General features: G+C 39.3%; 1 protein-coding gene and 1 non-coding gene across 3 annotated transcripts; both read left to right on the forward strand.

Moving 5' to 3' along the window:
* Positions 1-448: 448 nt before the first annotated feature.
* On the forward strand, positions 449-101,413 carry WDR44 (WD repeat domain 44). Of its 2 annotated transcripts, none has more exons than XM_004064760.4 (20): positions 449-1,050; positions 31,518-31,551; positions 40,457-40,531; positions 45,762-46,401; positions 47,182-47,312; positions 48,376-48,471; positions 50,118-50,254; positions 51,531-51,614; positions 56,224-56,330; positions 58,774-58,925; positions 61,394-61,532; positions 62,800-62,864; positions 84,293-84,406; positions 88,213-88,335; positions 92,894-93,085; positions 93,771-93,872; positions 94,091-94,206; positions 95,086-95,213; positions 95,874-96,008; positions 100,359-101,413. In XM_004064760.4, exons 1-20 carry the CDS (start codon positions 974-976, stop codon positions 100,451-100,453), a joined length of 2,742 nt encoding a protein of 913 aa, XP_004064808.1. In that variant the 5' UTR covers positions 449-973; the 3' UTR covers positions 100,454-101,413. The 2 variants fall into 2 exon arrangements, with proteins under 2 accessions (XP_004064808.1, XP_063559040.1); XM_063702970.1 differs by lacking the exon at positions 449-1,050 and adding an exon at positions 30,852-30,953.
* On the forward strand, positions 39,492-39,599 carry MIR1277 (microRNA mir-1277). The gene has a single exon (NR_106388.1). It is a non-coding gene; the product is annotated as a microRNA mir-1277 (primary transcript).
* Positions 101,414-110,992: the final 9,579 nt, after the last annotated feature.

Here is a 110,992-nt window from a genome sequence, read left to right on the forward strand (position 1 = left end):
TCCCCGTGTATATCTCAAGGACCCCACCCTCTGGCCGGCAGGATCATATCTAGGGATCTCAATTAGAGATCTCGTAGTGAGTAAGGGCGAGTTATTCTCGTAACGCCAGAGGTGGTGGACCTGCCGACGCCCTAGGGTGGGACATTCCGGGCTTGGATTGTAAGACATCGTAAATATACGCCAAAATGTCCACACCAACGTTTCCCGAGAGTATTTCTTTACAAGTAAAAGACCGACTCAAAATCATCCCTCTCAAAACGCGTCTCTTTGGAACTGCAGAGTTAGGGAGTAAGACTTTCTGCCTGACCCCACCTACGTCGGGCGCGCGCTCTCAGAGCCAGGGCACCACGCTGCTCCTGCGCAGGTCCTAGACTCCTCCCTTCGGGAGGCTCACCCCCTCCCTTCTCGGCTACTTCCGGCCCTCACCGAACGCCCTCAACGCGCTTGCGCCGTTTTGATAGGCTTCTCGGGCAGAAGTAATCCGAGCGCTGCCTCTCTGGAACCGCCCCCGCCACCTCTTCGCCCCGCCCGCGTATTACCGCCCCTCCGAAATCTCGCGAGGGTAGGTGCGCGTCGGTATTTTGCGGGCAACTAGCTCTTCCAGCTGCTGTAAATTGCTGCTGCGGGAGAAACTGGAGCCGCTGTAGCCGGCGCGCCCTTCTTCCCCTACTGCGAGGAGCCACCGCCTCTTTCGCGCTCCTTATACACCTATCACTGGGAGCGGTGGCAGCAACATTCCCTGGACCAACCGCCGCCTCTTCAGGCGGCCGCTTTGCCGGTCATTCCCGAAGCCCGGCAACTGAGGGCGGCCCCCTTTCCTTAACAGTCTCCTCGCTACAGGTCGTCTGCTCCCTCAGCCTCGCCCGAGACCCACTTCCCCAGTCTCGCCCGGGTGGAGGTCGACGAGGAGGAGACAAGAGTCACCCTTCCTCCAGGCGGCGCCGGCCCCCTCACCCGCGGGTGTGTCCTATAAATGGCGTCGGAAAGCGACACCGAGGAATTCTATGATGCCCCTGAAGATGTGCACCTAGGGGGCGGCTACCCCGTGGGGTAAGTGACTGCAGCTGTGGCAGGAAGCCGGGCATCCCAAGCCCCCCGCATCTCCTGTGTCTTCCCCCTACACCCCTCCCAGGTCCCGCTGTGTCCGCCACCGCTGTTCCTCCCCGTCTCACTGGAGGACTTCAGAACCCAGACCTGGGGCTTCTTAGGGCGGGGTGACTCGGAGAAGGGGGAGTCAGCCACCTCAGGCAGCCTCCCGGCCGTTTCCCTACTGAACGGTCCCAGGGTCGGTCTCGGAGCCCGTTTCTCTTCTGATCCAGCCTTCTGTGAGGGGGAACAGCTTACGTGCCTGAGTCGGAGATTTGTATCTGTGGGGTTCTGAGCTTACCTTTCAAACATCCGTTTTGGCCTCGGGGACCGTAGATTAAAGGAGCAGTAACAGGAGAAATGTAACTTGTAGTTTTTTATTCTCCCGTTTACCGCTAACTTACCTATTCACTTCCGAGGTGGCTGTAACTCTCCCCTATTTGCCGTCCTCTTTTTCTTGCACACAGCGAAAAGGAGCGGGGGGAAGGTTGGGTATTTGCTTAAGAAAGTCCTCTCTCTAGCGAATGTACTCTAGATCAACAGTGTTTTATTAAAATAACACCTTATCGTGAGGTAAAGGAAATCGAATACACGGTCCCTATTAGGAAGAATGCGGTCTAAAAGGAGGGCCAGACAGAAGAAATGTGCACAACTGACTGCAGAGGGACAAACAAGTGCTGAGTAATCTGGTGATTGGAAGGACAGCCCCAGCTTTGTGTTCTTTATCTAATTCTGCAAGATGTTTTAGTGGTGATTAATATGGGTGATTCTGAGTAGGAAGTACAGTAGTTGGAATGCTCGCTTGACTAGGACTTGTATTTACTTACCCACTTCTCCACTTTTCAAAGTTGGGGTAGTGCTTTAAAGCGATTTCGCCGAACTCCCCTACGAATGTACGTGGAGATAGAGGCAGTGAAATATATTTTCATGCTGTAAGAACTTGAGGATTGGTAAAATGTAGATGTTAGTATAAAGGACTAATATGGTTCGAGAAGTTCACTGCCTTCAATTCTCACACTCCGTGGGAGAAATAACCCGCTGTGTTGCAAGTATAGTTAGCCATGCATGCTAGAAGTCATTCTAAAAACTAATGTATGTTTATACACAATATGCACCAAAAAGTTACAGTAATAAAATCAGAAAGCAATGTACGTTGGTAGATTTCAGATGTTTGTCTTTCCACCAACCTTCATGTCACTGTTGTGGGATTTTGGGGTGGCAGTGGCCAATCTTGAGATGGCACCGAATCTCCTTCAAGTTCAATATCTGAGACAAGTTTAGAGCTAGGTGTAGAGCATAGGAAATACATTTGGGTTTTGAAATGTATTGGATTTCCGTGAAACTTAATTTTTGTGTGTGTGGTTTTCCCTTCAAAGTAATGAACTGACAATTCAGATTGAATGAGAGACCAAGACCTTTGGTACTTTTGTGTGTGTGTATTGGGGTAGGGGAGGGAAATCATCAGTTTATGAGCTGATCAGTTTAGAACTACTCTGTGGATATTGTTCTTTCCACTGAATAAGTTTAATTTCAAAGGACGCAAGTTATGTCATGACCTGTGTAAACTGTCTAGTCCAGTACCTGGGCACAGAGAAAGCATTCAAAATGTTCATGCTTTTCTCCTTCCTTTCTTGGCATTGGCAAATTTGTTAACTTTACACAAAGCTTATTTTGGGAGATATATAGAACTTGGACCTATTTTACTTATCTAAACCGGATGAGTCATTGTGATAGAATTGATAGAGTCACTTCTTCCCTCATGAGATAATACAGCTTCTCAAGCACTTTGATCCTCTGATATTAGGTGAAAACTGAAAAAGATTTTTTTGGAACTCAGCTTTCTAATTTTAACTTTAACCTGCCCAATTACTAAGTGTGTTGAGTTCTATGGATAAAACTACAGGGTCAGTTTGTGGATTTCAGGGCTCTTTTCTGTATTAGAGGATTGGAAAGAGAATAGACTAATCTGGAGAATTGCATCTGAAAAGAACTGGCAGCACTGAGGGCAGAAAAAGGTTAGCATCATTTACATTTTCCTCTATCCTTTGTGGAAGGTTGTATCATTTGCATAAGACACCGTGAGGAGATCTGGGTGGGCAACTTATAACCTAGAAATGTAGTGAGAAATCTTGATTTGTGGAAACAGATTGCCTTACTAGATATTGGTCATCAGAAATATGTTCTGTTCCTTGATATGATCTGGAGTGGCAAACTATACAATTTCTAAGGTTAATAGACTGAATTTGGGCACTTCAGAAATGTTCCTTGCTGTTGTGTGTTTGGGAGTACACAGACTATGTCAACAAATTGTAGTAAACTGAATAGGCAGTGGAGACTTATCTCATGTTTTGTTAATTAGCACAATCCTAATACACAGGCTGTTTCCTAAAATTAATTTATTTCTTGCATTTTCCTTCCAATGATGTCTTCGGCTTTGTTAATCTACTCTTTGAAAGCAAATTTAATAAGTTAAAAATCAGCCCAGTTTTTTTAGAGACTTTTAATTCCAGTACAGCCTACTTTTCTACAGTGGCAGATGATCTTCACTTGCCCAGCTTTGCAATATATGCCGTATTTATAATGCTTTTTTATTGATATTTTAGGTCAGGTTTTCTTTATTCTTTTCTTTTTTCTTTTCTTTTCTTTTCTTTTTTTTTTTTTTTCAAGATAGGGCCTCACTCTGTTGCCCAGGCTGGAGAGGTGGTGAGATCATGGCTCACTGCAGCATCAAACTCCTAAGCTCAAGTTATCTTCCCACAGGTGCATACCACCCTGCTCAGCTAAAGGTTTTTTTAGAGATGGGGTCTTGCTATGTTGCCCAGGCTGGTCTCAAACTCCTGGCTTCAAGTGATCCTCCCACCTCAGTCTCCCAGGGCGCTGGGATTACTGTCAGGCATGAGCCATCTCGCCAGGCCCAGGTTTTCTCATTTTTATCTTCATTTTTACATATGAGGAACATTTTTTTTTTTTTGAGATGGAGTCTCGCTCTGTTGCCCAGGCTGGAGTGCAGTGGCACGATCTCTGCTCACTGCAACCTTCGCCTCCCGGGTTCAAGAGAGTCTCCTGCCTCAGCCTCCTGAGTAGCTGGGATTACAGGTGTGTGCCACCACACCCAGCTAATTTTTAGTAGAGACGGGGTTTCACCATGTTCGTCAGGCTGGTCTTGAACTCCTAACCTCATGGTCTGCCCGCCTCGGCCTCCCACAGTGCTGGGATTACAGGCGTGAGCCACTGCGCCTGGCCTAGGAACCTTAGACTCAGACACGGTTAAGTGAATTTGTCCTAGGAGAGAGCTTTTAAGTGGCACAAGTGGGATTTGAAACCAGCTCTTCAGACTCCTAGTCCAGTATTTTTTTTTTTTTTTATGTGGAGGGCGATGAGAGCAGTGACAGAGAGGTGGACAGAGATCCTCCCCTGGTAAATTCTGGAGTAAAATGCTTTAGGACCAAGTTGCTGAATTGAACTGATACATCTCCATTAAAACCAGCAGCCCAAACTTTTTTGTTCTCTTGGCAAGAAATTCCACTTTCTTTCAGCAATGTGTATTTTTGTTTTGTCAGATAGGAATTTTGCAAGATCATAGCCTGTTGCAGCTAGAAGGGACATCTAGTTAAACTCCTTCGTGTAAAATGTTGTGAAAACTGAAACCTAGAGAGAGAAAGCAACTTGTAAAAGCTGCCACAGCAAATTAATGGTGGAGCTAGGTCTAGAACCCGGATCAGTTTGACTGTCTGGCGTTCTTTCTGCTACCGGGCTGTCTTTTGATAGAGCAGGAAAGAGAAGAGGAATTGTGTGGTACACTAGAAAAGAGCCCTGCACTGTGAGTCATTTTATTTCCTCATCTTTAAATTGAGGGGATTACACTGTTGAGAACCCTTCCAACTCTAAATGTCTTTATATTGAGGTTTAATAGTGTGCTTGTATTGATAAGCTTTTGTTCTTGGTAAATCTTTCGTGATTTTTTTTAAATCTTTTAGTTTAACGTAATGGTATTTGGTACATAGTTCAAGACCCATAAATTTGAAATTAAGTATTTACTGGGTAAATTATATATGAGATGAATGCCCCTGCTAACTCATGTGGTTTATACTTACACATACTAAAGGCTGGCACTGAGAACATGTTGTAAAAATAAATGTAACATTTTCAGCACTCTTTTTTAGTGGCAGCCAAAATATTTTTGAGGCCTTGGAAGAAGGATAGAATCATAACATTTTTAGAGTAGGAAGGGACTGGAGATCATTTTAGCCCAGCCTTCCCTTTTAACTGAAAGTGAAATTTAGGGTCTGAGAGGGAAAGTGACACATTGCTAATAAGGGCAGACTTGGAACTAGAGCCCAGGTCTCTTGATTCCTCACTTATACCATGCTACCATGTCTGCGGAAGAAGGGAAAGTATTACCGGCTATTCCTGCCATAGGTTTCTGGCACTTACCCTATTAGCTGGGCTTTTAAGATGGTTTACTTGACTGTTTCTTCATACCTTGCCTATCAGAGGTCTTGAACTATTTTAGAATCCTAAGCTTTGCTTACTAGTTTTTTCCAAGTGAAAGTGAAAAACAATGGCAAAATAGCTTGTCTAAGAACAGTGATTATTTGTATTATTTTATTCTTAGGCATTTAGTTAGTATTAACTGCAATCTACCATATTCAGATAGGAATAATGATAAAATCTTAAGTCATGGGAACTGAGACCAAACTGTCCTAAATAATTGTTAGGTCTGAAAAACAAAAAGGTTTGTAGCTGCCTTTGTTGAAAACTCAGCTTCTCACTTTACTTAGGTGTCAGAAACATTTCTCTCTGAATTGAAAATTGATACAAGTTTTAATTTAAAAAATACCTGTGCAATATTTATTACTTTAGGGAAGTTTCCTTAAAAATGGCTGTTTGTTGATGAGTTGACATTTGATCACAAATTTGATTACTGAAGGCTTTGAGGAGTGATAGAAGTATATTTACAAATGCTGTTTTATCATACTCATGTAACATCATATTGAAGTGAGAAAAAACAACCCTCTACATATTAGTTAGTAAATTCAAGTTCTAAATTTAGTGACATCCGGCCGGGCACCATGACTCACGCCTGTAATCTCAGCAGTTTGGGAGGCTGAGGCGGGTGGATCACCTGAGGTCAGGAGTTCGAGACCAGCCTGGCCAAAGTGGTCAAACCCCATCTCTACTAAAAATACGAAAATTAGCCGAGCATGGTAGCACACACCCAGCTACTCGGGAGGCTGAGGCAGGAGGATCGCTTGAACCCGGGAGGCGGAGTTTACGGTGAGCTGTGGTCATGCCACTGCACTCCAGCCTGGGCAACAGAGCAAGACTGCGTCTCAAAAATAAATAAATAAATAAACAAACAAATAATTTATATTTAGTGACATCTAACTGTCAATTGGTAACTCATGGGGATAGGATAGTCCATAGTGGCATGGCAATTTGGGGGCTCAAATTGAATCTGTATAAACTCCTGTAAATTGGAAACTTTATTCTCTTCTTGTGATAATCTACTTCATAAGATAGGACAGATAAAGTTTGTGTTGTTTGTTTTTTGTTTTTTGTTTTTTTTTTTTTTTTTGAGACAGGGTCTCACTCTGTCACCCAGGCTAGAGCGCAATGGTGCAATCTCAGCTCACTGCAGCCTCGACCTCCCCAGGCTCAGGTGATCCTCCCACCTCAGCCTCCCAAGTAGCTGGGACCACATATGTGCACCACCACGCCCAGCTAATTTTTCTATATATATATATATATATATATGTATTTTTTTTTTTTTTTTTTGTAGAGATGGGGTTTCACCATGTTGCCCAGGCTAGTCTCAAACTCCTGGGCTCAACTGATCCACCCAACCTCGACCTCCCAAAGTGCTGAGATTGCAGGTATGCACCACTGCACCTGTCCCTTGGTTTTAAAAAATATTAAAAACCTAAATAGTTTTAGGATGTGAAGTATAGTGGTGGTCTTAAACAGAAAATAATTTCTAATTATTGGTATTTTAGACTTACTGTCTAACCTTTACATTACCCAACACTCCATGTGTTTGTACTCTTAAGTTCATTGTTAAGACTTTGACAGAATCAGGTGAATTTGCCAGGCAAGCACCTTTAAGAGGCTGCTTGTTTCCTCCTCATACTCTGCAATTTTGGTAGTTACTTCCTGGGGTAGTAGTGGAGGTGGAGGAAGGGAGTATAAAGAGATCATGCAGGTTGTGGTGATGGAGGTGGAAGAGGTAAAGGTAGCCCCAGCAGTAGGTATAGAGACCAAGTTACAGTGCTGCTTCCTGGGGCGTGGATAACTGAGATAAGACAAATCCCATCATTTTGATACACATGTTCACAGCATGAATTAAATAACCCCTTCTCTAAGAGATTAATAACCTATAAGAAATACCTCAAATCAAAGTTAAAGTAACAAAAATTGTAGGTACTTTATGATGTCCTACTGATATTTAGCTTGAATTGATAAATAACCTATGTTTCTCATTTCTATCCATAGTTAGGCTAATATCTACAAACTTTCACAAGGTCTGTTCCCCTCTCACTGTTGGATATTATTCAGCTAACCAGCTAAACCTTTAATAGGGTGCTTTCCTTACTCTTCAGAGTGAAACTCTTTCTATTCCCTTATTTCAAACTCAGCAGTCTTTGTGTTAGTCTGTCATCTCATGATTCAAAACCGAGGAAAAAGCACCTACGACATAATGTGGGCCTCATACCTGATGGCAACCCTGATGTTTTTCCTCAGTCAGTATACAAATTTATCTTGGTTACTATAGCAACCAGTCTATCAGTTATTCTTCTAGCTCTTTTGCCTTCTCTCAGATACTAGGATTACCATATAATCAGGTTCTGCCAGAGCGCTTCAGGTCTTAGAGTTCTATTACCAGCTGCAACTGTCTGGCAGTTCACAGTTTGGCATTCCATCAGAGTCAGTTGTTTTTTAAGTCCACAAAACCTTTTTGTCTCCAAACCTTTTTAAACATTTTAAACATATATAATTTAACAAAAACATGTTTAGGCAGCAATTTCCTCATACTAATTTTCTCAATCCAGTGTTAGTCATTGCCCTGAAGATTGAATGCATTGCATCACTGCATCCAATAGCCATCCCTTTATAATAACAAGTAGAATCAATTTCCAGATCGAGGGTGACCATTTAGGAAATATATTTGCAAATGTGATTTTAGACTCAGTATCATCACAAACTAGCTAAAATGACTTAAAAGCATCTTGATCATCAGCAGCTACCAAATAATCCAGCTTTTAACAAAAACGATTTCTATAGGTTGTAGAAAGAATGTTTGGCCTTTAGATTAATTCATTTTAATTTGAGAAAACTGTTTAGAAAACTAATAGGAAGTGTTATCTTTCTTTTGTAGCCCTTGAATAAACAGGAAGAGAACAGTAAAGACTGAATAGTTGTATGGGTCTTTTTTTTTATATTTATTTGACATACTTTTTTAACTCTTAAAAACCTCAGAATTCATGTAACTAAAATAGTTTTAAATTATAAATATGTTTACCTGTTTTGCTCGAAACAAGGATTGGCCAGGTACCAGAAGCTCATGCCTGTAATCCCAGTGCCATGAGAGGCTGAGGTGGAGGGATCACTTGAAGCAAGGAGTTTGAGACCACCAGCCTGGGCAATGTAGCAAGACCTCATCTCTACAAAAAGTTTTTAAAAATTAGTTGGGCATGATGGTGCATGCCTATAGTTCTAGCTATTTGGGAGATTGGGGCAAGAGGATTGCTTGAGCCCAGGAGGTCGAGGGTGCAGTGAGCTATGGTCACGCCACTGTACTCTGGCCTGGGCGATGGAGCCAGACTCTGTCTCTTAAAAAAAAAAAAAACTATAGTTAAATTATGATAATGCTTCAAGGAAATCTTTAATTGTACAAATAGACTTAAGACCGGTTTCACTTTCTCCACAGAGTCCTGATCTTTAAAATTTTTCAAAGGGGGAGTCAGTTTTTTAAAAAATCTGAGGATGAAATATAAGATTTTTTGAAACTTCTGAGGGAAAACTTGAATGGTATTTTTTTTTATTATACTTTAAGTTCTGGGGTACATGTGCAGAACGTGCAGTTTTGTTACATAGGTATACACTGAATGGTATTTTCTAATAGGTATCCTATACAGAACAAGCCATACCTGTAACAAGCTATCTATATCTGTATAAAACCTACTTGGCCACTACTAATTGTAATAGACTATTCCAGTACAAAACTCATTGAACCATGGGCATTCTTATGAACCACAGATCAAACTTTCTAGAGAACCTATAAATAGTATGTAGTGCTGTATGCAAACTCACTGTCGCAGGAGCAAGCATCCTGATTACTAAGCAAGCTCAAGAGAAGAGGTGGGAGTATTCTTTCTGACATTGTTCTTGAACTGGTAAGAATAGCTGTGGATGAACTTAATATCCATAGTCCTCTTTTAATTCTGTGCCTGAAAGTATTTATTGAAATTGGAAGACTAAGGGAATCATCTTTCTGGTTATTAGCAGTACTGTTAACAATTGAATTTTTTTTTAAATCTGTCTTTTAAAATATATTACCTATCCATGCCAAACTAAAATGGCAGGTGGATTGAACATTTCACTCAGCCCCAACTCCACCCCTTTCACTGCCAGCTTTTTCTTTCCTAGCTTAGTCAATGTCATTAGTACAGAGATTTCCTAGTATAACTACTTCTTGTCCCTTAAAACCGAGAAGGGTCAGTGATGGAAGAAATATAAAGGGTGGGAACTTTTGGAAGGAGTAAGGGAAAAATTGGTTGCATTGGATATGGTGGACAAGTTGGTAAAGACTTTAGTGTTACAGGTGGTGCTTAGTCATTGGATTAGTGAAAGATGGGTGAGCAGAATGAACAAGTAGCTTGATAAAACTAGTAGCTTTGTGAGTGAAAGCAAGTAGATTTGTCTGTATTTTGCAGTGGGTATTTTATCTTTATTAGCTTGGCTTAAGGGTTAAGGTTAATGATTGAGATCAGTCCTTTTTCCTTTAAGTGCACCTTACTGTGCCTATTATGTCCCAGATCATAGCCCTTAGCTGTTGACTTTTAACCTTTGCCTTATTTCCCAGCATAGTCCACAGTTATGTCTAGCAGTGCACACAAGGTTTAGTTGGGGAGGCGGGTGGTGAGTAAGCATGCTCTGTGGTATCTACTGCTCTTCACAATTGGTTCTGATTTTGAACTTCCTGGTTCTCTCCAATCTCCAGTCACCCCTAAACACACACAGATACCAGTTCCTATAAGAGGAGGTAGGTAAGGGAGCTGAGGCAAAGAGAGTGCTTTGGATGTATAGGATCTTCATAACTTGGGGACATCCTATACCCAGTAAATATTAAATGTTAACAGTGAAACCTTGGGTGGTGTTGCCAGTTATCCTGCATTCCTATCAGTTCCTTGTTACCAACTTTTTTTTCAGGAATGAATGTGTTCACAGTAAGAAAGAAATATTATAGTGCTACATGTTACATGCAAAGAACGATAACACCATAACACCATAATGCTAACTAACGGTGCGCATTTGTTTTCAAAGTTCTTTTAAAAAGTTACTGTTTCAAACAATGAAAAGCAGTATTTTTATGCCCTTCATTTTAAGCTTTGACATAATTGATTACGGTATGGTAGCCAGGTCAGAAAATGACCTTGCTTCTGAAAAAGCTGGAATCCCAGACACTGTTCACTGCATTTCAGAGGGTTATGGTCTTTGTTCCTAAGGGAAACCCCCTCAGGATATGAGCCATTGCTGATTTGGGTTTCAGTGCCATGTCAAAAAGTCTTAATCCCAGATTTTTTTTTTCCTACAATTGTTTTATAGATTGTTGTCAGTTGCTTAGTTAGGCCACAGTACTGTATTGTGTTTTGTTTTTATTTTAGTATAACTGATTCATTTTTTTGGCCACAAGCCTCTAACTAGAAGCACAATGTTTCTTTTTCTCTTTCCCTTCAAATGTGTTTTGTAGCAGTCACAGAGAGTGACTGCTTTGTCACTCTTTGTGACTGCCTACCTAATCAAACCTCTATTGGCTTTCAAACTAATGGGAAAAATGTATTCCTAATAGCTGGGTAATTACAAAAAAATTAAATGATTAGTAATTACTGTTTAAGATATAAATAAGATTGAACAATTTGTAATAATAAATAGTAAAGGGCTTAAACTTGACCTACATAGTGTGTTCTGTAGGTAAGCATTCTAGATAATTGAAGATTTTTGTAGAATATATATATCAAGTCATTGGTCATTGATATATATTTCTTTCTTTCTTTTTTTTTTTTTTGAGACAGAGTCTTGTTCTGTCACCAGGCTGGAGTGCAGTGGCACACTCTCGGCTTACTGCAACCTCCACCTCCCGGGTTCAAGCGATTCTCTTGCCTCAGCCTCCGGAGTAGCTGGCATGCCACCATGCCCAGCTAATTTTTGTATTTTTAGTAGAGATGGGGTTTCACCATGTTGGCCAGGATGGTCTCAATCTCTTGACCTCGTGATCCTCCCACCTCGGCCTCTCAAAGTGCTGGGATTACAGGCATGAGCCACTGTACCTGGCCTGATATATATTTCATTAGAAAAAGAATATAGAAGTAGAAATTCAAGTACATAAAGCATAGAAATTAAATTTAGAAAATAAAGTACTTAATGGCAAATTTTACTGAAATATATTTGAGTTTTTGTTATTCATGATATTGCAGGAAAACATGAATAATTAAAAGCTGTCAGTTACACGACAATCTCAGTTCAGTCATTAGTTTACCATCAAAACTTTTATCAAAGATAATAACAGTAGGTTTTCTTTAATTTTAAAAAATAAATAGTTTGGTTTGAGTTTTGTTCCTCTGCTCATCTTTGGTGATGAGCAGTGAACTCAAAAGAAGAAAAACAAGAAATCTTGAAGTCTGAGTAGTTCACTAATAGAATTTATCAATTTAAATTTTTAAAAAGGGGGGCTCGCGACAGGTGCTTTAGAATGCTAGTTTTTATTTAGAAGTTACTGGCATTTACTTTTAAAAATTAGTACCCCACCAGGTGTGGTGGCTCATGCCTGTAATCCCAGCTACCCAGGAGGCTGAGGCAGGAAGACCCTTTGAGGCCAGATACTTGAGACCACGCTGGCCAACACAGTGAAACCCTGTCTCTAACATTTTTTTTTTAAACTTAGCCAGGCATGGTGGTACTTGCCCGTAGTCCCAGCTAGGTGGGCATAGAAGGGGATTACTGGAGCCCAAGAATTCAAGGCTATAGTGAGCCATAATCACGCCACTGCATTCCAGCCTGGGCAACAGAGTGAGACCCCGACACTTAAAACACACAAAGCCGGGCGCGGTGGCTCATGCCTGTAATCCCAGCACTTTGGGAGGCCAAGGCGGGCAGATCATGAGGTCAGGAGATCAAGACCATCCTGGCCAACATGGTGAAACCTCATCTCTACTAAAGATACAAAAAATTAGCTGGGCATGGTAGTACACGCCTGTAGTCACAAACTAGCTAAAAATGACTTAAAAGCATCTTGATCATCAGCAGCTACCAAATAACCCAGCTTTTAACAAAAATGATTTCTATAGGTTGTAGAAAGAATGTTTGGCCTTTAGATTAATTCATTTTAATTTGAGAAAACTGTTTAGAAAACTAATAGGAAGTGTTATCTTTCTTTTGTAGCCCTTGAATAAACAGGAAGAGAACAGTAAAGACTGGATAGTTGTATGGGTCTTTATTTTTAAAAAGCCATATGTCTTTCTTTTTTTATATTTATTTGACAAACTTTTTTAACTCTTAAAAACTTCAGAATTCATATAACTAAAATAGTTTTAAATTTTAAATATGTTTACCTGTTTTGCTCAAAGTAAGGATTGGCCAGGTACAGAAGCTCATGCCCAGTGCCATGAGAGGCTGAGGTGGACAGATCACTTGAAGCCAGGAGTTTGAGACCAGCCTGGGCAATGTAGCAAGACCTATCTCTACAAAAAGTTTTTAAAAATTAGCTGGGCATGATGGCGCATGCCTGTAGTCCTAGCTATTTGGGAGGCTGAGGCAGGGGAATCGCTTGAACCCAGGAGGTGGAGATTGCAGTGAGCCGAGATCGCACCACTGCACTCCAGCCTGGCGCCAGAGCGAGACTCCGTCTAAAACAAACAAAAAAGAAAAAACCACCACCACACACAGATTAGTACTCCATTTAATGTTTTAGGTAACTTACAAAACCATATTAATATGGCCAGGCATGGTGTATCACACCGGTAATCCCAGCACTTTGGGAGGCCGAGGCAGGTGGATCACTTGAGGTCAGGAGTTCCAGATCAGCCTGGCCAACATGGTGAAACTCCGTCTCTACTAAAAATACAGAAAGTTAGCCGGGCATGGTGGCACACAGGAGCTCCTCCAGCTACTCAGTAGACTGATGCAGGAGAATCCCTTGAACCTGGGAAACAGAGGCTGCAGTGAGCCAAGATCACACCACTGCACTCCAGCCTGGGCGACAGAGTGAGACTCCATCTCAAAACCAAAAAAAAATCTTAGCACTTTAGCTTGATAAACCTTCTGTAATACGGCCTGTAGCCCAACATCTTGTTTACTTTTTCAAAAGTAACAGTGATCTAGCATGATTGCATTAGATATTGATTTCTCTAGGCAGGCATAAATTTAGTTATCTGTTTCTGTCTTGATTTTACGGGAAGTTACTTTAAGTCATTAATAGATTTGACTTTTATTCTAACCTACTTTAACAAATTGGGACATGGTGATATAGCTGCCTTACCTTGGTGTTATTGTTTTACTGTAGGTATTTATTGAATGGTTGTGAATGTGCAGAATAGAATGTTTTTAGTTTGGAATCCTTGAGTAGGCCCAGGAAAGTGGTTTTCTGTTTATGTCAGTAAATACATTATCAAGCTGTTCTTTTAGGAATATGGCATAAAGCTGCACTACATATATCATTTTTGAAAAATCAGGTTGTCATTTTAGATAAGATATAATTGTGAGAAGGTCCACTTGAAGTTTTGTAATTACCCTGTATGTGAACAGATGTATATTTCACAACAAAGTTTCCTTTGATTTCATTAAAGATCATTTACAAATATTGCCACAAAACCTTTCAAAAAACATAGGGCCATTGTGCCAAATTTTCTAACTATTTCTATTAATATCATTGATAATTATTAGTTAATTTTAGATATAATCTGCTATGCTTTCATAGTATTTAAAATTTAAATGTCCTTTCAAAAGGTAATAAAAGTAATAATTCACATCTTGAAGATTCAGTTAATATCCTATTAGATAATTGTCATAACTATTCTCAGCTTTTTGTGAATGTTGTTAATAAACCAGTATTGCTTTGCATCCAAGGACATTCGAGTGATTTCTATTTTCTGCTGCCTAGTTACCTGACATTTTGGGATGTACTAGGAAAATCAGACTAATTTATGATTGCCTAGCACTTATTTTTTTCCTGCTGTTTTTAGACTTTTCAGGTTTAGTTGGTATTATCACTTTTGGTAGCAGTCAACTTAAAATTATTAGTAGTCAACTTAAAATAGGACTGTGAGAATGAGAGTGGTACTGTTACAAATTATTTAGGTTTGAAAGGCCAGCAGATGATTTTTCTCTTAGATGCCATTTCTTCAGTTTGAGTAGTACTGTCTTTAGGTTGAAGGTGCTTATATACATTTCAACTCCAGTGTACAGTATTACATACCACATTTTAAAAGCTGTGCACTTAGAGCAAGATTTAAGAACAAAGCAGAACAGTCTCTTGTTCTCTAAACTTGAAGTGTTTTTAATTTTTGGTTCAACCTAGGGTTAGTTTTGTTTGTTTTTATTTTTGTTTTTTGCTTCATTTTTTGTTGTCATCATTTTTCTGCCTGGCCTCAGTGGGCCCAAGAAAGAGTTCTTGTTAAGTGTCTCCTGAGCACCAGACACGTGATTCCCTGTTTAGACTTAGCACTTCAGTGTCGGTCTTAGTTTGCTATCAAATCTTACTGTTTCAACTTGCTGGACTTTAGAAATCAAAACTCTTTAATTAGTTGCTTACTTTAATGACTGGCTAAGTCCTTATCTATGCTCATACCCTGTTCACCTCAAGGACCTTAGAATCCTAGCGCCTTCTTTGTACAGGCAAGCTATTCTTTGCTTTGCTTGATTCAGTTCCTTGGTGCACTGCTTAAGCTCATCTTACTTTTATATTTTCCTTATAACAAAGGATAGAGGGGGATAAAAACAAAATCAAGCTGTAGGGTAATTTCCTGGTGAACCTTTTGTAGTCACTTTCATGTAAGAAAAATGTTTCCCAAGCAACCAGCTTTATTCTAGCTGACTCACTTTGTACTCCCTCCTTCCATGTCATTGCTCCTTTTTACCTCTTTAGGAGTCTGTTAGGAATTTTGCAACCTGACAAAAGGCTTCTGCAGAGCCAACCACCTTTTTTTTTCCTCAGGGCCTGAAAAAAAAGTGAGTCTTCTTACTGACAGGAAAATAAAAAGAGACCTTGTTAGTCAATTTTTTTCTGTATGTTCAATTGTTCTGGTATATTCTTTTCATTGAGTATAAAGAAAAGTCTGAAAATAATGGTAAGTGTGAGATTGCTCTGATATTTCCTTTTTGTACTTTAGGAGGTGGTTCTTTGAGTTCCTAGTTGTTTAGTTGAATATGAAGCAGGTGGCAAATGTAAGTTTAGTCTACACACTGATTCCTTCCTGTTCGCAGAAGGGTTCGTCTGTTCGTTTTTAAATAATCTTCGGGTAAGGAATAGAGAAACACCAAGCCCAAGAGACAGAAGGATCTGTCTATAGCTAATGAATGAGAAACTAATTGTGGGGTGGTTTATGGTCTCTGGCTCTTTGAAAGCACAGAAATTTAAAGTTATTTTTAAAAAGCCAACTTGACTGGGCACAATGGCTCATGCCTGTAATCCCGAGGCAGGCAGGGAGGCCAAGGCAGACAGATTTCTTGAGCCCAAGAGTTCAAGAACAGCCTGGGCAATATGGTGAAACCCCATCTCCTCAAAAAAATTAAAAAATTTTTTAAAAATTTGCCATATGTGGTGGTGCATGCCTGTAGTCCCAGCTACTCTGGAGGCTAAGGTGGGAGGATCACTTGAGCCTGAGAGGCGAAGGTTGCAATGACCTGAGATCATGCCACACTGCACTACAGTCTGGGAAACAGAGACCTTGTCTCAAAAAAAAAATAATAACTACACCTAAGCACTTACACCATTATTTTAAGTCCTGATTACTTTAAGGCCATACCACATGAGTGCTGAAGATCTGAGTTTAAAATTGGAAAAGGTGTTCCTGTAATTGCCTGGAGAAAAACCAATAATTGCCCAGAGAAAAACCACTTGCAGAAGCTATGAAAAACCAAGTTAGATTCCTACTAGTCAGCCACGTCAGTAGCTGATTTCAAAATATGAGTTTTGCAGTAAGCCAGGCAAGACAGTACAACTAGCTTCTATTTGGGGAATCTAATCTATATAGGTTCTTAATACATACTTGCATTGATTGCCATTCAAATCTAGGAGCGATTAGTGCTTCAGCTGTGGGAAAATTGTGAGATTATGCATTGATAGAATTGAGAAGCAAATTCTACTTCACGTTGCAGAAGGCTCATCAGATTTTAGATTGATATAGAAATAATATAACAAATATTTCTACTACCCTTTTTGTAAAGTGAGGAGACTGTTCTAAAGTGACTTTGTATATGTAATAACTGAATCCCTTTTTAATGACAAAATAATTTTAATTGATATTTATCTAGAAAGTTGGCTGTTGATGGTTATTTGACCTATACAGGTTAACCTCATTTTGAACATGTTGACTGAGGACAGTTTCAGTGATTATAAGTCAAATCACATATCTAGAGATTTTGTCAATGTATTACAGTAGCCATCTTGGTTTTGTGGGGCAATCTAAGCCAAAAATAATGAAGCTGTTTATATACCTTCCTGCTTTTTGCTGAGCATTTTTGATAAATGTACATAATACCATACATGTAGTATTTGCATTTAAGCCTATTCAGTGCATGCACTGTCTGGAAGAGCTCTGACTAAATGGACACATGTGCAAATTTTTTCCCCATTCAGTGAACACTATTAAAAAATCAGATGAATATTTATACAGTGGCATTGGCCATGCAATTCTTCCTGCTTTGTCCCTTTATCACACACTAACAGAACGTAGGATTAATTATCCACCTAATTAACTTGGGGGTGGGGTAGAGTTGCTGGATAAAGTACAAGACACTCAGTTCAATTCCAATTTCAGATAAACATACTAAAAATGTATTCATTGTTTATCTGAAATTGGAATTGAACTGGGCATCCTTTATTTTTAGTTGCTAAATCTGGCAACCCCAGGTGGGGAAGAGGCAGGAGACTAGTAGATATGGGCACAGTTGTGAGATTGAAATACACCATGCAATGACAAGAGTAACCTTTACTCTCACGGGAATACTAAGTGTTTTTTAGCGCAATGCTGTTTATTTTAGTGTCCAATGCTTTTTTTTTTTTTTTTTGAAAATGCATCAATGCTCAAAGCTCAAAAATAGTAAAACGTGGCTCACACTTATAATCCCACCACTTTGGGAGGCAGAGAGGCAGGCAGATCACCTGACATCAGGAGTTCAAGACCAGTCTGGTCAACATGGTGAAACCCCGTCTCTACTAAAAAAAATACAAAAGTTAGCCGGGCGTGGTGGCAGGCACCTGCAATCCCAGCTACTTCGGAGGCTGAGGCAGGAGAATTGCTTGAACCGGGAGGTGGAGGTTGCAGTGAGCCAAGATTGTGCCGTTGTACTCCAGCCTGGGAGATAAGAGTGAAACTCCGTCTCAAAAAAAAATAAAAGGGAGAAAAAAGAAAAAAATAGAAAAATGTAACAACATATTGTTTAGGGATACATGCACGTATGATGAAACTATTTTTGAAAACAAAAAATTAAGGGAACAATAAGCGAAATCTGGGATAGTGGTTACCTCTAAGGGAGCAGCAAGCAGATGGAATAAAGCACATAGTAGCTGCACTGATATTAATGCTAATTCTCAGTTAATGTGGTAAGTGACAGGATGTATTTTTTTATGCTTCATAATTACGTGTACACATTGCACATATCAAATACAGAATAACATTTTAAAAGTTAAGTTAAAACAGACTTCAATAAGAAAATTAGCCTATGTGCAAAATTTAACTGTATATACTTTCTAAAATAAATCCAAAATCCGAAAAGTAAGGTCAAAAGGCATTCTGAAATTTTACCAGTTTGCTAAAGATCATATTGAGTAATTAATAGATTCTAGAATGATTACTTATCTGCTGTAATACATCTAAAATAATTAAACTCTTTGGTTTGTGAAAACTTCATTTTTATTACTTGATGTCTACAGTGGTGAATCTTCAGTTTTTGTCTTTACTTGGAAAGATTACTGATTGTTCAGATATATTATATGCCAAATTAAAGGAAAGAAAAACAGCAGCTAGAGCATGCATTAAGTGATTAATTCAAATGAGCTAGGCCTAAACTTTAGGATTCCTGGAACAAAAAATCAGAAATCTCTGTTTTCCTTGATTAATTTTTAAAAGTTAGATTTCCAACTCCTCCTTTGTAAAAACTATTATGACAGTCTACAATATCCATCAGTAAGCAGAAAAATTCATCTTTAGCAAGTGCCAGTTTAGAGCATTAAGCTGAAGTTAGTGTTTAGTGTAAATTTATTTAGTGTTTTAAAGCACTTCTAGCTCTCTATAGTCTTATATAATTTTGTCTTGTGGAAATAGCTGGAGGGTCTATTCCAGAAAGCCTATCCAAATATGTCCTCTTCTCCCACTTACATACACACTTAGGTGCCCCTCCTCTGTGCTTCAAGGTTATCATGTGCTTGTGTCTCTCATTGCAATTGTTACCTTATATTGAAATTATGTGTTATATTTTCCTCAGCTTATCAGATTGTGACCTTTCTGTGGGCAAGGGCTGGATCTTTCTCACCCTTTATATTTCAATGCCTGAAAGTGCCTGGCACATGGTAGATAACCAATAAGGATTTGTTGACTGAATGAAGGGGCCTAAAGACTCAACTAATACAGCTCCTTCATTTTACAGGTGTGGAAACTGAGGTTTAAAGAGATTGTGACTTTAGAAATAGAAACAAGACCACAGAGATTGTCTGTTCCAGCCTTCTACAGTATCCCTATTGAGACATCATTGAGTTTCTGTTTTAATACTTTATCAGGGAAGCAGCTCATGGCTTTTTCTAAACTCAAGTTGTTACTGAGATTGTTAGGTTGAACAAAAGCCTATCTCTTTGTAATTTCTACTCTTAGTCCTAGTTCTGCTGCATAATGCTTCAAACATTTGAAAACAACTACTTTTCTTCCTTATCTTCTTCTGATTAGCCATCTTTAGTTCTTTATATCATTCCACTCAGTTTCTAGAACATTCACCAAATTGATTTCTCTCTTCTGAATATGTTCTGTTTCATCAGTGTTCCTTTTAAAATGAATCTCAAAAAGTATATGATGTTCCTAAGTGTGCTTTTATCAGTAAGAAGTAGAGTAGAACTTACCATTCCCCTTGCTCTGGACATGATAGTTCTGATAATTCAGCCTAAAAACACAGTAGTTTTGGCAGCCATATCACAGTCTTTGAGCAATCAACCAAAATACCTAAATGTTTTCACATGATTTGCTGTTAAGCCATGTCTCTCCCATCATGCATTTTACATTTATCCCTACTACATTTCATACTGTTAAGATTTGACCCATTGTTCTAGCCCATTGAAATATTTTGGTGGCCAGTTGCAGTGGCTCACACCTGTAATCCCAGCACTTTGGGAGGCTGAGGCAGAAAGATTGCTTGAGCCTGGGAGGTCGAGGCTGCAGTGAACCATGATCGTGCCACTGCACTCCAGCCTGAGCAGCAGAGCAAGACCCTGTCTCCCAAAAAAAAAAAAAAGAAAGAAATATTCTGGGGTCCTGTCAGCCAGTATATGACCTGTCTCTCTCAACTTTGTGTTATCTGCAAATTTAGTAGATATGCCATCAGTATGCTCATCCAAGATATTAGTAAGAACATCAGGTAGGGTAGAAAATAATTTAGTGCTTAAAACCAGATTTTTGTGTGTGTGCAATATTCTCTTTTATTCTAGGCCAGTAACCCTATCAGAAGAGGAAATTAGGTTAATCTTGCGTGATTGGCTTCTGTGAATGCTTGCTGACTCTTAATGAGTATCTTTTTCCCTTGCATAGGGTTCTTAAACAATTAAACAGTGTTTAAGAAATTTGTTTGGAATTGACATCAAATCAATCTGTCTGTAGTTGGTGGCATCTAGGCATCTACCTGCTTTGCAGAGTTGACTATTAGTGTTTTCTTTACATCATCCCCTTCCATTCGCCTGATTCTTCAAAGGTTTTAGATGGAAATTGAGCTCTGCAAATTCTCAGATACACTGGGACATAATTTGGGAGAGTAGAATGGAAGTCACTTATAATATTAATAGTTAGGTACTTTTATCTCCTTGAATGCCTTGGAATTCAGTTTCCTCACTCTACAATTTGTTTTTCCCTTTCTGGTTTGACTATCAGTAATCTTAATAGAAAAGTTGAGATAGCCTTTTACATTATAATAATGTATACTTATCCATATATAAGTAGACCTGCACTTTATATTTGTTATGCTTGTTCTGAGTATAAATTAAGAAAAATCTTTGTCTCCGGTATTTTTTTTAAATCTTAGCACATTCTGAGTGCCAGCCTTTCTGATAATGTTCTTACAGGTTTTTGCAATTTTTCTTGGATATGTGCCCATTCCATCCCTCCAATCTCTCCTGCATGTTTTTAAAAAAATATTTCTTCTGACATGTCACCATGAAGATGCAATCAACAAAATTCAGACATGAGAAATTCTACAGGATGAGCAACCTACTTTCTTCAACACATGAATTGCAAGAAATAAGAGAGATTGAAGGGGAACAACCTGCTGATTTATCGAAAGAGACATATCAACTGATTGTAATATATGGACCTTATTTGATTGACATAAACCAAACGTACAAAAATTTGGGCAGTCTGGGAAGTCTGAATGTTATATAACAGCATGTTATATATAATATATATAATCTATTAATGTATATAATAAGGAATTGTTAAATTTTATAGTAGTGTTGTGGTTATGTTTTAAAGAGAAATCTTTGTCCTTTTTAGATGCATACTGAAATATTTATGGTTAAAAATGAAATGGTTTCGGCCAGGCGCAGTGGCTCACGCCTGTAATCCCAGCACTTTGGGAGACCGAGGCGGGCAGATCACGAGGTCAGGAGATGGAGACCACGGTGAAACCCTGTCTCTACTAAAAATGCAAAAAAATTAGCTGGGCGCAGTGGCGGGCGCCCGTAGTCCCAGCTACTCAGGAGGCTGAGGCAGGAGAATGGCGTGAACCCGGAAGGCAGAGCTTGCAGTGAGCCGAGATCACGCCACTGCACCCCAGCCTGGGCAACAGAGCAAGACTCCGTCTCAAAAAAAAAAAAAAAAAGAAATGGTTTCTGGGATTTGCTTCAAAATAATCTGGCAGAGGGGTGGAAGAGGAGTACTGATATTTTTATCATTGTTGAACATGATCAACATGTTGTATATTTGGGTTTATAATATTATTCTCCCAATTTTGTATATATTTGAAATAGCCGTAAGTAAATGTTGGAAAAACTCCCCCTAAATATTTATTGTCACATAGATTTTTACTGGCAGATTTGGGACTAAAACTCAGGTCTCCTGATTCTGCTCTTTTTTTTTTATTGTGTAGCTAAAATTATAGCTCTTGTACTTTCAGATTGATGTCATGTTGTCCTTTCAGTCTCTGGGACCCCCAAGCTTTCCCTGAGAAATTTGTGGTGCTACTTGTAGATAAATTAAGGCCTTACTAAAGGGTCACAGTTTCACTTGACTGGCTACCTACCTATGTGAAACCATAAGGGACATTAGACTTACTAGTGTAGAGAGGCTGCATGGGTTATTAGAACCAGCAAAGAAACTTGGGTCCTAGTCTTCACTAGGCCTTAGCATAAGTTCTAAGATGGCAGGGACCATGTCTGTTTTGTTCACTACTTTATACTCAATACCTGGGACCATGCCTGGTACATGGAAACAATCAGTAAATGTTGAATTAATGGATTAATTTAACCGATGGCATCATTTCCCTCACATGTAAAATGAGACAGTTGATCTAAATGATTCTTAAGTTTCCTTCAAACACTGAAAAAAAAAGTACTCTTGCCTTCTGACTGATTTTTTTAAAATCCTTTTAGGATTTTGAAAAGGATTACTGTAAATTTCTTTAACACTAGGTAACATCAGTAGGTAATATGCTCACTTTGAATAACTGTTATAGAAAAACCACAGTTGTTATATTGCATCAAAATCTCTTTAAAAATAGACTACTGTTATATATTTTCTGTTAGATTGGTATTTATTTCTATAAAGTACATGCATACTGTTCTCAACATACTAAATGAGAGAGTCAGGTTTAGCAAGTTCCAAAGTGTAGCCATCTAAGAAGGTTACTAAAATGTTCCCTTTGCTTGCATACTTGTGCTTTTTGCTTCAGTTGTATTGAATGCAGTACTATTATGTCAGAGTTTATAAAGGATTTGACATTTTGCTTCCCATGGAAAAATCAGTGGGCAACTTGTGGTTAAGTGGCAGTTATTGTCATCGCATCAGTGACTAGGCTCCTATCATTGGGAATAATGACCTTATTATGAAATTTTGCTTCAGGTATCTGTAGGTTATCACTGAATCAGGTCAGAGTTTATAAAAGAAAACTAATTCCTATACCGTTTTATAAAATCACCAGAACAGTGTTTTGAAGCCACGTACATGTTTTGAAATAGTGACTATATATATATATATATACCTCTTGAGGACCTTTCCACATTCCTCCAGCTCCTTCTGAAGCCTTGTCTTGGCTGATACATGGATGTTGATGACCTCTCTTGTTGCTTCTCCCAGCAGTGTTTACCAAGGGCCTTTGGGAAAGGTTTGCATGACATCACAGGGCAGCTAGAGGGGAGAAGTGTTGGGAGACTGGAAAGGCGTCTGTGTGATGCCCCTAATCATATGAAGTAGCAATCCATATACTCTTCCTTTTTTTTTTTTTTTTTTTTTTTTTTTGAGACAGAATCTTGCTCTGTCACCCAGGCTGGAGTGCAGTGGTGGATCTCGGCTCACTGCAACCTCTGCCTCCCGGGTTCAAGCGACACTCCTGCCTCAACCTCCTGAGTAGCTGGGACTACAGGTGTGCGCCACCATGCCTGGCTAATTTTTTGTTGTTGTTGTATGTTTAGTAGAGTTGGGATTTCGCCACATTGGCCAGGCTGGTCTCAAACTCCTGACCTCAGACGATCCACCCGCCTTGGCCTCCCAAAGTGCTGGGATTACAGGCATGAGCCACCATGCCTGGTCAAAAAAAATTTCTATAATTAAAATGCTAAATGAATAGGGACTGGAGAAAGCATGTAATAAACTATTTTATATTCAGACATGAGCTTTGTTAATATAAACTAAATGTTACCTAGTGTACTAGTGTATGAAAATAACTTTCTTTTTTATTTTTTATTTTATTTTATTTTTTGAGACAGAGTCTCACTCTTTCACCCAGGCGGGAGTGCAGTGGCCCTATCTCGGCTCACTGCAAGCTCCGCCTCCCGGGTTCACGCCATTCTCCTGCCTCAGCCTCCCGAGTAGCTGGGACTATAGGCACCCGCCACCATGCCCGGCTAATTTTTTGTATTTTTGGTAGAGACGGGGTTTCACTGTGTTAGCCAGGGTGGTCTCGATCTCCTGACCTCGTGATCCACCCGCCCCAGCCTCCCAAAGTGCTGGGATTACAGGCATGAGCCACCGAGCCCAGCCTAAACCTCTTTTTTTTTTTTTAATAAATTACTCAGCCTTAGGTATTTCTTTATAGCAATGCAAATGGACTAACACACCATACATCTGATAAGGGATTAATACCCACAGTATGTAAGGAATTCAAACAACTCAGTAGCCAGAAAACAACCCAATTTAAAAATGGGCAGAGGACCTGAACAGACATTTCTGAAAGGAAGACATACAGACAGATGGCCAACACACAGTGGAACACTGTTCAACCTTAAGAATGGAATCATGTCATATGTGGCAATATGGATAAACCTAGAATACATTATGTTAAGTGAAATAAACCAGGCATAGGAAGACTACTACTGTATAATCTCACTTGTATGTGGAATGTAAAAATGATGAACTCGTAGAAGCAGAGAGTAGAATGGTAGTTGCCAGGGGTTGGGGGAGTAGGGAGCAGCTGAGGAATGGGAAAATATTAGTCAGAGGGTACAAAGTTTTAGTTAGGAGGAATAAGTTCTGGAGAACTATTGCACAGCATGATGACTATAATAATAACAATGTATGTTTCAAAATTGCTGAGAGAGTAAATTTTGAATGTTCTCACCACGAAAAAAGATCAGTATGTAAAGTGAAGAATATATTAATTTGCTTGATTTAAAGATTTACCATATTTGTAATTACTATTAATATGTTGGAAGTTTGAGTTTTGTTTTGTTTCTGCTGTTAGGTGAGCAAGGAAGCCTAGCTCTTGAAATTTGTATTTTTGTTCAACTTTGTAAGAAGCATATTTATTATTTAAATAAATATTTATTGATCAGATAGTAAATGCATCAGAAATATTTGATTTAAAGGTGCCCTATGATGAAAGCTTTGGAAAGAAAAAATGAACTTTTGAAGCTCTCATTTTGGTTTGTCGGGTTTTCTTTAAAAACATACCACCAATACTCAAATATGTCTACATGTAACTTCAGAGTTTTCTGAAAAATTTTCCGTGTGTGTGGTTTAATAAAGTTATTTTATGTAGACATTTGAACTTTTTCTGCAAAAAATTACCTTAATATGTAAAAAGGATAAATCCAATTTACCCCATTTAGTATCTATAGAATATTTTGAAGAAATATTTTTCTATTTTTCTTTTTTTATTTCTTTTTTTTTTAGCTCCTACTATCACTGGAGAAAAAAATATTTTTCTAGTTAACTAGATGTAGCAAAGTATTATTGGACATTTCTGGGTATGTACGTGTATGTCTGATTATATCCATGTTTTATATATTTCAAATTTAAGGGAAATTAGAGGATATAATATTTAGATCATTAATCATGGTACAAATTATATCTCCACTCTCAAACTAATGAAGGGTCTTAAGACAAAATTCTCTAAAATTATAGGAACTCTAAAATCCCTTGCTTAAGATATTTCTGCTAGTTAGTGGGAGAGCTAAGAGTAGAACTTAATTTTCTTGACATCTAGTTCGCCATTTCTCCCTCCCATCCCCAAACTTGAACATGAATAGTTGTTTTCTTTAGGCACATAAACACTGAAATAGTCTACTGTTACTATCTCTACTTTGACATTAGAGACTTATTTACAGAGAATTGTTGAGTTGTCTAAGGATACTGAAGATTAATAACACCTCACTTATCTGTTGGCCACCTCTGTGGTAATGAGTTCTCAAGATACAGCTGAAAACAAGAAATAAGCATTTAAAAAGCCTCTGAACAGTTCAATTAAAAAAAAAAAAGTGCCACAAAGTTCAAAATAAGATTATGTACGTAAAGTCTCATGGGGAGACCCTTAGGATCCCTAGATTCTCCCTTCACCATACAATTTCATATTAAGGAAATCTGGTTTCCCAGCTCAATGCAGATTAGAAGCACAAGTGAGAAGGATGGTGGGAAGAAAGCTTTTAAATGCAGGCGCGTGGCTGACTGTAATAAGCCACCGCTTATAGGCTGGGTGCGGTGGCTCACGCCTGTAATCCCAGCACTTTGAGAGGCTGAGGAGGGCGGATCGTCTGAGGTCAAGAGGTCGAGACCAGCCTGGCCAATGTGGCGAAACCCCATCTCTACTAAAAATACAAAAATAAGCCGGGCTTGGGGGCGGGCACCTGTAATCCCAGCTACTTGGGAGGCTGAGGCAGGAGAATAGCTTGAACCTGGGAGGCGGGGGTTGCAGTGAGCCAAGATCATGCCACTGCACTCCAGCCTGGCCAACAAGAGCAAAACTCTGTCTCAAAAAACAAAACAACAACAACAACAACAAAAAAAGAAGTGACCACTTAAAGTGAGGAAGGAAATATAAAACTATAAAACACAGACATTCCAGGCATAGTAACTTAGGGTCCTTGAAGGCAAATAAATCTGCACTTTAGGGTCCCTAAAGTGTATTAAAATATAATGTAATATTTGAGCGTGATAATTAAGAAGGAAAATTGTATATCCTTTGTTTAAGAAGATATTTTCAGGGAAAGAGTACTGAAACTGCAAGGTTTAACCTACTCATGTACTTATTTACAAGCTGCTTTTGAGATTTTTAAATTCAAAAATAGTTAAAATATTATCAAAAATTTGGCACTCAAAAGCTTCATCTCTCTGGAAATTTTACATGTGGAACGTTTCATTATTTCATTCCCTAGCAGTCCAAGGCAATTAGGTGTTAATTGTAGTTGTTAAAGGCAGGTCAGGATTCAGAGCCTTTGACTTAATCAGTTTAGTCCAATTCAAGAAGCAGCGTTAATTGCCTTTACTTTGGTGCTCATACACAGCACCAGTTACAGTGTTTTCATAATTATCTTCTTTTAAGTCCTTACCCAGAGAGGAGGCAGTATTGCGAAGTGGTTGAGAGAATGGGCTCTGGAGTCAGGCTGCCTAGGGTCAAATTCTGGCCCTACTGTTTACTAGCTGTACAATGTAAATGACCTAATCTGACTCAAGCCAGCTTTTGTTCTGTAAAATAGAGCAAGTAATATAACCACCTAATAGGAGGGCTGTGAGGACCAAGGAAGCTAAAACATGTCAAGTGTTATAGTTTTTGGTAAATGCTTAATAAATGATGGCCATTGTTTTATTTTATTTTATTTTTTCATTATACTTTAAGTTCTGGGATACAAGTGCAGAACGTGCAGGTTTGTTACTTAGATATACATGTGTCACGGTGGTTTGCTGCACCCATCAATCCGTCATCTACATTAGGTATTTCTCCTAATGCTATCCCTCCCCTAGCCCCCCACCCCCTGACAGGCCCTGGTGTGTGATGTTCCCCTCCCTGTGCCCATATGTTCTCCTTGTTCAGCTCCCACTTATGAGTGAGAATATGCGGTGCTTTATTATTTTTACAAGGCCCCTATTAGGAAAGTTGTGTGTGATAATACTAAATGATGTTTTTTATTGCTTCTTAGGGTGAAATGAATTGGTTTTTTTTCATCTTGGCACATGATACAAATCATTTTAGCCAACTTTGCAAGTTATAAATATGCCTTCACTTTTTACTAGGCATTAATGTTCTATAAATGGATTTAGAAATTTGTCACAAAGGAATTCTACTCTTACAGATTACCCTGTTAAAGACAGTTTTAGGCTTAATAGACTTGAAATTGTAGTAGTTTGAAATGTTCCTACCTACCAAGGCCTTAACAACTTTGTAACATTTAAAATATACCTCAAACATGAGTGTCTTTTGTTACTAGTTTTTTATTTAGTGATGTCACCCAGTTGCAAGCAGGATCCCATTTTAATCACCAGCTCAATATGATATAGCTTTTTCATGTTCCCTGTCGTTAAATGTGCTGGAACTTGACAGGCTATAGGGGACCTTTGCTGTATTCCAGAAATTGGTCTCAGGCTCCCCACTACTGACAGACTGCCACAGTGCCTTTGAGAAACTTGGAGCATTTCAGAGCTGCTGAAGAGACTACACTATCATGTGTGTCCCATGTACTCACTCACTTCATCCTCATAGAAGTTCTATGAAATAGATGGTTTTACCCCCTTTTGCAGAGGATGAGATCGAGGCTTGGAGAAATGATTTGATCACACATAGGATAAATAGTAGAAACAATATTGAAGCAAGGTTCATCTGCCCAAAAGCCTATATTTTACTGTCTCCTTGTCTCTCAAAAGAAAATAATAAATTACTCTGTATAGTTTGTACACAGTTATATGTAAAGCCCCACCAGAACCAATCTAGAATATTTCCATATATTTCCATGTGTGTCAGTAATTAGCCAATAACTTTGATCCTATGAATCAACAGCCAGAGAGTACTGTTTTTGAAACCGGTGACACACAAGAAATAAATATGGCTTCCTGTTTTTTTTTTTGTTTTTTTTTTTGGTTTGTTTGTTTTGTTTTTTGACAGCTAAAAAACCTGTTCAGATATCTCAAGGTGTGAGGGTTGCTGGAAAGGCCAAGTTTCTTCCCTTCTCTACCTCATATGGGGCTTAATTTTAAAATATCTTACCCTTCTTGCCTTTATGCCTTTGTTGCAGGTGATTGGCATCCTGAATTTGTACCACATGGAAATTTGTGCCCCTTAAAGGTTTTTCAGGCTAGGTGCAGTAGCTCACCCCTGTAATCCCAGCACTTTGGGAGGCTGAGGTGGGAGGATCGCTTGAAGCTAGGAGTTCAAGACCAGCCTGGGCAGCAAAGTGAGACCCCATCTCAAAAAAAAAAAAAAAAAGAAAACAGGTTTTTCATTTTTGCTTTTTAATATTTGTTGTTGTTTTGATTGCACTTGTATTATTTAAGATATCAATTTGTGTGGAATCTTCTTTCTTTTTTTGAGTATGGATTAGCCTCAGTCCTAACTAATCAACTCTAGATAAACAGGATTTTGATACATTGCAGTGTAAGTTTGTCAGGGGACCAAAATAATTAGCAATATATGTTTTCATTTCTGGAAATTGTCCTTTGTTAACACATATTTATATTGACCAGACATTGTAATTAAATGGGTACTATTTTATGACAACTACTTTTTTTGTTTTCTAAACAAATTTAACTCCCTCCCCCAAACTAGAATGATTATCTAATTTATCTTTGTATCTCTAGTCTTGGTACATAGTAGGTAATTCATAAATGTCAGCTTTGGGTGTCTGGTTTTATTTTTTGTTTTGAGACAAGGTCTCGCTCTGTCACCCAGGTTAGAGTGCAGTAGCACAATCATGGCTCATGGCTCCTGGGCTCAAGTGATCCTCCTACATCAGCCTCCCAAGTAGCTAAGACTGCAGGTGTGCAACCCCATGCCTGGCTGGTTTGTTTTTATTTTGTAGAGATGGGGTGTCACTATATTGCCTAGGCTGGTCTCAAACTCCTGAGATCAAGCAATCTTCCCACCTTGGCCTCCCAAAGTGCTGGGATTACAGGTATGAGCCTCTGCACCCAGCCCATAAATGTTTGTTGAGTAAAGGGATTGATTTTCTGTTACTCAAAAGTAATTTTTTTAACAAATTAAGTTTTTATTAGAGGTCAAGGATTCCTCTACCAAAGGAATCATTACCCAGTTTGGCATATAAAAACATGTTAGTAGGACTCATTGCTTCTCTTGGTTGTGCTCCAAAATACGACTTTGAGGAAAAGTCACTTAATCTCTTGGAATCTCAGTTTCTTGATCTGTAAAAAGAGGCTGTGTGATTAGATCATCTTGAAGGTGCCTTTCAATTCAGATTTGCATCATGTAATCATTGGATTTTACAAAAAATATTAGAAATGGCATATTAATTATTTAAAACTTTCCTATTGCATAATCCCAAGGTATAATAACTAAGTAGCCTTATGCTTTGAAGCAGATGTCAGACTGTTCCTATTCAAAAAAAAAATGTGGGGGAAGGGGTGAAATGGTGAAAAGTTACTTTTAAAAATTATTACATCCAGGCTGGGTGCGGTGGCTCCCTCCTGTAATCTCAGCACTTTGGGAAGATGAGGCGTGTGGATTGCTTGAGCCCAGGAGTTCGAGACCACCTTTAGCAATGTGGCAAACCCCGTCTCTATACAAAAGTACAGAAATCAGCTGAGCATGGTGGCACGTGCCTGTAGTCCCAGTACTTGGGAGGCTGAGGTGGGAGGATTGCTTGAGCCCAAGAGGTTGAGGCTGCAGTGAGCCATGATGGTGTCACTGCACTCAAGCCTGAGTAACGGAGTGACACCCTTTCTCAAAAAAATATGTATTACATCCAGAGTAGTCTGTTTAAGAACAGAGTCTTGCTCCAGTAGAAAAATGAGCTGAGAGTGGTACACAGTGGTTCGTTCCTGTAATCTCAGTACTTTGAGAGACTGAAATGGGAGGATTGCTTGAGCCCAAGAGTTCGAGACCAGCCTGGGCAACATAGTGAGACCCTGTCTCTACAAAAAAAATACAAAATATTAGCTGGGTGTGGTGGCGCATGCCTGTAGTCCCAGCTACTCAGAAGACTGAGACTGGAGGATTGCTTGAGACCAGGAGGTCGAGGCTGCAGTGAGCCAAGATCACACCACTGCACTCCAGCCTGGGCAACAGCAAGACTCTGTCTTTAAAAAAAAAAAGAAAAAGTAAAAGCTGAGAACAAAAATGGGTATCTCTCTTCAAAATCGATATAAATGTCTAATACATATGAAAATTTTCATCCACACTGGAAATCAAAGTACAAATTAAAACACCAATGAGATATACTTTTGCCTGTCAACTTGGTAAAAAAAAAAAGTTTAAAATAACACTTATTTTTGGTGAGGGTATTAAGAAACAGGCATTCACAGAGCAGTTAGGAGTGTAAACAGGTACAAGTCGGCAGTTTGAAAGTAGTGTTATGTCATATACAACTATATATGTACATATGAAGACAAAAGATACTCAGATCTCTAGGTGATAAGATTATATATGAATCACTTTAATTTTCTTCTCTCTCTTTTTTTTTTTTTTTTTTTTTTAAGAGATGGGATCTTGCTGTCTCCCCCAAGCTGGAGTGCAGTGGCACAATCATGGCTCACTGCATCCTTGAATTCCTGGGCTAAAGCAATCCTCGTGCCTCAGCCTCGCAGGTAGCTGGGTCTACAGGCAATAGCCACCACACCTGGATAATTTTTAAATTATTTGTAGAGACAGGGTCTCACTCTGTTGACCAGACTGGTCTTCTCCACTTTTTTTTCCTTTTTCTTTTTGAGATGGAGTCTCGCTCTGTCACCAGGGCTGGAGTGCAGTGGCATGATCTCGGCTCACTGAAACCTCCGCCTCCCGGTTCAGGTGATTCTCCTGCCTCAGCCTCCCAAGTAGCTGGGATTATAGGCACGCACCACCACGCCCTGCTAATTTTTGTATTTTCTGTGGAGGTGGGGTTTCGCCATATTCAGGCTGATCTTGAACTCCTGACCTCAGGTGATCCACCTGCCTCAGCCTCCCAAAGTGCTGGGATTACAGGCGTGAGCCACTGCGCCCAGCCTCTCTTCCACTTTTTGTTTTCCACATTTTCTATGTGCACACAAGACTTTTCAGTCACAAAATATATACACATTTTTTAAATGTGGACTTGTCTGTAGTAAGTGTATAGAAGTATTTGTCTTCTCATCTCCTCTATTCAACACCTCCTTACTTTTATTTCTGAACAGGTCTCCAGGAAAAGTTGGGCTTTCAACATTCAAGGTAAGTTGTGCTTTCTGAAAGTTATGTTTTTAGAAATTGTATACTTTTTATTCGTGTTTTTGTGTAATTCTTCATTTTCTTGCTTTTGCTTTTTTTTACTTATTTTTTGCTCAGTAATATAGTCATTATGTCCTACTTGGTATACATAGGTACTCTAGAAATACATAACTAAATGTTATGCTGTAAAGAAGGAACTGTAAGTATTTTTTAGATTTCTACTGATTTTTATTTGTTTATAATATCTAGAATAAAAGAACATTTGTGTGTGTGTGTGTGTGTGTTGAAAAAGTAATACTTGGCCAGGCATGGTGGCTCACACCTGTAATCTCAACACATTATGGGGCTGAGGTGGGCAGATCAGTTGAGGTCAGGAGTTTGACCCCAGCCTGGCCAACATGGTGAAACCCTGTCTCTACTAAAAAAAAACACACAAAAATTATCCAGGTGTGGTGGCGCAGACCTGTATTCCCAGCTACTTGGGAGACTGAGGCAGGAGAATCGCTTGAACCCAGGAAATGGAGGCTGCAGTGAACTGAGGTCGTGCCACTGCACTCCAGCCTGGGTGACAGAGCGAGACTCCACCTCAAAAAAAAAAGCAAAAAATTAATACTTGTGTGTCAAAAATGTACAGTAACTGAAACACATGTATACTTCTTGTGGGCCCATGTACCATCACTATATATAAAAATCAGTCCCAGCTTATATTCAGGCAAAGGAGTTTGGTATTGAGATATTATGCCACTGAGAGCCATTTTAAGTATAAGATATCACCAAACGGAACTATTTATATCAGATAGAGTATATATTGTATATGTATATGTGTATATGTATATTTATATGTATGTGTAATCTCAAACATGCTATATTTTTTTCAGTTCCAGTATGCCGACCTTCTGTTTATACACATTGGATACCAGTCTCTTTGATAAATTATGATATGTTTATATGAAATATTCTACAGTAGTAGAAATGAATGAATTAGTTATGTACAATGACATGGATGAATTTCAGCACTAGAGTGTTGAGTCGGGGGTAACTACTCATAGAAAAACATATACAGTAACATTTCATTTATATTAAGTTCAAAAGCGTGCCAAACTAAAGAATATATTGTTTAGAGAATAGATTGTTTAGAGATACAAGCATGGTAAAACTGTGAAGAATTACCAGGGAATGAGAAATACAAAATTTAGGATATTGGTCATTCTCTGAGGGAGAGACATTGTAATGGAAATGGAGAAGGATACACAAGAGACTTGAAAACTGATGATAATGTTCTTTTTCTTAAATTGAGTACTTAAGAAAAGTTATATCGTAACTCTTACGCTAAATAAAAATTATTTTGTATTTACTTAATATTTAATAAAAACAGTCTTTAAAAGTAATAACATGTGTAGGGTTGAAATTTACTCAGGACAAAATGTATATGGTTGAAAATGTAGCTTTCCTTCCACTTCTCATCCCCCACCTCTCAAACTTCATATCCAGAGGCGATTACTGTTTATGCTTATAGGTCTTAAAAGCCATTTAGTGCTAAGATATTTTTATATTATAACAAATAGATTTGGAGAATTTACTTTACCCCAGTAATTATAGATTGTCCTTAACTTGAGTGAAATTAGATAACAAGTATACATATTTAGTAAATAAATATGAAGTTGGATATTGTTCATTTTTTTAACTTTTTATTTTGAAATAATTATAGATTCACAGGAAGCTTTAAAGATAATGCAGAAAGGTCCTGTATATTCTTCACCATTTCCCCAGTGGTTATATCTTAATTATAGTACAATTTTAAAATGAGGAATTTAACGTTGGTGCAATGCGACTGTATAGTTCTGCGCCGATTTATCATATGTGTATATTTGTATAACCACCACAATGAAAATGCAGAACTATTTCATCATCACAAAGATCTCCGTTGTGCTACCCCTTTATAATCACACCCACCACCTTCCCCATATCATCCCTAAATCTGTTTTCCATCTCTATAATTTTGTCACTTAAGGAATGTTCTATAAATGGAATTATATACTATGTGACCTTATGGGATTGGTTGAAAGGGTCACGATCCATCCAAGTTGTTGTCTGTATCCATGGTTTGTTTCTTTTTACTGCCGAGTAGTATTCTATGATAAACATGTACTGAGGCTATTGAGTGCATATTATGAATAACAGTATATCTATTGATATTGTAATATAAAGGAAGGCTTGATATAGTTCTGATTGTTGGTGATTTTACAGTCTGTTGGAAGAGACATGTATACAAAAGGGCAATTTATGAGGTCTCGATATTTGTAAAATAGAATAGACGTGTTAACTGCCACAAGGGGTTTGGAGGAACGAGAGGAAGATAGAATTGGCATGAGAGCACTGTTACCTGAAATAGCAGAGAAAAGTTTCAGGGAGGAAATAGAACTTTCGCTGAGCTTTGAAAATTGGGAGAGGTTTGCATAGGTAGATAGAGAAAAATTGGGAAAGCATTGTAGTTAGGAAATAGTAGGGACTAATTAATATGCAAAAGCATGGGATTTGCTAGAAGCATTGAAAAACTGTGACCAGTGTAAAAGTTTCAGTGGTAGAGTACTGGAAAATAAATTGAGGCCAGATTGTGATGAGCCTTGAATGTCAGGTTACGTGATTTTATCATAATACTATGTATACATGCATTGAAACATCACATTGTACCCTGTAAATATGTATCATATTATGTGTCAATTAAAAATTAAATTATAATTTAGAAAAGAGATGGGGCGCAGTGGCTCACGCTTGTAATCCCAGCACTTTGGGAGGCTGAGACGGGCAGATCACCTGAGGTCAGGAGTTAGAGACCAGCCTGGCCAACATGGTGAAACTCCGTCTTTACTGAAAATACAAAAATTAGCCAGGCGTGGTGGCACACGCCTGTAATCCCAGCTACTTGGGAGGCTGAGGCAGGAGAGTCACTTGAATCTGAGAGGCTGAGGTTGCAGTGAGTCAAGATTGTGCCACTGTACTCCACCCTGGACGATAGAGTGAGACTCTGTCTCAAGTTAAAAAAAAAATTTAGAAAAGAACTCTGATCTTTAAAATTTTGAAGCAGGATATTTTTGGGTTTCTTTTCCTTGCTTTTCTTTTCTTTTGTTCTTTCTTCCTTTTTTTTTTTTTGATGGAGTCTCACTCTGTCACTCAGGCTGGAGTGCAGTGATGCAATCTTGGCTCACTGCAACCTCCGCCTCCTGGGTTCAAGCAATTCTCCTGCCTCAGCCTCCCAAGTAGCTGGGATTATAGGCGCCCGCCACCACACCCAGCTAATTTTTGTATTTTTAGTAGAGATGGGGTTTCACCATGTTGGCCACACTGGTCTCAAATGACCTCAAGTGATCTGCCCACCTCAACATCCCAAAGTGCTGGGATTATAGGCGTGAGCCACTGGGCCCGACCAGGATATTTTTGTTTTTTGAAGGTCTCACTCTGTCACCCAGGCAAGAATGCAATGGCACAATCACAGCTCACTATAACCTCGAACTCCTGGTCTCAAGGACTCCTCCCACCTGAGACTCCCAAGTAGCTAGGACTACAGACTCAAACCCCACACCCAGCTATTTTATTTTATTTTTATTTTTTAGAGATAGGGTCTTGCTAGGTTGTCCAGACTGGTCTGAAACTCCTGGCCTCAAGCCATACTCCTCCCTTGGCCTCCCAAAGCATTGGGATTACATGAATGAGTCACTGTGCCAGGCCTAAAGAGGGACATTTAAAAAGTCAACTTTTATATGTCTTACAGCTGTGCTGCCCAAGGTGGTTTTTTGTTTCTTTGTTTGTTTGTTTGTTTTTGCTGGGGAATTAAGAAAACTGGTGGAAGGGTGGAAGAAAGTTTGGAGGAGAAAGACTTAGGTGCAAAGAAAGCTGTCAAGAGGCAGTTAAAATGTCAAGACATGAGACTCCAACAAAGGGAACAGCATTGAAAGGAATGGATGTATGGATATGACAGCGATTTAAGAGTTGTTTACTTTTTAAAACAATTTTCTCAGCAAAAAAAGAGTGGAAGTCACATTTCTAAGTTTTTCTCCTTTTTTTTTAAATTTCAGTTTAGTAGCTTCCCTTCCATTACTACTAAAAATTACCAGTTACCTGAATTTTTCTATAATTAATGTTTTTAGCTTAATGTTCTTTAGTAGGTAATAATGAAGATTTCTGTGAGTGTAGATCACTTTCATACAAATACTTTGTTGGGTGTACTTATTAAAATTAAAAAGCTGAAATCTTATAACCAAATACTGCAGGGGGGTTATAGACAGCTCTGTAATATCCAACATAGGTGGAGGTAACTGTTATATGAATTGCTGAAAATTGAATAAGCTACCATACCTTTTAAGGAAGCAAATTTTTGATACTGTGATAGATAGGAGTTAGAGAAATTGCCTAATAGTAGGGAAGCTGGGATTTAGTAAGTACTGCATTTTAATAATGGGTCAGCACATCACCAGAAGTAGGTAATGGACTGTCTCAAGTATAGCTAGGTTGGCATTGGTTGTCTGTGGACACATGCTTGGCTTCCATTCCTTTGTCCCAAAAGCCTGCTCAAGGTGTTAGAAGGACCTGGATCTTATACATCACTGAGAGAGAATCATAATTGACTGTATATCCTAAGTCTGATTTTATTAAGAAGTCTTCTCTGGAGATCAGGCCCTCTGGTAGGTGCCATATCACTCCTTTAAACTTGTGACTTAAAACAGCAGAGTACCTTAGGAGTTACTATCTTTTAAAAGTTCAGACTCCAAGAGAGTTTTGTTAAAGCCAAATAAAATAGAAGTCTGATCACTGCTTGGCAGTTTTGGCTAGTGTAGGAATGTTAATCTTTTATAAGTAAATAATTGAAACAAATTAGGCCGAGTGCAGTGACACATAGGCCGAGTGCAGTGACACATAGGCCAAGTGCAGTGACTCACGCCTGTTATCCCAACACTTTGGGATGCTAAGGTGGGAGAATGGCTGCATTCCAGACTGGGCAACTGCGAGACCCTGCTTCTAAAAATCAGTTAATCAAATTGAGGTCCAAAGATTATTAATGTGTAATTTTATGTAGCTTAATTTAGGGAAAATATCCACAGAATTATGCTGTACAATGCTTCTGATTTTCCTACTGATAAACAGTTATTAGAAAATAATTGGATAAAAATAATTAGTAGGACAGTTGAAGGTGTTTCTCTAATATGCATTAACTGTTATTTATTTATTTATTTTTTCTTTTTTCCTGCGGACCCCGTTCTGCTGAGAGCATCAACTATTCTTAATGGTGATCAGCTTCCAAGTATTCTTTTTTTTTTTTTTTTTTTGGAGACAGAGTCTCGCTCTGTCCCAGGCTGGACCAAGTATCCTCTTAATGGTGATCAACTTCCAAGTATTCTCTCTCCACTTTGTCAAGGTTATCTTATCAATTGGTCTTGGTTAGATTTTTATTTCTTTTTTTTTTTTTCTTTTTTTTTTTTTTTGAGACAGGGTCTTGCTTTCTTCCCCAGGCTGGAATGCAGTGGCATTATCATAGCTCACTACAGCCTCAGGCTCCTAGGCTCAAGTAGTCCTCCCACAACAACCTCCAGAGTAGCTGGGACTGCAGGCACATACCACCATGCTTGGCTAATTATTATTTTTTTTAGAGGCGAGGTCTCACTATGTTGCCCAGGCTGGTCTCAAACTCCAGGTTTCAGCCTGTGCCCGGCCTTCTTTCGTATAAAACCAGGATCCAATTAAAGCCTATGTAAACTTAAGATGTATGTATTAACTGAAGAAAAAACAGAGCATGCATCATTCAACATTCATTCAGCAAATGATTATTTAGTGCTGGACACTGTTTTAGGTACTGAACAAACTGTAGATAGAACAAACAAGGTCCATCTCTCATGGAGCTTACATTCTAGTGGGACAGGGAAGAGACAAAAAATTAGCAATAAATAAGGTCATTTCAAACGATAAGTGCAATGAAGGAAAATAGGATAATGTTTTCCCAGCACCATTTATTGAGTAGGGAAGCCTTTCCCCATTCTTTGTTTTCATCAGGTTTGTTGAAGACCAGATAGTTGTAGGTGTGAGGTCTTATTTCTGTATTCTCTATTCTGTTCTATTGGTCTGTGTGTCTCTTTTTGTACCAGTACCATGCTGTTTGGTAACTGTAGCACTGTAGCATAGTTTGAAGTCGGGTAGCATGATGCCTCCAGCTTTGTTCTTTTTGCTTAGGATTTGCCTTGGCTATTCAGGCTCTTTTTTGGTTCCCTATGAATTTTAAAATAAAATTTTCTAGTTCTGTGAAGAATCTCAGTGGTAGTTTAATAGTAATGGCATTAAGTCTATAAATTGCCTTGGGCAGTGTGGCCATTTTAACGATATTGATTCTTCCTATCCATGAGCGTGGAATGTTTTTCCATTTGTTTGTGTCATCTCTGGTTTCTTTGAGCAGTGGTTTGTAGTTCTCCTTTCACCTCCCTAGTTAGCTGTATTCCTAGGTATTTTCTTTTCGTGGCAATTGCAAATGGTGGGAGTTTATTCCTGATTTGGCTCTCTGCTTGGCTGTTATTAGTGTATAATAATGCTAGTGATTTTTGCACATTTATTTTGTATCCTGAGACTTTGTTGAAGTTTATCAGGTTAAGAATCTTTTGGGCTGAGACTATGGGTTATCTAGATATAAGATCGTGTTGTCTGCAAACAGGGATAGTTTGACATCCTCTCCTCAATCCCATTACTGGGTATATACCCAAAGGAATATAAATCATTCTATTATAAAGACACATGCACACACATGTTCATTGCAGCACTATTCACAATAGCAAAGACATGGAATCAACCTAAATGCCCATCAATGATAGACTGGATAAAGAAAATGTGGTACATATACACCATGGAATACTATGCAGCCATAAAAAAGAACGAGATCATGTCCTTTGCAGGGCCATGGATGGAGCTGGAGGCCATTATCCTTAGCAAATTAATGCAGGAACAGAAAACCAAATACTACATGTTCTCACTTATAGGTGGGAGCTAAATGATGTGGACACATGAACCCATAGAGGGGAACAACACATGTTGGGGCCTATCAGAGGGTGAAGGGTGGGAGGAGGGAGAGGATCAGGAAAAATGACTAGTGTGTACTAGGCTTAATACCTGGGTGATGAAATAATCTTTACAACAAAACCCCATGACACAAGTTTACCAATGTAACAAACCTGCACATGTACCCCTGAACTTAAAGTTAAAAAAAAAAAGAAAAATAGGATAATGTGATAGAAAGTTAAGGAGTCAGATAAGGCTATTTTGAGATGGTCAGGGAAGTATTTTCTGATAAAACAGCACTTGAGCTATGACCCTAATGGCAAGGAATCATCCTATTGGCCAGAATGTAATTGTGGGGGAGTGGTATGAGAGGGAGATGAGGAGTGTAGAAGATATCAAAAATGTAGGCAGAGGCTATGTCATGTTTAGGCCTTCATGGGCCTTGGTACTGTTTGGATTTTATCTAATGCTTAAGAGTCCATGAAACATTTTTTTTTCTAGAAGAATCTGTGTAAGATTGGTAGTATTCTCCAAATTCTGGGGGAGGAATTCAGTGCTCAAAGATATTGCAAGTCCTACAGAAATTTCACTGGCACGTTAAATCTTTAACATTTTAATAATCTCTGGAGTAATTTCATTATTGAGCCTATTGTGATCATATCCTGATACTTGTATAAGTGCCACCTAAATAATTAATGTGCCTTGAGTCCCTTATCTGTCTAAAATGGTTATAATGACCTTCCTCTAACAAACTCTGTGATGTGCACAAAGAATTATGGTTTTTTTTTCTCAGTATCAAGAGTAGCATTCAAATTGCTGTGCTTCTATAAATAGACAACTTAAGATTGAGAAGAGTATTGTATTGAGATTTGCAAATATATGATTGTCTTATTTTACCCTAATTTTTTCCAGCAGAAATGCAGTATCCATTTCTAACCTCCCAAATATATATATATATGTACGTATGTGTATATAAATGTATACGTAGATATATATGTATTTTTGGTGGGTTTAATTTTTTTCATCTTTTTTCATAGTTTTTTTAGGGGCTTCATTTAACTTCTGGTTAAGTCTTGATTTCTTTTATCTAAAGCATGTAGAATTTTAAGAAAACTATTCCCTGAATGTGGTTTTCTGTGTTATATACTTTTGTATTTGTGCATATTTATGGAGCAATGCTTTGGGAAAAATAACAATTTTTATTCAGCCCCTTGCTTAAATCCTTAATCCTTTTTAGCTGTAAAAGTACGTAGAAGTTCTTATCGTCCATTACGGTTTTTTAATGTTAAAAAGTTGAGCAAGTTTTCACATTTAAAGGTAAATATCCTATTGCAGAATAATAGAATATTGCTGATGGGTAACTTTCTTATGCAAATTACATTGTCCCATTTGGCATAAAATTTCTGAGCGTCTATCAGTATTCAGAAATCTAAGCCCTTTAGGCCGGGTACAGTGGCTCACACCTATAATCCCAGCACTTTGGGAGGCTGAGGTGGGTAGATCACTTGAGGTCAGGAGTTCAAGACCAGCCTGGCCAACAAGGTGAAACTCTGTCTCTACTAAAATTACAAAAATTAGCCAGGTGTGGTGGCACGCGCCTATAATCCCAGCTACTCGGGAGGCTGAGGCAGGAGAATCACTTGAACCCGGGAAGCAGAGGTTGCAGTGAGCCAAGATTGTGCCACTGCACTCCAGCCTGGGTGACAGAGTAAAACTCTGTCTCAAAAAAAAAAAAAAGAAGAAGAAGAAGAAATCAAAGCCCTTTAAGGGCCTTTGATTTATTAATGCTGCATTTTCTCATTTGTACCCCTTTAAAGCATATTTTTAAAGAAAAGATGTCATCATTTGGTCTCTATTTCTTTTCTTTTTCAAACAGGAAACAGAGAACACTGCATACAAAGTTGGAAATGAGTCCCCTGTACAAGAATTGAAACAAGATGTGTCTAAAAAGGTTGGAAAGATACAATGTCAATATTAGTTTATAGCAGACATCATATTTATATGGTATATTTCAAACAGCTTTTATATTCTTTTAGTATAGCGCTCTGTACATGGCTGATGTTCAGCAAATGTTTCATGAATCTGTCACATTTGTGGTTGAAGACATTTCAGTCTTTTTAGAAGTCCTTTTCGTATTCTAATTGGTAATTTATCCTTGAGACAATATTTTGTAAACTGCTTTTATTTTTTATTCTTGTATTTTTATCAGAATAAGCCCTAACTCTTCTTGAGGTTACTACCAGGAGTTATGGGTATTGAAAAGCTCAGTGCAGCAACATTCTGATGTCTTTAGGAATCAGAAGTTATAAGAAGTCCTTACTCTGATAGTACCTTGATACCTTTTAAAAAATTGATGCTATGAAGCTTCAAAGGTTGGTTTACTAGAAGAGACTGAGCACAAGATCGGTATTTTGAAAATGGGCAGTTTACAGTATCAGGATAAAACTCAAGGAGAAAGACAGGATGGTGTGTTTTTATTCATTTATACAAGTTTTATGTGTTTTCTGTGCCCTAGGCAATGTTCTAGCCAGTGGGTTTCCAGAGGCTAACAAAATGACACATTCTCCACCCTAGAGTTTCTCCAGTACTGGCGCTCGACATTTTGGGCTAATAGAGGGTAGGGGAAGGCCTGTTGTGTGCATTGTAAGATGTTTTAGCAGTATCCCCAGCCTCTACTTACTAGATGCCAATAGCATCCTCAACTCCCAATTATGACAACCAAATATATCTCCAGATGTCTGGGAAGGGGTATGGAACAAAATAACCCCTAATGGAAAACCACTGTTCTATCCTTATGGAATTTAGAAATTTAATGGACTACATTTTTTTTTTTTTTTTGAGGCAGGGTCTCACTCTGTCGCCCAAGCTAGAGTGCAGTGGCACACTCATGGCTCACTGTAGCCTCCACCTCCTGGACTCAAGTGATCCTCCCACCTCACCCTCCTGAGTAGCTGGGACTACAGGTGTATGCCACCATGCCTGGATAATTTTTGTATATTTTATAGAGACAAGGTTTTGCCATGTTTCCCAGGCTGGTCTTGAAATTCTGAGCTCAGGCAATCCACCCACCTCAGCCTCCCAAAGTGCTGGGATTATAGGTGTGCAACACTGTGCCCAGCCAGACCACATATTTTAATATTGATCATACTTTTTCCTTTAAAGGAAAAATGTTCCCTTTTGGGACGAATGGTGGATTGCATAGCAGTGTACATAACAGGAATTGAACCATTTTTTTAAAAAATAAGAAATTGCCTATAATTCTATACTATAACACACAGGTGTCTTGATTTTTCAGCATTTCCTTCTGGTTCTCATCCATTAGCATACATTTTTCTGCCTAATTGTAGTGTAGGTAGAATTTTATATTCTGTCTTTTACTCTTACCATTTTTAGATTTTCCTCATACTTCTATATGAGTTCTGTACTCAGATGCATCAGTTTCCATCAAGTAAATGGATTAAAATGTTATCTAGCTATTTTTATTGTTGAAACTTAAAATATTCCTGTTTTTTCCACTATAGCTTTTCTTATTTTTTAAAGAATGTTTTTCTTAGGATAAATTACAAATGTATAACTATCTATAGTTAGTGGGGAAAAAAGATGATTTTAAGGAGAGTTTAGAAGTTTAAACAGTAGTGAGAAAACACTGTGGAGCAGAATGAGGTTTAAGATTCTAAATAATCACTTTTTAAGTTCTAGCCTTTTCAGTTGAATTAAGTATGAATCACTAATGATAAAGGCTATGGGGATATACCCTGGATGATGGCATACTCTGCTCTCGAGTAACTTACATTTTAGTAGAAGAAATTGGATAAACACAAAACTAAATGCAGTAAGTATTCAAATAAACTTAGAAACTATTGTAAGAACACAAAGGGAAGGAGACTTCTTGCTTGGGGGTAGGAATGAAGATGACTTCATGGAGGAGGTAGCATCTGAGCTGGTTCTTAATGAATGCGTAAGATTTGGACAGGCTAGGCCGGGCATGGTGGCTCACGCCTATAATCCCAGCACTTTGGGAGCCGAGGCAGGCGGATCACCTGAGGTCGGGAGTTCAAGACCAGCCTGACCAACATGGAGAAACCCCATCTCTACTAAAAATACAAAAATTAGCTGGGCGTGGCGGCGTGTCCCTGTAGTCCTAGCTACTTGGGAGGCTGAGGCAGGAGAATCGCTTGAACCTGGAGGCGGAGGTTGCAGTGAGCTGAGATTGCGCCACTGCACTCCAGCCTGGCGACAGAGCTAGACTCCCTCTCAAAAAAGAAAAAAAAAAAAAGGATTTGGCCAGGCTAAGATGGGAGAGGAAAGGCATTACTGAAGGTATGGAGGTGGGGAATGTGCAGAACATTTGAGGATGAGCCTAGAGAGCAAAGTTAGGGCTGGATTATAGGAATGCCTTATGTCATACTAAACTGTCTGCTTTTTATTTATTTATTTATTTATTTTTTGAAACTTGAGTCTCGCTCTGTTGCCCAGGCTAGAGTGCAGTGGTGTGATCTCAGCTCACTGCAACCTCCACCTCCTGGGTTGAAGCAATTCTTCTGCCTCAGCCTCCCGAGTAGCTGGGGTTACACCAACACACCACCACGCCAGGCTAATTTTTTATATTTATTTATTTATTTATTTATTTATTTTGTATTTTTAGTAGAGATGGGGTTTCACCATGTTGGCCAGGCTGGTTTTGAACTCCTGACCTCAGTTGATCCGCCCACCTCAGCCTCCCAAAGTGCTGGGATTACAAACATAAGTCACCGCGTCCGGTCACAGTGAGCTTTTTGCAGCAAACAATGCTTTAGCATAATCATCTCTATGTGTGTCTTGGTTCTCATTGTTCTCTTAGTCTTTCCCTTTTCACTATTTCCTAAAATCCAGAAAAAAATGACAGGGCTAGGCACCATAAGAAGGTGTCATGAGGCATATCAAGAGGCAAAAAACATGGACCTTTCTCTCCAGGTACTAATTATCTGGTGTAGAGAAAATAAATAGAGCTAGCCTATATACACCTCTGTATTTGTATTATGGTTCATACTATACTGAACAGTAAGAATAATAATAGAAGTGCAGAGGAGGGAGAGATTATTCTCAGATAAGGGATTGGGGAAGATGCGTTTTCAACCTCATTTTGACCCCTCTTGTGGCACAGACATTTCCATTATGTGTAGTGATTATTTCAAACCTTTATACTCACCTCATGCTCACTGTACCCACTCACATCCCCCTCACTTTCAGCCGATAACCTTGTTTCCTACTCCACGTAAATATTAGAGGCTAAAAAGCCTGAATCCATTCCTTTGTATCATCTTTCACTTCCTTTACCTACATATTTATTGTTATTTCTTACCTTTTTTTCATGTCATCCATCACTGAAGATTTAGTATTGTTGTTTTCTGTCCAAAGTAGTGTGGTATAATACAAAGATCACTGGATTTTTAAGTAAGACCTGGATTTCAGTTTTGGCTTTGTAGCTTACTAATTGTGGGACTGGCAAAATTCTTAAAGCCTTTACCTCAGAGTCCTGCTTTTCTAGGAGGGAGGTAATCCAGCTACCTAACCCAAAGGCCTGTATGACAATTAAATGAGAATGTGTATACTAGGTCTAATACACAGTAGGCCTTCTTTCCTTTCTTTTCCAGAACATTGCTCTGTTATCTTCTTTTCCAGTAGTTCCTTCCCTTCAGGTTATAAAAGTGCTGGGTCACTTTATCGAAGTCTTTTTGCATTTGTAGCTAAGCTTTTTGAAAACTCAGACCGTGCTAATGTCTCTGTATCTTCACCTCTTATTCAATCTCAAATCCATTGTAATATGACTTCTGTTATCACTGTTATCATTGAGGTTCTCAGTGCTCAGTAACCACCTAATTGACAAATTGGTTGGACTCTGTTTAGTTCTGGTGAAAGCAAGGTAATTTCTAAGGTTAACAATTTGAAGATTGAGAAAAACTAACATATAGAACATGCTAAGAAATCAGGGATGAATATTACTGAGCAGCAGCAATACCCAGTTCAAGTTAGCATGAAATTGTAGTAAACCAGATTAGGATGGTTCTATGATGCATTCTGTTAACTTTCTGAAGCCAGGGAATTGAGAAAGCAGAAGTTGTTCATGGTTGGGCATGGTGGCAGGATAAGTGATCTGGGAGATTTAATATTAGTAATGACAAGACTGGGGAGAAAATATATTCTAAATGTTGGTAGAAGATAATAGAAAGCCTGTTTATATTTTAAGCTACATATAAGAAAGAAAGGGGGCCAGGCGCAGTGGCTCATGCCTGTAATCCCAGCACTTTGGGAGGCCGAGGCAGGTGGATCACATGAGGTCGGGAGTTAAAGACCAGCCTGGCCAACATGGTGAAACCTTGTCTCTACTAAAAATACAAAAATTAGCCCGGCGTGGGGCACACACCTGTAATCTCAGCTTCTAGGGAGGCTGAGGCAGGAGAATTGCTTGCACCTGGGAGGCGGAGGTTGCAGTGAGCCAAGATCGTGCCACTGCACTCCAGCCTGGGTGACAGAGTGAGACTCCATTTCAAAAAAGAAAAAGAAAGAAAGGGAAAAGACAAGGTGGACTGGGTATTTGAACTCTTTTCATGGTCCTGCCATCAGTCCAAATAGTGGAGTTTAGGTGTAGTCTGTTTAAGAATGTTAATCTCCCTGCATCTGCTGGTTTTTGGGTCATAAGCTTGAGTTCAGAGCCAAACAACTTGAATTCTTCTCCTGGGGATTTGGATTATCGTGGTTTGGTTAAGTAGGCTCAAACCATTAGGCTGGTATTACAACAAGTTTGGCATAAATATGTAAATGAATCAGGATATTGAGTCTTAATGTAAGTTTAGGATTGAACTTGATTTTACAGGGTTATGTGATCTTTTGTACCTAAGTATTAACACAAATTCGCTATTATGAGGGTTAAGAGTATAGATGCTGGAATCAAACTCCCTGGGTTTATACCTGCTTCATCACTTACTAGCTTTGTGACCTTGGACAAATCATTTGATTAGTTCCCTCATTTGTAAAATGGTGACAGTAGGAGTAGAATCTCATAAGGTTGTTGTAAAGATTAAAATATGTAAAGTGTTAAGAACATTGCCTGGCACATACTAAGTACTATGTAAATGATTAGCTGTTACTGTGTTCTTATAAATAGCTTCATTTTTAAAAACTACTTTTAACCCTTTCATCAGATTATTGAAAGTATTATTGAGGAGAGTCAGAAAGTACTACAGCTTGAAGATGACTCTTTGGATTCCAAAGGAAAAGAACTCTCTGATCAAGCTACTGCCAGTCCTGTTGTGGCTAGAACAGATCTGAGCAATATACCCGGACTGTTAGCCATAGATCAAGCACTACCGGAAGAATCCCAAAAGGCAGAGAGTCAGAATACATTTGAAGAGACTGAATTAGAATTAAAAAAATGCTTTCCTTCTGATGAAACCTGTGAGAAACCAGTAGATGAAACCACGAAGTTAACTCAGACAAGTTCAACTGAGCAGCTTAATGTGCTTGAAACTGAAACGGAAGTATTGAACAAGGAAGCAGTGGAAGTCAAAGGAGGTGGTGATGTTCTAGAGCCCGTGTCCTCAGACTCCTTATCTACTAAAGATTTTGCCGCTGTGGAAGAAGTGGCCCCTGCCAAACCCCCAAGACACCTTACTCCAGAGCCTGATATAGTGGCTAGTACAAAGAAGCCTGTTCCAGCACGCCCACCTCCTCCAACTAATTTCCCACCTCCTAGACCCCCACCTCCATCTCGACCTGCTCCACCACCAAGAAAAAGGAAAAGTGAATTGGAATTTGAGACTCTGAAAACTCCTGATATAGATGGCAAGTATTAATTGAGAAATCACTCTGTTGGTTGGGCACAGTGGCTCACGCCTGTAATCCCAGCATTTTGGGAGGCCGAGGCGGGCGGATCGCTTGAGCTCAGTTCAAGACCAGCCTGGGCAACATGGCAAAACCCCATCTGAACAACAACAACAAAAAAAAATACAAAAATTAGCTGGCCATGGTGGCACGCGCCTGGTCCCAGCTACTTGGGAGGCTGAGGCAGGAGAATTGCTTGGGCCTGGGAGGCAGAGACTGCAGTGAGCCAAGGTCGCGCCATTGCACTCCAGCCTGGGTGATCAGAGTGAAATCTTGTCTCAAAAAAAAAAAAAAAGAGAGAAATAACTCTTTGTGGTGAAATTTTGGAGTTGAAACTGTTTACCTTTCTGCTTTTATTTCACTTTATTAAAAAACTCACTGGCAACCAAGTTATTAAAATTATTTCTTTAGTAATAGACAAAATGTAAAAATGTTTACATTGGTGAAAATTACTTTACTATAATTGAACACTTCAGCAGACTTCAAACTTTCAATTCTGTTGCCATCTGAGAGAGAGTGGCATGGTGAAAAAACTTGGGATTTGGAGACCTAAAGTCTGAATTCAAGTCCTGCATCTTTTTTTTGTATAAGCTGTATAGTCTTGAGGAAATTAAATAACTTGTTTGAACCATGGTTTCCCTGTATAGGAAATGAGAGTAATCAAGCCACTTTCCTCACAGGGTTGTTACAAGAATCAAACAAAAAGGGTTGTTATTGTTGTTGTTGTTATTATCATTGCAGTTCCCAAAGAGAATATTACGTCTGATTCTCTCCTAACCGCAAGCATGGCTTCAGAAAGTACGGTCAAGGATTCTCAGCCTTCTCTTGATTTGGCAAGTGCTACCAGTGGAGATAAAATAGTTACTGCCCAGGTTGGTGAATTAGTGTTCTGTTTCATATAGACTTTATCAGCTCCCTGCAACTGGCTGGTTTGTTGATGATTATTCTGTATTCTCCAGGCCAAATTTTTCTTTGTCCTCCAAACCTGACCCCCTTACTTCTCTTGATCAGCTCTGCTACACACTAACTGGGTGAGCCTAGCAAGCTGTTTAGCGTCTGGATCTCAGATGCCCCATCAATAAAATGGAGGAAGAGTCCTTCCTTGAGGGTTTGAAATGAGCTAAAATATGCCAAGTATCTAGCAGGTAATAGGTATTCAAAAAACGACAGATGCTACTATTTGTAATATTGTTGGTACTAATAAACACCAACTATAGTCTATGTTTGTCCTGTATTGGTCAGAATTGAAGACTTTTTTTTTTTATAATTTCCTTTTCCTAATCATAGAAAAACTTTATATGCTAGGAAGCGGGCTACACAAAAGACTTGATAACATTAATTTTACCACAGCCAGATTCTGGGACTCAGAGTTACTTACATGGTAGCTGTGGTGGGCCAGGCTACCATACTAGAATATAGGACACTATAGTCTTGTTACAGCCTTAGAGCAGGGGTCAGTAGTGGCCTGCTTTGGGAGGTTCCCCAAGCTAAGAATGTTCTTTACATTTTTAAAGGTTGTTTAAAATAAGAAGAAGAATATGTAACAGAGACTCTATATGAACAAAAATGCCTTAAATATTTACTGTATGGCTCTTTATAGAGAGAAGTTTTCTGACCCCTAACTTTGAGGTAGCCACATACAGTCCAGATTAATAGCAGTCTTAGTAGAGAAATGCCTTTTGGCCAGGTTCAAATAGAACATTTATTTGTTTTCAAGAATACTAAGACATTATTTCATGAGCAGCAATAGTTTTGGTTCCTAATGTTTTTCAGCATGCTGGGAAAAATGAAGGACTGAAACGTAATGTTCCATTTAGATTTTCAGCAGACTCCATTATCTGAATTATGAAATTCTTTAGAATTATGTGTGGTAATAATTGTAAATTTATAGAAATTGATTCAGTCTAATTTCTGTTTATAAAATTATATTTCCAGGAAAATGGAAAAGCACCTGATGGGCAAACTGTAGCAGGTGAAGTGATGGGCCCTCAGAGACCTAGATCCAACTCTGGGAGAGAGCTTACTGATGAGGTAGAAATAGATTTTTTTGTTCTTGTTCTTAAAACATAAAGTACAAAAACATAATGGGAAGATGAAAACGTTCTGGAGATGGATGGTAATGATGGTTGTATAACAATGTGAATGTACTTAATGACCCAGAACTATACACTTAAAAATGGTTAAAATGGTAAATTTTATGTTATGTGTAGTTTACCACAATTTAATTTTTTTTAAGTTTATTGCTGTGACACACAAAAAAAAATACAGAAGAAAAAATGAAAATTGAAGATTGTCTTTGTTTTGTTGATATGCTGGATGTTGCATCTCTGACTTAAACTTGCCCTTTCACTCTGTTGCATAGTGGAATAAATATATTGAAAGCAAGGTTTATATTTTATAGAAAGTGGGCTTTAAAAGAACTTGATATTGAGGCCAGGTGTGGTGGCTCACTCCTGTAATCCCAGCACTTTGGGAGGCCAAGGTGGGCAGGTCACTTGAGGTCAGGAGTTCGAGACCAGCCTGGCCAACATGGCAAAACCCTGTCTCTACTAAAAATACAAAAATTAGCCAGGCATGGTGGTGTGCATCTGTAATCCCAGTTACCCAGAGGCTGAGGCGGGAGAATCACTTGAACCTGGGAGGTGGAGGTTGCAGTGAGCCGAGATCACACCACTGCACTCCAACCTGGGCGACAGAGCAAGACTCGGTCTCAAGAAAAAAAATTTAAAATAATAATAATAATAATAATAATAATAATAAAAGAACTTGATATTATGAATACATGTTATACCAACATAAATTTTTTTATTATTTTAATGGTTTCTTATCATTAAAACTTAGTATGCACCTATTAGCCAACTTATTCAGAATTAAATTTTACAGCAAAATCTTAGTTTATGTTTCTTTAAAACAATACATTTCTTAAAATATTGCAGTTTGGAAAACAGTTTGGCAGTTCCTCAAAATGTGAAACATAGTGTTACCATGACCCAGCAATTCCGTTCCTTTGTATATACCAATGAGAAATGAAAACATATGTTCACACAAAAAAATGTACACAAATATTCACAGCACCATCATTCATAACAGACAGAAAGTGGAAACAACCCAAATGTTCATCACTGATTGGATGGATAAATAAAATGTGGTATATTCATACCATGTTATATTTTTTAGCAATTAAAAGGAATGAAGGGATAAAGTACTGATACATGCTACAACATGGATAAACCTTGAAAACATCATGTTAAGTTAAAGAAACCAATGTAAAAGGCCATATATTACAGGATTTGATTTATATGAAATGTATGGAATAGGCAAATCTATAGAGACAGAAAGTAGATTGGTATTTGCCAGGGGCTAAGAAGAAAGGGAAATGAGGTGTGACTGCTAATGGGTAGGGAATTTCCTTTTGGGGTGCAGAAAATATTCTGACTTAGTGGCGATAGTTGTACAACTCTGTGAATATACTAAAAACCATTGAATTATATGCTTTAAATGAGTGCATTTTGTGGCATGTGAATTATATCTCAATAAAAATGTTAGAAATTACTGTGTGCAGTATTGAATATATCTAAAAAGCCTTTAGCTTAAATTTTAGGGGATTTTGTAGACTCAAAAAGATAATTAAATTGCAGGTCATCTTGGTGTGATTGTTTTTTTTTTTTTAACCTCAGGAAATTTTAGCCAGTGTAATGATTAAGAACCTGGATACTGGAGAAGAAATACCTTTGAGTCTTGCAGAAGAGAAACTACCAACAGGCATTAATCCTCTCACTCTACACATCATGAGAAGGACAAAAGAATATGTAAGGTATGGCCTAATGCTGTTATTTGTCATTTATAGTATTTCAGAGTTGTTAAGATTTCTCTGTTAATGAACTATGACAACCCCTAATTTGATTTCATGCAGTCTTTTTTCTTCTGGAATTAAAATAGAGTTAGATAATGTATGTATTCTTTAACTTTGCTCTTTATTATGACTGTACAGTTACTTGGGGAAAATAATATAAATATTAAATCCCATAGCACTTAATTTCTCTTTTTTAATGATTTAAATTATACTCGAGACAATATAAAAACAGTGAGGCAGCCAGGCGTGATAGTTCATGCCTGTAATCCCAGCACTTTGGGAGGCTGAGGCAGCACTTGAATTCAGGAGTTAGAGAGGAGCCTGGGCAACATAGTGAGACCTCATCTCCACAAAAATAAATAAATAAATAAAAATAACAGAAAAATGAGGCTAAAAAGCTATGTAGAATGAACACTTAGTCTTCTGAAACCTTGCTTTAAGGATCATAAATTGTTTAAATATTTGTACTGTTTTTGTAGGATCAGAAAATGGCTTTAAAATGAGATGAGTGACTTTACTACGAGATGTATGTAGATCTATTGAATCATTTTGGTAAAAGCAGGAGCTATTTTATTAAATGTAATGCAGGATGTACTTAATGAGTGGGGAGGAAGATACCTACAAGTTACTTTATTATTTCCCTACAGCACATTTTGCCAAGCAAAAAGGTTTGTTTGTAGTAGGTTTTTCATAAATTTCTAAATTGCATTCATCTATATGTTGTACATTGAACCTTGCTTAGAGATTCTTTTCTTCAATTTCTGAAGCCTTTAAGTTGTCAGGTCCATCATTTAAATTAAAATTATATGGGCCGAGCACAGTGGCTCACACCCGTAATTCTAGCACTTTAGGAGGCCAAGGCGGGTGGATTGCCTGAGCTCAGGAGTTCGACACGAGCCTGGGCAACATGGTGAAACCCTGTCTCTACTAAAATACAAAAAATTAGCCAGACATGGTGGTGTGCGCCTATAGTCCCAAGTACTCAGGAGGCTGAGGCAGGAGAATTGCTTGAACCAGGGAGGCGGAGGTTGCAGTGAGCCAAGATTGTGCCACTGCACTCCAGCCTGGGCCACAGAGCAAGACTCCATCTCCTAAATAAATAAATAATTAAAATTATGTAAAGCTTATTAGCGTAGTTTTTCTTATTCTGATTAACTGGTTATATAGTAAGTATAAACAGATTTTTAAGAAGTATAGAAGAAATGGCTTCTTTTAAAACAACTTCCCCTTCTTACAGTAATGACGCGGCACAGTCAGATGATGAAGAGAAGTTACAGTCTCAGCCAACAGATACTGATGGTGGAAGGTTAAAACAGAAAACGTGAGTTACAGTACATCCCTTTTCTTCATTTCAAGTTTTTATTTAAAAAAATATGAGGACTACCATACTATTTTAAATCATGTTCCATGTAGTTTTTATGTCTACCCACCACCATTCCTCCCTGTCCCTCGCTGATGGGTTATGAAGTTGTATTGATTAGTTTTAAAGCATCTGGGCCGGGCGCAATGGCTCACGCCTATAATCCCTGCACTTTGGGAGGCCAAGGCAGGCAGATCTCCTGAGATCAGGGGTTCAAGACCAGCCTGGCCAACATGGTGAAACCCCATCTCTACTAAAAATACAAAAATTAGTTGGGCATGGTGACAGGTGCCTGTAATCCCAGCTACTCGGGAGGCTGAGGCAGGAGAATCACTTGAACCCAGGAGGTGGACTCCACTGCACTCCAGCCTGGGCGACAGAGCAAGACTCCCCCTCAAAAAAAAATTGTAATAATAATAAAGCATCTGACATACAGAAAATGACCAGTAAGTGTTGCACCATACTTGTGTTGTTTTTCTACCAGTAGGTAGTTACGAAAAGTGTTAGTAGAAGAACATGATTGTCCTTGAAGTTGTCTTTTCACTTTCTCTTTATCTCTGCAATCCTATTTGTCTTTCTAAACCCAACTGTAATGAGATTCCTCCTGACTACTACAGTCCGTGGCAGTTTTCTTTCTTTTCTCAATTTTGGGAATACCTGTAGTCTATAACTTACTTTTTCCCTTTACAATATATTATCTTAAACTGTTTTCAGACAAATACACATTAAACAATCAAAGCGTATGTTGCAAAAGGATTCTGATTATGCCATCCTTTGTTTCCCCTACAAACTTCTAGATCAATGGTGGGCCTATACATTTTGTTTGATTATACACAAGTCACTAAATTGATAATAATTAACTCTAAGGTCCAAAGTGAATTATCCACTTGAGTCCTTTTCCTAGTGTGTATCAAAGAAAGCATTGAGAATTTTTAGGAAAGATGTACCTAAAATGCAGGCATATGATAGCACCTTAGATATTTGGAACTTGGCCATCTAGTAGTTGCAATTATTGGGAACCTGAAAATAAGGAATTACTACAATTATTCCGGGACAGATAAACATCCAGAAGAGATGTCACATAGTCCATGCACTAAAGCTCATTATTTTTCTAAGAGAAAAGTTCCTCAGGTTTATTCAAAGCCATTATGCTTATTTCTTACATCATTTTTTTAAAACTCTGTTCAGTGTCTGAGCTTACTGCAAAATAGAAGCAGCAAACTGTGACAACATGTAAGTTGACACATAAGAATGTCAGGTAATCAGAAAAATGATAAAATAACTCATAATATAGGTGGGTGCAGTGGCTCACGCCTGTAATCCCAGCATTTTGGGAGACCAAAGTAGGAGGATCACTTGAGCCCAGGAGTTTGAGAGCAGCCTGAGCAACATAGGTAGACTCACTCTTTACAAAAAAATTTAAAAAATTAGCCAGGCGTGGTGGCACACACATGTGGTCTCAGCTACTCAGGAGGCTGACATGGGAGAATTGCTTGAGCCTGAGGGATCGAGGCTGCAGTGAGCCGTGATCACACCACTGCACTTCAGCCTGGGTGACAGAGCAAGACCTTGTCCCCCACACCCCCCACCAAAAAAAAAAAACTCATAGCACAATCATTGTACCACAGTGCTTTTCAACCTTTTCTTATGCCATTGACACACAGAGAACATAATAGTATTTGCACTGAATGTTGGGGTAAGCTGATAAGGCAGCTGATGGCCAGAGAAGATTGGCCCAGGCTTCCCTGGGCCCTGCCCTGTTGCCTTGAAGGCTGAGTGGGGAACCAATAGTATGACCCACCTGCAATGCATTAGAAAGGCTCTGAATGTATTAAAGAACCAAAATGATGGTAACGATCTTATCCATCAAGGAATGAAATTTAGGGAACATTAAGTGCCATTTAAGAAGGCATAAAAGTAGATATTTTAGAACTATTATCATCTGAAATAATTAAAATGTCTGTTTTCTTGGCTTTTAAAGTGGTAGTAAACTTATAATTATCCAGAAAATACAGCTTCAGAGTTATAGGTAGCAGAGACCTTATAATGGTTTTAAAAATGGTTTATCATCTGTGTTTTCTGGTTATCAAAAGAAATACAGAAATATGTAAAATAGGAAATGAAAGTTTCTCATAATCTCAGCCCCAGAAATCAGTTTTAATAGCATGGTGTATTCGCCATAGAATTTTTTTTTCTTATAAAAGCGGGGCTACTCTATGTCTATAGTTTGTCAACTTGCTGTTTTTTTGTTTTTTTGTTTTTTTTTAGAAAATCAAATATATCATAGACATCTCTTTATATCAGCACTAATAATATATATATTGTAGTCTTTCTGAGAGCCAGATATGAGAGTTAAGTGCTTGGGATATAACAGTTAAGACATTAAGAGGCCGGGCGTGGTGGCTCATGCCTGTAATCCAGCACTTTGGGAGGCCGAGGCAGGTGGATCACCTGAGGTCAGGAGTTCACGACCAGCCCGGCCAACATGGTGAAAGCCCATCTCTACTAAAAATACAAAAAATTAGCTGGGCATGGTGGTGGGCGCCTGTACTCCTAGCTAATCGGGAGGCCGAAGCAGGAGAATTGCTTGAACCCAGGAGGCAGAGATTGCAGTGAGCTGAGATCGTGCCTTTGCACTCCAGCCTGGGCAACAAGAGTGAAACTCTGTCTCAAAAAAAAAAAAAAAAAAAGACATTCAGGATGGGTGCAATGGCTCATGCTTGTAATCCCAGCACTTTGGGAGGCCAAGGCAGGTGGATCACTTGAGTCCAGGAATTCAAGACCAGCCTGGGCAACATGGCAAGACCCCGTCTCTACAAAAAAATACAAAAATTAGCCAGGCATGGTGGTGTGTGCCTGTAATCCCAGCAACTCAGGAGGCAGAGGCAGGTGGGTCTATTGAACCTGGGATGTCAAGGCTGCAGTGAGCCAAAATCATGCCACTGCACTCCAGTCTGGGCAACAGAGCAAGACTCTGTCTCAATTAAAAAAAATTAAAAAAAAAAAAGACATTCGTGGTCTCTGCCTTCATAGAACTTCTGTTAAATGGGAGAAATAGGCATTAAACATATAATTGCACAGATAAGTCTAGCTACATTTGTAGTGATTGCTATAAAAGAAAAGTTCCAGGTGCTGTGGAAGTATTACAGTAGTTCCCTCTTATCCATGGGGTATACGTTCCAAGATCCCCAGTGGATACCTGAAATCACAGGTAGTACCAGACTCTGTATCTACTGTGTTTTTTCTATCTGATAACCAAGAAGGCTACTAAGTAATGAGTGGGTATCGTCTATAGCGTGGAAACACTGGACAGAGGGATGATTCACATCCCAGGTAGGATGGAGCAGGGTGGTGTGAGATTTCATCATGCTACTCAGAATGGCACACATTTAAAACTTACAAATTGTTTTATTTCTGGGATTTTCCATTTAATATTTTTGGACCATGGTTGACTGGGGTAACCGAAACCATGTAAAGTCAAACTTTGGATAAACGGGGACTATGTAACAAAAACTCTGTCTAAAGTTAAAAAGGCCATTTTGAGAGAGCTGTTTGATCTGAGACCTAAAAAGTGAGTGGGAATTAGCCAAGGGAGAGGTGTTCCAGGCAGAAATAACCACACATGCAAAGCCCCTGAGGTTACTATAAGAGCTTGGCACATTTAAAAAGCTGAGGTTTGCCTCATTAATTTTATTGTATTTCATACCAGCACTTATTTATCTGTTCCTCTATTGACAAAAAATTTAGTTTATTTCCACTTTTTGACTATTCTAGACAGTGTTACACTGAACTTCTCTGTATATATAACTTAACAACTTTTAAAAATATTGTCCCTCATGAGCTCCCATGAATCAGTAAAAATTTACTCCTGATTCGTATTTCTTTTGGTTTTAAATATCATCATGTACTGTGCATTGCTTTTTATAATCTTAATATATGAAATCTGAGACTTAGCTAATTGAAAATGCAATAAGTAAGTCCTATTTATGGAAGCTTGAGATGCATACTTACGTTACCTCGTATTTGGGAATACCTACTAGGAAAACTCAGCCTAATTTTATTACATGCACCTACCCAAACTGAAAGAGAAGGGACAAGGGACCATCTTAAGCTACCAAAGCATTCTATTTTGTGAGGAAATATCTCTTTACTCTTTATTGGTAAAATGTGTTTTTAAGAACAGCTCTCTAAAGCAGCCTTCTCAAAGCAGTTCTCACCCCCAGACTCTCTAAATTGGATTATCTGGGGATGGAGCTAAGGTACCTACACTTTAAACACTCCCCTCTCCACACTACCTCTGCCAATCAATTTTTATTCACCATTGAAAACCAAAGCTCTAGAATATATGAATATTGTAAATTGGGGGAAAGGGTGTATGTTTCCTTTGCCATATTGACTTGAATATGTTTATTCCATAGAATAAGGGATTTGGAACTCAAACACCTATTATTTATGTTTTAAAAAGTTATTTCAAAGTAGTGTACTTTATCAGTCACAGCTAATACATTTGTCTGCAAATTATTGGACTTTTACAGTTAACTGAGTTGATACTTTTTTCATTTTTGTTAAGGACTCAACTAAAGAAGTTTCTTGGAAAATCAGTAAAGAGAGCAAAGCATCTTGCTGAGGAATATGGTGAACGTGCTATAAATAAAGTTAAAAGTGTTAGAGATGAAGGTGAGTTAAAACAGAACGTTTCAACTGAACATTCAATTAATTTGTAATCGTCTAAATTTAGCCTGTAGTTTGTAAGAAGCATTCTATTTAAAATAGTAAACCTTTATAGCTGACATCTTAGTACTTCAATAAATAAGGTACTCTATGACTTAATTTTATGAGTGTGAAGAAAAATGGATTTATACATATTTTGTGACTTTTGACAGTCTGAAATGGTTGAGTGTTAAATAATCAGTTATGAATTAGTTTCATTTGTTTGTTTGTTTGTTTGAGATGGAGTCTTACTCTGTCACCCAGGCTGGAGTGCAGTGGCGCGATCTCTGCTCACTGCAAGCTCCGCCTCCCAGGTTCACACCATTCTCCTGCCTCAGCCTCCCGAGTAGCTGGGACTACAGGCGCCCGCCACCACACCTGGCTAATTTTTTGTGTTTTTAGTAGAGACGGGGTTTCACCGTGTTAGCCAGGATGGTCTCGATCTCCTGACCTCATGATCTGCCTGCCTCGGACTCCCAAAGTGCTGGGATTACAGGCGTGAGCCACTGCACCCGGCCATAAATTAGTTTTTTAAGGCTATTTGGTTTTGGGTTTTGTTTTTTTTTTCTTTTTTTTTTGAGAAAGTCTTGCTCTGTCGCCCAGACTGGGGTGGAATGGCCTGATCTTGGCTCACTGCAACCTCCGTCTCCTGGGTTCAAGCCATTCTCCTGCCTCAGCTTACCAAGTAGCTGGGATTATAGGCACACACCACCACACCTGGCTAATTTTTGTATTTTTAGCAGAGACAGGGTTTAGCCATGTTGGCCAGGCTGGTATTGAACTCCTGACCTCAGGTGATCCGCCCACTTCTACCTCCCAAAGTGCTGGAATTACAGGCATGAGCCACCACGTCTGGCCAAGGCTATTTTTTTTTTTTTTTTTTTTTTTTTTGGAGATGGAGTCTCGCTCTGTCACCTAGGCTGGAGTACAGTGGCACGATCTCGGCTCACTTCAACCTCTGCCTCCTGGGTTCAAACAATTCTCCTGCCTCAGCCTCCCGAGTAGCTGGGATTACAGGCACCTGCCACCACACCTGGCTAATTTTTGTATTTTTAGTAGGGACAGGGTTTCATCATGTTGCCCAAGCTGGTCTCGAACTGATGACCTCAGGCGATCTGCCCACCTCAGCCTCTCAAAGCTCTGGGATTACAAGCATGAGCCACCGTGCCTGGCCAGCTATTTGGTTTTTACAAATACAGTCAGTCCTCCATATCCATGGGTTCCACATGGAGGGATTCAAACAACCACAGATAGAAAAATATTTTTTAAAATATATAAAAAATAACAATACAACAATAAAACATAATAGAAAAAATAATATAACAACTATTTATATAACATTTACACTGCAGTAGATATCATAAGTAATCTAGAGATTATTTAAAGTATACAGGGCGAGGCATGGTGGCTCATGCCTATAATTCCAGTACTTTGAGAGGCCAAGACAGGAGAACCGCTTGAGGCCAGGAGTTCGAGACTAGCCTGGTCAAACATAGTGAGACCCTGTCTCTACTAAAAAATAAAAATTAGCTTGGTGTGGTGACGTGTGCCTATAGTCCCAGCTACTCAGAAGGCCGAGGAGCAGGATTGCTTGAGCCCAAGAGTTCAGGGCTGCAATGAGCTATGATTGCACCATTGCACTCCAACCTGAGACCCTGTCTTTAAAAAAGAAAGCAAGTACATGAAAGGATGTGCATAGGTTATATGCAAATACCGTGCCATTTTATGTTAAGGGATGTGAGCATTCGCAGATTTTGGTACCCATAGCAGGTCCTGCCATGGATACTGGGGAATAACTATATTTTCAAAATTAGGTAGGGCTGGGTATGGTGGCTCATATCTGTAATCCCAACACTTTGGAAGGCTAAGGCAGGAGGATCACTTAAGCCCAGGAGTTGGAGACCAGCTTGAGCAACATAGTGAGACCCCTGTCTGTATAAAAATAAATAAATAATTTTTTTTAATTAGGTAAATTTTCTAAATTTGCACATATCTTAACCTCCTATGCTTTTGTCATTATTGTACTCATTTGTTTTATTTAATGAAACTTACATAGTACTTATTCAGTGCCTGGGACTGTACTAAGCACTTTTACCTGTATTAATTCATTTAATCCCATAGAAACCCTATGAGGTTAAGTACCATCATTATCCCCATTTGATAGATGAGAAAACTAAGAGGCGTCAAAAGTTGAGTAACTTGCCTGTGGTCACACAGATAATAAATGACAGAGCTGGATTTGAACCTGGCAGTCTGGCATTAGACTCCATGTTTTTAACCAGTATGTTATATAATAAATAAATTTTGCTCTTCCATTTAATGAATTTTCTTGGTATGCAGGAAATATGAAATTATGATAATAGCAATATCTACATTAGCTAGTAGTGATTTCTGTTGCTTTTCTGTTCAGTGTTTCATACTGATCAAGATGATCCTTCATCAAGTGATGATGAAGGAATGCCATACACAAGACCAGTTAAATTCAAAGCAGCACACGGTTTCAAAGGACCTTATGATTTTGATCAGATCAAAGTGGTGCAAGATCTTAGTGGTGAACATATGGTAAGCAACTTTTTCATTTTTTAGGATTGATACTGTTTTTGTTAAGAGAAATACTTTGGCTTCTACAAAACTATCTCTTTCTATGTATGTAACTTTGCTAGCCTGACTCAAGAACGGTGAATTTATGTTAACATGATTTAATGAATAGGTAATGCAGAGTCTGTCTCTGAATTATTCCAGAAGTGACTTATCGGCCAGGTGCGGTGGCTCACGCCTGTAATCCCAGCACTTTGGGAGGCCAAGACAGGTGGATCACTTGAGGTCAGGAGTTTGAGACCAGCCTGACCAACCTGGTGAAACCCTGTCTCTACAAAAAATATAAAAATTAGCCGAGCATGGTGGCGGGTGCCTGTAATCCCAGCTACTTGGGAGGCTGAGGCAGGAGAATTGCTTGAACCCAGGAGGCAGAGGTTGTGGTGAGTCGAGTTTGTGCCACTGCACTCCAGCCTGGGCTACAGAGTAAAAAACTCCGTCTCAAAAAAAAAGAAAGAAAGGAGTTATTGAATAAGTAAACTCTCAGGCTGTATCACTAAGAAAGCTATGCAAAGGCACCAAACTTTAAAGCAGTTAGATTAGAGGGTGGTCTGTAACTTTGAAAAATGTTTAAAATGTTCCCAACCATATTTTAAATAATTTACAAAATATATCAGAAGCTCAGTATATGTTGTAAAGTGAGATATTCAGCTAAAACAAGGAGAGAGGTAAAAGTTCAAGTTCTTCTTTAGAGTTCAAATGTACCAATGTAGATGCAATTGCACAAACTGTATTGCGGTTAACCCCTGAAAATGCTAGGAACACAAAGAAGGCAGTGATAAAATTTAGATCTGAATAAATAATACTGTGCCCTTGATCAGGGAATCTGTTTACATTTTAAGTCTAAAAGTTGGCTTAACTAGAATGAAGCAACCATAAATATATTGGATGGCAACCAAATTCAAATTTAAATTTTGATGTTTACAATCTACAGATAAATGTTTGAGTTGATTTTAGTATTTTCCTTAAGGAAATTGATGAATTTCCTAGTACTGTATTGACTCGTTATTTCCTGTTTTAAATAAAATCTCATCGTAGTAGGCTCCAAATGACTCATTTTTAATACACTTGAATTTTGTAGAAGTGAATGGTTATTTCAATAAATGGGCTGTGGCATAATCTTTTTGATACATCTGAATGTGTATATAATAGTATTTCTTGTAGTAAGATTTGGTCTTTCCAACTTAAGAGGTTCATGTTCTTTCTCCCTGCTCCTCCACCCCCACCACACACACATACTTTCCTATTGTTCTCAGTATCTAGAGATTCTGGTCATATACTTTGAAACCTTGTTTATAGAGAGAAAAGTAGGATAAGACCACACCATTCCAATACAACTACCTTTTTTTTTTTTTTCTTTTTGTGGCAAAGTCTCGCTCTGTCACCCAGGCTGGAGTGCAGGGGCGGGATCTCAGCTCACTGCAGCCTCTGCCTCCTGGGCTCAAGCAGTCCTCCCTCCTCAGCCTCCTGAGTAGCTGGGACCACAGATACGCACCACCATGCCTGGCTAATTTTTTGTATTTTTTGTAGAGATGGGGTTTCGCCATGTTGCCCAGGCTAGTCTCGAACTCCTGAGCTCAAGTGATCCACCCGCCTGGACGTCCCAAAGTGCTAGGATTACAGGCGCGTGCCACCACACCCAGCCCATTCCAAAACTGTAATACTTCTAAGTGCTCGATGCTATACGGGTCACTGCCAAGGTGGGCTTTAGTCTTCCTCAATCCTGCTCAGTTATTAGTGCTATGCTGAGGGCTCTGCCACCCATCTTTATGTTCAGCTAGGGGACTAAGATCCCCAACTAGGATTTGTGCTTTTCCAATGAAGATTTCTGACCACTTTAGAACTCCCATTTCTGTTAATATGTGGACAGGGTTTGAGTTCTTGAAGTTGTTAGTTTAGATTATGGAACACTACAACTATCTTACCCTACCTTTCTTCTGAAAGTCTACTTTTGTGGTATTATAGCACCATTGAACTTTTGGACTTAAGTAGTGTTAGCAATTTGAGCATTATCTTAGTATATGTAATTTGGCGTACTTTTAAACTTTGGCTTTAACGTAATGTCTCTATTTTATTTTATTTATTATTATTTTTAGATAGAGTTTCGCTTTTGTTGCCCAGGCTGGAGTGCAATGACGCGGTCTTGACTCACTGCACCCTTCACCTCCCAGGTTCAAGTGATCCTCCTGCCTCAGCCTCCTAAGTGGCTGGGATTACAGGCGCCCGCCACCATGCCCAGCTAAATTTTGTATTTTTAGCAGAGATGGGGTTTTACCATGTTGGCCAGGCTGGTCTCGAACTCCTGACCTTAGGTGATCCACCTGCCTCAGCCTCCCAAAGTGCTGAGATTACAGACGTGAGCCACCATGCCAGGCCAAAAGTAAAGTCTCTAAAGGTGTAAAGTGTTAACTTTGAAACTTCTTTTGTTTTCATAGGGGGCTGTTTGGACCATGAAATTTTCTCACTGTGGCCGATTACTTGCCTCAGCTGGACAAGACAATGTAGTGAGAATATGGGCTTTAAAAAATGCTTTTGACTATTTCAACAATATGCGAATGAAATACAATACTGAAGGTATTTTTCATCTATTTAAAAATCTACAGAAACCTGAAGTTTTTACATTTTAGGTATACTGACGCCCTACTTTTCTGGCAGTCATTTGCAGCAACCACTACTTATGATAATAGCCAAAAACTTGAAAGTAAGACAGACGTCAGTGGCAAAAAGTCTCTAAACCCAATGAAAAGAGCTGCCACAAAGCTTTTGATTTATTCCTTTCCAGGTGTAGTGTGTAGTTAATTTCATCAACTATTGAGAACATGATATTTGGTTTCCTCTGGCAACCTTCAGTTCTATCCTAGGTTAAAATAGAATTGCTAATTAAACTGGAAAAAGAATGAAAATCATATATATCCAGTAAGTAAAAATGATTAAGGAGTGAGTCATGGAAAATGAATGTGAATTATCAATATATCAAGGGATATATGAAAAAATGTTGAAAAGAGAAGCTTCAGAACATTATGTACACACTGATTACAACTATGTACAGATATTTATGTATCATGATGTTATCAGGAAAGTATGTAGAACTGATGTAAATTTGGGCTTTAAGTTCATGGGATTCTTTTCTAATAACTATTTAACTGTGTAGTAAGTTTTTTCCACACCCTCCCCGCCATCAAGTAAGGCTGCAAACAAGAAGTAAAGCATAGGAGAAAGGAGAAAAAAGGTGGCCATGGGTGAGAGTATATAGTCAAAGCACCAATTTGAGGAACATAGAAGTCTAGGGAGATTCACTAAACTGGCAAGCTAGGCCTCATATACTTGAGTAAATCCTGTGAGTATTGCTTGCATTATGTTTCAGTACTTAGTTGAAGATGATAATAATTTGACAAGAAGTTAAACTGTGTTTACTATATGGTGAGTTTTTCTAGTCCTAGCTGTGTGTCATTTCTTTTACTGCCCTGCCAAGAGCAAAAAGACTATTTTCAGTGGCCCTTGAGACTAACCCCAGCCCTGAACTTTTCTGCTCCTTTATTGTTCCTCTTGCTACTTGTCATGATTAATAAGAATGTGTTCTATTCGAATACTGAGGATTTAACGGTATTTTGTTTACTAAAGTAGGGAAATGGTTAAGCCATTTTATGAAGTTTTTATGTAAAAATGATTAAAACAAATATTTTGGCTCTTATAGGGTTATGCCTCAATTGTTAGTATTTTTCTAGAATACTGTATTCTCTAACTATTAGACATTGCTGTGTCATTACTTCTGAATGTTATATTTTGGTGGGTCTGTGTGTGTACATACATGCCTTTTTTACAATTATTATGTTGTTTTTAGGACGTGTGTCCCCATCACCCTCTCAGGAAAGTCTAAGTTCATCAAAATCGGATACAGATACAGGGGTATGCTTATTGTTTTATGGTTACTCTGTTTTCAGGTATGATTTAATTTGTTTACCATAAAGTATTTTTGTGTATCAGAAATTACAGTTGCATGAAGACACTTAATATAAAATTAAGATGTATCATTAGAACCAAGAGTTTCTTCAATTAGAAGAAATTAGCAAATGAAAATTTTTGATGTTTAAAGGTTGCCAGACAGTGAATATTATTGCTCAGGGTACTATACCACTAATGTAAACTTAAATAATACAAAAGCCCCTCCCCTCAAATCCATGTTAGACATTTTTAAAATAATGATAATAGATAGCCAAATAAGAGGTAATTAAGGAAAGAAAAAAGATATTTAAGTATTTTAATTTTCTAATCTTCTTGGTTTAATAAACACTTTATCACAGTTTCAGATAAGGTATCTTAATGATTTTCATTTGGTTTTAGAGCTGGAAGGTTAAATATAACCAATTTTAAACCTATAAAGCAGAATACACGATATTGTACTAAGTTGTCACCTGTGCTTTTTGTGTGTTGCATTAAGTAAGGGTGATATAAACAAGAGAACCTAAAATGTCTACCTGCTCAACAGTATTTTCCTGAGATTTCATTGGCTCCAGTATTTGACACTACGTTTTCTCCTTCTCCTGGCTTTCCATGGTTCTGTTTCCCTTTGTTCTCTTATACTCCCACTGTTTCTTCTTCCATCTCCTTACATTTACTGTTTCTCAGGGTCTGTTCTTGGCCATTTTCAATAGACATATTTATGCTCTTCTTCTAGTCCTGAGCTGGCTTTAGATCTGTAATTCTTTGTTTACTTTCAGTAACTTTATGATTTTTAAACAAGAACATTATTGTGCTTGCTGCCTTTTCACATAATATATAGGATCTCTTTATCTACATGTAATCCAACCACATCAACTAATAGGTCCAAAACTAAACTCCTTCAACAAATGTTTTCTGAGTGCCTGCTATATGTGGCAGACACTGCTACATGCTATAAAATCAAATGAGACATATTCTCTGTCCTCAGGGATCTTGTGGACTAGTGAAATGGGTAAACTCACAATTACAGTATTAGATGGTGATATTCTACAGAAGGTACTACACAAAAATAGGTTAGCCTTATAAATCACAGTGTTAGGAATAGTTTCCTGGAAACTTGTTATTTGAGCTAGGATTTAGCTATATGAGAGAAGAAAGGAAGGAGTGTGTCAGACCCAGGGACTAGCAAGTGCAAAAGCATGGAGGCTAGTATGTTAAAGGTACTACAAGGAATTACACATGGCTGGGAAAGGTGCATTTGTGAGATTGGTGGGAGACGTAGGCAGGAGTGGAATTTTAAATGACTTTTTGTGATGAACCAAGATGGAACTTTATCCTGCAAACTACTGGGAGCAGGGTGGGGCTTTGAAGGATTTCACTCAGAGGCATAATTACCATGTTCAGATTTTTGTTTTAGAAAGAGTATTCTGGTAGTATTGTGAAGGATAGACTAGGTGGGGGCTTCAGGTTTGAGACAGGGAGACCATGTAAGAGGCTATTAACCCAGAGAAATGGTTACTTCTGATTTTGATGATTATGATACCAGTAGAGCTAGAAACTGTAAAGATAAGCTGAATTGAGAGATGTAAAATAAGTCTAATTTGTAGGACTTGGTGACTGACTAGCTGGGGTAGTAAAAGTGAGTAGCCTGGGATGAATCACAGGTGTCTGGCTTGAGTAGTGAGCTACATGGTAATGGTCACTCATAGAAATATTTTTTATATTTTAATTTTTCCATAAGTTATTGGGGTACAGGTGGTATTTGGTTACATAAGTTCTTTAGTGATTTTGGTGCACCCATCACCCAAGCAGTATACACTGCACCTATTTGTAGTCTTTTATTCCTCACCCCCCTCCCACTCTTCCTCCCAAGTCCCCAAAGTCCATTGTATCATTCTTACATCTTTGCGTCCTCATAGTTTAGCTCCCACATATCAGTGAGAACATACAATGTTTGGTTTTCCATTCCTGAGTTACTTCTCTTAGAATAATAGTCTCCAATCTCATCCTGGTTGCCGCAAATGCTGTTAATTCATTCCTTTCTATGGCTGAGTAGTATTCCATCGTGTATACATACCAGTTTCTTTATCCACTCGTTGATTGATGGGCATTTGGGTTGGTTCCACGTTTTTGCGATTTCAAATTGTGCTGCTATAAACGTGCGTGTGCAAGTATCTTTTTCTAATAATGACTTCTTTTCCTCTGGGTAGATACCCAATAGTGGGATTGATGGATCAAATGTTAGTTCTACTTTTAGTTCTTTAAGGAATCTCCACGCTGTTTTCCATAGTGGTTGTATTAGTTTACATTCCCACTAGCAGTGTAGAAGTGTTCCCTGATCACCGCATCCACGCCAACATCTATTTTTTTACTTTTTATTATGGCCATTCTTGCAGGAGTAAGATGGTATCACATTGTGGTTTTGATTTACATTTCCCTGATTATTGTGATGTTGAGCATTTTTTCATACGTGTGTTGGCCATTTGTATATATTTTTTGAGAATTGTCTATTTATGTCCTTAGCCCACTTTTTGATGGACTGTTTTTTTCTTACTGATTTGTTTGAGTTTGTTGTTCATTCTGGATATTAGTTAGTCCTTAGTTGGATGTATAGATTGTGAAGATTTTCTCCCACTCTGTGGGTTGTCTGTTTACTCTGCTGACTGTTCCTTTTGCTGTGCAAAAGCTCTTTAGTGTAATTAAGTCCCAACTATTTATTTTTATTGCATTTGCTTTTGGGTTCCTGGTCATGAAATCCTTGCCTAAGCCAATGTCTAGAAGGGTTTTTCCAATGTTATCTTCTAGAATTTTTATGCTTTCAGGTCTTAGATTTGAGTCCTTAATCCCTCTTGAGTTGATTTTTGTATAAAGTGAGAGATGAGGATCCAGTTTCATTATCCTACACGTGGCTAGCCAGTTATCTCAGCACCATTTGTTGAAAAGGGTGTCCTTTCCCCACTTTTTATGTTTTTGTTTGCTTTGTCAAAGATCAGTTGGCTGTAAATATTTGGGTTTATTTCTGGGTTCTCTATTGTTTTCCATTGGTCTGTGTGCCTATGTTTATACCAGTACCATGCTGTCTTGGTGACTATGGCCTTATAGTATAGTTTGAAATCAGTAAGTGTGACGCCTCCATATTTGTTCTTTTGCTTAGTCTTGCTTTGCCTGTGTGGGCTTTTTTGGTTCCATATGAATTTTAGAACTGTTTTTTCTAATTCTGTGAAGAATGATGGTGGTATTTTGATGGGGATTGCGTTGAACTTGCGATTGCTTTTTTTTTTTTTTTATGTTCCATGGTTTTGTTTTGTTTTTCCATTACTGGGTATATACCCAAAGGACTATAAATCATGCTGCTATAAAGACACATGCACACGTATGTTTATTGCGGCAGTATTCACAATAGCAAAGACTTGGAACCAACCCAAATGTCCAACAATGATAGACTGGATTAAGAAAATGTGGCAGATTGCTTTTTGAAGTATGGCCATTTTCACAATATTGATTCTACCCATCCATGAGCATGGGATGTGTTTCCATTTGTTTGTGTCATCCATGATTTCTTTCAGCAGCGTTTTGTAGTTTTCCTTGTAGATGTCTTTCGCCTCTTTGGTTAGGTATATTCCTAAGTATTTTATTTTTTTGCAGCTATTGTAAAAGTGATTGAGTTATCGATTTGATTCTTCACTTGGTTGCTGTTGGTGTATACAAGAGCTACTGATTTGTTTACATTAATCTTGTATCTGGAAACTGCGCTGAATTCTTTTATCAGTTCTGAGCTTTCTGGAGGAGTCTTTAGGGTTTCCGAGGTAAATGATCATATCGTCAGCAAACAGTGACAGTTTGACTTTCTCTTTACCCATTTGAATGCCCTTTATTTCTTTCTCTTATCTGATTGCTCTGGCTAGGACTTCCAGTACTACGTTGAAGAGGAGTGGTAAGAGTGGGCATCCTTGTCTTGTTCCAGTTCTCAGAGGGAATGCTTTCAATTTTTCCCCATTCAGTATTATGTTGGCTGTGGGTTTGTCATAGATGGCTTTTATTACACTGAGATATGTCCCCTGTATGCTGATTTTGCTGAGAGTTTTAATCATAAAGGATGCTGGATTTTTTCAAATGCTTTTTCTGCATCTATTGAGATGATCATATGATTTTTGTTTTTAATTCTGTTTATGTGGTGTATCACATTTATTGACTTGCGTATGTTAAACCATCCCTGCATCCCTGCTATGAAACCCACTTGAACTGGGTGGATTATCTTTTCGACATGTTGTTGGATTTGGTTAGCTAGTATGTTGTTAAGGATTTTAGCATCTATGTTCATCAGGGATATTGGTCTGTAGTTTTCTTTTTTGGTTGTGTCCTTTCCTGATTTTGGTATTAGTGGGTGATGCTGGCTTCATAGAATGAATTAGGGAGGATTCCCTCTTTTTCTATCTTGTGGAATAGTGTCAAAAGAATTGTTACCAATTCTTCTTTGAATGTCTGGTAGAATTCTGTTGTGAATCCATCTGGTCCTGGACTTTTTTTGAGATGGAGTCTCACTCTGTCGCCCAGGCTGGAGTGCAGTGGCGCAATCTCAGCTCACTGCAGCCTCCGCCTCCTGGGTTCCAGCGATTCTCCTGCCTCAGCCTTCCTGGTAGCTGGGATTACAGGCACACACCACCATGCCCGGCTAGTTTTTGTATTTTTAGTAGAGATGAGGTTTCAACATGTTGGCCAGGCTAGTCTTGAACTCCTGGCCTCAGGTGATCCGCCTGCCTCGGCCTCCCAAAGTGCTGGGATTACAGGCATGAGCCATCGTGCCCAGCCAATCCTGAACTGTTTTTTTTGTTGATAATTTTTAAATTACCATTTCAATCTCGCTGCTTGTTATTGGTCTGTTCAGGGTATCTATTTCTTCCTAATTTAAGCTAGGAGGGTTGTATTTTTCCAGGAATTTATCCATCTCTTCTAGGTTTTCTAGTTTATGTGCATAAAGGTGTTCATAGTAGCCTTGAATGATCTTTTGTATTTCAGTGATGTCAGTTGTAATATCTCCTGTTTCTTTTCTTAATGAGGTTATTTGGATTTTCTCTCTTATTTTCTTGGTTAATCTTGCTAACAGTCTATCAATTTTATTTATCTTTTCAAAGAACCAGCTTTGTGTTTCATTTATCTTTTGTATTTTTTGTTTGTTTCAATTTCGTTTAATTCTGCTCTGATCTTGGTAATTTCCTTTCTTCTGCTGGCTTTGGGTTTGGTTTGTTCTTGTTTCTCTAGTTCCTTGAAGTGTGACCTTAGCATGTCAGTTTGTGCTCTTTGAGTCTTTTTGATGTAGGCATTTATAGGGCTATGAACTTTCCTGTTAGCACCACCTTTGCTGTATCCCAAAGGTTATGATAGATTGTTTCATTATTGTCATTCAGTTCAAAGAATTTTTTAATTTCCATCTTGATTTCATTTTTGACCCAGTGCTCATTCAGGAGCAGGTTATTTTATTTCCATGTATTTGCACGGTTTCGAAGGTTCCTTTTGGAGTTCATTTCCAGTTTTATTCCACTGTAGTCTGAGAGAGTGCTTGATATAATTTCAATTTTCTTAAATTTATTGAGGCTCGTTTTATGGACTATCATATGGTCTATCTTGGAGAAGGTTCCATGTGCTGTTGAATAGAATGTGTATTCTGCAGTTGTTGGATGGAATGTTCTGTATATATATCTGTTAAGTCCATTTGTTCCAAGGTATAGTTTAAATTCATTGTTTCTTTGTTGACTTTCTGCCTTGATGACCTGTCTAGTGCTGTCAGTGGAGTATTGAAGTCCCCAACTATTATCGTGTTGCCATCTATCTCATTTCTTAGGTCTATTAGTAATTGTTTTATAAATTTGGGAGCTCCAGTCTTAGGTGCATAAATGTTTAGGATTGTGATATTTTCCTGTTGGACAAGGCCTTTTACTGTTATATCATGTCCCTCTTTGTCTCTTTTAAATGCTGTTGCTTTAAAGTTTGTTTTGTCTGATATAAGAATAGCTACCCCTCCTCGCTTTTGGTGTCCATTTGCATGAAACGCCTTTTACCACCCCTTTAAGTTTATTTGAGTCCTTATGTCTCCTGAAGACAGCAGATAGTTGGTTGGTGGGTTCTTATCCATTCTGCATCTCTGTATCTTTTAAATGGAGCATTTAGGCCACTTACATTCAATGTTAGTATTGAGATGTGAGATACCTCATAGTGTTATTTGTTGCCTGTATACCTTGGTTTTTTTTGTTTTTGCTTTTTGACTTACATTTTTGTTTTATAGGTTCTGTATGATTTATGCTTTAAAGAGATTCTGTTTTAATGTGTTTCCAGGATTTGTTTCAAGATTTAGAGCTCGTTTTAGCAGTTCTTGTAGTGGTGGCTTAGTAGTGGCACATTCTCTAAGCATTTGTTTGTCTGAAAACGACTGTATCTTTCCTTCACATATGATACTTAGTTTTACTGGATACAAAATCCTTAGTGATAATTGTTTTGTTTGAGGAGGCTGAAGACAGGGCCCCAATCCCTTCTAGCTTGTAGGGTTTCTGCTGAGAAATCCGCTGCTAATCTGTTAGGTTTTCCTTTATACGTTACCTGGTGCTTTTGTCTCACAGCTCTTAAGATTCTTTCCTTTGTCTTAACTTTAGATAACGTGATGACAGTGTGCCTACGCGATGATCATTTTGTGATGAATTTCCCACTTGTTCTTTGTGCTTCTTGTATTTGAATGTCTAGGTCTCGAGCAAGGCCAGGGAAGTTTTCCTTGATTATTCCCCCAAATATGTTTTTCAAACTTTCAGACATCTCTTCTTCCTCAGGAACATCAGTTATTCTTAGGTTTGGTGTTTAACATAATCCCAGACCTCGTCGAGGCTTCGTTCATATTCTCTTATTCTTTTTTCTTTGTCTTTGTTGTATTGGGTTAATTTGGAAGACCTTGTCTTCGAGCTCTGAATTTCTTTCTTCTACTTGTTCAATTCTATTGCTGAGACTTTCCAGAGCATTTTGCATTTCTATAAGTGTGTACAGTGTTTCCTGAAGTTTTTATTGTTTTTTTTCTTTATGCTATCCATTTCCTTGAATATTTCTCCCTTCACTTCTTGTATCGTTTTTTGGATTTCCCTGCATTGGGCTTTGCCTTTCCCTGGCGCCTCCCGGATTAACGTAATAACTAACCTCCTGAATTCTTTTTCAGGTAAATCAGCGATTTCTTATTGGTTTGGATGCATTGCTGATGAACTAGTGTGATTTTTGGAGGGTTGTTAAAGAGCCTTGTTTTGTCAAATTACCAGAGTTGGTTTTCTGGTTCCTTCTCATTTGGGTAGGCTCTGTCAGAGTCTAGGGCTGAAGGCTGTTGTTCAGATTCGTTTGTCCCACTGGGTGTTCCCTTGATGTAGTACTCTTCCCTTTTTCCTATGGATGTGGCTTCCTGTGAGCCGAGCTGCAGGGATTGTTATCTCTCTTCTGGGTCTAGCCACCCAGCAAGTCTACCCAGCTCTGAGCTGGTACTGGAGGTTGTCTGCAGAGAGTCCTGTGATGTGAACTGTCTATGGGTCTCTCAGCTGTGGATACCAGCACCTGTACCAGTGGAAGTGGCAGGGGGGTGAAATGGACTCTGTGAGGGTTCTTAGCTTTGGTGGTTTAATTTTCTATTTTTGTGCTGGTTGGCCTTCTGCTGGGAGGTGGCGCTTTCCAAAGAGCATCAAGCTATGGTAGTATGGATTGGAAATGGTGGTGGGTGGGGCCCTAGAACTCTCAAGAGTATATGCCCTTTGTCTTCAGCTACCAGGGTGGATAAGGAAGGCCCATCAGGTGGGGGCAGGGCTAGGTGTGTCTGAGCTCAGAATCTCCTTCGTTGGGTCTTGCTGAGGCTGCTGTGGGGGTTGGATGTGATGTTCCCAGGTCAATGAAGTTGCGTACCTAGGAAGATTATGGCTGCCTCTGCTGAGTCATGCAGGTTGTCAGGGAAGCGGGGGAAAGCTGGCAGTCACAGGCCTCACCCAGCTCCCACACAAACGGAAGGGCCAGTCTCACTCCCACCATGCCCCCTCAACAGCCCCAAGTCTGTTTCCAGGCAGTAGGGGATCTGGGCCTGAGAACTTTCCCCAGGCTACCCACCTCCCAGCTGTGAAAGAAAAAGGCTTGGTTCTTCCCCCACCTGTGGAGTGTGCACACCGGATTCGTGCCCTCCCCCTTCTGGCCAGGAGGCTTCTCGCCACTTCAAATTGTTACAAAGTTCAGCTGGAGACTTCCTTCTCCCTATAGCGTTTCCCCTCCTATTCCTCTGGCTGCCCTCCCGAAGGATCCCTGTGGTGCCAGGCAGGAATGGCCTGCTTGAAGACCCAGCGAGCTCCCAAGGCTTTCCTGCTGCTTCCTCTACTTCTATATTTCGCTGGGCTCTCTAAATTGACTCAGCTCCAGGTAAGGTCAGAAACTTATCCTGCAAACAGACGTTCAGTTTCCCCAGTGGGGGTGTGTGTTCCGGAGAGGAGGATCTCCCTTTCCCACTTCTGCAGTTTGGGCACTCACAGTATTCGGGGTGTCTCCTGGGTCCTGCAGGAGCATTCTGCTTCCTTCAGAGGGTCTGTGGGTTCTCTTGGGATTCCTAGTTCTTTCTTGCAGTCGATCTGCAGCTAAAATTCATGATGTGAGCCTCCGCATGCTGCTCTGTCCATCTGAGTAGGAGCTGCAATCTAGTCCTGCCTCCTGTCTGCCATGATGGCATCCCATTATGTTTAAAATGTTTCTTATAGATAGCGTATAGTTAGACCATGTTTTTTTACCCACTCTGCCAGTTTCTGTTTTTTAATTGGTACATTTATGCCACTTAAACTTACTGTAATTATTGCTATTTTAAACTTAAATCTGTCCTCTTTATGATCATTCATTGAAATATTTTCATCATTCACCCACAAACCTGCTTCTCCTCACTTCTGAACCTTATTTAGTGGCATCAACATCTACAAGTTACCTTTTTAACTCAATCAAAAATACTCCATTACTTTTTCTTCCTTACCCACATTTCAAATTAGTAACAAATTCCTAGCCACTCTGCCCCCACCCACAAATACCTATGGAACTTACCCCCTCATCCCTAATTGTCACACACATCGTCTAGGTCTTCAACACTCATTTAAATGCTTGCCATAGTCTCCTAATTGTTTTTTCTGCCTCTGGTCTCTACCCAATTCATTTTCTACACTGCCACCAGCCAGCCAGGTTTTTCAAAACAGATTGACTGTGCCATTGTGTGGTTTAAATTTTTTTTTTCTTTTTTTTTGAGACAGAGTCTTGCTCTGTCGCCGAGGCTGGAGTGCAGTGGCATGATCTCGGCTCATTTGCAACCTGCGCCTCCCGGGTTCAAGGGGTTCTCCTGCCTCAGCCTCCCAAATAACTGGGATTACAGGCACTCACCACCATGCCCAGTTAATTTTTGTGTTTTTAGTAGAGATAGGGTTTCACCATGTTGGCCAGGCTGGTCTTAAACTCCTGACCTCAAGTGATCCTCCCACCTCGGCCCCCCAAAGTGCTGGGATTACAGGCGTGAGCCACCACGCCCAGCCTTGCGGTTTAAAATCTTTTGACGGCCCTTTATCTCCTCCACAATAAGATTCTTCCCTGTATTGCCTAATCTTAACTTTTGACTCAGTTCCAATTCCCTAGTGCCTTTGTATCCTACCAGCCGTGCCCGATACAGGTCTGTACACTATAAACACTTTCACTTTCATGTCTCTGTCCCTGCTGTTTGCCTTGCCTTCACAGGGCAAAGCCCTACTTAATAACTTCAAGATTCAGCTCAAATATCTTATTATTTTCCCTGAATCCAGCAGATAAAATTGTTCTTCATTTGTATTCTAATAGTACATCATAGGTACTTTTATACTGATATTACCATGTCTTTCTTGTTAGTCTCCCTGGCTAGGCTCTGGGCTGATTGAAGGCAAAGAACTGTACTTCACAGATTTTAGTATCCTTGGAATCTAATTCCATTCCTGACTGTAGCAGGCCCATAACCGTGTTGAATTCCTGCCTGTGGACCTTATTCCTATTGTTCCCCTTATTTGGATGCCTTGATCATCTTTCTATTCAAAGCATGCCCATTCTTCATGGCCCACTTCCTCCATAAAGCCTCACTGACTAATGTAGCAGTGATAATTTTAACTGCTTTGCTTTAGGGAAAAGACCTTGCTTTTATTAGTTTAATTTACCATACAGTTTCCAGGCATTGATTACTATTAAAAATAGAGACTATCTGTAGTATCTTTTATTGCGCTTATTTCAGCAATCCTACTAATAGATCCTCAGCTACATCCATCTAACCCCAAACAGACCTAAGTAACTCACAATTTTATTGAATACAAAGCCTTTTTACATGAGAAATAACATTTATATCCATTGTTTTCAGGAAGAGATCATTTGGGGTTTGTTTCCCTTCTGTCATTTTATTTGGGGACAGTTAAAAGAGGCTTCTATTTCACATGCCATTAGAGTTTGACACCAGAAATTATCTTTTAACCTAGTGCTAGCCACAGTGAGGCACAGTAAACACAATGGAGTTTATGTTCCTGATGTGTGTATTCTTTTTTTCTTATGATAGTGATATCTTTTTCATCTCTTTTGAAGTACTTTTTCAGTCTTTTGTCTTAGCATCTGTGTGGAATATAATATATAAAAGTATTGTACAGTCGAACATACAGAGTGATGTACCCAAGATCACTCACCTATGCATTGGTAATGCCAAGCCTAGAATTCTGGCTACTTTCTGTTTCTGTTAATTTTCAAAATTAGCTCAATAAATGTAAGAAAGACAGGAAGAGGTGCATGTTTAATATGCTCCATTATCTTAGACACTTATAAAGTAGGGATTTTTTTAATAGTTGGGTTTTGCAGAGACTGTTAGACCTCATGGCTTCTAAGAATTGATAATTGCATCAGATTGCAAATATGAATATACTGTATCCATTTTAATAAGTATAAAATTTCTTTTTGATACTAGAAGCTGTAAGTATGCTATGTACCTAGAAAGTAATGTTTTTCTTGCAAATTTATGTTTAATGTGCATGACTAGGGAACATTAGCATAGGTGTTGTAGCATTTAACTGCTGCTTAAAATTTTTGAGAATAGGCCAGGTGCAGTGGCTCATGCCTATAATCCCAGCACTTTGGGAGGCCCAGGCAGGAGGATTGCTTGAGTCCAGGAGTTTGAGACCAGTCTGGGTAACATAACAAGACTATGTCTCTATTTAAAAAAAAAAAAATAGCCAAGCGTGGTGGCATGTACCTGTAGTCCAGCTACTTGAGAGGCTGAGGCATGAGGATCACCTGAGCTCAGGAGTTTGAGGTTACAATGAGCTGTGATCACCACTGCACTCCAGCCTGGGCAACAGAGCAAGACCCTGTCTCGAATAAATTTTTTTGAGCCAGGCGCGGTGGCTCATGCCTGTAGTCCTAGCACTTTGAAGAGGCCGAGGCAGGCGGATCACCTGAGGTCAAGTGTTCAAGACCAGCTTGGCCAACATGGTGAAACCCGGTCTCTACTAAAAATACAAAAATTAGCTGGGCATGGTGGCATGTGCCTGTAATCCCAGCTACTTGGGAGGCTGGGGCAGGAGAATTGCTTGAACCGGGAGGTGGAGGTTGCAGTGAGCCAAGATCGCACCATTGCACTCCAACCTGGGTGACAAGAGCAAAACTCCGTCTCAAAAAAAAAAAAGAAAAATTTCTGAGAGTATATCATTAGAATCTAGAACTTGGGTAAAGGAAGTTAACTATAAGGGAGTGAGAGAATTTTTGTGAAATGTAGGTATGCAGTATTTGATACAGATTTGTCTTGGTACTATTAATAGCCTCACTTTACAAATGAAGGTTTAGAGCTGTTAAGTAACTCAACAATTTCACACAGTCATAGCATCAGAATTAGAACCCTGCTCTGTCTCTATAGCTTATGTTTTTAACCATTATGCTCCAATAGTTGACGTCTTGAGGTCTGGGACTATGTCTTCATTCACTCTAGAGATATTTATTAAGTGCCTACTATTTTTACTAATCACTGTTCTAGGAGCTAGAGATATAGTAAGTGAACAAAAGAGACAAAAATATCTGTGAACGAGAGACAAAAATAGAATGGAGCATACATTCTAGTGGAAGAAGACAGAAAATAAGTAAATTTTATAATATAAAGTTTTTTTTTTTTTTTGAGATAGAGTTTCACTATTGTTGCCTAGGCTGGAGTGCAGTGTCACAATCTTGGCTCACTGCAACCTCTGCCTCCTGAGTTCAAGCGATTCTCCTGCCTCAGCCTCCCAAGTAGATGGAATTACAGGCACGCACCACCACTCCCGGCTAATTTTTTTGTATTTAGTAGAGACGGAGTTTCACCATGTTGATCAGGCAGGTCTCGAACTCCTGACCTCAGGTGATCCACCCGCCTTGGCCTCCCAAAGTGTTGGGATTACAAGTGTGAGCCACTGTGCCAGGCTATAAGTTAATTTTTTAAACCACTTTATTGAGGTATGATTGGTATTCAAAAAGCTGTATATATTTATTATATAGAACTTAATGAGTTTGGAGATAAGTATACAAGCATGAAACCATCACCACCGTCTGTGCCATAACCCAAGCATCACCTATAAAAGCTTATTCTCATCCTCTTATTTATTAAGTATACGATACAGTATTGTAAACTGTATGCACTGTGCTATATAATAGATCTCTCAAACTTAATCATTTTGAAAGTGAAACTTTGTACCCTTTGACTAATACCACCTGTTTCGCCAGCCCCAAGGCCCTCGCAATCACTGTTCTACTCTGCTTCTATGAGTTTGATGTTTCTAGATTCATCATATAAGTGGCATTATGTAGTATTTGTCCAAAAAGTATCTGGCTTAATTTCACTTAGCATAATGTCTTCCAGTTTCATTCATGTTATCACAAATGCCAGGATTTTCTTTTTATGACTGAATAGTATTCTGTTGTGTGTATATGCCACATTTTCTTTATCCATTCATCTGTCAATGGACATTTAGGTTGTTTCCATGTCTAGGCTATTGTGAATAATGCTGCAGTGAACATGGGAGTTCAGATGCCTCTCTGACATACTGATTTTATTTACTTTAAATATATACCCAGAAATGGAATTGCAGGATCATATGGTAGTTCTATTTTAAGTTTTTTCAGGAACTTTCATACTGGTTTTCATAGTAGGTGCACCAATTTACATTCCCATCGACTGTACAGGGTTCCATTTTATCCACATCTTCACTAATACTTGTTATATATATATATATGTGTGTGTGTGTGTGTGTATATATATATATGTGTGTATATATATATGTGTATATATGTGTGTATATATATATGTGTGTGTATATATATATATGTATATATATATAATGTTCATCCTAACAGGTGTGAGGTGATATATCATTGTGGTTTTGATTTGGAAATCAAATCACCTGATCAATTGGTGATGTTGAGCACCTTTTCATATACTCATTGGCCATTTGTATGTCCTCTTTGGAGAAATGTCTATTTAGGTCCTTTGCCTATTTTAAAAATTGGGTTATTTGTTTGAATTTTGGGGTTTTTGACATTCAGTTGTAGGGGTTTCTAACGTATTTTAGATATCAACCATTCATTAGATATACGGTTTGCAAATATTTTCTCCCATTCTGTAAGTTGCCTTTTCATGTTGTTGGTTGTTTCTTTTGTTGTGCAGAAGCTTTTTAGTTTGATACAGTCCCGTTTGTCTATTTTTGCTTTTGCTGCTGGTGCTTGTGGTGTGGTGTCTTATCCAAGAAATCATTGCCAAGTCCAATGTCAAGAAGTTTTTTTCCTGTTTTCTTCTAGGAGTTTTACAGCTTCAGGCCTTACATTTAAGTATTTAATACATTTTGAGTTTATTTTTGTATATAGTGTAATATAAGAGTCCAATTTCATTTTTTTGCATGTGTATCTCCAAAGGTAATCAGTTTTGTGAAGAAAAGTAAAACAAAGTGGGATGGCAGGGAGTAAATAAGGTGGGTGAGCAAAGCTTCACTGAGAAGTTGTTGTTCGAGCAAAGTACAAAGGAGGTAAGGAAATGATCATATGATAAGACCATTCCACGTAGAGAGAGCAGCAAGTGAAGCTGCTATAAGGCAGGAGTTCTGGTGTGCTCAAAAAACAGCAGCAAGGGCAGCTGGAGCCAGTGAGTGAGAAGGAGAGGAAAATAGAAAAGGAAAACATAGAGATGTCGATGCGGGGATCAGAACATATAGGACATTGCAAGGACTTTGGCTTTTGCTCTGAGTAAGATGGGAATCAGTGGGTTTTCAAACAGAGAATGACATAATCTGATTTATTTTAAAAGGATCATTCTGACTTCTATACTGAGAACAAACTATAAGAAGATAAGGACCAGGCACGGTGGCTTATGCCTGTAATCCCAGCACTTTGGGAGGCCAAGGTGGGCGGATCACCTGAGGTCAGGAGTTCAAGACCAGCCTGGCCAACATGGTGAAACCCCATCTCTACTAAAAATATTAAAAAATTAGCTGGGTGTGGTGGCGTGTGCCTGTAGACCCAGCTACTCAAGAGGCTGAGGCAGGAGAATCACTTGAACCCGGGAGGCGGAGGTTGCAGTGAGCTGAGATGGCGCCACTGCACTCCAGCCTGGGCAACAGAGCAAGACTCCGTCTAAAAAAGAAAATCTTTAGATAATTAGAACATTTGAGTATGGATTAGATATTAGATGATATAAATGGTATTTTTTAGGTATGAGAATGGCACGGTAATCATATTTAAAAGAAGGGTTATCAAAGGTGTATATAGAAGTATCTACTGATAAAATTATTAGTGTCTAGATCTTGCTTTCAATGCTGCAGCAAAAATAAACAAAAATGGGAAGACTGATAAAGCAGGTAAAATTTTGATAATTGTTAAAGCAGGTGATGGATGCATGGGGTTCAATATATTATATGGAGTTCATTATACTCTTCCATCTACTTTTATATATATTTAAAATGCCCATAATAAAAAGACAGTGGCCGGGCATGGTGGCTCATGCTTGTAATCCCAGCACTTTAAGAGGCCAAGGTGGGAGAATCACTTGAGCCCAGGAGTTCAAGACCAGTCCAGGCAACAAAGAGAGACCCTGTCTCTACAAACAAACACAACAAAAATTAGCTGAGTGTGGTGGCACATGCCTGTGGTCCCACCTACTCAGGAGGCTGGGGTGAAAGGATCGCTGGAGCCCAGGAGGCGGAGGTTACAGTGAGCCGAGGCCATGCCACTGCACTCTAGCCTGGGCGACAGAACAAGACCCTATCTCAAAAAAAAAAAAAAGAAAGAAAAATATATGTATATAACATTTTACTTGGTAATTCTACCTTTAATAATTTATCATAAAGGAATAATCAAGAAAAAATAAATACCAAAAAATAGAACAAAAAACAAAAACAAACCAAAAAATTATTAGATATTCTGAAAGATAAGTAAAAAGATTCTCATCTTAATGTTTTCATAATAGCTAAAATTTGAACAACCTAAATTTCTAACAGTTGGAAAATAAAAACTGGTATAACCCATGCAGTAAAATACATGCAGTCCTTAAATTGTTTTCAAAGACTATTTAGTGATGTTAAAAATGGTCACAATAAAACATAAAGTGAAGAAAGAATGTGAAATTGGATACAATATTACCACAATTTTGACTAAAAAGTACCTATAAATACACATATATATTTTAAGGGACAAGAGTCTCCCTCTGTCACCCATGCTGGAGTGCTGTGGTACCATCATAGCACATTGTGACCTCAAACTTCTGGGTTCAAGCAATCCTCCCACCTCAGTCTCTTGTGCTACAGGCAAGCACCACCATGCCTGGCTTTTTTTTTTTTTTTTTTTTTTTTTTTGGAGACGGAGTCTTGCTCTGTCACCCAGGCTGGAGTGCAGTGGCGCGATCTCTGCTCACTGCAAGCTCCGCCTCCCGGGTTCACGCCATTCTCCTGCCTCAGCCTGCTGAGTAGCTGGGACTACAGGCGCCTGCCACCACGCCCAGCTAATTTTTTGTATTTTTAGTAGAGACGGGGTTTCACCATGTTAGCCAGGATAGTCTCCATCTCCTGACCTCTTGATCTGCCCGCCTCAGCCTCCCAAAGTGCTGGGATTACAGGCGTGAGCCACCACACCCGGCAAAATGGGCAGACATCTGTAACTAACTCATTAGTTCATATTATTTGAGAGAAACTGCTCTAGCCATCTCAGTACATCCTCTCCACCATGAAGTAAGCTCCATGAGGGCAGGAATCTTTTTTTTTTTTCTTTTCGCTCTGTCTTCCAGGCTGGAGTGCAGTGGCACGATCTCGGCTCACTGCAAGCTCTGCCTCCTGGGTTCATGCTATTCTCCTGCCTCAGCCTCCCGAGTAGCTGGGACTGCAGGCGCCTGCCACCAAGCCTGGCTAATTTTTTTGTATTTTTAGTAGAGACGGGGTTTCACTGTGTTAGCCAGGATGGTCTTGATCTCCTGACCTCGTGATCTGCCCGCCTCAGCCTCCCAAAGTGCTGAGATTACAGGCGTGAGCCACGGTGCCTGGCCTATTTTTTTAATTAAAAAATAATTTTGGGGCTAGGCACAGTGGCTTATTACACTTGTAATCCTGGCACTTTGGGAGGCCGAGGTGGGTGGATCAGTTGAGATCAGGAGTTCAAGACCAGCCTGGCCAACATGGTAAAATCCCGTCTCTACTAAAAATACAAAAAGTAGCCAGGTATGGTGACAGCCACCTGTAATCTCAGCTACTTGGGAGGCTGAGGCATGAGAATCGCCTGAACCCAGGAGGCAGAGGTTGCAGTGAGCCAAGATTGCACCACTGCACTCCAGCCTGAGTGACAGAGCAAGACTCCATCTCAAAAAATAGTAATAATAATAATAATGATTATTTTTGTAGAGACAGTCTCACTATGTTGTCCAGTCTGGTCTCAAACTCCTGGCCTCAAGCAATCCTCCTGCCTCAGCCTCCCAAAGTACTGGGATTACAGGGATGAACTACCGTGCCTGGCCCTATAAATATGTATAGATAAAAGACTTTAAGGAAATATGCTAAATTATTAATAATATTCTTTATCTCTGAGTGATAGGATTTCACATCTTTTGATTCTTTATACTCTGTTTTTCTAAAGTTTTCTTTTATGCTTACCTACTTTTATTAAAACAAATGGAAGAGGGGAATGTAAATTAGTTCAACCATTATGGAAGACAGTGTGGCAATTCCTCAAAGACCTAGAACCAGAAATACCATTTGACCCAGCAGTCCCATTACTGGGTATATACCCAAAGGAATAGAAATCATTCTGTTATAAAGATACATGCAGGCATATGTTCATTGCAGCACTATTCCGTATAGCAAAGACATTGAATCAACAAAAATGCCTATCAATGATAGACTGGGTAAAGAAAATGTGGTACATATATACCATGGAATACTATGCAGCCATACAAAGGAATGAGAGCATGTCCTTTGCAGGGACACGGCTGGAACTGGAAGCCATTATCCTCAACAAACTAATGCAGGAACAGAAAACCAAACGCCACATGTTATCACTTATAAGTAGGATCTGAACAATGAGAACACATGGACACAGGGAGGGGAACAACACACACTGGGGCCTGTCGGGGGATGGGAGGAGGGAGAGCATCAGGAACAATAGCCAATGCATGTGGGGCTTAATACCTAGGTGATGGGTTGATAAGTGCAGCAAACCACCCTGGCACACGTTTATGTAAGAAACCTGCACATTCTGCACATGTATCTTGGAACTTAAGAAGTATTATTTTTTAATTCAAAACATAAAAAAAAAGAGACTATGAAAGTTTCAGGTTTAAACTTTTTGACCCAGTAATAACCCTAATATAAGGATAAGGAAATAGGCCAGGCACAGTGGCTCATGCCTGTAATCCCAGCACTTTGGGAGGCTGAGGCAGGTGGATCACTTGAGATCAGGAGTTCGAGACCAGCCTGGCCAACATAGTGGAACCCTGTCTCTACTAAAAATACAAAAATTAGATGGGTGTGGTGCTGTGTGCCTATAATCCCAGGTTCTCGGGAGGCTGAGGCAGGAGGATTGCTTGAACCCAGGAGGCAGAGGTTGCAGTGAGCCAAGATCGTGCCACTGCACTCCAGCCTGGGTGACAGAGCAAGACTCAGTCTCAAAAAAAAAAAAGAAAAGATAAGGAAATAGTCAAATATGGATAAAGATTCAAAGATTCATGTTCCAGGGCATTCATTGAATTGCTGGGTTTTATTTATTTGTTTGTTTTTGTTTTTTGTTTGTTTGTTTTTGAGACGGAGTCTCGCTCAGGTTCTAGTGATTCTCCTGCCTCAGCCTCCCGAGTAGCTGGGATTACAGGTGTGCACCACACCGGGCTAATTTTTGTATTTTTAGTAGAGATGGAGTTTCACCATGTTGGCCAGGCTGGTCTCCAACTCCTGACCTCAGGTGATCTGGCTGCCTCAGCCTCCCAAAGTGCTGGGCTTACAGGAGTGAACCACCACGCCTGGCCGAATTACTGTTTTTATTAGCAGAAAAGTTGGAAATGTCTAAGTGACCAACAAAGAAAGAATGATTAATCGTGATGCATCCATATTATGCAGCTACTAAATGTTTTCAAAGCATGAAATACAGAAAATGCTCATGGTATAATAGGAAGATTGGTAAATTTCATGTTTAATATGATTTCAAATACATTTTTTAAAAATGAAAGATTGAAGAGAGACAAAACGTTAGCAGGTTTGGGGTGATGTTAATTTTTCTGTTTTTTTTTGTTGTTGTTGTTCTCCGAATTGTCTACACTGATCATGTATTACTTTATAACTTAAAAAATTTAGGCTGGGTGCGGTGGCTCACGCCTGTAATCCCAGCACTTTGGGAGGCCAAGGCGGGTGGATCATGAGGTCAGGAGTTCAAGACCAGCCTGGCCAAGATGGTGAAACCCCGTCTCTACCAAAAATACAAAAATTAGCCGGGCACGGTGGCAGGCGCCTGTAATCCCAGCTACTCGGGAGGCTAAGGCAGGAGAATAGCTTGAACCCGGAGGGCAGAGGTTGCAGTTAGCCAAGATTGCACCACTGCACTCCAGCCTGAGTGACAGAGTGAGACTCCATCTAAAAAAAAAAAAAAAAAAAATTTAGTCTGGTCATGGTGGCTCACACCTGTAATCCCAGCACTTTGGGAGGCTGAAGCGGGTGGATCACCTGAGGTCAGGAGTTCAAGACCAGCCTGGCCAGCATGGTGAAACCCTGTGTCTACCGAAAATATAAAAAATTAACCAGGCGTGGTGGCATGTGCCTGTAATCTCAGCTACTTGGGAAGCTGAGGCAGTAGAATGGCTTGAACTTGGGAGACAGAGGTTGCAGTGAGCCAAGATCATGCACTCCAGCCTAGGCAACAAGAGTGAAACTCCGAATCTGATTTGTGTGTAATGAGGGAAGCCTGTTTAGCTGTATGTCTCCCAGCAGTGCTCACTAGTCTGGTAGTAAAATTGAGGGGGGCGAGGATGGTTGTCATCTAGCATTAAAAGTGCTTAGCAAAGGTTACAGGAGTCTGTGTTGGTGGTCTACCTCCATGGTTGATGTGAAGATGTTTTTTATAAACTGTAAAGTTCTACACGAATAATAGTGGTAGTTTTTAATCTATCCCCATGCCACTGTCCTCATTCAAGCCCTCATTATTCTTACTTAAACTTATTGACTGCTTTTCCTGCCTCCATGCTCTTTCCAAACCATCTTTTACATTACTGCCCAGAGTTCTTTTTCTGAAGCACCGGTAAGATGGTGGTGGTTTTTTCCTTTCAGAAACCTGTGTTGGCTCTCCATGTCTGAACTTTTAAGCCGCAAATTTGAGGCCTTTTTATTATTTATTTTATTTTATTTTATTTATTTATGTATTTTTGGAGACAGAGTTTCGCTCTTGTGGCCCATGCTGGAGTGCAATGCCGTGATCTCAGCTCACCGCAACCTCCACCTCCTGGGTTCAAGCGATTCTCCTGCCTTAGCCTCCCAAGTAGCTGGGATTACAGGCATGCACCACCATGCCCAGCTAATACTGTGTTTTTAGTAGGGATGGAGTTTCTCCATGTTGGTCAGGCTGATCTTGAACTACCGACCTCAGGTGATCTGCCTGTCTCGGCCTCCCAAAATGCTGGGATTACAGGCATGAGCCACCGTGCCTGGCCAAGGCCTTTTTGAAGTGATCCCAAAGTACCTTTCTACCCTAATTTCTGACTACATCTCCATATACTGTTTTCTCTGTCCTCATCATCCTACCTACCTTTCCCTAAATATGCAAGGCTTAGCTAACCCTCTGTTCTTGCTCATGCTATGTCATGTAAAACCTTTGAAGGACAAACTTTGGACTTACAGTTAGATGACTTGTATTACTGCTTTGGTTCTGCTGTTCACAAGTGGCTGTGTGGCCTTTAATATATTATTTTAACCTCTTTGATCCTCAGGGGTTTTTTGTGTGTTTTGTTTGTTTGTTTGTTTGTTTTTACTAATTTCTTCATCTTTATACTGTTAATACCTACCTCAAAGAATTGTTAGAATTTATTCAGATAATGAATACGAAAGCATGTTGTAACTAGATGCACAGTACACATGTATGGCATTATTTTCTACCTACCTCTGTCAGTATGCTTTTGACTTCAAATAACAGAAATCCAACTGAAAATAGCTTAAACAATGAGGAAGCAACTCTGGAGGTAAGGCGGTTCCAGGGTTGGTTAATTCAGCAGCTCAGTAGCATCATCCTACTATCTCGCTGCTTTGTACTCTTTGTTTTGTTCCTTTCAGCTTTTTACACTATGGTCTTAAGATGGCTGCTACAGTCTTAGTTGTCACATGAAGTCAGCAATGTTCAGATGCAGGAAAGGAGGAGTCCTATTAGTATGACCCTCTTTAAGGGTGAGAAAATCTCTCTAGAAGCCTCCCCTCATCCCCACCCCATAAACTTTGCCCGATGTCTAATTCATGGAAATTGTACCACATGCCTAACCAGTCATCACTGGGAAGGGAAATCAGCTAATCTTCATTAGCTTAGACCAATCATGATTCACTCGCTGGTACTGGCCGTCACCTCTCCTGAAGGAACAGATGCTTAGAAAAAGGACAAAGTGGTGGCTCTATTAGGGAGGGAAAAGATTGTGACAGCACGATGTCTTCAGGGATGACCCTGGTTTGTTAGGGCAAGGAGATGAAAGGAAGAGGTGCTAAGTAGTAAATCAGCATAAAGGGGAGCTTGCTTTTGGTGACTCAAGATTTCAATCAGGCATCATACAAAATGATGAGAGAACAGATGGGGTGGGAAGAATGTGAAACTAGTTTTACATTGCAGTTTCAAAGTTTATCTTTATATCCAAATAGGTATGCAGTGGAACTGATGAAGACCCTGATGATAAAAACGCACCCTTTCGGCAACGGCCATTTTGCAAATATAAAGGACATACTGCTGATCTCCTTGATCTTTCATGGTCTAAAGTAAGAAATTCTTATTTGAATCCTTTAGTAATTCTGTGTATAAGGAGCTGATGCTGTAGTCTTAAAGCAGAATTTCTTCTCCGGGAAACCTCAGTTTTTTGTCTTAAGGCCTTCAACTGATTGGATGAGGCCCACCCACATAGTCAAGGGTGATCTCCTTTACTTAAAATCAACTGATTATAGGTATTAATCACATGTACAGAATACCTTCACAGCAACAACTAGATTGGTGTTTGATTAAATAATTGAGTACTAGCTTAATAATTAAATAATTGAGTATAGCTAAGTTGATACATAAAATTAACTGTTATAACCACCTTCTTACCAGAATTAATACCTTTTCTTTGAACTCATTCTCCTTAACCTTTCTCTAGCATTTGATGATTTGATGCTATTGATCTTTCTTGAACTACTTGATTTGGTAGCACTGTATGTTCTAGATTCCCTTCCTATCTCACTGACTATTCCCTTGTTTCCTTCATGGAGGAAATATGTAATAGTTAAAAAAAAAATTGAGAACCTGTGCAACTATACCTGCTATGTACCAAGTACTTTTCATTCACTCAAAACATATCTGTTGATCATTTTACCACCTGGTTAAGAAATGACCTCTGGAGCCAGACTCCCAAGGTACATATTCTTCCTAGTCTGCCCCTTACATTGTGTGACCTTGGGCAAGTTATTTAACCTCACCATGCCTCATCTGCAAAATAGACATAATAAAAATACCTTCCTCATAGGGTTATAACAGGGAAAGATTAACTGAGCTAGTAAATATAAAGCACTTGCCTAGAACATAATAAATGTTCAATTAATATTAGCAGTGATGATAATGATTAACTGAGCTAGTAAATATAAAACACTTGCCTAGAACATAATAATGCTCAGTTAATATTAGCAATGATAGTCATCATCATCATCACTATCTGCCAAGTAGCATTTTAGCCACTGGGGACACAGACAAAAGTTAAGTACTTTACATGTGCTCTGTTCATACCCTCAAAACAACCTTATGCGATTGTTGATGTTTCCTTATCAAGGATTTAAAAAACCAAGGGTCATACGTGTTAAAGAACATGCTTAAAGGCGTATAGCTAGGGAGATACGGGAGTTTAGGTTCAAACCCTATGACTTCGGAGCATTACTCTGTAGCTCATTCCAGTGTCACAATAGCTAATCACTACAAGGAAACAGGATGACAAAAATAACAAATGTTGGACACGTTGAAAGATTTAAGAAATCATAAATTTTTTATACTTTCCGTTTTATACTTTATTTCCATTCTATCTCTTAGGAGGCAGCAGTAATATGATTTAGTATCTATCCAGCTACCTAATTGTCTCAAGTGAGTAATGTGCATTTTTAAGGACTGGTGCCAGCCTATAAACCACCTGGTCTTCCTGGTCCTTGATGATATGAATATAGAATACCAGTCTGTGAAGAGATAAGTGCAGAAACCAAGAGTAAACTATTTAGAAGTGTTTATGGCAGTTTTCACAATAAGTTTATACCTGTTTAATCTTTTAAAACTTGGGCTTCTATTTTGTATAATAATACAAAATGGGGCTTTTTTTTATATGCCTTTATTTTTATTTCATTTTTCTAGTAAATGTTTTCTGTATTTTAAAATAGTTTCAGTCCACAACTCATTGGAAATTTAAAAAAACGAAAACAATCCTTCACCAGAAATAGTCTGAGAAGCACTAGTTTAGATGAGTTATTTCAATGAGGTGCTGCCCCATGCAGGAATGGTTCCTCAAGGTCTATCCTCATATCCCCAACCCCTCCACCCCACCTCCATCCAGAGGAAAGGAACAAAATTTCTAAGCAACAAGATTCTAAGCCTCTCCAGGGTAGGAACCAGATATTATTTTACTGTTTTTTGCTTTTCAAACACCAACTCAAACCAGATATTGTTTCTCTTTAATGTCTATCACAGTGTTTTTAGTGAGTTTTCTATTTGTTGAAGGTGTATTTTGTGCCAATAACAAGAATTACCGTGTTAATTCTTACAATAACAACCCCGTGAGGTAGACAACCTGATTTTGTCTCGAGGAAGAGATTGAGCCCCTGTGACCTATCTAAAATCACAAAATTAGTTATGGGTAGAACCTAGATTTTAATCTAATTTATCTGACTTCCAAGATCAGTGCTTAGTTTAAGAACGTTATTTAATTTCGTTTATTTAATAAAAAGTATTTATTAAATACTTATAAAAGAACAAGTCTTTCTTAAAGAATACTTACTTGGAACAAGTCTTAACATGTCTTCAGCACCTTCACTTAATATTTTAGGAATGTCTTCATACCTCTTTCATATGCTCAAAGCAATGAGCTATCGCAGGAATTGAATACAGTCAGTTTCTGTTTTTTGTTTTTTTCTTCTGTTTTCTTTTTTTTGAGACGGAGTCTCGCTCTGTCGCCAAGGCTGGAGTGCAGTGGTACGATCTCAGCTCACTGCAACCTCCCATCTCCCAAGTTCAAGCGATTCTCCTGCCTCAGCCTCCCCGAGTAGCTGGAATTACAGGCGTGGGCCACCACACCCAGCTAATTTTTTTTTTTATTTTTAGTAGAGTTGGGGTTTCACCATGGTGGCCAGACTGATCTCGAACTCCTGACCTCAAATGATCCACCTGCCTCAGCCTCCCAAAGTGCTGGGATTACAGGCATGGGCCACTGTGTCCAGCCAAATAAAGTCAGTTTTAATGAACATAGGTTCATGGTGTGCCATAGGTTAAGTTTTTATACAGTTGGTATTAATCAACAGGAAATTATAATGCAAACTGCATATACTCTTCAAAACTTTTCTGGAACTGAGTAGATCTTGAAAATAAAAGTGATTGTTAGATATTTCAAAGATTATTGTAAATTTCCAAATTCTGTTTTTTAATTCTTTACTTTTAATCATAAAGTATACCATCTATTTGAAAACAGGTATACCACAATGTACCTACTTCATAGTGTTGCTATATAATGCGAAGAACAATGCTTAACACATCGTAAGTATGCGATCAATGTCACCATTGCCTTGATTTGTTTAGCACCTTTAGCCACACCAAAGAATACAGAGGTATCATTTGAGTTTTCTCATTCAGTATAACTCATAGTTCTCCGCCTTAAATAGATTATGTTTAGGAATTAATGAGCTTCTGCCAGCTGAAAGCTTTTGACAGATAGATGTTTGGTTCCTGGGCGATGGGGCCATCACAGTGCCTAAGTCAGTTACACTACCATCTTCTAGCCTTGAACATTCTGTGATCTATTCTGAAAGATTTGACAATTTCTATTCTCTAATTTTCTTGCCTAGAGTGTGACAGGTGCACAATAACTTTTTATTTCCATGCTGCATTATAGGGTAATCTTTTTGAAGACATTTTAAATGACAATTAGAGATCTATGTGAGTTAAAATTCACCAGTGTTATCAATGTGAAAATAACTGAAGTGACAATAAAATGAATAGATGCCTTATACTGATAGCTAAGTTCCAATATGTGCAGGTGATAACAACTAAGGCACACCTTAGTTCTCTGCTGGTGCCTGGCAGATTTCTTTAGACATTGATAAGATTCATCTGAATTTCAGAACAGGTAATGTCAAAAAGTTTTAGAATCAGTGAAATATGGTATTTAACTGTTTGGGGGAAAATAGGATCTTCCAAGTGAATTTGATAATCTTTTGTTCTTTCCGATGCTGCATTTAACAATAACAAAACTGTTGGGATACAAAAACCAAAAGTTCACTTTTATTGTATAAATAGGGTTCTTTTTCATATAGTGATAACATAGTCAATGTCATTTTCCCCATAGAACTACTTTCTTCTTTCTTCTTCAATGGATAAAACAGTCAGATTATGGCACATTTCTCGAAGAGAATGCCTTTGCTGTTTTCAACATATAGATTTTGTCACTGCCATAGCTTTTCATCCAAGAGTAAGTAACTGTTTATACATGTTTTTGTTAACCTCTAAGGAAGGTGAGAGAACCTGATTTCTCTAGAGGGCAATTGGACTACAGGAAAAAAATTATTAACAGCTACATAGTTATGAGCAATTTAATTTTGTGTTTCATTTTGCTTTAGAAATGAGAAAGGAAATATTCTGCTGATCTGCATTAGAAAAACTGGGGATGTTATATCCTAAATCTTTATTAAGACATGCAAGGTATAAATAAATGAAATAAAGTATCCTATTAAAGATGAGAGATATTGGAGATGGAGGAAGAAGAGACAGCAGATGGATAAATGAGAAAGGGAAGTACCTAGGCAGAAATAATGAGAAGATTGGGGAGGGAAGAGACAGAGAAAAAGACTGAAAGAGGCAAAGACGAAAATTCGTTACAAGATACACTGAATTCATACTGTTAGTCATGATATCCCTTCTTTATTCCTTTTCAGTATAGAAAATCCTTTCATATCTTTCCCCCAGAAATAAAGTATTTCATATGATTTCAGCCAAGAGAAAAATCTGCTGTCATGGAATTGCAGACCTATTGTATGCCCTTAGAGGATAGAGCCACCAAATGCTTATGGCTAAATTAGTTACAGATTTTTGCAACTGTAAGCAAAAGGGAAATCACATGTTGGTGCTGACTGCACTAGCTCTATTAAGCAGAGGACTGGAGCTGACCCTAGCAACAAGTTTCCCTTACCTAAGTTGGTGTTATGATTACATTTCCAGTGGTGTCCTCATCTTTATATGTTTAACACACATTATCTTTGTAATGTAACATTTTAATCATATTCACATTTCTTCATCTCCCCCAAATTAAGAAGACTGACTTGTTTTCAATATACTTTCCTTCCCTGAGCAGGCTTGTAACATAAGCAGTGATAATTCCGAACCCTTGAAGACTTGGTTAAGGGCCAGGCGCGGTGGCTCACGCCTGTAATCCCAGCACTTTGGGAGGCCAAGGCGGGCAGATCACGAGGTCAAGAGATCAAGACCAACCTGGCCAACATGGTGAAACGTTGTCTCTACTAAAAATACAAACGTTAGTCAGGCGTGGTGGCAGGTGCCTGTAGTCCCAGCTACTTGGGAGGCTGAGGCAAGAGAATCACTTGAACCGAGGAGGCAGAGGCTGCAGTGAGCTGAGATCGCGCCAGCCAGGGCAATAGAGCGAGACTCTGTCTCAAAATAAAAAAAAAAAAAGAGGAAGAAGACTTGGTTAAGAATTTTGGTGGCTCATGCCTATAATCTCAGCACTTTGGGAGGCTGAGGTGGGAGGATGGCTTGAGGCTAGGAGTTCAAGACCAGCCTGGGCAACACAGTGAGACTCCACCTCTATCACACACAAAAAAACTATGTTAATTCTTACCAGTTTTGATGATCAAGTCATTAGAGTCCTGTTTCTGAATAACACCCCCATCCCTGTTCCCTATACACACAACAAAAGGATGGATTTACCCCATCAGCAACTGAGCAAAATCTTTCCATCCATAAATCTTTCCATAACTTTATTTTAGCTATAAAGTATCAGGTTGGAAAGAGATATTTGGTTGTGATCGTTTTCTTTCTCTTTCTTTTCTTTTCTTTTTATTTATTTATTTATTTTTGGAGACAGGGTCTCACTTTGTCACCCAGGCTGTAGTGCAGTGGTGCAGTCTCGGCTTACTGCAGCCTCAACTTCCCTGGCTCGGGTGATCCTCCTGCCTCAGCTCCCCAGGTAGCTGGGACTACAGGAATGCACCACTATGCCTGCACTATGCCTAGCTAATTTTTGTATTTTTAGTAGAGACAGGGTATTGCCATGTTGCCCAGGCTGGTCTCAAACTCCTAGGCTCAAAGCCATCTGCCCACCTCGGCCTCCCAAAGTGCTAGGATTAAAAGCATGAACCACTGCACCCATCCAGTTGTTTTCCATGTGGTATTTTATTATTTATTAAACTTTCTGTTCAGCCATGTTTTTTGTTTGTTTGTTTGTTTGTTTTTTGAGACAGTCTCCAGGCTGGAGTGCAGTGGCACAATCTCGGCTCACTGCAACCTCCACCTCCCGAGTTCAAGCAGTTCTGCCTCAGCCTCCCAAGTAGCTGGGATTACAGACATGTACCACCACATCCAGCTAATTTTCGTATTTTTATTAGAGATAGAGTTTCACCATGTTGGCCAGGCTGGTCTACAACTCCTGACCTCAAGTGATCCGCCTGCCTCGGCCTCACAAAGTTCTGGAGTTACAGATGTGAGCCACTGCGCCTGGCCCAGCCAATGATTTTTTATAGTGCTTTTATTTGGTTTTATTTTGGAAACTATAAAGCCCTATTTCTAAAAATCGTACTGACCTGGAGTGTTTTTAAGAGGGGCTAGGAAAGAATAGGGTAGTGATGCCTTTTTTTGGGGGGGAAATATGACTTTTATTATAATGTTAAAGGAAGAAAGGTAGCAGAGTTAGAAAAGAAATAGCAAAATGGGCCAGGCGTGGTGGCTCATGTCTGTAATCCCAGCACTTTGGGAGGCCAAGGCGGGTGGATCACCTGAGGTCAGGAGTTCAAGACCAGCCTGGCCAACATGGTGGAAACCCGTCTCTAATAAAAATACAAAAATTAGCTGGCCGTCGTGTTGCATGCCTATAATCCCAGCTACTCAGGAGGCTGAGGCAGGAGAATTGCTTGAGCCAAGGAGGCGGAGGTTGCAGTGAGCCAAGATTGTGCCACTGTACCCCAGCCTGAGTGACAGAATGAGACTCCGTCTCAAAAAAAAAAAGGAATAGCAAAATGGAGATACACATACATAGATGTATGTATGTGACAATTCTGAATTAGAAGACTAAGTTAAAGTATTTTTACTTGTTCAGCTCTTCTACTGGTACACATTGAGTGAGCTTACTATACCATAGCCATGAAGATGTCCATTATTTGTAGATTGTCTTTGACAGGTTTCAGAGATGGGTAAGAATAATAATCTTTGGCAAGGAACAGAAACCCTTAGGGCAGGGGGATTTGGGGTGGGGGAAGGAAAAAAAAAGAAGGAGAAGAATCTTGGCTGGGTATGGTGGCTCACTCCTATAATCCCAGCACTTTGGGAGTTTGAGGCAGGAGGATCACTTGAGGCCAGGAGTTTGAGACTAGCCTGGGCAACATAGGGAGACCCCATTTTTATAAAAAAATTTAAAATTAGCCAGGTATGGTGGTGTGCTTCTGTGATCCCAACTACTTGGGAGGCTGAGGTGAGAGGATTACTTGAGCCCAGGAGGTCGAGGCTGCAGTAAGCCGCGATCGAGCCTCTGTACTCCAGCCTGGGCAACAAACTGAGACCCCATCACCAAAAAAAAAGAAAGAGAGAAAAATTCTTATGTTGCCAAAAACAAAACAAGCTTAGTGGTAGGACTGATTTAGTTTAAAGGAGATTTCTCAATCCTAGTACTATTGACATTCTTTGTTACACGGGGGAGAGAAGGCTGTGCATTATAGGATATTTAGCAGCATCCCTGGCCTCTACACACTAAATACTGGTAGCATCCTGATCCTCCCACCAGTTTTGACAACCAAAATGTCTCCAGATAATGCTAGATGTCCCCTGCGGGGTCAGATTGCCGCAGGTTGAGAACCGCTGATTTCAGAGCAGAATGTGAATGATGAAGTAATTCTCTGTTGACATGGTGTTAGAGTTCCAAAAATGACTGGTTTTGGGGGCCACTAACTGATGTTACTCTTTATCCAAGTGTTACATGTATCCCAGAGGAAGGTATGATATAGGTTAGTGTTTCCCATAGCATGTTCCTGAAAGGTCTAGCACCTCCCCTAAACACGCCCCCCCCAAAAAAAGTCTGTGGTTAAATATGTTGAAAAATGCTACCTCTACTTTATCCTCTTTGGAGATTCAAAATGCAGGTTAACTGAGAATCATGTTTAACTTTTTGTAACCCAGAATTTCTCAAACTTATTTGATCACAGAACCTTCTTCCATGCAATACACACTCAAACACTTTATCTATTGACATCCATATCTTGCAAAACAGCAGTTTAAGGATATGATAATTAGAATTTTATTTCTCCAAAGTGAATAGTGAGGTTTCTTATTGTTGTTACTGCTTTCGGTGCATAAAATAATGCTTGCTTAAAGAATAAAAATTTTTAAATGAAATCTTTTTTTTTTTTTTTTTTTTTTGAGAAGGAGTCTCACTCTGTCGCCAGGCTGGAGTACAGTGGTGCGATCTTGGCTCACTGCAACCTCCACCTCCCAGGTTCAAGCGATTCTCCTGCCTCAGCCTCCCAAGTAGCTGGGGCTACAGCCGTGCACCACCATGCCCAGCTAATTTTTATATTCTTACTAGAGACGGGGTTTCACCATATTGGTCAGGATAGTGTCGATCTCTTGACCTTGTGATCCACTGCCTTGGCCTCCCCCAAAGTGCTAGGATTATAGGCGTGAGCCACCGCGCCTGGCCCTGAAATCTACATTTTTAAACTATTCTAATAGACTTACTGATTTGATTTGCTAATGAGTTTTTTCTTGATGTGGTAAAATGAAAACTTTCTCTGTTGCCACCTCTTTAGGATGACAGGTATTTTCTAAGTGGGTCTTTGGATGGAAAGCTCCGCCTTTGGAACATACCTGACAAAAAAGTGGCTTTGTGGAATGAAGTAGATGGTCAGACAAAATTGATCACAGCTGCAAATTTCTGTCAGAATGGCAAATATGCAGTGATTGGGACATATGATGGCAGATGTATTTTCTATGATACAGAGGTAAATGATTGTTTTTTGTAAATTATATAATTGTATACTTAGTAAACACTTTCATGGTTTTGGACAAGTTGCTTATCCCCTCTGGGCTTTAACTGCATTTTCTCTAAATAGGGACAAATAATACCATGTCTGTCTTAAGAGTTGGAACAGATGACTTTTGAGATGTCTTCTAATTTTAATTTTAAAAAAAAATTTTTTTTGAGATGAAGTCTCACTCTGTTGCCCAGGATGGAGTGCAATGGAGTGATCTCGGCTCACTACAACCTCCACCTCCTGGATTCAAGTGATTCTTGTGCCTCAGCCTCCTGAGTAGCTGGGACTATAGGCACGTGCCACCACACTCAGCTAATTTTTGTGTTTTTTGGTAGAGATGGGATTTCAACATGTTGGCCAGGCTGGTCTCGAACTCCTGACTTCAAGTGATTAACCTGCCTCAGCCTACCAAAGTGCTGGGATTATAGGCGTGAGCCACCACGCCCAAGCAAAAAGAATTTTTTTATAGAGACAAAGTCTCATTCTGTCACCCAAGTTAGAGCGTAGTGGTGCAATTGTTGCTCACTACAGCCTCGAACTCTTGGGCTCAAGCAGTCCTCCTGCCTCAGCCTCCTGAGTAGCTAGAGTTACAGATACGAGCCACCACACATGCTCCTAATTCTAATATGTTAAATGTTTGGTTTATTTTTAGCATTTGAAATACCATACACAAATACATGTCCGATCTACTAGAGGGCGCAACAAGGTTGGAAGAAAAATTACTGGCATTGAGCCTTTACCTGGAGAAAATAAGGTACTGCAGTATTCAAAACCATCTCTCTCCATACTATATGTAGATTCTTGAAAGTTCTTAATATCTTGGCAAAAAATGTATTCTCTTTCTTGTGGAATACCGCTTTTCTTCTAGTTTTGAGGTATATTAGTTTGTATGTGTGTAACACCCTTTTTGGGTTGTAGCTTAGCTTGTACTAAAAGATGATATTTTTAACTTTTCATTTGATCTACTTTTAGATATTGGTAACCTCAAATGACTCCAGAATCAGACTATATGATTTGAGAGATTTGTCACTATCCATGAAGTATAAGGGTTACGTCAATAGCAGCAGCCAGATCAAAGCAAGTTTCAGGTAAATTGGCAATGAGAAGTTCCCAAAGGAGATCAAAACATTTCTCCCCTAATTCCATTTTTCCATTGGTCTATGCCTTATGTTTAATGGGGTTCTTTTCACTTTTGCAAGTAGTAGTTTATTATCATGCAATACGTACCTTGTCCACCTATATAGTATATAGAATTATTCGAATTGACCCTGTTCTGCAAATGAAGAAACCAAGACTCAGAAAATTAAGTGATTGGCCTAAAGTCATAGTTGTAGAGCCAAGATTAGAAGACTCTCATCTCTAGAGTTTTTGCTTTTGTACCTTTGTTTACGCTTTTAAGGGGGCTTACGGCTCATCCCGCCACTCCCCTCCCTGCCCCATTGTCTTGAACCTTTTAGGAAAGGAAGGAACCTTTTAGGATTCTAAGAAAGCATTTTAACACCCCACAGCACAGTGTCTTGTATTCAAAACTTTACATATCATTATTATTTAAATTTCTAATTTGGGTTCTGGACACTCTCCTGAAATAGGGTTAGCTACCTTTTCTTCTTTCTAGCCCTCTTCTTTTGCCGTTTTCTTACCAGTTCTTTTTTCTTGAATTATACAGTAATTAATTCAATTGGTAAAGTATTCTGCCCCTGTCTTTCACACCTTAAATCATCATTCCTCCCAACGTGGATTAACTAACATCACAGATACTTAGAGCTTTGATGCAAATACAAGTGCCAGGCCACTACATCACACGTACACATTTAGAACATCTAGAGTGAGACCATGGGTCTACATATTCAACAAGACCCTTCAAGTGTTATTTTAGGTATCACAAAGTACGAAGCACTGATAAAGGAAACCTTTAAACATATACACACACACATTTTATTTGCTTTTCCTTTCTCCCCCAAATTCAGCCATGATTTTACTTACCTCGTTAGTGGTTCAGAAGATAAGTATGTTTATATCTGGAGTACTTACCATGACCTAAGCAAGTTTACTTCAGTCAGGAGAGATCGTAATGACTTCTGGGAAGGTATTAAAGGTAAGTACATACTTGCTTTTGTGTGTCTTATAAGAGAATCAAGTTAAAGTGGATATATACTAGAAGTAAATTCATGACCGGGCACAGTGGCTCACGCCTGTAATCCCAGCACTTTGGGAGGCCGAGACGGGCGTATCACGAGGTCAGGAGATCGAGACCATCCTGGCTAACACGGTGAAACTCTGTCTGTACTAAAAATACAAAAAAAATTAGCCGGGCGTAGTGGCACGCGTCTGTAGTCCCAGCTACTCGGGAGGCTGAGGCAGGAGAATCGCTGGAACCCGGGAGGCGGAGATTGCAGTGAGCCGAGATGGCACCACTGCACTCCAGTCTGGGCAATAGAGTGAGATTCTGTCTAAAAAAAAGAAGAAGTAAATTCATTTAGGCATTATTTTAGAGAGGCAGTTTGACAATGATAAAGTGCCTTGCATTTGGCTTTGCTTGTTTTATCTATACTGAGGAAGAACTTTGGTCTAAAATTTGAGAAGTCAGGGAATTTCAGAACTTATATGTGATTTTTTTTAGAAAAATTTTTGGGTTTTAAATCACTCTTAGTTACTTCTATGTTAGTTTTTAAGGATATTTGGCATATAACATACACTATCGTGTTTGTCTTGGTATCCAATTTGTCAATTATCCTGAAGTAAATTTTTTCCTCAGCCCACAATGCAGTTGTTACATCAGCCATCTTTGCACCAAACCCAAGTTTGATGTTATCTTTGGATGTGCAATCTGAAAAATCAGAAGGGAACGAGAAAAGTGAAGATGCTGAAGTTTTGGATGCCACACCTTCTGGTAAATCTTTACTTGTCCTATATTTTTTTCTAGTCAGCACTTAGTAGCCTCATTTATCTCATTTGAGTATAACAAGGTTTTCACTAGTATAAAGAATATTTCTTTTTTCTTTTTTCTTAAGACAGGGTCTTGCTCTGTCACCCAGGCTGGAGCGCAGTGATGCAGTCACACACAGCTCACTGCAGCCTCAACCACCCTGGACTCAGGTGATCCTTCCACCTCAGCCTCCCGAGTAGCTGGGACTACGGGCCTATGCCACCATGCCCAGCTAATTTTTGTATTTTTTGTAGAGATGGGATTTCACCATGTTGCCCAGGCTGGTCTCAAACTTCTGGGCTCAAGCAATCCACCCACCTCAGCCTCCCAAAGTGCTGGGATTACAGGCATGAGCCACCAAAGAATATTTCTTGTTTGCAACTTAATGGTTGTCAGATATCCATTTCTGAACTTTTCAGTACTATATTTCCTCAAAGTTTTACCTGTTTTCAATTCACCTGAGAATTAAAAATGAGAAATTTGGGCCTGGTGCGGTGGCTCACACCTGTAATCCCAGCACTTTGGGAGGCCGAGGCAGATGGATCACGAGGTCAGGAGATCAAGACCATCCTGGCTAACACGGTGAAACCCCGTCTCTACTAAAAATACAAAAAATTAGCCGGGCATGGTGGCGGGCGCCTGTAATCCTAGCTACTCGAGATGCTGAGGCAAGAGAATGGCGTGAACCCGGGAGGCAGAGCTTGCAGTGAGCTGAGATTGCGCCACTGCACTCCAGCCTGGGCGACAGAGCAAGACTCCGTCTCAAAAAAAAAAAAAGAAATTTGGATGTTCATAACTATGGGTAACCATTCTCTTTAGAGAAGTGCAAACAATATATGCAAATGTAAAACTTCTTTATTACCTGTCTCTCCTACTAGTCTGTAATCTCTAGAAGACAGAGACTTTTCATGTCTTATTTATTGCTGTATTGCCAGTGTCTCTCACAGTGCTTGCCTACACATAGTAGGTGCTTGATGAACATGTGCTGACTAAATGAATTAAACCCAAATGAAGCAGGGCTAATTTTTCTACTTGCCACAAGTTAACAGCTTCTTGAGATAGGTGGCTATTTACAAGTTTGTAATTTCTTGCCATTTGTAGCATATATGCTTTGAGAATGAATATTAATTCCAGTTGTATACAATGCTCATATTAGGAAGGGAGAAGAAACTGTCAACAAGTAATATTGAGTGCCAATCAGTTATATAAAAATCTGGGCCGGGTGCGGTGGCTCACGCCTGTAATCCCAGCACTTTGGGAGACCAAGGCAGGCGGATTATGAGGCTGAGAGTTCGAGACCATCCTGGACAACATGGTGAAACCCCGTCTCTACTAAAAAACTGCAAAAATTAGCTGGGCGTGGTGGTGCACGCCTGTAGTCCCAGCTACTCAGGAGGCTGAGGCTGGAGAATCGCTTGAACCAGGGAGGCGGAGGTTGCAGTGAGCCGAGATCGCGCCGCTGCACTCCAGCCTGGTGACAGAGCGAGACTCCATCTCAAAAAAGAAAAAAAAAAAAAAAAAGACCAAGGTGAGCAGATTGCTTGAGGTCAGGAGTTCAAGACCAGCCTGGCCAACATGTTGAAACCCTGTCTCTACTAAAAATACAAAAAGTGGCCAGGTATGGTTGCACGCCTCTGTAATCCCAGGAGGCTGAGGCAGGAGAAGTGCTTGAACTCGGGAAGGTGGAGTTTTCAGTGGGCTGAGATTGCACCACTGTACTCCAGTCTGGGTGACACAGCAAGACTCTGTCTAAAAATATATATATATGGCAGGCGTTGTGGTGTGTACCTGTAATCCCGGGTACTTGGGAGGCTGAGGCAGGAGGTCTTGAGCCCGGGCAACATAGAAGGACACCCAACTCAAAAAATATATATATGATTCTTTTTTAATTTTTAAATCGATTGCATAATAGTTATTGACTGTATTGTCTCATGCTACAGATTACAAACAGGTCATAAAGCCACAGGAATAGATACAGTGTACAAAGAGTGCTTCTAAAGTATTTGAATGCTAAAAAGTTATCAAGTACTTTAATCTCAAGTAATTTTTTTGTAGTATTATTTGGACTATCTACTCCACTCATGACACTATTCCTTCTGTCTGTGAAGAAAAATTTTGATAACAAAGATGAACTTCAGTCTAGCATTTCTTTCAGTACAAGATACAAAAATAAACCAAGTTAGAATGATTAAACCTTTACTAAATGCCTGTTTAACTGCTTTCTGTTTTCTTTTTCTTTCCTTCTCAGAATCACATCCAGCTTCTGTCTTCTAACTTAAGTCATTTACGTTTTTTCTTTTTTTTTTTTTTAACTTACGAATGAATGAATGAATGAATGACATGGTGTCGCTCTGTTGCCCTGGCTAGAGTGCAGTGGTACAATCATAGCTCACTGCAACGTTGAACTCCTGTGCTCAAGCAATCTTCCTGCTTCAGCGTCCCGAGTAGCTAGGACTACACGTACTACCATGCCTGGCTAATTTTTTTTTTTTCTTTTTCTTTTTGCTAGCAATGAGTTCTCGTTATGTTGCCCAGGCTGGTCTCGAACTTCTAGCCTCAAAAAGGTTAGTCCTACTTTGGCCAAAGTGCTGGGATTACAGGCATGAGACATCACACCTGGCCTTTTTTTTTTTCTTTTCTTTTTTCCCCAGTGCTACCTTTTTACATTCCATATACTTCCCCTGCATATTCCACAGGAAATTCTAGGTTTTAAAACAATTTGAGGAAAAGTAAAAAGTACAGGGTTTTTTTTAACTTCTCAAAAATATACCACATTAACAAGGTTCAGTTAACTAACGGGGTCCTTTTTTAAGAGGCACAAATTTTAGTGGATTGTACTCAGATTTGTGTTTGTCATTTTGTACCCATGTAGGTGTAGTCTAAGAATAAGCTCTCTTAAACCCAAAATGTGGGATCACAAAATATATTCAATTGCCCTCTCTCTTTGTTCCTGACGTGTTTGGCAATTCAAGCCTCAATTTTCCTTATGTGTAAAATAATGATGATAACCTAGTTTATAGAGTTTCAATAAGAATTAGATATGACCTGTATAGGCTGGGCATGGTGGCTCATGCCTGTAACCCCAACATTTTGGGACGCCAAGGCAGGAGGATCACTTGAGACCAGGAGTTTGAGACCAGCCTGGACAACATAGCAAGACCCTGTCTTCACAAAAAATTAAATAATTAGCCGGGCACAGTGGCGCATGCCTGTAGGGAGGCTGAGGTGGAAGGATCCTTTGAGCCCAGGAGTATGAGGTTACAAGCAAGCTATGATGGTGCCACTGCATTCCAGCCTGTGCAACAGAGTGAGACTCTATCTAAAATATATATATATATATACTTGTATGTGTAAAAGTGCCTAGCAAAATGCCTGGCATGTAGTAGGCATTATTGTTATCATTTTCATTATTATTGTGTCTTACAAAGCATTTTATATGTATGGTGAATTATTTTCTTCTCTATCCTTTCTCATATTCCTAAGTCCTTTGCTGCTGCTACTACTGCACAGCACTGCTGTGAGATATGCCAAAAGGGTGGTAAAGGAATGTTCAAAGGCTTAGGATATGTTTTTAGCACATCTAAGTGAAACCATTTTATGTGACTCATCCTGTCCACAACTTTCCAATTAAAGTTTGGATTATTTTCTTCTTTTTTAAATCTCAAAATCTCAGTTTTCACCTATGTATAATAGAGTTAGTTAACACTGAATTTTTTTATTAAGTGCTTTTATGCAACTGGCAAATGTAAGAGGTAAGCATTTATGCCATTCAGCATAGTTATATAGCTTTTCAGTAAGGACCATATGGCAAAAGGTGCTGTCAGCATTCACACAGCAAACGTGTGTACTTCATTTCATGGCAGTTTCAGTATGTCTGCTATACAATAAACCTTACTGGCAACCTCGCTAGACACCCCTGTTAGCAACAGACTTGCCCAGCTGATCCCATTCTGCCAGCACTCCAGTCCTGGGGCTGAATGACACACTAGCTTCTTGCCATGCAATGAAGCATTAGATGACTTAGATGCCTAGGCTGCCTAGGAATAAGTCCAAGCATCCAGGCCCCAAGAGACTGTAATATCCTCAAGCCAGGGAAAGACCAGCTAAGACAAGGTAAGTGAAAGTGAGCCTCAGAGCAGAGGAGAGATTCAGCAGAATGAAAGAATTACAGGAGCCAGCCAGAAAAGGAGACTGAAAAGGTGGGGAGATGATCTTCTCCCCTGAAGGTGGAGGGTCATGGGCATGTGATAATTGTGGCAGCAGGCTTCATATTCCTTTAAAAATCAACTTAAAACTATTTTTTATACTTTTAAGGTATTATGAAGACAGATAACACAGAAGTTCTTCTCTCTGCTGACTTCACTGGAGCAATCAAAGTGTTTGTTAATAAAAGAAAAAATGTATCTTAATTTGAAATGGCATTTAAAATAAACATATCAGTAAGTTTCTATATGTATCAGAACTGAAAAAATAGTGTTCCAGGCTAACATACTTTTTTAATTTTTATTGAAAGTTGTTCAAATATAATATATTTTTTGAGAGGCAGTGTTAATGATCTAGGAAACCCTGGGCCGATAGAGTAGAAAGGAGTATGGCTAGAATAAGATTGCCAAACATTAGGCTTTATGTTTTGTTATGTTTGTGTTTTCGTTGTATAATTATAAACATGCACAAGTTTCTGCATGAAAAGATATTAATATATTAATCACATGTATGTGCCTTTTGGTTACATGCATTAAATCTAACAGAGTTAAATTATTTCAGTGGCTCTTTTGGCCTCTTACTAGGGGGGATAGTCTTGTTTCTAGCTTAAACAATTTTTTTTTGCACAAAATTTCATTTTTAATAAAAGTGGTATCTTTTGACTGAGTTATTGTTTTGAAAATGGTATATAGGTTTCCAGTAGGTCAACAACCATATGTAAATGGTTTTTATAAATTTCTCAATTTGGGGACAAGTTTTTTTGTGGTCTAAATTGTGGGCTTAAGATTCTTTTCTTTATATGTGTACATATAATTTTTTTTTCTTTGCCACACTGGAGCACAATGTTTCTATGTAAAGAATTATTTTCATTCTTTATCCATGAGCACCAGGCTTTGCTCACTTAAAAAAAAATTAAGCCACATTAAGGAGTGAGTCTTCTTTTTTACAATAATGTAAAAATTAAACTGTTTACATTTTTTTAAAGCATTGTAGTTTTTAAAAATTAAGCTGTTTTGTTTTGTGTTGTTGAATTTGAAAGCCTTTGTAAATATCAATATAATGTACCAATGAAATAACATCTGGGGCAATGAAACCCTGATCATGTTGTTGATGGTTAGCATATGTTTCTGAAAATTAAATATGTATTATTAAAAGTTGGTCTCCAACACTTGTTTAAACATGACTTTATTTTTAATTGACTTCAGTAAATCAAGGAATGCAAGAAAAATAAACTCTTGTTTTAATCATTTAAATTTTAGCAACAGAAGACCAGATTTTAGATCCCTAAATTATAATGCATTAGTTACATGCCTTAAAATTTTTTTAATTCTAGCTTTAAATTGAACACTGTTAAGAATTCATCTATATGCTTATATGTTCTTTACTGCATTTGTTTTCAGCATGTAAGTGAGAAGTTGGGGAGCCACGGACATATCCTTGTTGATTAGCACGGTCTTAGAGTGTTCTAGGCTTTCTAGTAAATTACATATTGTTTGTTGCTTTCTTCTTGCCAGTGCTGTGCTTTCTCCCTCTACCCTTCCCCCTCCCCTCTCCTCATCTCTCTAGTTGCTTTGGCTTCCTCACTTTCCTATACTCTCCCTGACTGAATTGTTACGCCATTGGCTTTCTAAAAACCAGGCACAGTTTCTTTAATCTCAAGGTCTGGGTGGCATTGTGATTGATCCAGTGTTTCTTTTTAAAACTTGATGTCTTCAGCTCTTTGAGGCAGCTTGGCTTTCACTAACTTCTGCCTGAGAACTTGTAGTCGGCTGTGGTGTTGATTGTTTTAACTGCAGATAATCAGGGTATTATTATATGACTATCTCCTGATAGATTTTATATGGTTACTTGACCAAAAAGACAAAACGAGTTGGGATGCAAGCTTAAAAGCATAATACTGGCCGGGCATGGTGGCTCATGCCTATAATCCCAGCACTTTGGGAGGCCAAGATCACCTGAGGTCAGGAGTTCAAGACCAGCCTGGCCAACATGGTGAAACCCCATCTCTACTAAGAATACAAAAAGTTAGCTGGGCATGGTGGCGGGCACCTGTAATCCCAGCTACTCGGGAGGCTGAGGCAGGATAATCGCTTGGACCCAGGAGGCGGAGGTTGCGATGAGCCAAGATCGCACCACTGCACTCCAGCCTGGGCAACAAGAGCAAAACTCTGTCTCAAAAAAAAAAAAAAAAAAGCATAATACTGACACTTGTTATTGCTATATGAATACACTGAATTTAAAAGGTAGCATCAAAATATATACAAAAAAATGAACACTATTTCTCTTTAAAATGAGTTTTAGATATTCTCTATAACAAGTGATATGGTATTATAAAAAAAAAAAGATCACAGGTTCTAGAGTCGGGTAAACTTGGATTTGCTTCCTTCCCGTTAGCACATTCCTTGGGCAAGTTATTTATCCTACATTACTACTACTTCCTTATCTGTAATATGGGAATACCTAACTTAAATTGCAAAGATTTGCTAAGAAATCATGTATGTGTAAAGCTTGGTGCCTAACCAGTAGGTATACTCAACAGATGTACATTTCTTGCTGCCTCTCGCAAATCCCTGAGTACTCTCCCAGACCAAAAAAAAAAAAAAAAAAAAAGACGATATATGGAAACGCTTTCTTTTTGAGATGGAGTTTTGCTCTTGTTGCCCAGGCTGGGGTTGAATGGCGCGATCTTGGCTCACCACAACCTCCACCTCCTGGGTTCAAGCGATTCTCCTGCCTCAGCCTCCCAAGTAGCTGGGATTACAGGTATGCGCCACCATGCCCAGCTAATTTTGTATTTTTAGTAGAGATGGGGTTTCTCCATGTTGGTCAGGCTAGTCTCCAACTCCTGACCTCAGGTGATCCACCTGCCTCGGCCTCCGAAAGTGCTGGGATTACAGGCACGAGCCACCACGTCCAGCCAGAAACGCTTTCTAGACATAGGGATTTCATGGACACACGGCATTTTAGGGATTGACATAGGGCACAGACATTTTTTAACACTTTTTTAACAGATACCATCTACTATCCCCACTTCATAAAAGATAAAACATTTTAATGCTAAAAACATAGGCCAAGCACTATCATATAATCTTAGAGCAACCAATAGTCTATTAAAATGAATACACTTGACTTTTGAAATAAGTAATTATATTCCCTTATTTTTCTTACGATACCATGTTATATTTTTCAATTAAGGAACCAATATTGGTATAATTAAACTCCACGCTTTATTCAGATTTCACTAGTTTTTACCCATATTTGGTCATCATGTGTCCTTAGACCCCTCTTAGCCATGACAATTTCTCAGACTTTCCATGCTTTTGATGACCCTGATAGTTTTGAGGAGTACTGGTCAAGTATTTTGTTGAATGTACCTCACATTGGGTTTGTCTAATGTTTTTCTCATGATTCAGCTGGGGTTGTGGACTTTAAGGAAGTGAATTGCTCTTTTCATTACATCACATCGAGGGTACATTCTTATCACCTGGCTGAGGTAGTGTCCATCATATGGGCACAATTTAAGCAATCCGTCAAACATTCAGGTTGTGCCTGTTTTTTATCACTGTGAATAACAATCGGAGATAGAGAAATATATATCTTGTCAGAATTTCCAATTATTGATCGAAGGTGGTAGGTCCTTAAAATGAAAGTACAAAGCATGAACTCTTAAAAGTAAGCACCAGCCTGGGCAACATGGTGAGACTCCGTCTCTATAAAAAAAAAAAAAAAAAAATCCAGACGTGGTGATGCATGCCTGTGGTCCCAGTGAATAGGGAGACTGAAGCAGGAGAATGGCTTGAGCCCAGGGGGTCAAGGCTGCAGTGAGCCATGTTCACGCCACTGTGCTCCATGTGCCCCAGCCTGAGCAACAGAGTGAGACCCTGTCTCAAAAAAAAAAAAAAAAAAAAAAGAATAAGCGATGTATGAATTACAAGAAGTTCCTGCATAGAAATTGGGAACCCCAATTTGTAGTTCTGGTTGTGGTGGCCTTGTGACTTCAGGAAAGATTAGTAGTTCTCTGCAAGTCTATTAAAATGAAGTCTTTGGACTAAGATTTCTAACTCTGATGGTCTATGTGGTCCATGTGCTTGCCGGTAGTCCTTCAGAAACAGTGCAGCTGAGGATTTCCTCACTTTCTCATTCATTTATTCAAATTCCTGCTGACATAACTTGTGATCTTCTGTGGCATCAGAATGGCACAATCAGTGACTGAGTTCTACTCCTAGAACATCTAATTACAAGATCAGTATATTGAGAAGCATTTTCCCTGATTTTTTTTTTCTCAAAATATGTTCATCAACTGGATCAGTATACACTGTCTCCTCTAGGTGGTACCCAACATTTAAAATACTGCAGTGTATATTATTTGGATAAGAAGACCAAAAGCATAATTTAAAATTGCTAGGAGAAAATGCTCAGATTTTCACCATCCCTACTTGGAGAGGGGGAGGAACATTGCAACAGATGTCAGTGCTTTGCTTCTCTTAGGACCAGAACCAAACAGAAAGGGGACCAAGAAGCAAGAAAGAATTGCGCTATTCTATTGAACCTCTGAGCAGATTGCAAATATTAAGTTTTTAGTGAACCATGAAACCTAAGTTGTTTACAAAACAAAGTGAAGCAGTGCAAATTAGAACTGAATCTGTTTTCTAAGCCTAGAACATTAGTAAAAACTCAACTATTGGCTGGGCACGGTGGCTTACACCTATAATCCCAGCACTTTGGGAGGCCGAGGCGGGTGGATCACCTGAGGTCATGAGTTCGAGACCAGCCTGGCCAACATTGGTGAAACCCTGTCTCTACTAAAAATACAAAAATCAACTGGGCATGGTGGCACTCACCTGTAATCCCAGCTTCTCAGGAGGCTGAGGCAGGAGAATTGCTTGAACCCAGGAGGCCTCCGGAGGTTGCAGTGGGTCGAGATGGTGCCACTGCACTCCAGCCTGGGCGACAGAGTGAGACTCTGTCTCGGGGGGGAAAAAAACTCAACTATTTTAAGTATGGCCAAAGTGAACTTAAATTGAACCTACCCTTCTTAAGTCAGAGTCCTTAATTAGGACAGTCTTCTCTAGAGTGAGTTTTGCATGAGGCAAAAAAGAAAGGCACACTTGGTCAGAATGAAGCTCTGTGTGTGGCAAGAGCAGGAGTGATGAAGTGGTATGGCAGCGAGAGGTACAGACAACTGGAGAAGCAGCAGCAGCTGGGACGGACACAGGTGGCAATGGGAGTGGAAGGTGGTGGGAAGCCTCAAAATCTACAGGAGATCAAGTTGAAGCAGATACGGAAGAGAATCATTCCACTTTATTGATTATTATGGAGTGATTTCACCCATAGAATATGTGTGAAAGTCAATCACAGGTCCTTGTAAGTAATGTTCAACAAATATTTGATCTGAATTGAGTCTGCTGCAGTGCATACAACAATATGAAAAAGAGTAATTGAAGAGATTGGAAACTGTCTTGGGTCAGTTTTTGCCTTAACATGGTCATTCACTAATCAGTGGAATAAACCGTTAGATAAACCATTAAGTCAGCCAAGCTTCCATGCACCTTCATTAGGGAAAGGAGTTATTTTAAGCTTATTAGCAATTCTATGAAAGCTTTCACTCTTCTGCACTAACGTCAAGAGCAGGATATTTTGTTTTTCCTTTTTCCAAGTCATCTCCTTTCAACCCCATGGGGACTTCTAAAATTGTGGTCTGCTATGCCTTCTTCAGAAGCACCTGGGAATTAGTTTAACGTGCACTGAATCACAGTCTGTTGGAGAAGGGATGCAGGAATCTGTTTTCAACAACTTTAAGAATCCCTGAGCTAGGAATAGAAGTTTAAGCAGCTAACTCATTCAGGTAAAGGCCAAGAGACAGACAAGTAGGGTCACGAATTGCCCAAGGCCTACAGCCAGTGGTGTACTAGTAAATGTTTCACAGTCCACCCTCCAAAAAAAACCAAAAATAAATTTGTAATATTTGCTAATTTCCATGGTGTAAATACTCCCACGGTGGCCAATTTTAAGCTAACAATGTGACATCACCTAACATGGTGCACTGTAGCACTGTTACATAGTATTTGTACCATAAAGATACAATAAATAATCTCAAGATCATAAATGGTAGTACAACATGGTAAAATAATCAGGAAGTGATGAGTTTTTAGTAATTATTACCTGTGTCTTTATTATAACTTCATTGTAATACTGATTTAAATTATGGCTGTGTTTAACAAATGGCTTGCAAATTTTAATGATCACCTCTCACCACTACCTGAAAACATTCTTGAAAAAGACACACATCCCTCCTTTGGCCCGTGGACTAATCAGAGCACATGAGCAATCTCAGAGAACCTGCCATGTGTCAAGTGAGGAAGGAGAAGTGTTAGGGGAGGCCTTGTTTATGGATGGATTTGGCCAGTAATCAACAATCAGGAAGAGCTATTATTGTGTTCATTCCCTGGGGCCTATGTGGCCACACAGAACCAAGTAGGCAACTTAGCCTCCTCATTCAGAGGCTTGCCCTAGAGCCTGAGCTAAGAAAAAAGACCACGGGGAATGCACTGCAGCCCACAGGCAAACTGCCTTCTGCATCTTATACATACTCTAGCCCAGGATTTCTTCAGCACAGACGACCTGCATGAAGTTGTGCTTAAAATGTAATGTCTTGGCCAGGCGTGGTGGCTCACGCCTGTAATCCCAGCACTTTGGGAGGCTGAGACAGGCGGACCATGAGGTCAGGAGATCAAGACCATCCTGGCTAACAAGGTGAAAGAAACCCCGTCTTTATGGCCAGGCGCAGTGGATCACGCCTGTAATCCCAGCACTTGGGGAGGCCGAGGCGGGCGGATCATGAGGTCAGGAGATCGAGACCATCCTGGCTAACACGGTGAAACCCCATCTCTACTAAAAATACAAAAAATTAGCCGGGCGTGGTGGCGGGCACCTGTAGTCCCAGCTACTTGGGAGGCTGAGGCAGGAGAATGGCATGAACCTGGGAGGCGGACTTTGCAGTGAACCGAGATTGCGCCACTGCACTCCAGCCTGGGTGACAGAGCAAGACTCCATCTCAAAAAAAAAAAAAAAAAAGAAAAAAAAAAACCATCTTTACTAAAAATATAAAAAATTAGCTGGGCGTGGTGGCACGCGCCTGTAGTCCCTGCTACTCAGGAGGCTGAGGCAGGAGAATCGCTTGAACCCTTGGAGTGGAAGTTGCAGTGAGCTGAGGTGGCGCCACTGCACTCCAGTGTGGGCGACAGAGCGAGACTACATCTCAAAAAAAAAAAAAAAAAAAAAGGTCTGGGCCCCACCCCAGACCTCCAGAATCAGAATCTCTGGGAGCCTGGTCTGGAATTTGCATATTTAGAAACACACCAAGCAAGTCTGATAAGCACTAAAATTCAAGAACTCCTGGGTTGAAGCAGCTGTAGTTAAGTATACATACCCCTGAGGGTACTTGAAGATTTTCCAAGGCATATGTAGGCATAGATAGTTTTAAAGTAATCAATTTCCAGATCATTCACTTTCGTATGTACTCAGATTCCCAAAATCCATCTGCCTGAAGAAGTGGCAACCTGCAGAATCTTCTTTCCCACCTCCCCTTTCATGATTGCCAGTCTCTACCTTCAAAAAAAACCATACTTCTCGCCCATCCCAAAAGTTAGTATGGAGCATGGCCACAGGGTGTGAAAACCTCCAGAGATATAAATAGAAGGACAATCCAACATATTGGTGTTGGTGCTGAGAAAATCAGTGATACTCTGATAATGGGGTAGCATATCTTTTTGCCAGTCAAGTGGTTTCTAATTCATTGCTTTCAGTAACATTGAAGGAGGACCTAATTGCCAGCTAATCATTAAAAATAACTTTGATCATAGAATACTTTTTTATATGTAACTTGGAAAGGGTTCAAAGAAATGGGTGGCATTGCTATAAAAAAATTCCATTCTCGTCTATTTAAATTTGTGAATGAGGTTCCTCAATGCTTATATCTATAAAATAAAAGAAAAATAGGAACAAAGTTGATGTTGAACCCTGTCTCCCAGCAGTAAGAGTAATCCACAGAAACATGAACTAAAAATGGCCCCATACATTTTAGAGCTGTGTTTCCAATAAAAATGTACTTCTCATGCTTAATAATTATTGATTAAAATTGTTGTGGCCAGGTGCAGTGGCTCATGCCTGTAATCCCAGCACTTTGGGAGGCCGAGGCAGGCGGATCACTTGAGGTCAGCAGTTCGAGACCAGTCTGGCCAACATGCTGAAACCCTGTCTCTACTAAGAATACAAAAATTAGTCAAGCGTGGTGATATGTGCCTGTAATCCCAGCTCCTCGGGAGGCTAAAGCAGGAGAATTGCTTGAACCTGCGAGGCAGAGGTTGCGGTGAACCGAGATCCCACCCCTGCACTCCAGCCTGGGCAACAGAGCGAGACTCCGTCTCCAAAAAAAAAAAAAAAAAAAAAAAAAAGTTACGTTTATGTTGACTGTCTAGTAATATAAATTGTAAATAAATAATTTGTGAAGTTATTTTAATTCAGAAGAAAAGTGTTAACATTTTAGAGCATTGTGTTGACAGAAAATTAAAAATTATTTCAAGTTTAATGTGTATCTGATTATTTGCTGCAAGGAAGTATGACAGGATGATCTCTATAAATACTTTCAGAATACAAAAGATATCATTAGGATAAAAATCTGTGGAGGAAGAGGAATGGATTTATAAGTTCAAACAGAAAAGGGAATGATGTATAGCCTTCAACTGTTAAGGAGCTTGTCTTTATGTTTTTTAGAGGAATGATGTTGTCAAATTGATATGGTATGAGCCCTATGGTATGATAAACATATCTTAATAAAGTTGTTATTTTTAAAAAGAAAACTGCTAGGGCAGTAAGATTCCAAAAGTAATGTAAGATTTCTTCTAAAATATTTACAAAATGCCAGAATTGCATTCTCTCCAGTATTTTAACTTATGATGTAAAAGTTTAAATGTCAATTTTAAAACATGTCAGGAATTATGTATAACAAATGTTGAAGACCACTGGGGTAGAACATGAAGGATGAGGAGGACTGGCATAAGGTAAGCTGGGTCTGGGTCCTTTTAAGCTTTCACCCATTGTTATCTCTCTCTCTCTCTCTCTTTTTTTTTTTTTTTTTTTTTGAGAAGGAGTCTCGTTCTGTCACCTAGGCTGGAGTGCAGTGGCACAATCTCAGCTCACTGCAACCTCCGCCTCCCGGGTTCAAGCGATTCTCCTGCCTCAGCTTCCCGAGTAGCTGGGATTACAGACTCCCGCCACCACACCCGGCTAATTTTTGTATTTTTAGTAGAGACAGGGTTTCACCACGTTGGCCAGGCTGGTCTCGAACTCCTGATCTCAGGTGATCTGCCCGCCTCGGCCTCCCAAAGTGCAGGGATTATTACAGGCGTGAGCCACCGCGCTCAGCCTTCATGCATTGTTCTGAGAGCAATGGGCTGCTCTCAATGTGAAGAGTGGGGTGGGCAGAGGGTGTCAAGAATGGGTAAGACCAGAGGCTGAGCAAGCAGCTAGGAAAATGTGGCAGTAATCCAGGCAAGAAATGACAGTGGCTTGGACCAGAGTGGTAGCAGTAGGAGGACAATTCCTTCCCAGGATTAGTTTGAGGATAAAGTCTTGAGCATGAAAAGGATTGAGTGGGGCACAACTGGAAACTACTAGTGCTGTTATTAAATACAAACCTCATAAAGCAATACGACAGCTTATATTGCTAAACCAAATTGCAAATCAACAAGAAAAGATAGCTGTCGGATATACTAACAACAATACAGTACATCATTTGGAAGGTCATCATTATTCATTAAAAAGGTACCAAAATCCTCCCAGCTCCATCAGCAGGTAAAAAGACATTTCAGGTCTTTTATTTAAACTGGTGTACACTACTTAGGATAGTTACTTCTGAATTTACACCTAGAGGGTCTGTGTATTGTAGACCTTAAGCTGGGGCTCCCCAGCCGCTGGGCCATGGACTGGTAATGTCCGTGGCCCATTAGGAACCGGACTGCACAGCAGGAGGTGAGCAGCAGGCTGGTGAGCATTTTACCACCTGAGTGCCACCTCCTGTCAGATCAACAGTGGCATTAGGATCTCATAGGGGCATGAACCCTATTGTGAACTGCGCATTATGAGAGGGACCTAGGTTGCAAGCTCCTTGTCAGAATCTAATGCCTGATGATCTCAGGTGGAACAGTTTCATCCCAAAATCATTTCCCACCCCACCCCACCCCACCCTACCATCCATGGAAAAATTGTCTTCCATGAAACTGGTGCCTGGTGCCAAAAAGGTTGGGGACCACTGCATTAAGCAATTATCTCTTATAACCTTGTCCCACGTTCAGAACTGCATAAAAATTCATTTGAAGTCACAGAACCATCACTTGGATCGAGTCCATCCCCCTCAACTTCCATTTCTTTGGATGACAGTTTTTTGTTGATCACTTTTTCTTTCAACAATTTTGAAAATAATTGGGAATGGAGTGATGTGTATGGTATTTTGAAATAACTACTAACTGTCCATCCCCATTCCTGAAAGTGAAGTTCTGAAATATATATATATATTATATATGTAAATATGTTTATATATAAAATATATGTAAGGTGACAAAATATTACAAAAATTAAGTCAATTCTTATGAATTAAAATGGGCTTTTTAATAGAAAAGTTTTTAAAAATTTCTTTAAAATGATGCTGCACATCAGGGAGTAGAGTGTGTTCTGGCTCTGCCATTAGC

The sequence above is a fragment of the Gorilla gorilla genome, chromosome X (assembly GCF_029281585.2).
Source record: "Gorilla gorilla gorilla isolate KB3781 chromosome X, NHGRI_mGorGor1-v2.1_pri, whole genome shotgun sequence".
NCBI classification, from domain to species: domain Eukaryota; kingdom Metazoa; phylum Chordata; class Mammalia; order Primates; family Hominidae; genus Gorilla; species Gorilla gorilla.

Bases quoted from the DNA above. Each gene is read 5' to 3' on its own strand.
- WDR44 (XM_004064760.4), top strand. From the start codon at position 974: ATGGCGTCGGAAAGCGACACCGAGGAATTCTATGATGCCCCTGAAGAT. The intron at 94,207-95,085 runs GTAAATTGGCAA...CCCCAAATTCAG, and splicing joins CAGATCAAAGCAAGTTTCAG to CCATGATTTTACTTACCTCG. The intron at 96,009-100,358 runs GTAAATCTTTAC...TATACTTTTAAG, and splicing joins TTTGGATGCCACACCTTCTG to GTATTATGAAGACAGATAAC.